Below are 121,896 nucleotides of genomic sequence, written 5' to 3'. Positions count from 1 at the left end.
TCTAACATGGCGTTAGGGGATGTTAAGCATATGCATTGGATCCGCGATAATCCGGACGTCGATAGTTCGGAAAATTCATAATCCGGACGGAAATGTCAGGGATGAAAGGCTCCGATTGCGATATTATCATTATATGAAATAAAACTAAAATAACTACTTGTAAGAACGACATCAGACAACTTTGATTTCAGTGGAACAAATTTTCTTTTTAATCCATGGCCGTCCATGGTTATTTTGAAAACACATAAGACGTGTTTTTTGTAAAGATTTATATTGAAATAAAGCCAGTTTTAAATCTATCGTTAAGTTCCGAGTTTAAAAACATTGGTTACGGATTGAATCTAGGACTGACGAGTGACATTCTCATGCATGATGGCTTTTGGAGATGCACTGTCAAAAATAGACCGTGATATCTACTTGCTAAAAAGATAACTTTCTTAGTGACGTATCTCAAGAAAAACTGCAGTATCCTCTAAAATAAATCGTGCCGCTTGTTGATACCGAGTCGAGATTTGGATCAACTCGCCTGACGACAGCCCTGAAGCGCGTGCTGAGAGTCAGTTTGACAGAGTGTATTGGTTATCTAGAGCCTGTGATGATGGATTAGGGTATGTAAATACACTGATAGTAACCTCCCCATCCCTCTCCTCTCTCAGTGGCGACTGTAACCAATATACAGTGGCGGAATTGGTATTCAGTCTGCGGTAAACAAGTATATTATATGTTTGAGCTGCTGATGCTGAGACATGGCGACTCTCTGATGAATTCTGACATGGCAAAATGGAAATATTTGTTATAGTGGTTTTCCTGGTCTTATTGAAAACTAAAGGTAAGTTGGAATATGTTTTATTACATGTAACTAGGGTCAGTAAAAGTTCATAATTATGACATGGCTATTTTTAACCGCGGTGGTTTCCTGGCCTTATTGAAAACAAAAGATAAGTTGGAATGTGTCTTATTACATGTAACTAGGGTCAGTAAAGTTCATAACTATGACATGGCTATTTTTAACCAAGGCCTTAATGAAAACAAAAGGTAAGTTGAAATATGTTAAATTTTATAACGAATATATATGTAAATAGGATCACAAGAGTTCATAATTACGATAAAGCTATTTCAACCGTGGTGGTTTTCCTGGTCTTATTGAAAACTTATATATCCATGTAACTAGGGTCACCAGAGGACATAGTTATGATATGACTATTTATAACCGTTAATCGATTGGTCCAAGCCATGCGTATAGTTGTCCGTGTACATATTTTGTGAACATTAGAACTCTTTGGATTAGTAAGTAAATGATAATATATATACGTGAATTTCATGAACTCCGTCGGAGCTTGCGAATTGCATTGAAACTAACTCCTATGGAACACTTTACACAATAACTACATACACTTCTGTGAAAGTGACAATTATATATGTTTATAATTTACACAATTTTGATTGGCTTGGCTTGTTTGGTTAAACGTCCAATTGATATAATAGCCCGGGTCATTTAAGGGCTGTCAGTTTTTAGTAGATCAAGGAAAGCCGGAGTAATCGGAAAACAACCGCTGACCTGTACATATATCAGTGCCTGGCCATTGCCTCAAGTTGAGACCCAGAGGTGGGTCGTTTTGGGCAATCTTAATTAACCACTCGACCATCGCCTTCTTTGGAGTGCTGTATATTGACTCTATACTTTAAAAGCTTTGCTCAAGTACAAATGTATTCTCATTTATTATTTATTATCATCGTAAAGGCCTACTACCTTTCCGGAGCAAAATTTACAAAACATTAATAGCATAAGAAAATATATATCGATGGCTTAAGATGAGGTTACAACATAAAACATATGCAAGATTTTCTGCGTAATATATGATAACAGTGGAAATTCATTTCGCTGTTTTTATAAGACGACCCGCGTTATGTTTTTCTTTATTTTATTTCTTTTAATTTGAATTAAATAATTCAGAAAGCGATGATAAGTTAATAACTTTTGCGTCTCTATAGAATTATCGATCACGTTGTACATTCTTATGTTAAAAATTTAAAACCGTTTCAGAAAGGTATAGTGTCTTTGAGATCATACGGCACTTGTGGATTTTTTACCTAGATGCCAATTTTATCTTTCAGAGACCGACGGGGAATGTGAGGGGTGTACATATGGGTGTTGCACCACAGCTCGTGGGGACGGGGAATGCTGCACAGCTATAGTACCAGTGTTCGGTGTCATCGCTGCTGTGACGTCATGTGGTGTCGTCATAGCTATTGTTGTCATCATCTGTTGCTGTCGACGTCAGCGGTCCGACGAGTCGAAGAAAGGACGCTCGGGCGAACTGGCGTCCGATACAGCGCCAAGTATAGGTACGGTATGTGGCGAGAATCCGTTCATTAAACCAGGATTTATCAATTTTCACCCCATTCGAGTGGAAGTTCTGGGGGTGATTATCGTATTTTAGCTTTGATAAACCAAGACAAATCACTTATCATTAATCATACAACAAAGCAATAATGTCGGTTGTTAGCCCCGGCGATAATCAACAGGGTTGATAAATTCTCATTTTAACCTCATCTGACATTTCATTCTTTTGGAACGGTATTTATATTTAAGCTGACTTTGTGCAGTACATACGTACAGTGGGCATTGAACAATCAGGAACATTGGAAAACCACTGTCTTTTTGTTTGTTAGTCACGGTCAGTTACGTGGTTGTTCATGATTGTGTGTGCTCCGTAAGAAATGCATGAAAAACAAATGTTCGCTTAATTAATTATAAATTGTTATCAATATATCAAACGAAGTTTGAAATGACTATATCGTAAGTTCTTTGTCATTTGCGCATGCATTTAAGTTACATATATAATATTTATACATGTATTACAATTTACCGGTTTGATGGTTATTTTCTCGAGTTAAAGCTTTTGTGGATTTGACGTTAATTGAGAAAATTGAAATTTCCCAAGTTTCTCATGATTAGCCTACTTTTTTGCGAATTAATTTTTTACAACTGTAGTATTGCCCTGCGAAATTATCATTGCGAAAAAAGGTATAAACGGTATTGCAAATAAAATAGTTGTTTCAAAGAAACCAACGGTTTACTGGAAACAAACACGTCTGTCTCATAAAATGAGTATTTCATTTATTTATTTATTTTTAATTCCAACAAGTTTATATTTTTTTCTTCAGAATTTGATAATTTTTGTTTACTTTTTTTGTGCGATATATATTATGCTTCACCTCGACTGAGAACGCTAAAATCTGAATACCGCTAAGATATCATTACAATCAGTTAATACATTACTACACTATCTAAATGACTACCACCCGGGCAAACTAATTATAAACACTCAAATAAAACTGCACGTGAGTCACACCCCAATTAAGATGCACGCGAGTCTCACGTTTCTCTGTCGTTAGGGTTCGGCAACAAATCTGGTTTCAGTTTGGTGTGAACCACGAGATGATCAGTAATAAATGGTGTGTGGATTTTCCTTTCTACTGCTACCACATGGCTTGCTTTATGTAAACCTATAGCCGATCGGACCGTGTGTTATTACAGAGAGCAAAGATAAAAGGGGCGTCCACATTCCTCTCCGGCTATTACCGGTGTCCGATGTCATCAATACTTAGCTATGTATATATTTCATGGACAATGAAAAACAAATTTTATCTCGGTAGTAGCCTTTCTGATTACTTTCATACGAGGAAGTTAAAACCAGCTGCTTTTCTTACCATCGGATTTAATGAACGCGCGTGTCAAATAGTCCCTTTGATTTATTGAATTTTTGGACTTCTTTGTACCCAAATCGATTCTTAATTAGCATATCATTTAAATATCCCAATAAGACACAGTTGATAATTGACATTTAATATCAAATGTTTGTAAGCAAAAATTTAGTTTTACATTTGAAAGCTATTAGAACTTGAAAACGCGATACACATATGTTTCATATTTCCTAGTGTATTTAAATTTTCCCAATATAGAAGAAAGGCAAAAAGCAAAAATGCCCCGTTTACTTAAAAAACCAAGAAAACGACCGACATTATACAAACCCGCTTTTTTGATAGAAGCAGACGACGCCTGCGCTTCCGTAATGCCTCGGTCCATCGTGTATATTTCGGAAGTCCTCGGACTACTCCCCTTTTTAGGTTACCTGACCAATAATCATCATGCTCTGTCGGTCGTCGTGCGCCGTCCGCCGTGTGTCAACTTTTCAGTCAAACAACTTCTCAATAACCGGAAGGCCCAGGGTACTCATATTTGGGCTGTTGGTTGCTGGAATGAAGGGCTTTTAAGTTCGTACAAATGAATGACCTTGACCTTCATTCAAAGTCACAGGGGTAAAATAGGCTAAAATCTTTAAATCACTTCTTGTAAATAACCTATAGGCCCAGGGTACTGATATTTGGCCTGTAGCATGCTGGGATGAAGGGCTACCAAGTTTGTTCAAATTAATGACCTTGAATGAAGGTCAAGGTCACAGGGGTCTAAAAGGCTAAAATATGTTAAAACGACTTCTTCTCAATAACCAAAAAGCCCAGGGTACTGATATTTGGCCTGTAGCCTGCTGGGATGAAGGGCTACCAAGTTTGTTCAAATGAATGGCCTTGACCTACATTCATGGTGACAGGGGTCAAATAGGCTAAATTCTTTAAATGACTATGTTGTATTGTGCTAATAATCAGATGACCGTTAAGACCCATGGGCCTCTTGTTTCTTATCAATAACTTTGTTATTTTGTAGTTTTCTTTTGTTTATAACTGTTTAAGTAACTTTCGTCATGGCTGATGAATATTAGCATATATGTCTCTCACCAGGATGTCCCAAAAATAATCCATTGGTTTCATAAATGTCTTCGGTAACTCTATATACATGAGCCTAATTCCATGCTATCTAATATGCTATATAATCTTAAGCATTATCTACTACTTGAACCTTTTGACATTGAATTCATTTGGTACACAAAGTTTGTTTGGCCTAGGCCTATTGGCTTGTAAAGAAAGCACTAATCTTTTGTAATCAAAATATTGTATAGTTAACTTTGGTGACCTCAGTAAAAGTCATATGCCATTTATGCCAAAATTCAATTATTTTCCCATATGAAAAAGACATTATTGATTTGAAACCTATGGCTTTTTGAAACATCCAAGATCAAAGTTGAAGGTGAAGGTCATTCATTTGAACAAATTCCACCCAACCATGCTTCAACAAGGTCCATTGTCTCAGGTCTTATAAAAGCAGTGAGGAAATTGTTAAACACAGTTAAAGATGCTCCATCGCCGACAGAGCAAAAATGGTATTCATCATATGAACAATATTTGGGTGTTTAATCGTGTATTTATATGCCTAAATAACACAAAAAATAACATAAGATAATTTATTTCGCCTTTGGTGCATGCGCAATTATTACTTCATTCCATATAGGATATAGTGCCACGGAATTTTTTCGGGATGCAATTAATAATTTTTCATATTTTTAACTTGAAGTAAAATTAGAAGCTCAAATTTTTCAATGGTGGTAATGATGTAAAGTAAAGTCAGCTCCTGTTTTTGATAGTGAAAAAATACCATTTGTCAGCGCTGGAGCATCTTTAACTTACAGCCAAACAGAATACAATATTGCATAAACACACTTATCCTCAAGAAAATTGAATAAACGAGATTGCTAGATGGCTTGCATCCCTTATCTGAGGTCAAGTAAAAGATAATCTAATTATCAATGTTTTCTTTTCTTTGTTGAACAGGTACAGCAGCCAACCAGAGATACCCCCTAATGCCACTTAGATGTCGGGATTGCGAGGAAAGAAACAACCGCTTTTGGACAGACACTGAGGGTCAAAGTTGGCCCCTGGGTACCATTCCGGGTAATACATTCATCCCGACACCCACGGGATCTATGTACAGTATCAGAACAAGCACAGTAGTAGATCTACCATCGTACCAACAAAATTTGTCTGTGTATTAAAATATCTCGACGAGTTGTCTCCCTTACCATGAAAGTGAAGGACTAATGACATCACCTTGCAGTAAACTTTCGACTATTTTTTCAATATATCACCAACAAGCAAAATATTGTTTATGAATATTTCAGCCAATTGATTATATGTCAACAATCAAGTTTCAACATTGATCATAGACTGAGTATCGTTCTCAATATCCCAAAAATACAACTGTGACACAGGACACTAAAAATGGACATTCTGGACAATTTTATACATCTGATAAACAAGAAAGTTTTAGAGAGAATAGTTTGCATGAAAATATTTTAATTGATAAACAAGAGGCCCATGGGCCTTAGCGGTCACCCGAGTTCGGATACAGAATGAAACAAAGACACAAAAACACTATATATTGGCCTATCAGGCCCTTGAAACCAGTCAGTGATTTTATAACTGACTTTTCAATCTATGAAGAGTATCTGATTCCATCAAATCTGTGAATTCAGAAGATTTTATTTTTTTATTTTAGTCATTTTGACCCCTTTTGGCCCCGCCCATCTACCCCTGGAGGTTGGCCAGGACCAATATGGATATGATGCTAAAATGCTATCACGGGGTAATAATTCTAACCAAGTTTGACCTATTGAAAATAAAGCAAATAATGCTAATAAATGTGTTTTTCCAATATCAATTAAAATATATTTGACCCCTAATCAGGGGAAAGTCTGAGATGCCAGGGCCATGAAATTCACAATTCTTGTAAAGGGCCTTAGAAAGACCTTCCAATCTATGAAGAGTATTTGGTTCCATCAAATTTGTAAATTCAGAAGGAGACACTTGAAATTTTAGCCATTTTGACCAATTTTGGTCCCACCCTCTGGCCCCTGGGGGTCGGCCAGGACCAATATGGATATGATGTTAAAATACTATCTCAGGCTAATAATTCTAACAAAGTTTGACTCATTTCCTATCACATGACCAAATAATGCTCAAAAATGTATTTTCCCTATATAAACTATAGTAAACTTGACCCCCCTCCCCAGGGGGGAACGTGAGACCCCAGGGTCATATAATTCACAATTTTTGTAAAGGACCTCAAGATCTTTCAATCTATGAAGAGTATTTGATTCTGCCATTTCTGGAATTTCAGAAGAAGATTTTTGAAGTTTTAGCCTATTTGACCCCTTTTGGCCCCACCCCTCCGGCCCCTGGGGGTCAGTCGTGGAAAAATTGTTAATAGGATTCAATGGCCTTCTCATACTGATAATTCTGACAACATTTGACTTATTTCCTATTACAAATGACCAAATAATGCTCAAAAATGTCTTTTCCCTGTATAAACTATAGTAAACTTGACCCCCTCCCTAGGGGGGAACGTGAGACCCCAGGGTCATATAATTCACAATTTTTTGTAAAGGACCTCAAGACCTTTTAATCTATGAAGAGTATTTGATTCTACCATTTCTGGAATTTCAGAAGAAGATTTTTGAAGTTTTAGCCTATTTGACCCCTTTTGGCCCCACCCCTCAGGCCCCTGGGGGTCAGTCGTGGAAAAATTGTTAATAGGATTCAATGGCCTTCTCATACTGATAATTCTGACAACATTTGACTTATTTCCTATTACAAATGACCAAATAATGCTCAAAAATGTCTTTTCCCTGTATAAACTATAGTAAACTTGACCCCCCTCCCTAGGGGGGAACGTGAGACCCCAGGGTCATATAATTCACAATTTTTGTAAAGGACCTCAAGACCTTTTAATCTATGAAGAGTATTTGATTCTACCATTTCTGGAATTTCAGAAGAAGATTTTTGAAGTTTTAGCCTATTTGACCCCTTTTGGCCCCACCCCTCAGGCCCCTGGGGGTCAGGTCGAGGAAAAATTGTTAATAGGATTCAATGGCAATCTCATACTGATAATTCTGACAACATTTGACTTATTTCCTATTACAAATGACCAAATAATGCTCAAAAATGTCTTTTCCCTGTATAAACCATAGCAAACTTGATCCCCTCCCCAGGGGGGAACGCGAGACCCCAGGGTCATAAAATTCACAATTTTTGTAAAGGACCTCAAGACCTTTCAATCTATGAAAAGTATTTGATTCTACCATTTCTGGAATATCAGAAGAAGATTTTTGAAGTTTTAGCCTATTTGACCCCTTTTGGCCCCACCCCTCAGGCCCCTGGGGGGCTGGGACCATATAACTCACAATTTTGGTTGACCTTTGGCTATGGAAGGTTTCTGCAAAATTTCAACAAATTTGGTTCGGTAGTTTTGGAGAAGAAGTCGAAAAAGTAAATTGTTTATCGCCATACGACGCACAACGGACGTCAACGGACAAAAGGCGATTAGAATAGGTCACTTGAGACTCCGTCTCAGGTGACCTAAAAAGTGACTCCAGATTACTCATCCTTGATAGTTCAGGGATTACAATCATTGTCAATATATTCATTTCATATGACATTTATTCATGGATGATCTAGAATGTAGAGAATTGGTTGAGAAAAGCTCCAATACATTGAAACAGTTTTACACTATAATCAGCATTTCAGTTCATAATATTTATTTTATGTATATGTATGAGACTGTTTTGTTAGAAGATGGCAATATTAGTAGAAATGCATGTCTTTATATAAATGATACTGATGTATGATATCTAATATATAATATAATAATTATTTCATGAAATGTAATAATTAACTTTTGTATAACGTGATTACATCATACCAAAGATTCCTTCTAAGTGGGTGGAACTGTGTGTATGTGCTAAAACCATTTGTATGTGTACAATATATATCTGTGTCAAATCATTTTGTATGGATGCATGTGTAATAAATTAATCTATTTGTGTCAATTTGTATAAATGTTCATATATTCCAAATGTCTGAATATATTTTCAACAGTACTTAAAACTGTGTATTTGAACTTTTTTTGTACTAAGTTGTGTGACTTGTATCATCATTATAATTTTGATTTTTTATGTTATTTCTATATATAAAACAGTAAGAATGGAGACTGATGAGCATTACAATTATCTTTTTGGTAATTACCTGTCTTGTACCATATTATCACTGTAAATTTGAAGCTGAATAATCAGACATTCTGTTATCTCCCCCTAGTTTGAAACTGGAAAATCATATCAAAGTTTATCTCCCCCTTGGTTGAACCCGGAAAATAATATCAAAGATTATCTTCCCCTAGTTTGAAACTGCCAAATAATATAAAAAATTATCTCCCCCTAGGTTGAAACTGGAAAATCATATCAAAGATTATCTCCCCCTAGTTTGGAACTGGAAAACCATTAAAAAGATTATCTCTCCAAGTTTGAAACTGGAAAATCATATAAAAGATTATCTCGCCCTAGTTTGAAACTGGAAAATAATATAAAAAATTATCTCCCCCTAGGTTGAAACTGGAAAATCATATAAAAGATTATCTCCCCTAGTGTGAAACTGGAAAATCATATAAAAGATTATCTCCTCCTATGTTGAAACTGGAAAACCATATCAAAGATTACCTCCCCCTAGTTTGAAACTGAAAAAGCATATCAAAGATTATCTCCAACTGGTTTGAATCCAGAAAATTGGACAAAATATAATCTCCATTAGTATCATATCAAAGATTATCTCCTTCTAGTAGTTCGAAACTGGAAAATCAGATGAAAGATTATCTCCCCTAGTTTGAAACTGGAAAACTAGATCATAGGATTATCGCCCCTAGTTTGAAACTGGAAAACCAGATCATAAGATTATCGCCCCTATATTGAAAATTTAATATCATATAGAATATCTTCCTTTGGTTTGATAATCAAAGATTACCGCCAGTCTGCCAGGCAATTGCGACAGCATGCTGATGTAGTGATCAACCGAAACCGTTCACACTATTATTGCGTCAACAGTAATGATATATTAGGAATGACAACCATCACAACTTTCTCGTTTGACTATATGATTTTATTTACAATGAGATTTAAAATGATTTAATGCGTTGGCAAAATGATGCTCGAATCAACACCCCTCAATCCAGAAGAGACAAAAGATATTTAGAGATTGTTAAAATTGGTCTTCATCTTTTCTCCTTAATTTCATTTCTTACCTAACAGATAACATATTTCTGCCTTTTATATTTTCATGTATCAAATTTAGTCAATCCTATCATGGCCAACGTTCTAAGAAATAGTGAAGGCATCATGAATTTGTTTCTGTTCTATGACACAATATTCCTAGTTGTCTATGAAGGAATGCCACGGTTAATTTGTCAGAAGTCTATTCCTTAGGCCCTCCCCCTTGGTTCCTCCGTAGGATCTCCCCAGGGCTGGGGTAGGGGCGTTGTTGGAATAGTGGTCCAGATGCTGTGATATCTGCTCCAGTTTTTGCCTCTCCTCGTCTGTCAAGTCCAGTCGACCAAGTTCCCCTAGAAAGGTGAAATACCATTTTTAGTACAGATGAGATTTACTTAAATAGCCCATAGCTTATATATTGTGTTACCATATTGCTACAAGCACTTGATGAGCCGCTGATTTCATCTCTCTTAAAAAAACCCACCTCAGGAGCGATACATTTTGCATCAAAGAAATATCAAAGAAATATCTTGCATTTTAGAAAATATTTTAATGAATTCTTTGACATACAATGCAGATGTAGGTTTTCATACCATGAATTTTCCTAAAACAAATATGTTAATTTTTCCCTTCTTAGACAAAACCATTTAAGGATATGGTTCTTAGACAAAACCATTTAAGGATATGGTTAAGAAAGAAAAGTAAAAGCAGCCAGCAGGGCTTTTGTTAAAGACAACCTGACGGCCGAATAAAATTTTAGTTAGAGGCACTAGTGTTAACCCCTGAATTTCTCCAGATATTTGGATTTTTATCTCGGCACCATCTTGCACTCTCATTTCCGAACGTGTCTGACAATGATAGACTACTGATTTATTACCCTATCTTCTAAACATATTATACCTGGGAACTTCAGAATATGATGCAGGGTCCATTGGATCAAGTTCTTCCTTTTGTCTTCGTCCACCTCTTCCTCGACCGTGACCTTGGTCGCGTTGACCACGACCTCTTGATGGCTTTTCAACCATCTCTTCCTCGACGTCCGAGTCAGAATCACTAGAGGAAGGACTCTGTAAGGATGAAACAGTCGTATTACATTTTGACTCACCTGATTCAGGTACTGTCCTTTTTAACAAGAGATCACAGATGAATCTTGACACAAACCATTAAAATTTCCTTATCAGTCAGTTGTAATATAGGCCATTTCTCTCATTTTCTTTATGATATCTTTAAAGCAATGATTATCAAATTTCAAAACTGAAAATACGTTAATACAAACCTATGAAACTTAAAGGAAAAATGCAAAATATCTGCGGAATAATTCTAAGAAACTTACCAGATCACTATCTGATTTCATGTCTATATCTTCCTCGCTGTCATACCCATCAAGGCGAGAGGAAATATCCACCATCGATACATCTAAAATAGATTTTTAATCAATAATACACTGATATCTTACAGTCATCATATGGTAAGGTGGAACTATATTTATACTAAAGAATGGTTATAATTATTAATTGATCAAGTCAATGTTTTCAAACTATTTAATCTTTGCATTTGACAAGAGTTGCTTTCCTTGCAAAGTTGTAGGTATAAATCCACCACTTTTTGTATGCGGAAGTATATTCCTATTTCAAGCTCACAAACACAGGATTACACAATCAAAACCTACTAGCAAATTAGCAATTAAAGATAACTCTTATGTATAAATCCAGATTAATCACTTTGTCAATTTTCCAAAAATACTTCTGAGCTTAACACATTTGTAGGATTATTGATTTGGGAATCAAACTTGGAACCTCAAGTGTTGTAGTCAAGCTAAAAAATGTGATGTTTTGAAGCTAAAAATGTGATGTTTTGGAGCTAAGAATGGTGAAAGAAAGTGCGCAACTAATATATACAAGCATTAATTATCAGAAAAGCATCACGTAAAAGTAACTGAAATAAAATTGTATTGTTTACCTACTTTTATTAACTTTCTGTGCTGAAACTGTGATATTGGCTGAAGGATGAACAGGAGAAAGCCAAGATACTTCATCCGTCAGAAAGTTCCAATAGTAGTACCTGTTACTGATCACAAGGAAATATTTCATTAGTGGATATATATAGGAGCTCTTGGAGGGCCATTAACAATACCACATTGGGGGATGGTCAGTTAAAACATCACAAAGTCAAGATATATTGTTTGGTGACAATTAAAACATTAAGAATGAATTTTATCATCACAACAATTTTGTATCATTATTTTTAAATTGTTTCAGGGATATTGAAACTAAAAACATAACATTCAACAAAATTTTATTACTGGTATACATAAATTGTTCTTATAAACCCTTGAACTTGCTTGATGTGATATTTTTGTAATGTTATTTTACCTCAAATTTTTGATACGTTTTTTAGTATAAGTTCTGACAAGGTGTGGATTTCTACTTCACGAAATTCAATAATTTATCATCAGTCTAAATAGCGGTTAAGAAGCTAAAAAAAGTTGTAAGGCCGCTAACAATATGAAATTAAGTCATTGCAAAAACAAGGTGGTTTATGCTTTATGCGCTATTGAGGAAAACCTTACGTTTCAGCATCTGCTACTTCCTCCCATCCTTCTGGAAGAGGATATCTCCGCAGCATTCGGTCTCGTTTCCGTAACATATCATCACTTGCATTGAATGTTTTCATACCCCACCTTTCCTGACAGTATGAGACACATTTATGGTAAGGGTTATTTATATTAGGACATGCTGAAACTTCCCAAACAAGGGGACCAATATTTTCAGGTTCTGGAATAATAGTTGCATTTTCTTGCTCTTCCAAATGTGGAGTCAAATCTTTGGCTGGATCATCATAATCTTCTGCGAAAACCTCTTCAACTGGCTCAGAACTCGATACAGGAGCTATCACGGGTGCAACTAGAATAACAATATTTCATTAATAATAAAAATAGCACCAAGTATTTAATTTGGTTTGCTTGTTAGTCAGGCATTTTAAAATTATTCAAATCATTAAACTGTTTGGGGCAAAACTGGAAAGGCATCTTGCATATTGACGCTCCTCATGATATTCCGTGTATACGTCGAAAGAAGGTTCGGTCTTTTCTCTGCTTATACTATCTTCAAGTATACTTTTTCTTCTAAACAGACGTAAGCTTTTTACAATTTTTAAAGACATTCATATGTTCATGACAATAACAACGCACCTGGCGGTTCATCCTTTTCCTTTACAATTCCTCGTTTCTGCAGACGCGCCAGCAATGCTGCGGGGAGTGGCATGGTTCTAGTTCCTTTTTACAAGTTAATCGAGTCCATTTATGAGATAATTTATAAAATCATGACCAATTCCTAGACACCACAGCGACACCACACGCTTACGTTTTTGCAACAACCACACAGGAAGTTACAAGCATCGAGATGACATTGACTATTAGCGGGTGCACACTAAAAACAGGATAACTCGATCACCGACCGATTTGACATGTTGACACCCGGCCACCTAATCGCCGACTTCAGCGGCATGGTGTAGACTTAGAGAAGACAAGAGGCCCAGAGGGCATGTATGACTTACCTGGTTTATTTAGTAATAATAATAAAACCTTACAATTTGAAATAGCAAAATTGAAAATTGGTCCCACCTTTGCACAATTTTGAATCCCCACTCCATAAGGATGCTACCAATGCAGTTTGAGTGCTATCCTATGTTTAGTTTCAGAGAAGAAGTCACTCATTTATAAGAAAACAGCCAAATTGAACCATTTTGCCCCGGATGCCAGACGCCTAACTATTGCTTAAGCTCACCTTTGTTTCTGGTGGATAAGACTCTCTTTATGAGGATATCAATGGTTGATTGGACTCTCTTTATGAGGATATTAATGATGGATTGGACTCATTATGAGGATATTAATGGTTGATTGGACTCTCTTTATGAGGATATTAATGGTTGATTGGACTCTCTTTATAAGGATATTAATGGTGGATTGGACTCTCTTTATGAGGATATTAATGGTTGATTGGACTCTCTTTATGAGGATATTAATGGTGGATTGGACTCTCTTTATAAGGATATTAATGGTTGATTGGACTCTCTTTATAAGGATATTAATGGTGGATTGGACTCTCTTTATGAGGATATTAATGGTTGATTGGACTCTCTTTATGAGGATATTAATGGTGGATTGGACTCTCTTTATGAGGATATTAATGGTTGATTGGACTCTCTTTATAAGGATATTAATGGTGGATTGGACTCTCTTTATGAGGATATTAATGGTTGATTGGACTCTCTTTATGAGGATATTAATGGTGGATTGGACTCTCTTTATGAGGATATTAATGGTTGATTGGACTCTCTTTATAAGGATATTAATGGTTGATTGGACTCTCTTTATAGGATATTAATGGTTGATTGGACTCTCTTATGAGATTTATTGGACTCTCTTTATGAGGATATTAATGGTGGATTGGACTCTCTTTATGAGGATATTATGGACTGTATAAACTATACATTGAGTGGATCTTACCTGAGTGGCTATGTAATGTAAAATTTATCAAACGAGTTCAATAATTTGATATGCGATGAGCCTTTAGGCGAGTGCCAGTGCCATATCAACTTATTTAACGAGTTTGTTCACATTACATAGTCATGAATGGAATATTCTATTTCACCTAACTTTTATTATTAGAAATATAAGTGAAACTTTTTAATTTTGTCACTATATAAAACCTAGCAATCCGGCTGGGAGGTGACTTTTCCGTCTACTGAGACATGCAATCATGCGACGCCATTAGGTTATGACGTCAAAACTACATGTGACATCATAAAAGTGTTAATACACATGTGTCTTACGATATTTATGACATGGCTGGACAGGCCAGTTATGTGATCAACACTGATCTACCCATGACAAACATCAAAAAATAATTAATTATATCTTTTCAGACATTTTATTCAAAGGCCCACTATTTTTATGAAAAAAAAAGTTTCTTAAAAACAATAATAACAAAAGAAAATTATATTATTGGCCTATGATAAAGGTACTTATATTATTGGCCTATGATAAAGGTACAACACCAAACAAATGCAAATTTTCCTGTGTCAATGTTTACAGTGAAGATTCATTTCGCTGTTTTGCCGTCTGGCGCAGTGATAATCAACTAACGAGCGGTATTTAGGACGACGGCAGTAAACATAATACGACCCATGTTATGAAAATTAACATTTGATTTATTTTAGTTAAATTGTTTAGGAGTTGATAATAAGTGTAGTATTAAAGGGCCACTACCTTTCCGAAACGGCTTTTAATTTTTAAAATAGGAATGTGAAACGAGATCAATAATTTTGTAGAGTCGCAGAAGTTATTAACTATACGTTTACTACCACACTAATTAGAATAAATAAAATGTTAATTTTCATAACGCGGGTCGTTTTATGTTTCCCGCCGTCGTCCTAAATGCGGCGCGGTAGTTGACTATCACTGCGCCAGACGGCAAAACAGCGAAATGAATTTCCACTGTTATCGTACATTAGACAGGAAATCTTGCATATGTTTGGTGTTGTAACCTCATCTTATGCCATCGATATATATTTTCTTTTGTTATTAATGTTTTTAAGAAACCTATAAATTTTGCTCCGGAAAGGTAGTGGCCCTTAATAACTTTTGCGACTCCATAAAATAATCAATCTCATTTTACATTCCAATTTTAAAAATCAAAAGGAAAGGTAGTGGGCCTTTAATAAAGAACACTTTCTGACTAGATTATTGTGAACAACAAAGTACCTCATGGAATCCTAAATATTAGGTTATATCAGAATTGTATACTTCAAGTAGTTTACAAGGGAAAGTACAGATACCATAGATTTTTATTGAAGGTTTATTGAATTTAAATAATGATAAATTTTGCACAGGCAAAACCTGGAGCCGTTTAAGATCATGGACATCAAATATAAGAAAGCTGATGCTAAAATTTTACCTATCTAGTTTACGGTGAGTTTACAGTGAGTTGTATAATTTATTATCTAGTCTGATATGAGTTGTTGTGATAAAAATATAAAAGATAATATTTTTTTCCTTATTGAATTCCATTCATTTCTTATCAAACCATAGAAGCCCAAATTGTCCAGACACTTTATTCAAGTAAAATGGTATTGGCACAAGAAATGGAGAGATTATCCAAGAATATCATAATTTGACACTTAGAATGTTCCGCGATAATGATGGCAATACATATACTATTTATACATTGGTACAATGTGCTGAATATACTTATTTCTACAGGTTTTCAAGAACTAATTGAGTTTTTTTCTCTTTTCTGGAAACGTACAGGGACATGTCTCAAAGCTGTCCGCCAATCTCCAGTGTCTTTTAAATCATAAAGGACATCACAAACTTGGTTCAAAGTCAAAAGGCAGGTGGTTGTATTTCTGAAAGAAAAAAGATCAAAAATAAAGATCGGACAAAATGTCAAAATATCAAATCAGAACTAAATTTCGGACCAAGATCCTATCAACCTAGCACATCCCAAAAACAGGATGCATGAACATTTGTTTGGTTAAGAGAAGGTTCCATTAAGGAAGTAAATCTTTTGTAAAATTTTTGAAATGTATGTGCAGAATATAATTAATTATATTAAATCACATTTACAATACACAAGCATAGACCTGTAAGAGAACATTGTCAAAATCACGTTGGACCAGAAATTTGTTTGTGTAGAACTTCTGACTATCATTTATTTCTTTACTCTTTCTATTAAATCATTCACCATAAGACACATATAGACTCTTCTTTTTTTTTATCTTATTCACCCCTAAAGACATATTTAGACTCTTCCAAATCAAAGACAAGATCAGTCCATTATGAAATTTTAGGGGTGAATAAATAAACAGAAAAGTGAATATAAGAGTTCAGTATAGACCCTGTAAATCTTACCCTAAATATTTCCTGATGGGGAATTTTGTGTGTCTGATTCCATGCCTTTGTGCCTTTTCTTTTGTTAAAGGTTTTGTTTCCAGATCTGTAATACATCCAACTATGTATACATCATTATGGTCAAACGTTTCAAGATCCTCTTTAGAATCTGGCGAGAGGTAAACAAGTCTGCGTCGATCAAACATGTCCAGATACCCTCGCTCGGTGATAGTGATGGGAATATCCCCCGATATCTCTTCTAACATACTACGATAACTCTCGTTCACATTACAGAAAACCAGGTGAAATGGAAATCTTCCTTTCGCGTTGGCGTGTATTGTGTCCTGAAGTTGCTTTTTGATTCTTGCCTCTTCGCGAAAAACATGAAAAGGTAACGCATTTGAGGTAAATCCGAGGTCATACACAAGTTCTGGTCCATACTCCATAGCATTGTAGGCTTTAAGAATTGTAAATGTTTTTCTAGATCTCTCGCTTGGTAAACTCACTTTGTGTATTACATCCTCTTTTCGTTCCTTGTGCTCCTTATTTTCCTTTCGACGTTGCTTTTTCACCTCTTTAACGTACATCAAAGTTAGTATTTTTCCAGTTTTACTTTTTCCTGATCCCAAGAGTTTTTTCCATCGTGTATCAGTCAGAACAGCTGGTACCTGAAAATCAAGATGCATGTTACTTTGAAACTCATCAGCAGGAGAATGTAAGGCTGCATCTACATGAGCTAATATGCTTGGTGTGAGAACACACATTACATGAACAGTCAAACCTGTCGATAAATCTCATCCTCTAAGAAAAATACTACATATATTTACAGCCAGCTGGTCATTATACAAGGTAATATTGTGTCTGAAAAGGCCATTTTGAAGCAGGTGGTCTTTATACAAAGGTGGTCATTAAGGCAGGTTTTACTGTATACAGTGCAAATTGTCTTCTTTTGATATCAAAAACTCTTCTCCTCTCATATTATAGTGCTATCTCACTAAAGTGTACTGCTGAAGACAATAAGTATGAGGACACCGTATTGAGGGGGCCATGGAGGCAGAGTGGTCAACTTACACATGGAATCTAATTAAATTTGGATCTCCTACATACCTCTCCGTAGATCGTCCCTATGTAGAAAAGTGACATAGAAGATCTAATTTTGATTAGATTGATTACATATGTGGGCCAGCTACCAGGTACTGACTGCTGGTCAGTGGTTTTCCTCCGGGTACTCCGGCTTTCCTCCACTGACAAACCTGGCATATCCTTCAATACATGTAACCCTGGATGTTAATAGGACATTAAACTAATAAAACCAACCAAGTGTGATATCCCACCGTTTCCCATTGTACTAACAGTATACAAAATGTATACATACCAGTAGTGCTATAATTTCAATAATTATATAATTTCTGGTCCTACATTATAACAATTATCACATTCTCTCTTGTATCTCTGCCTTATCCAATCCATTTGTGCTTCATTTTTTTTTTTTTTTTTTTTTTAATTTTTACTATTACAACGTTCTCACCTGCACATTTTGATAAAAAGAAGTAATTAAATTTACACAAACTCAAATAATTATTCTCACCTTAATATCTTGAAATCTCCAATGTCTTTCATACATATTCACAACGTCTTTGTAATGTTTCATTTGACTGTCATTTAAACTGTCCAGAAATTCCTTTGAAGGTGGAGGTAGTGACTCAGGAAGTGTGCTCTCTTTGTCCGCTGTTTGGTTCTGTACCTCCTGGGATTTGGCTTGTGTTGACAGCTGACAGGAGAGACATACCCTCACACATACTGGTGTTGTTATTATATTGGTATACTTGGTTGTATTGGTAGTGACTGGCCAATGTTTCCATAGCTTTGAAGCAGGCTGAATGATCCGGTGAAGGCCGGCCCTGACAGACATTGTGGGTGATGGAATTGGTTATAAACTCCTGTCAATTAATTTAATTGTGATTAAAAATTTCATTCTTTTATACAATGTACTAATTAGCAACTTGAATAAAGACATTATATTAATTAATTGATACATATGTGGGTGGATTGGACTGGGTCAATCATCGGTTACCAGGTAGCTCAGTGGTAGTGTTTGGAGGTCCCGTGTTCAAATCCTGCTACATTTTCTCCATTGTTGTTCTTCACTTGGCTCATTGTTGCAAACTCGCATAGTGCATTGTCGCTTGCAGCATTGTTGCACTGTCACGCTTCTCTTGTCGCATTGTCATTAACTGTCAAATGGCAGGGTCACTTATATGACAGTGCGACATTGCAAAATCAGCCACCAATATGACATGTTGATTCTACATATGTTCTATATATATTTTAACAGGAGAGGAGAAAATGTAGCGGCCAGACCAGGATTCATGAACCCGGGACCTCTGAGCATTAACCAAATGCTCCACCTGGTCACCAATCGTCAACCCAGTCCAATTCCCCTACATAATTAGTTATGAAAGAGACATACACTATCTCATTCTCGATACTCCAGGGGTTCCGATCACTTACAATCTCTACACTCCTTGACTATCTCATACGGTAGTGAAATTGGAGGCAGCTCAGCGGAATACATTTGACCAATCACAGACCAGCAAAGATTCCCTTTGAAGACTACAGAGAGAGCGACGCCTAACATCAAAGCCACACAGTCAACCACAGTGTACCGTTATACGGCTCTTTTGATGTGCATCAAAGGAATGAATTACCTGTACACGTTCTGTTGCCCCCAGTTTTACTATGAGATAGTCCAGGGGTGAAGATATCGTAAGTGATCGTAACCACTTGAGTATTGAGGATGATACATGTACTATTTATGTCTCTGATTATGATTGGGGGGAAATTCTGGAAAATAATAATGATCTTGGATATAAAAAATCCTGCCTTTAGTGTGCTCCCTGAGAAACAGTCGTAACCCTTATTTGATCATACAAATTCACAATTTTAAAGTAGCAGTTAGCCAAATTAATGAATATACAGTCTTATTCGTTTACCTAACAGTAAGATAATACATAACAATAAACAATAACATAGCCTGACGTAATGCACGTGGACGACCGCGACTTACCCGACTAATTACAAAACAATCATTATCAATCGGACGCTTGCAAGTGGGCGCTTTTATTTAGTCTGACAGTGCGGGCTGTTATGATCGTTATTTAGTCGGATTAGTGAAAAATAAAACGAACGATGTCCGGTCTGACGAACTTTACACACCCATTGCAAAATATCTGTTTAGATTTGAATTCATAATACATGTACTCTGTGAAGATGACATTTTTGTGTCCTCAGAAATTGTATTGAAAAAAATAATACAGTGTAAAGAAAAATCGGTATAGCCTCAGAAAAGCATGCACAGTGAAGCAGAAAGTGATTTAGTTTCGCTTTCAATTTGCAGTGCTCCGGATCCATGTGTTAATTCAATTGACAAGTATTCTAACACTTGATCGGTCATTCAAAGTTTGTGAGAGACAGGTACATAGATGCACAAAGGCACTTTTTTTTAAATCGTGTTTTCCATGTTGAACAGAATGAGTATATGATAATATGTACATATCCAATTGTATGTAACAGTGTAACACACACTTCAATACTTACAATGCTTTTAGCTTTAGAACAGTACCCAGGAGATCAAAATACATGTATCTGCCTAAGGCTATGTACATATAAAATCTCATATACATACATGTACAATTTGTATATACATTTTTTATTGTACATGTACTCGTGTATTGATATAAAATTATACCAAGGTATACCTGGTATTACTAATGAAAGACACACAGTTTTAATATATCACTTTTTTATACTATGATTGTATTATTTTTAGAGTCAGGATTCAAGCACTGAAATTACTTCTTTTTTTTTTTACACAGTAATATGACATTTTTTTTATAATATTGATTACATAGATTATCTAGACATGTAATTTTTATTTCAGATTCAACTTCAACAACCTGTGATGAAAGGTACACAAATCATACCTGCTTGTTTATGTAGGAGCTGGAAAATGTGCATGTAGTGGCAGACTGGATCGAGTGTGAACCAATCAAGACATCCAAGTACAGTTCAATGCTTACATTGTATAGCATGCGTAACAAAATAATATTTTAAATCACTGTTAATGGTAATTGGTTCCTGCCCTTGCCTCAGGTAACAGTTGATAAAGGTTAATAATATTCATAAGTAACTACATACAATGTGCATATTGTAAATGGATCATCAAAGAAAATTTGTGACATTTATCAAAGTCATTATTCCAACACATGATTAACTATGGAACTAACTAAACCTATCTACAAAAATGGAAAGTTTGAAAATCCCTGGGAAACATGGCATAAACCTTCTTTGTGGAACTTGTTAAAGTTCAAGATCCGAGATGTTGACCGCAGCAATATACCAAGTTCTCAGGTACTGTATATTTTGATTGCATTTTGGTTTATTTTTTTAATGTGAAAACTGTAGAGATCGTTCTTCAGTTATTTGAATTTCTGAAAACATTTATTTGCACTATACTGATACAGGTACTGTGCTAGTACAGGAGGACATTTAATGATTACTTTAAGTTTCGAGCCTTATTAATTATTTTTTGAGTAGAAATAGATGTAATTTATGCATGTACCATAATTTACGAATGTGCATAATACAGTTTAATGCATTATGCAGTAACATGGTGCTTTCAATGATGTTTAGAATAGATATTGTGTTTATGTTCATGGTTGCATAGCAACTGTCTACACAACAAATATGTCATATTCCACTGTATCACAGGCACAGATCTCTGAAAAATGACTAAAATCTTTAACCATAAATTAATATAATCGTTTTTAAGGAACTGGACGTGACTCTACCTCTGATAAAACTTGACCAGGACAAACTACAGAACCCTGACCACTCCTGTGTCCAGTTGGTGTGGATTGGTCATGCCACTGTGCTGGTACAACTAGACGGTCTAACAGTCTTATGTGACCCCATTTTTAGTGACCGCTGCTCATTTTCACAACATATGGGTCCAAAAAGGTACCGGGCTCCCCCTTGTACAATTCAGGAACTGCCTCATATAGATGTTGTGCTTATAAGTCATAACCATTACGACCATTTGGACTTGGGGTCGGTGAAACAGTTAATCCACAAGTATGGTCCAAGTCTTCATTGGTTTGTACCGTTAGGAATGAAGGCATGGATGATAAATGTTGGATGTAAAAATGTCACGGACTTATCGTGGTGGGAAGAAGAGAAAGTTGTCGGTAAGCAGGGGGAGATCACTCTAGCTTTTACTCCAACCCAACACTGGTCGAGAAGGTCATTGAATGATGAAAATAAAGTAAGTAATTTACCAGTAGGTCAGAAAATTGTTTATATTCTCCAAACTGTGTTCTAAAGATTAATGTTGTTTTGGCTTACCGTATTTGACCCAATAAGCGCCCATGTCCCTATAAGCGCCCCTCCCCATTTTTTTAGGCCTTCATTTAAATCGCCCAGGCATAAATAAAGACAAAAAACTGTATAGATTTGCAATAATTTAGTCTTATTAGTACTTTTTAAATCTTTTAAACGCCCTGGGCGCTTATTGGGTCGAATACGGTAATTGTCTTTCTTTTGCAAGCAAATACATGTACATGTAGTGGGAGCATATTTAGTATAGTCACATAGCTGGTACACATAACTAGAATTTATATAATGAAGTCAAATACAATAATGTAGATAGGGCATCACCATTCTACTTTATCAGTGTTACACACCAGAATCATATTATGTTTTACTGTGGGGAACAAAGGGAAGTAACTCTGGTGGATCAGCATAGAACATAAAAAAGTGTAGTAATACCTACGACATTAATAAGTGCAAGCAATCAAATAAAAATTACTGGTAAGTAACTGCAGTTTAATAGCTGAGATATCACTAAATTTAACAATATACATGATGTACATATACACTACCATTGAAGAAATATACATGATGTAGTACCTATGTCCTATCAATTATCTTTCAGTCTTTATGGGGTAGTTGGGTTGTAAAAGGACCTAATCACAGTTTTTTCTTCGCTGGAGACACTGGATACTGTGAAGGATTTAAACAGATCGGCCAGAAGTACGGACCCTTCTCCCTAGCTGCCATTCCTATAGGGTCCTACGAACCTAGGTAATTAACTATAGTCGAACCTTGATAGTCCGAACACTTGCTTCCTCAGTCCAATTAAATCATCTGGATTGTGAGTTGTCTGTACGATTTACCAAGTCGTAATCAAAACTTAAATCCCATGATATTTTTATCTGGATTGTGAGATTTCGGGACTATTGGTGTCTGGATTATTATAGGTCCACTGTATATGTCAGTTTGAATTATTTGTCTTATTTTACTTTAAAGATTTTGATCATTAATTATAATGTCTCAGTCATACTAATTTAGTGTATTACTTCCCTAGGTGGTTCATGTACCCTCAGCATGTAAACCCAGAAGAGGCTGTTCAGATCCACGTTGACGTAAAATCAAAAGCATCTGTAGGAATACATTGGGGGACATTCAAACAGTTAGGTTGTTTTGAGGTGAGCATCACACAGCCTAATTTCATTTTCCTTAACTTTAAGGAATTCCTCAGCATAAAACTTTCCATGGGAAAGCATTACAAAGTAAAAGAAGGTTTCTGAACATAAGATGTTTTGCATAACTTCTGTAAGGCCAAAAAAATGTATTTTTAGGGTTACCCGACCAACCATTAGTTTTTACCCCGACCCTAATTTTTTTTCCAATTTTCCACCAAAAAAACCAATGTAACCCTAAACAGACATATAATTTTTTTGGCCTAAAGATTTTTGCTATGGAGATTGGAGATAATAGATATTACTGATTGAAAAAAATTTTCAGACCTGATTCTTTTTTTTTTTGCATATTGTATTTCCTCGCAAATAAAAATCAATCTCCTAGAGTAGAAATAAAGGTCTTTTTGCGGGAGGAGTCTTTTTGCTGTGAAATATGTATGTGCATGAACCCCACATTTATGGCTGAAAATGTGCATATCCTCCTACATGCATTGTAATTATGTACACATGGAGATGTATATAGTTTATGTATGATGAAAAGTACCAAGTAAATCAACTTTCTCACACTAACTTTCAGCATTTTCTGGAGCCCAGAGAAAAGGTTGTCACAGAGCTTGAGAGGCAGGGACTAATGGCAGGATCTTTCTTTACCCTCAAACATGGTGAAGTGAAGTGCATCACGGACTGAATCTACAGGATATATTTTTTTTGTATCTCATCAAAGAACAATGGAGCCAGTATGTTTAAATATGCGACTCTTCCTAGGAGCCAATTGTCTTTATAGTCTCTTTCTGTTTCATTCTGTATCAAAACTCCTGTGATCATTAAAGCCCATGGGCCTTTTGTTTGTGTCTAATTTCTAATCGTGATTCAACCAAAGGTATATATGTACATGAATATACATGTATACACCATGTATAAATTTTTAGTGACTTTAAGACATATATACCATAGGTTGAACATTTGTGCCAGGTCCCTGTGGAGAAATTATTAATCCTTGCTACTATATGTATATGAAGCTTTATGTAATTGGCAATATTTATGTAATTGGCAATATTCAGAAATTTAAATAGTATAATTATATTATCTATGTCTCTGAGATACTATACTGTTGCATGTCCCACATTTTAATTCTTGATGTGTAAACATTTCTTTAAATTCTGAACGAAAGTGATAGTATTTTTGGGCAATCTTCCGTTGAACCTAAAACTGTTGGCGTTTCACAAGGGTCAGCATTGTGTCCTTAACAATTCGTTCTAAATGTACACACTGAAAGAATAGCCTTGGAAGTCATTCCAAATTATTTCCATAATATTTGCATTATGCTATGTTTCTCCTTGAACAATCACTTCTTGCAATTCTAAACTTGGTTAGTAATTATATGGCTAGAACTGAAATGTAAAATAAAATACTAAAAGGAAGATAAACTGACGACGGAAGTCTTACATACAAAATGTATTTCAATTAAGTACAATATACACTGAATTTATTTTGACGTAATCATTTTTAACAACAATGTCAAAGCGTAATGATGTATTCACACATGTAATATTCAAGACGATAGCTAAACTGTTCTTTGTACATTGCATAGACACCAAAAGCAGTAATGTAAGACCATCGCTAAGATTGGTATTATCTGCGCTTCATTTGCATTCTCTGCAAACACGTTTTCCTTTGTATTTTACCGAGTAATATAAGTTTTGAGCTTGCATTTCATGTAAAAGCCAATTTACCAAGAACAGGTATTCGAAATTTCAGTTGTTAAATATGTTTTCTTTGAATCACTGTAAACGCACTTTGTACTTATTCTAATGCAATCAAATTTTAGCGCAAATCGAGGTTTGAATAAATTAGCGGGATGATGAATTCGCAAATTTCACAATAATTGCTCTATCAAAGACTGGCAACATGCGCAATCAGTGCAATAATATCTATTTCAGCGCAAAGTTTCTAGCGTTCAGGGCAAAGTTTCTAGCGTTCGCGCTTACATATTACTGCTATATATATACTGTACATGTGTTTATAGTATTTCAAACCCATAAATAAAATATAAAAGCTGGGAGAAAGAGTGTGTATTTTATTTCTAACGGTATGCCAGTACACATTTAAAAATGTATAGTACATTGTAAATTTATGTACACGATTGAAAACAATTGCATATTGATATACAGAAAGTTTAGGACTACCAAACTGTAAGAAGCAGATATGAATTTATATTGAAATTAAGTTCATTTAATTATAAATTATGGAATAAATTAAATAGACAGATGATTACGTGACTGTAAAATGTAATTTTTGTAGCATTGCCTTCATCAGAAACACATACTTAAGGCAAAAAAAAATGTGTCTGTTAGTACCCGACCGACCCTTATTTTTTACCCCTGACCCTATTTTTTTTAATCTACGAAAAAAAAATATTAAAAGTCGGGATTTCGATCTCAGACTCCGGTTCCGGCCATTAAGTATCCAGTGAAAGACACTCCAGAAAAAGATCGACCTACCGACCCTATTTTTTGCCAATGTTACCCTAAATAGACATTTTTTGCCTAATGCTATATAATAGTCTGTATTGTATATCTTATACATGTAGACACATGCATTATGGTATAATTCGTATACTGTGTCCATCTACCTGTACATTGTATATTATTGTTGACATATCTAGGTCACACCAAGATGCATGGTCATGCTTTAATTTATTCACGGTAATTTTATCGTCACTTTCTATTGTGTGCTTTAATACCCGTAATCTGGTGACGTAACACTTCGTGTGCAGGCTATCTATCAGTCAAGTCGGCGATGACAGCACAGATAACTAGTATTAATCAGCGGACCGATATATACAGGTGTTATCGACTGGAATTACCTGTGTGTATATTTACACACGAGCGCTCAGTGCGGCAGGTGAGCTCGTGAGGAATCTCTGAATCAGTTGTGTGTTACATGTGTGAAACGAGGGATTTGTGCAAACCCTGAATTTAGGTAAGTGTCCATTAGAAATGCATATGAATGTGCCTGATACAGGATTTTCACTGTATCAACATATTTTGAACAACATATTTTGTTAGTGTATAATATCAGAAACGTATACATATGTACATGTATATGATGTTTCTGATAATATCATCTTGGAGATTCTTTAGGTTACCTTATAATAATAGAATGGCATTTCTCATTGATAATTAAATTTAGAATTTCAACTTTTATATTATGAGACTCAAACTTACAATGTAATGCACATGTAGGTCTTTTTATTTGTCAGGACCGCCACACAAAGCGTTTCGAAGTGTACATATTACATACAGTTATTACTAGTAAATGTATTTGTTTTGAATCTGGTATTCACTCGTGCATTTGTTATTAAAAAATAATAACTAAGAAAACTTTCCTTGCGGCAATCTGTCGAGTATAGTAGAATTACACGTGCGTTTATAATCAGTTCGCCTCTGGAAGAGAGGGGACCTTATGGAGTCACCTTGGCGTCGGCATCGGTGTTGGAACATTTCTAATCAGTGCAAGTTGTGGAAACAGTAATATCCACAGTAACAAACTGATATTTATCTCTACATTTATATAGGGATACATGGTTTATGATCTATAATCAGTTAGAAAGAAAACGCTGAATTTTGAGAATTGCAACTTTGCAAGAGGCCGAATGGACCGAAAGTTACGAATGCTATTCGTAATACAATGTATGTATGAGTGACGTTGATTATACAGGATTGTAAGTATTCACTATGTATGGACATTCATTTCAAGGGATAAAACACAGGATTGTGGTTATTTAAAGAGGCCTAATTGGCAAATATGTACTCGCATGGCTAAGCTTTGAGGTCATTAATTAAGACTACCGGTGGCGAGCTTTGCTGGTCTCGATGCACGATTCGATCAATGCCATCAGCAACACAATTCGAAAGAAAAGTCTTCCAGTGTATATTCTCAAACAGCTCTTGTTTTGATATGGGTTCAGTTTTTGATGTACATTTGGATACGTCTGTTATCTCAACATGAGCAATATTTAGACCTACAACTTACATACAGTCATTGGTTGCACTGGATTTGTGCATCGTCTGTCACAAATAATAGAGCGGTGGCTTGCAATTGGTCACTCTTGGGTTCCCGAATATTTCTGAACATATGTATGGGACAAAGAAGTAATTTCATCAGTGCGTAAAAAATGTTCATAAAACACAAACAAATACAAATAATTGTGTTTTGTGAACATTTGCGACCGCCCTTGATTTGGAATTTTGTTTTCGCTTTTTGTGTCTTTGTTAAATTAAAGTGAATAGTCGGGCAAAGAAAACTAGTCTAAATGCGTTCATTGGCCTTCCAAAAGTTCTCACATATTAATACGACGGTCAAGTTCTGCTTAGTTTCCCAGTTCTGACCATTAAAGTAAAGAAAAGTTGAAAGCATTGAAAGCGAGGCTGCGTGGAAATGTAACCACGGACATATAGTGAGCCGGGAGGACGTTTTAGAATTCCCATACTTTCAATTAATTTCTTCGTACGCAGACAGATTTTGACGAGAGATTTTATTTTTCCATTTCATAAGAAATTATACTGGATACATTCACACCATTTTACCGACTTTAGCCATCTTTAGCTATCCTTGCCCGACTGTTCACTTTAAAGGTGCCTGCCGATCACCGAAATTCAACATTGGACAATAATTTGTTCTTGCTGTTGAATTACTTCTGTGTCCCATACATTTTTGCTGTACTTGTTATTCGTACCCTACAGACACCCGTTTATAGAGATCCAGTATCATCTGGAATACAACCGTTGATATTATTTCCTTGACTCGTATTTCTGCTAATATTAATACAATGTAAACGGTAGTATACGAGAGATCGTCGTATACAACATATATTCAATTCAATCCCAAACGTTATTGACATCGCCATTGCATAACATTCGATCACAAAGCCAAATGAATGACTTTAAAACGTCCCCAACCGTAAACCGGGAACGTCGGTATTTTTTTCTATACTTTGCACCTTTCAAATTGTTGTGGTCAACATTGACCGTTTTGTAAAATTTAGGCCCCATGTCGCGCTTTAGAAAGTAAAACCGTAAATTTAACAAATTTTAGGATAATTAACTTGTAAAAAGTGGGTCATTCCTACTAGCAGACGTGACAGATTATACGAAACATTACGTCTTGTGTTTTGTATAGTCGTATCAGCTGTGACGCAACCTAAAGAAAATATCTCGTAATGTCCTGTAACAGCCCATGGTCACTAGTAATCGATTAGACTAGGAGCCGGAGATATCGCTATTTAGGTAAAGATCAACGGCTTTGTACATAAGTAATCCCGTTAAAAGGTCTACCGCCCAATTTCACATTCAACCGTAAATTATCAAACGAGACGTCAAGAGGTACTCCGAAGGTCGAACAAGATCTAGAGGAGACATTCCAAATGATAACAATGTCTGTAGATGCAGACATATTACATAGTGTTGTCTACACGTTAAGATCGTTTACAAGATTGGCAATAACGATAAGACGAGGTTCATTTTTAATTATTTGACCCTAGGATTTTGACAATACATTTCTTGAATGGATACACAGATATGTATACCAAACTTTTTTTTGTAGTGTCAATTTGGCAAATAACGAAATAAGAATGATATTTTTGACGATTCCATTATTATCATTAGTTCGTTGTAAGGATTTATAAGTGAGTCTTGCTTATAAATCCTTGGTTCGTTGTCTTCGCGATAATGTTCAAACAAAACGTTCTTTCTTAAATTTTGATTAACGTTTAACGTTTAGAGTTAAGAAAATATCTCAATTCCAAACCAATAAAATTAGTTCAATTCTCGAAATTCATTGCCAGTTATCATATATTGATGCAAGAACAACCCATTTCCATGTCTTGTTCAAGTATTCATCTAGTCTGTTTGCTCATGATCACAATCTCTATTTGAAACTTTTGAGTTTATTTTCGATAAATAAATTATGAGAAGTTTATTGTGTGCTTTATACATATACCTAAGAAAACGAGGGGCTTGACCTAGTAAAAACGGACCATAAAAGAATGGTCGAGTACTGACCATTATTTGAACAGAAAAATAAATATTTACATGATTTTTTCACTGAGTATCACTTGACGTGGTCAGTTTTCCGATCCCCACATGGTCAGTTTTCCGATCCCCACCTAAACACCTCCTGTCACGTCCAGGGTGCTATATGCCATTGAGGTCATTCAAATGTACACAGTGGTCATTTTCTCAAACTTTTGTTATATCACATTCCTGAATGTTTAGCATAATAGACTCCTATACACCTACATTTATTGTCATTTTGTACATGTGTAAACATTACTGGCGTGAAAATCTCTTTAAATAGACGGGAAAGGAGATATTTTATAATTGTTTGCGAAGAATGTTTAAATATTGTGATCACTTCTGGTCATAATTCCGAAGTAAATTCTGATCTTCATTGTATGCTAATTTTGCTGACCATGCACTCTCAAATCATCAAACTAACTATATATATTGATCCTTCTTAACCTAAGCTACTCATAGAGACCACTTTTCAATCTCCATTGAATGATCGCTTAAGACAGTTTCGACTGTATTCTGATTGTGCTTTCAAGAAAATTGAAGATTTTCCTCGTCTCCACCCGAACGTCTTATAATTACGGTGACATATTTGTAACCTTAAGCTATTGTTGATTTTGTCACAACAATATAAATTTGGAGTGTCTTGAGGCAAAGGTAAACACTGTAGTCATCGATTTGACAAATATCTTATGGTTATATGTAGCAGGGTCATTCTTATGACGTCAATATTATATTTATTAATATTGCATTTAATTTATCTTTGTATAGTTACAATGTATTTATACATTGTACAATAATATATTTCATTTTCAGAGTGTACGTCCTGGATAGTCACATACTTGTATTCATAGTTTTAATTAAGAATATATAATAGTATTTTAGTTATGTGTTATACGATTTACTAACACCCTTTATCTGTGCCCCTTTGACGTCACACTGGTCACTTAGACACGTGACAGCTGACCGATTCTGCGCGCGATACAACAGACATTTTGAAATTAGACAAACAGACTAGAACTAGCCATTAGCATCTTTTAGAAGCCTGCATGTAAGTATTAACCGTACATATCCCCCTTAATTCATTTTGGCACTATTTCTCTGATCACTGATTTCACTCCAAGTTAATGTAAAACGATCTACGTATATATTTATTATATTTATAAAGTATTCAGTATATTCAGAAATATGTAATCGGCCATCAGGTGTACTCACCTGGCTGCCATTATCACGTTATTTATTCGATATCGTAACCCTAGTATATCTTTTACCTTATGTAATAGAATGTTCTTGTTTTGTCCTTGTTAGATCTATTCGAACCAACATTTTATATGGTATCGGCACATACAAGTTGTATCGAGTTCGTGCCCCAGGCAAAGCGCCCCGTGTCACACACAGGTGAGATATGTTTTATTGTACAAATAGTTTAACCGTTATGTTATATACGATTAATGTTCTAATAGATAGTGTATACACTCTTACATTATATCTTTTGTATATTGAAATCCATAAACAGTGTGATATATCAACCTGTTCGTTAAGATAATTATTAACTGTTCGTATGTAATATGTACGTACCTATCATGTATAATGTAATAATGTATTGCAGTAATGTATGTCAGATGGTTATACTTTCATTAGCCATATTATGTATGTGTATGGTTTTAATATTGTGTACAGGGTGCGTCATAATATTTGAATATCCGTCGATATATGGAATAAAGAACTTGCATGGTTAATCAGTGTTTCTTGAATTAACCAACACCCCTGCAACATATACGATATGGCACATAGATTACTCGATGTGTACTTCTCGCGTATACGGATCAAAGTATTACGGATCATGGGGGAAAGCCGGAGTTTCGGAGTAAAATTCTGCCCTATATATGTATCTGGTACATTTAATACCATTTATTTAGCATTGAAGCCTCAAGAGATGAAAAACTAGTATTATCCAGTACTAAAATACATTGACTAATCTATAACGAAGGAACGCAAGATGAATTAATGAAGATACACGCAACTTTCATGCGTTTAATGAATATGTAATTGATTTTAGATCGCGTGTATATGACATAATTTCTACATTTATTGTCATTTTTAGTATTGAATTGTTCATAATCATGCAAATCAACTGTTCAAAGCTTTGAATTATCTCAATTCAATTTCAATTTGTTTATTTCCGTTATAAGACACAAAGTACAATTTTAATACATATCAAATAATTTGAATCATCTCGCTAGACCCTTTATCGGTAATATGTGTTTATTTAGAATAATGTTAGTGATTATGTAAATAAAGCGTCATTTTATACCACAAAGAGAACAGTCCCGAATGAGTTATAGCTATTGTTTTACAATCTCCATTGTCGTGTCAAATCACCTATCATAATCAGCTTGTGTTTGTATAATATTCCGTTAAAATCTACTCATCATACCGCTCAAGCTTTATATAAAAGTGGTACAACTTCACTGTCGTCACATTTCTGTACGATCTCTATTGAAATGAGCATATAGTGTATTTATTGACGGATTTTGATTTCTTCCCCATATCAAATATATTTCTGCCATGGAGCCAGGGACTGAATTTGAATTCTCTAGCTGTCCTCGACCTCTGTTTTGTGGGCAACAGATGGCCGGAGATCGACATTCACTGGGACAACTAGAGATTGTATTCTTTCTCATAATTGTGATATTTCTCAACCAGCATAGGATTATACGTGAAACACTGGATTTTATTTGTGGGTTAGACGTTTAATATATGGATATTGTGAAATTGGATTTCATATCCAATTGCGAAACGTAAAGTTGAAGCAATGACCTGATTTTTCAGCGCATTCTTTAATTATGGCTTGTCTAATTGTGAAATTGATCTTGTTTTTTTCTAATACATGTAACAGAATAAAGTGCACATTTAAAGCACAGGGACCTGGCACGTTTTTTTTAACCAACAGTTTATATGTATATACTGTACTTTGGTTAAAATTTTGTGCCAAGTCCCTGTGATTTTGAGGCATGAAATGCATTAGAGACAACATTTTTCTTTTCGTTAGAGGAATTTATAACAAGTTTATGTATCGGTTGTCTTATAAGTCGCTCGCTAACCTCTCTAAATGGACCACTTTATTTTTGTGAGCGGACAATGGGTTTTTGTAACCGAATATGTATAGTATATATATAGTTTGTGGACATGGTTCGTTGATTTTAGTAACATAAGCCAACGTTGTTCTATACAGTACCAGTCATTTAGTTTCAGTTTGATATTAGGATTGGAAAAAACTACTGTGTAATATGCCATTTATAAAATCGATAAAAAATATCAAATTCTCACCAAAAATGTAAATTTCCTGTCGGTGTGTCATTCACAAAGTACGGCTGGCTTTTTACCTCAGATGACAGAAACAAATACTGTTATAACTTGCATATAGAGCTTGACAAATGATGATCCGATACCGTTATCAAAAGGGATGAAATGGGAAGTAGATGCAGCTAAGTGAACGCTGAGGAAAGCATGATGGTTGTGTTACACGTTTCGTTTTGTGTGGTAATGCATATGTATGTAAATTGTCGGTATAGAGACAGTCTCGCGTTTAGATAACAAAGCGGGACAGACAAGGAGAAAAGATCTCATTTCAATACATGAATTTATATATTTGCATATTGCTTGGGTGTCGAGACGAAACCGGTATCTTGTTAGCTTACTTTTTCAATTTTCTCCAGTGTCGAAGCGACCATGTATGACATTTGACCTCCAGCACTGGTCTTGAATTTTGACCTCAGAGGAGACAAGGACGAAGATTGTGCGACCACGTGTGTTGAGAAAGAACAGAGAAATGGCAATCTGGTTCCTAGCAACGGTACTGGTTCTCGGGGAAACTTTTACAGAAGGTAAGAGTGCATGTACATATACAATGGGTAAAGTGGATTTCATTTATGTACATGTGGTAAAGAGCCTGTTTGGTTTTCTCCTCGCACGTGTATAGCGCGTGATTTTTATCATTGATTAAATCCTGTGATAAAACTTGACGTCACAACCTACATGTAAGTTTGTGCTGTGATACCATAGAATTATTGGTAAAAATATTCACTTTTACAGTATTTGAAGGCGCTGCGTGGTTTTAATATAAAAATCTATTAATAAATGAATTTTGAATCGATAGAATAAAAAAGTTTGCAATTTATACTGCAACATCTATAACTAGCAGAATTGGAAATTGATGCTATAATGTAGCTACACATTAATGCGGTTCAAAATTATTACATTTTCCTTTTCATTTTGTTAAAATGTAGATGTGACATTGATAAATTGAGAAGCATTAGCACTAGATCTATATCGAATATACTGTTAAATTACGCAAAATCTTTTTTTTTTTCGTTTTATGGTATTGCAAGTTCGATAGTTTTTGGCACACTGTAAAGTATTTTGTGACAGCTGTGGAGTATGTGTATATAATTAAAAGAGAAGTAATCAGAAAAAAGGTTGACAGACTAACAATTGAAATCACATAAACGTCTAACCCACATCCCCTTTAGTTGCAGCACCTACATGTACGTATAAACAGTCACGTAAACTAGATTTATTCTGTATTTCCAGCGGCGTGGCTTGAGCTTACAAACGTCACATGCGCAGAAACATCACACGTGGTCGAAGACGGAAGCTCTTCAGTAACGCCATACTATCTGACGTGGGACGGGCGCGAACTCCCAGGGAACTGTAGAGTTGGGTTCAACATCACACATCTTGATCAATTTCAACTTTGTGTCAACGTGGAAGCCTTTTCTTTGGAGACGTGTGCCTTTCATATGCAATATTTTGATGGTTCGTCAATGAAGCAGGTTAGTGTATAGCAGCGATATCGTTATATAACGAATTGTGGTAATGAATGAACCATTTTATTTTGGTTAATTGTACATGATTACAAGTTAGGACCATAAACCATAAAGGTATTGAATGTTTAAGTTGTTACATACCACCGAAATGGCAGCTCCGGACAATATCCGGTAGCCTGGGGTTGGCAGGCATGACCATGAACCATGAAAGCATTGAATGTGTACGTTGTTACATACCATCGAAATGGCAGCTCCGGACCATATCCGGTAGCCGGGGGTTGGCAGGCATGACCATGAACCATGAAAGCATTGAATGTGTACGTTGTTACATACCATCGAAATGGCAGCTCCGACAGCCTGTGTTACTTTCGAATGAATGATAAACCGCTGATATACACGTATAACATTTTCTATTCCCCTTATTTCTGATGATTTTCATTTTTTAGCTCGCCTATTCGAAGAACAGGGGGAGCTTATGTTGTCACCCACCGGCGTCGGCGTCGGCGTTGCGTCGCGTCGTCCCATTTCACGTTAAAGTTTTTGAGCAAGTTTCTGTTTCGTCACTTGTTTAAGCTGAAGTCATCATAAATGTTTATGATTTTATTTTCCTAATGTGTATGGATGCTGAACGTGATAATACAACCAATTTGGGACCCTTTAGGGGGTTTTTGAGTCTGTTAATTTGTCATATTTCCATGTTTAAATAGTAAATACTCGAACATCAACTTCTTCTGAATAGGCGAGCTTTGCTGTTCTCCAACAGCTCTTGTTTTGTTACATTTTGACTCTTTTTGCAGATAATTAATTGTGGAACACTGAAGAAGGAATACTGTGCTGATTCTAATAAATTGTTCGTCAAATTTACAACTTCACAGAAAACTTCATCCATGGTAACCATTAAAGTCACAGCTAAATCTAGAGCTGATAAATGTAAGTTTACTACGCATGCTCATTACATACATTCATACTTCTGGCTAAGACTAAGAAACGAGACTAATTTGGGAAAATGTGTAAATACATTAAAGTTTCTTGTTAATTAATAGATTTGAACCAACTGGAAAAAAAGAGAGAGGAAAAACCGGTTTTTAACTCATACCACCATTTTGTAGTTAATTACAATGTATTATATTGTGCAGGATGGCAGGACTGTTAGGATTTTAGTCAAAACCTTGGCGTATTGCTTTTGTCTTGCCATAACATTTCTACATTCAAGCTGGAATCTGACTCCAAAATTCTTTCAACTCGTCAGGATTTAGTACTTTATTATTATAAATCTGTAGGTATAGAATATAGACACAAATCAATAATGTCTTAATGTCCGAAATTGAAATGATATCTTTCAAAAATTCTTAGGTTTACGTCAAGGCGATGCCATAAGTCATTAACGCTTTTTAAAATCTTTAAAAAGTGAAACGCATAACCGTATTTTCATGAATATATGGTAGCTAATTTCGGCCATGTCGTCAAGCGAAGAACGACAGTGCGACAACGCAACAAGCGAAAATCGACAGTGCGCCACGTGAAGAGCGACGTTTCTCGCAAGGCACATTGTTGCTTTTCGCCGTACGCATGGTCGTTTTTGCTTGACACATGGTCGCTCTTTGCTTAGTGAGTGCACTGCCGCTCTTCATTTGGACATAAAAGTTGTCGCACTGTCGCTTTTTGTTTGGGACATAACAGTTGTCGTTCTTTTGTTGGCGCGTACATTGTTGCTCTTAACATGGTGTATAGTCACTCTTCGCATAATGAACAGTCTGTCTTCGCATGGCATTGGTGCCACATGATCGAAGTTAGTCACTATTTTATTCATCGATATCACCATGTCTTTAAAAGTGATTCTAAAATTACTTTTCTGAATTTAGGGAAGATGAAATGTTTATACTAGACATTGTTAGATATTAAAAGTATTATTTCAGATAAAGATTTATAGAAATGTATCGATTTGAGAGATATATTAATCAATATTGTTATTTTCTTTTCCTTAGCAGTTTTGATTGCCATCGGGTGTGTTCTTAGTGCTGCGGCCTTTGGAGCATTTTTCGTGACAATGTACGCTTTGAGGAGATCTGCTAACAACGAAGGGAAATCTTGTTTGATATGGAAATGTTTGGATGTATGTATTCCGGAGAAAACTGTGCAGCCGTCCTTAACTTTAGACTATACCCTACACACAATCAGCCTTCCACGTGCAGGATATATCAATCAAGACCAACATTTGGTGCCCGGAGGAGCTCAGCCCGTGGGTGAAGTTTCCACGGACCCACCCCCTCCGTACGAACCCCCACCGCCATCATATGAAGAGGTGCACAACCCGAAGTTTGAAGGACGAATTAATATACAAGAATGTGCTATCAGTGACGTCAAAACAGAACTGACCTTTCTGGAATGAGGTTATAGCGAGCTAAACCGGATATCCGGTTGAACTTGTGTTTGTGTGAACTATTTCATAATTCAGAAACGAGATTACTTATAGTGATAATTCTGATACGTTTCACTTCGTCAAATCAGAGTTACTTCCCTTCGTTTCACTTCATCATACCAGAGTTACTTCCCTTCGTTTCTGCCCGTATGTGGTGACGGAGTGAACCAATGGGAAGAACATTTGAAACTCTTGATATATATGAGAATGAGAGTGATCAGACAAATGTTAACAGCAGATCTGGTTGAGATGTATATTAACCGCTTCACTGCTCTCGGCGTATGTCCCGTTTTGAATTAAAAAAAAAATTGCGGAAAATATTTGGTATCTTTTGATAAGAAATAAGATAACTATAGATTGTATGTATCGTTCAGCTGGGATGGGCAAATGGAAGAAGTAGACTATTTATTCTGTCTATATAAATAATTTTGAATAATTACAATTTTCATAAAAAATGCAAGTTTACACTTAATATACAGACCTTTTACGAGGTTCACGAGATTTCTTTTTCAGAAGGTTCTATGTAAACCAATCTGTTCGCTTTCAATTAGCAATTTACATATCTAACTCTCAGCAATAACACGCATGACTGAGTTCACCATCATTCTATCAGCCTTACCAGACTTGCAATTTCACAAGAAATCTTCCATTGTAAAAATGTTTCACAAATTGATGTAACTTTATAGCAATTAGGATACAGTGGACCCGCGATAATCCGGACGCCGATAGTCCGGAAAACTCACAATCCGGACGGAAATGTCAGGGAACGGATTTCCGTAACGTTATTTATACTCACTAGTCCGGAAATTCGTATTCCGAATCCGGAACTCCATTTTGGGAACGGAACGTAATTTTCGTTAATAAATTCCCGCAATAATCCGGACAATTTGTTGTCGCCACGTGCCGAGAAAATCCAAGGCCATCTCAGTCATGTGTACAATACACACTATCATTTGACACTGAGTGTGTTGTCATAACGACGGCTGCCAGGTCATAGCCACGGGCGTTTACCTGAACACCTTTCACACGGGTACATGCAGTCATGTAACGGTTCATTGGTTTTCTATAGGAGATCAAACTTCAGTGTTGATTGAGATACGCAATATATATTTTTAGCCACACGCTTTTTAAACATGAAGTTTGAGCTTGGGTACGGGTACGTATGCTGTAGATACCTTACATGTTTCGCATGCAGAATATATCGATATGAGTATCAGATACAATAAAGTGAGATAATACTTACAAAATTAATAAGAATTTTAAATGTATGTAAATCTATTCGAATTCATCGCCTGTGGTATAAGATATAAAGGCTACGGCGCCCGGCACATGCCATAAAGTGTGTGACATTGTGCACGAAGTTAGACGTGAACGGGCGCGTGGTTGTTACATACGTCTGTAAGTCAGAAAGCAAAGACTTGTAGAGATTGTCATTAAAACACACATTATCCAAAATAACAATTATATGAGATCCTAAAGTGTTCACAACTATTGTTATCATAGTTTTTTATGCCAAGAACGTAGATGACATTGATCTTTGGTTAGGCAATTTGCCATACGACAGATCAAGAGTTGGATACGTAGCTATATGCATACATAGCATATAATTAACTATGGCTTTAGGTTTCGTATTTTGAAAAAGAAATACGTTTATTTATTATTCTTAACGTAATGATATATAAATACCTATAAAACATAACAAATGAAGTATTGATTATAATACACGTATATTACATAAAAGCCTGTCATCGATTACAAGGTCAAGGGGAGTAACTCGTACGTGACAATTTAATTGACTAAGAGCACGGAATTCGGCAGTCCGGAAAACTCGTAACCCGGACGGATTAGACTGGGAACGAAGGTGTCCGGATTATCGAGAGTCCACTGTACTTATTTCTGAAAAATAACACCAAAGCCATACATATCCTCGTGTTCAAAAACCTTTAAATTGCTATAAGCTGTGTATGTGATAATGTTTATTTCATAAAGTCTCATTGTATAACCATGGCACTTTTCCACATCATTTGCAAAAAAAAAAAAAAATATGAATAAAATATCTCGGTCTTGTTACCTCCTGTTTGCTTATAGATATCATGTGTCGGGCTGCAGTTTATTCTTCATTTCTATGATTACGAAATTTCGTATCACCCGACGAAAGTCCATTTTATGTCGGCTCTGAAGTATAAAAATGATCAACTACGTGACGCTCCATATTGTGAGGTCTTTTCTCGCTGAATTTACGATGTATTTTCTGTTGGTTATCTGTATGGATATGATTAATTATAAACATCTAGACGCCAAACTGTTCAAAAGTATATAAATGTCAGATCATTATTATTTCATAGATAAATGCTATATCGGTATGACGTCAAACACGTTTCATCGTAAATTGTATATTTTAATGTCACATGTATGTACAATGTATGAGCAAAACTAATAAGGACAAATAATTTATTAACAGTCTATCTCAATTAATTAATTTTGTTTGTTATAATGGGTTATCGATTTGTTTATGCATTCACTGTTAAAGGTAATGTGTAGACCGCAGTCTGTCTAATCTAAGAGAGTTACTTCCCTTAGTTCAACTCTGTCGTTATTTGAAGGGAAGTAACTCTAATAGATCAGATCTAGACTAGTTACTTCTCTGAGAGCTTCTTGAGCTCACCTCGATTTTCACTCTTCTCATTTCTAAGAAGATCTTCCAGCACATATATAGTGGAAAGAGCTTCTAGAAGCACAAGAGCTACTATTCTGTAAGTAGAAGAGTAAAAAAGTGTTTGTCTCGTCAGTATTGGAAGGGAAGTAGTTTTAACTCTAATATTTATATTACAGTGCATTTCTGCTTATGTCTGCATACTTCATTACTTATTATCATGTTAACAGTTATGATATTTTCCCCCAAATAATATTAACGTCCTTAACCAAACGAATGAAAAGTAATTAGTTAAATAATCGGTACTCGTCCACTATACAGTGTGTGCATGATTAAGTACATCGGAGTTATCTCCCCTTGATACTCATGTTGTACGAGTTGATATTCAAAGTTGATAATAATTTTTGTTTATATTTTTGTAATAAACATAAATGAAATTGACACAAACAATTGAAACATCTTTGTTTTGTTTTTAATTGTGGCGGATCTGTCACCATCGTTACGCTGCACTTAAATATATATACAATGACATTTCTTATAAATGTCCAGATTTGAGATGACTTTCCGCATATTTACGCTCAATTTTCATTATCTCAATGCATATTTAATTTTTGTAACGATCCTGAGTTGTATACGTTTTTGGGTTTTATGTACTTACCAGGTAACTCAAAAGAAGATAGTATAAAATATATATCCCTTTCTCATAATTATTTCAAACCTATAATAAATACAAAATAATTAAGCTGCTGTTATTTACTTTTACCATAATATACTTATACAAATTTTCTATTAAGGCGAGACTTATAACTTTTATAATTCAGGAAAATAAAAAAAAACCCGAAACTTTGAGTGCAAATACACAAATGGATATATCTTTAAATGTAATAATATCTTGCATATTCATAAAACACTTTGCATATTCATGAACCACTACTCTGGTGAGATTGCAAAGAGGTAACTAATGACGTCTCAATTTACCACACTTAGTGACATGTACATGTATATCAGGGCCTATTTTCATAAACATTCCTAACATTTAAGGAATAACTTAAAATTCTCGATATATAATCATTACAGAATTAAGGAAGGCTCTTTAACTTAAAGATGCTCCACCGCTGACAAATGGTATTTTTTTCACTATCAAAAACAGGAGCAGACGATTTAGTATTTTTCTTCAGTTATAAAAGTTACTAACTTTACATCATTACCTTTAACTTAAGATTTTTCCTTAACTTTTGTAATGATTTTCTTTTGGGAAATTTAAGTTCAGGAATTCCTTAAAGTTAAGGGATGTTCGAAGCTGAGTTAAGTGAGATAAATAAAGAGTTACTGGGAGTTTCTCTTTTCTCAGGTATTTTATCCAAACCAACGAGAATGCCTACTTCGAACTGAATTCGCGGGGTTTTTGATCTCATCTGTATTACTATGTATTACTATGTATTACTAATCTTCAATTGTTAAGCCATACAAAACATTACGATTTGATAATCAAATAATAATTAACTTACATAATATATAATAATAATAATAAAAATACTGTTAGAGGTATTTTTATAATTCCATCTTTTCTGAAATCAGAATGATATTTTTAGTGTTCCAGCAAAAATAATGTATTTAGATTTTCTTACTTTTTGAGAAAATCAACTTTTTAAGTCCCTGTTCCCCCGATGCAAATATTCAATTGGAAGGTCTTAATTGGTATCATTTTATCAATATTTGATTTGACCAATATATCATTAGCTTCTACCATTATTTTATTTTCATTTATCATGGTATTATTTTCTTTTATCATTATATCAATCGATTTCATCGTTATTTGATTTGATAACATATTTATTTGATTAAGATCTGTCATTGTTTTTATTTGGTGTTACCATCATTTTATTTGATTTTATCGCAATTTTATTCTCTTTTACCAGTGTATGATTTTACTTTACATTATTCACAAATTTTATTACATAGAAACTTTATATGGGCTTACTTTTCCATTAAATAAATGTCATTTTCCATTGTATGGATGTGCATTGCCATTGTCTGATTGTACTGTTTTATTGTATGTATGAGTGATGTAAGCGTCTCTGCCACTCCGAAATCATAAAATGGAAAAGTATCACCATATAAAGTACATTGTATCTAAGTATGCAATACAATGATGATGTTTGTGAATAATTAGAATAGATTCATATTTGTTTGTACATAAGTTTCAACTTATAAGCCAAAAAGTTAGGAAAAGCTCAAATATCCAGTATCGGCAGTGGTCGAGGACGACGTTCGATGAAATAATGGAAAATACCCTAAAATAAACGTGTGAAGCTAAGTGTTGTACCATCCTGAGACAAGTAAAAATTGACAGATAAACAAACAAAAAGTACCTTTACTTACTTGTGTACCTGTCTATCTTATCCCGATATGTGTGGAAAGTCTATCCTTCGTAGGTACGTTTATATTCGGTGTCTATCTATTCGTCTCGGATCAATCAGCCCCTCACTACTTTGTCAACTTTCGTTAATGCTACAAGACAACCAACAATTCTATGGATGGAAACGACGATTCTATTGTGTTATCGGTGACAATATATAGGACTCGTCGTTAATACCATTGTAAACCTTATAAGGCCGATACCAGAGAAACACTGTAACTGCGTGAGATCTTTCATGATTAATCTTTTTACCAACACTAGTACTGTAGGGTCCGGGTGTGCTGAAAAGGTACTTGGACCTAATTGGAACATTTCTTCTTCTCCTTTTCTCAAACTTTATCTAGGCTACCTATTGTTCTTGCCTCAATGTAGATCCACTTCGAATTTTCTGCTGCATGCTTAGGCTTGTGACAACTAGTAATACCGGATAATAACGGAGGCTGGGAACGGATGAAAAAATAAAATCATTGCATTTGAACGGAATACTGTTGCATGGGAAGGAAATACTTATTGCGTGGTAACGTAATGATTATTGCGTCTGAACGCAATATTATTGTTTGGGAACGAACTATTATTGTGTTTGAAATAATATTGAGATTTTTTTCATATGAATGATATGCCAGTAATAGGGTATGGCCTTCAATTATTCAAACACTACCTTATCTAATTATGGTTATCCTTAATTTTTTCAATGATTCAAAGCCTGTTATTGTATTATACTGTATGTATTCATATTCAGTGAAATGAAATCATTTTATGTACTTTTAGAATCATACATATACGTATTTATTATGAACCGATAATTCGATTCAAATGTGTCGCGATAAGAGATATCTGTTATATAGCTAATCAATTTGAATGGAACGCCAAAGCTGTCTCGTATCGTTCAAATATACTATATGAATTTGTGTTTTCTTTATATTGTATGGTTTTATCATTATATGATTCGATCTTAACAATATATATGGTATCATTTTATCAATATTTGATTTGACCAATGTATCATTTGCTTCTACCATTATGTTATTTTCATTTGTCATGGTATTATTTTCTTTTATCATTATATCAATCGATTTCATCGTTATTTGATTTGATGACATATTTATTTCATTAACATCTGTCATTGTTTTATTTGGTGTTACCATCATTTTATTTTATTTTTTCGCTATTTTATACTCTTTTACCAGTGTATGATTCTACTTTACATTATTCACAAACTTCATTATTTTATTACATAGAAACTTTATATGGGCTTACTTTTCCATTATATAAATGTACTTTTCTTTTGTATGGATGTGCATTGTCATTGTCTGATTGTACTGTTTTATTGTATGTATGAGTGATGTAAGCGTCTCTGCCACTCCGAAATCTTAAAATGGAAAAGTGTATGACCATATAAAGTATCTAGGTAAGCAATGCAATGAAGATGTTTGTGAATAATTAGAATATATTCATATTTGTATGTACATAAGTTTCAACTTATAAGCCAAATGGCCTAAAGTAATAATAAACTTTATATTTTTATTTCAATAACATTGCGTATAGTTATGAATTTACTCAACTGTAATTCACTTTTTCAATTGTTACATTCATTTTTTTTCTTCTTATTTTTTTCTATTTTCAGTTTACTATACATGTGTTCAGCTGCCTCTAAATGCGACTTCGGAGAAATCCTATTTGATCTAGATAACATGGCTAAGTGTTTTCTAGCCCATGACGTGTTCAATGATACGTGAAGCGTACGTAGATGTGAAAACATCACTTGACACACATACAAGTAAAAGAATTATTTTGTATCTGTGAATTGAATTAAGTCGGGTCACTGGACACATACGTACGTGTTCATTTTAGGACATTTTCCGTCATAGCAATGACCAGTGCCCAGTCCTTGACCACTGGAAATACTGGACAATTGGAACTTTCTATAGTACGTTAGTAGTAAGTATTAGCATTTGTAGTTAAAGACTATCCCACTAACGAGCTGGTTGTAGTATTCGATTTTGTGAATGTATAAATTGGCGGTATGGATGTTCCCACATTGACATACTGGAAGCGCATTCAGTGGTACACGCCACGCCTCACATCAATGTTCTGTTACGACCGAGTGAGCATTGTAATGCTCTACATTTAACGAAATAGAAATACACTGTACTAGCATTCATGTGGATGTCACTACCCAGCCAAAATATTATTGTTGGATGACTGGAATGTTTGGCGGTGTAAATGTTCTGACCCACCTAAACAGTTGCTTTTTCTGTCTCATCTAACCTATTTTAAATTGATATAATGTTATAAATAATAAAATTTCATGTACAATATTTATACGTGTAGTTAACGCCATATTTTTCTTCTTGATAATCTTTTTTATTTTTGCAATAAACAAGGCTTAATCAGTGTCCTGAATTTTAATTTTGATGAATCGATTTTAGTGTATTGTGATTTCGATATTCCTTTTTACCCTGGAAAACTTAATTCAATAACTATATTAGAATATACGTAATGTGTAACTTTCTTAAATTGGTCTTTTTAACATTTCGCCTCAGTATCGTGTCGATATATACTTTGTTCAATGTACAAAGCACTATCCAAATAATAGTATATTTATATAAGTAAAAATGTTAATTTCGTCTCTATATGAAACAGTAGAAATTCGACTCGGATGTCACGTTGATGACGTCAAAACTACATGTGAAGTCATGATAGTGTTATGACACATGTGTCTTACGATATTTATGACATGACCGTATGACATGGCTGGACGAGCGAGTTATGTAATATAGATCGTTTCTCTTTAATTTTAACAGCTTTGTTTATTTCTAAAGTTGTATACATTTGGGACAAATAATACCATGGTTGGTACTTTCGATCGGTGTCTTAATTTATCTTGACGATTTCAGTTTACTGTCTTTATCACCTTAATAAGATGTTTCCGAACTCAAATGTTATAAAGCTAATGGGAAAAGACAATTAGAAAGATACCTTTAGTACAGATTGCTTTTCTTCTTTCTATAAGTTTGAATATGACCTTACTCTACAACAAGGTTTGGGGTTTAAAATTTCTCCAATATAAAGGCTTATGACTTATTGTTTTCGATCATTTTTTTCTCCAGGTGTACGGGATGAAAACATATTGAACAGCACAGGATCCGTCAAAACAGACCGTTATTAAGGACACAGCCTATCTATACAAAGAAGATGTCACTGGTAACACGTACAGAATTTAGTGTGTCTCAAATACTAAAAGGATATCTTGGATTACAAACAGCAGGAGATGAGGGTGATCAACATAACCACATCAGGACACCTACAGGAGAGGAGGATGATCAACATAGCCACATCAGGACACAAACAGGAGAGGAGGGTGTCAACATAGCCACATCAGGACACATGCAGGAGAGGAGGGTGATCAACATAGCCACATCAGAACACATACAGGAGAGGAGGATGATCAACATAGTCACATCAGGACACATACAGGAGATGAGGGTGATCAACGTAGTCACATCAGGACACATACAGGAGAGGAGGATGATCAACATAGCCACATCACGACACATACAGGAGAGGAGGATGATCAACATAGCCACGTCAGGACACATACAGGAGAGTCGCCACACACATGCGATGTCTGTGGTAAGGTTTTTACTTGCTCAAGTAACCTAAAGAGACACGTCAGGACACATACAGGAGAGAAACCATACAAATGTGATAACTGTGATAAGAGGTTTAGTCGAATGGGAAATCTTCACAAGCATTTAATTACACTACATTTAATTACACCTCCAAGAAAGATTACACGTGCAAATAAGAAGTCATACCAATGTAAGATTTGTGGTAAAACTTTGGGGTCTTCAAGGTCCTTGGAACACATGGGGACACACACAAAAGATAAGCCATACCTATGTGATATCTGTGGTAAGGGATTTAGAAAGACGTATAATTTAAAGACACACCGTAGATCACATGCAGGAAAGCAGTATAAATGTGACATTTGTGGTAAGGAATTAAGCTCTTCAAGTTCCTTAAAGATTCATCGTAGGGTACATACAGGCGAAAAACCATTCAAATGCGATGTCTGTGGCAAAGAGTGCAGCCATTCAGGTGACCTAAAGAAACACATAAGGACACATACAGGAGAGAAGCCGCACCAATGTGATGTCTGTGGTAAGAGATTTAGTCGTTCAAGCTATTTGCGGAACCATGTCCGTATACATACAGGAGAGAAGCCATACAAATGTGACATTTGTGGTAAGGAATTTGGCTATTCAGTTTCACAAAAGAATCACCTCAGGACACATACAGGAGAAAAAACACACCAATGCGAGTTTTGTAGTAAACGATTTATTACTAAAGCCAAAATGAAAATCCACCTTAGGACACATACAGGAGAGAAGCCATACAAATGTAAAATCTGTACAAAGATGTTTAGGAAATTAGACCACTTAAAAACACACCTAAAGACACATACCCGATCAGAAAAACAATACCAATGTGATATTTGTGGTAAGCGATTATGCACTTTAAATACACTGGAGACACATGTCAGATCTCATACAGGAGAGAAGCCATACAAATGTGATGTCTGTGGTAAGGCGTTCAATGTGCCATTTGCCCTTAAGACACACCTCATGACACATTCAGAAGAGAATGCATTACAATGCGATGTCTGTAATAAGGTTTTTAGTACATTAGGTTCCTTAAAGAGACATCGTAATACACACACAGGTGAGAAGCCTTACAAATGTGATGTCTGTGGTAAGGGATTTAGTTTTCCGTGTAGTGTACATAGACATTTAAGGACACATACAGGAGATAAACCATTTAAATGTTATGTCTGTGGTAAGTCGTTTAATCAATCAAACAGCCTACAGAGACATCTCAAGACACATACATAGGGTAAGCGTTATAGTGTAAAAAATTGATTTTGACAATCCTATTAAAAACCATTAACTGGAAATATCGCACTTGATTTGGAATATTTGTATTTTGGTTATTCCCCAAGGGGGATTTTTCATGTCCGTTACCATGATGTAAATTTGATTTGGCCTTCACCCTATACATGTAACATGTTACCTTACCCAATAAAGTTTTCTCTTATTTTCAATGATATCAGCTTCATTGTATTAAATTATTGCTTATTTATATTCACAGAAATAAATTCATTCTATGTACTTTTAGACATCATACATATTCGGATTTATACATTTTGTTTTTTTTTTGTTCAAAAGTTTCATTTGATTGTGTCTAATTGTATATCAGCAAAAACAATCTGTGACCAATTATTTAGTTAGCCAATTTAAGAAAACAAAAAAAAAAACTGTTTTAATACAAATTATTGAATACTGAGATGTAGAATACAAATCCGAATAAACTGTAATATACACTGTAGGGTTAAGGATAATAATTATAAATGAAAACATAGTGTATTTTTTCACGTAAACACAAAACCGGTTTTAATGACTAATTACAAAACCAAAATAATATTAATAAACAATTGCAGAATGGTCAATCAAACATTGTTTTGTTTTCATTGGAACGCATCAATATTTCGTTCGCAGGTAATAATATTACGTTCGAACACATTTGTTTTCGTGTTCGCAAGATGTGTTGGAATATTTGCGATCTAACACGATCAAGATATCTAATATCGGTTACCAAACCAATAATATATATATGGCTTATTTATTACATATCAAGACCGCGATTAACCTCTGTTAGATGAAGGAAATTATTTCAATATTGAAATTCAAATATTGATACGTTAACCATGCTTGTATTGATACGTTAACCATGCTTGTATAGAGCAATTGCTCTAAGAATATATTCTATGGGGCGCGTTTACACTCACACGACTTTTTATTTATATATTATGCATCGTCATTTGAAAGTACTTACTTTGCAACGTAAAGGGGCTACTTTTTTTTTAAAAAGAAACACATGGCTTTGTTTACATTTTGACGTAACATTGCGTGTATATTGCTGTTTTTCATAGAATTTGGGGAAAATGTAAACAATACATATATGTTTTATATTTATATATGATACACACATTTTTAAAATTAACAATTGTATAAAGAAACGGGAAAAATATCCCGACCGGGCGACGTGCAGTGCTTTCATTTTTGTTAAAAATGATGGATGTCAAATGTAAACATTACCTCTGTGTCTGTGTCCTACGATCGAGTCTTTGGGGTTGACGGGCGTGAGACCCTCTGACAGAGCTAGATCAGTTATAAACATATTCTCTTGTCTTTGTTCTTTGATAATTTAATCATGCGTATTATAAAACATGCACCGCTAGTAATCCATGTGTTGACAGTAACGCGTCACCACAAATACATTGTATCCATCGAACACAAGTGAAGTTGTTCCATCTATAGATAGCGATGGATCTAAGCGTAGATTATATAATCACATGGCTCCGAAGGATGTTATATCGTCAAGTCAGACGACAATCTCAAACAAATTAAGCTACTTGAACACTGGTGTTTTGACAACTTCGGAAAACTCCAGTGTGTACACGTGCGTCAGCCTCGCCTCGCTGCACAATACTGGTCACCGAGTTCACACATGTGGCCGAGAACAAATTCTTTATGTTATTACGCTATATTTTAACTGTTAGCAAAATTGAATACCTATTTAAAGTTCTAATCTGATTAAATAAAATTATCTCTGAAATTTACTTTATCATGTTTATTTTACACTAAAATATTGAACTTTTTTCGTCGCGGATAAATAATTCTATCTTACGTTAAGAGTCATCATTCGCTGTTCAATTGAGTAAGCTCCTCCCACTTTTGACCGACTTTTATTGAATGATTACGTCACTTTCAAATGACGATTTTATTGCATAAAATATAAATATAAAGTCGTGTGAGTGTAAATATAGAATATATTCTTGGAGGAATTGCTCCATACAAGCATGGTTAACATAAAACGAAATCAAATCCCTATGTGAACTATATGGTACATTAAATCATGCGCCAGAAAGGTTGGGGTTTCATAAAGCGACCACATTTGAAAAATTGAATTACTGTTAAAGTGTATTTGAGGATAAAAATCTCCAAATTTCATGTTTTATCAAGAACTAGGTACATATGTTGAGTTCCTTTTTGGTTGAAATTAAAGAAATAAAATTTTACAATTGTATATTATAGGCCTGTAATTGTGATCTGGTAGAAAATGGAAGTATTCTATTCTTTTTTCTTGAGCCTTTCGGCTCATCGGTTTGTGAACAGTTGTGTTGTGTAAACGATGATTTTTAATAAGGACATTGGGCGAAGGTTGAATATGGCAATATGGGGATACTCTTGTACCTGATTATGCTATTTATGGCTTTCAAGCAAGTCTTCTTAAAGATGTTCCCCGTACAAGAATTCAATTGAGAACTTTTTTGTCTGTTTTGAAAGTAATGAAATTAGAAAACAAATTAAAAAGTGCTCTCATTAATCAAAATATCGTTAAAGTAACGGGGCAGAAACTTAATTATCACATAACTACCCTGTCCAGTCATGTCATATGTCACACATATCGTAAGACACATATTTAATAACACTTTTATGTCGTCACATGTACTTTTGATGTCATTATTTATATATTACGTCGCATGAATGTCTCAGTAGACGGAAACGTCACATCCAAGCCGAATATCTACTGTTGTATATAGAGACGAAGCTTAAAGTTTTACTCATATTTCTATTAATAAAAGCTATATGATAAATAGAATCTTACACTCGTGACTATGTGATATAAAATTTATCAAACTCATTAAATTATTTGGTATTTCAAGTTATTAAAGTCGTTTTATATAGCCACTCATGTAAGATGAATTATTCATTAATTAACGTGGAAGATAGCGATTCCCTCCACACGTTTTGACAGGTGATGATCATGAGTGGATGGTAGAAAGAGTGTATTTATTTTGTTTAACACCTGTATTATGCTTTTATGTATATTTGTGTCAACTAATAAACCAGATATAGGGGTAGGTGAGCGCGTCGGAGTACAGGTAGAGAGAAACAAACAGAAATGGTTTATCTCGACAGAGGGATGTCTCATACACAATTCTTGAAATACAATTGTATTTATTTTTAAGATCCTAATTAAATACTGTTTAATTTTTTTATCAGTTGAAAGTAAAAATAAACTTTATATTCATATTTCAATAATATTGTAAAGGCTGTAGATATGTTCCCGCGGACAGTGATGGAATGTAAGCTGATTAGTCAATTCCAATCTACGTTTTTACGTCATACATTCATCCTTTTTTCCATTTTCTGTTTACTGTGCATGTTATAAGCTACCTCTATAAACGCCTTCTAACAAAGCCTTCGCAGAGATCCTATTTCATCCTGATAACATGGCTACGTGTTCAGTCGTCCTTGACGCGTGTTTCCTTTAATTATTGTACGTGAATGTATCACTGTACATCCATACTGTACAAAGCCGGAGTTTTTAACTGTGAAATGGCTGATGCAGTCGAACGCTCGGGTCACTAGCCACATACGTGTTCATTTTAAGACATTTTCCCATCATTACAGTGACCAGTCCTTGACCACAGGAGATACTGGACAATCGGAACTTTCTTTATTTGTAAGTATTTAAACATTTGTAGTCAAGGACTATTCTACCAACGAGCTGGTCTGAGTATTCGATTTTGTGGATGTATATTTCATACCCTACCGTAATAATACATATGTAATAGGGCGGTGTGGATGTTCCCACATTGAAATACTGGAGGCACATCATGTTGTACTTACCACGTCTCAGATCACTGTAAGTTTACTCTTACGACCGAGTGAATAACACTTTTGTATTGTAATGCTCTACACCCTACGACCATTGAGGTGGATGTCACTATCCAGCAAGAATATCATTGTTGGATGTCTCGAATGTTAAGTGGTCTAAATTGTTCCGTCTTACCTATACCTACTAGATCACCGTCCGGATTTTTCAATTTTGATGAATAGATTTTAGTTTATTGTCATTTCGATATTCTTTTTAGCTTGAGTAAATTAATTAAAGATGTGCTCCACCGCTGACAAATGGTATTTTTCACTATCAAAAACAGGAGCAGACGATTTAGTATTTTTCTTCAGTTACAAAAGCTACTTACTTTACACCATTACCACCATTGAAAAGCTTGAGCTTCGTATTTTATTTAAGTTAAAAATATAAAAAAGAATTAATTGCATCCCGAAAAAAATCCATGCCACTTTATCCTATATGGAATGAAGTACCGATTGCGCATGCACCAAAGGCAAAACAAACTGTTTTATATTACTTTTTGTGTTAATTAGACATACATATAAACGATTAAACACCAATTATTGTTCAAATGATGAATATTATTTATGGTCTGTCGGCGGTGGAGCATCTTTAAATGACTATATGAAAATATCTAAAATATTACAATGTCACAAAGGAGATGCTAAACAATGTAGAACGCCCGGGACAACCAAGACTGGAAGATCTATCCGTAGTGAGAAATCGTCTGTGGAATACAGTCTATCAGACATTTATAGTATTCTTTAGACTTTGATTAGCAAGGACTCCATAGATAATATGATATCTAAACAAAAACGCGACATTCGTAAAGAAAACAGAGAATTGATTGAAAAACTGGAAGCTCCTTTTTTGATCTAGAAAATAGCAATGATGAGCTAAAAAAAATCGTCAAGAATCAGAAAGTAAAAAATCATTGTGCTACATGTATCACAGAGTGATCTTAAAAGACAATACAATGACCTTGAACAACTTGGAAGAAAGAACAGTATAAGAATACCCGATCTCCGCGACGATTCAGATAGATAATCTGTGGAAAACTGTGTTGAGCGTGTTTCGTCCGTGAATAAGGAATTGAAAGTTTCTTTGAAAATTGGAGACATTTTTTTCCATTTAAAAAAAAAAATATTAAAAAAAGTAGAGTCATTGATATCGCCCGTAGACTTGAGAAGCTCACCAGTGGTTGGCCAAGGAATATCATCGTCAAATTTGTACAGAGACACAAAAAACGTGAAGTTATCCGAGCCAGTAGATTACTGAAGGGAAGCATGATGGCCGTATTTGAAGACTTGACGAAGTTAAACGAACAGACCGCGCACGGACTATCGAGTGTTCAAAGCTCTTATAGTATAGACGAAAAACTATATGTAATTCATGTAATTCTAACAAACGGAAAAAAGAGGAGACTCTGGCTCGATACTCGATGAATACCTTCTTAACGACTCTAATTTCACCAGGAATAATTCTCACAAATAAGAACTTTTCTTCTTTTTCAAAAGTTACTTAACAATAACCACCATTGAAAAGTTTTGGATTTTATTTCCATTTCAAGATAAAAAATAATAAGACATAATTATATCAGATTGTAGAGTTTTACTCAGTATTATTTAAGAATTGAGTTACCTGTATTCAACTGCAGGTGTTGTTGCGTGTGACTTTTAAAGTGATAATTAAGTGAAACAGTTTGATGACAATTTCCATTGAAAGTTGGGCAGTAACTGTAACTGTGAATGTTGGTGTTACCAATTTATGGCACGTTTTGTTACGGTAATACATTTGGGGTATACAAAGGCCTCTTCCAGTCCGTTCTAGTCAAGTCTAAGGCTTCTATTTAGCTGTGACTACTGAATCACCTCCGCTCTCTAAAGCCATCAATTGACGGTGTTGTTACCTTAGGATTTCTATATTGGGCAATCTAATTAATCCAACGTATACGTAGAATGTCTTAGTGGTGCGAAATTACAAGCCTAATTTTAATTATATTGCTAACTTGGGCCTCTGTGCTTTAATTAGGTGAGTATTTATGACCCCTACCCTTTTTCTTCCAGTGTAGTGTATCCACCTGTGGCTAGATAGGGATTCATTGACCAGACGTATGTGATGGAAGCTGAGAGGTCATAAATCACATCAATTTATTGGTAGATGGGGACGTTACAGGTGTAATATGTATACGGAAGGGCCTATACATGTACCTGTTGAGTCATTATTAAATCTACTTAATAAATATATATCCTAAACATTTCCATGGCCTTTTAGTCTCTATCATTCAATGGCCTTCTCTATGTAAAGCTGCCAAATTTATTCCTAACATAACCTTGGACCTCAGAACCTGGGTTCACCATACACAGCGACAGTGTGTTCTACACGTTCGGAAATTCATCTATTCAGTGGGATGCTATTTTTAGATAAATATAAATATAATGAGAATTGCCCAAAGAGTATCACTATAAAACAAGGGAATATAAAGGATATACAGAAGTAATATACATTTAATCAGACAATGTTTTTGTTTTGTTTTGTTTCAATCATATCACGGCAATGATTCATTCCAGACCTTATATATAGCTATAGCCGCACTACTGTCGTAGAATGCGAGAATGTTAAAGCGCACATGTGGCAAAATCTGGGTCACACAGTGGATACTTCATATAACCGCTTACATGCACACGTATGTACTAATTATTTGGAAATATTTCATGTATTTAATGTAAAAATGGACCAACTTTATAGAATAAAGAAAATTAAACACGTGGCTTTACAGTTAACTGTAATAAAAGATAATCCAACCATAGAAATTACATGTGTGATACGTTCCGGATTCCTGAGCTCCGTTTTATCTCCACTCTAGATTCATCTGCTATTTCCGGTTTCCGGTTTGGCACCCGTGTAGTCGTCGTCGGTTTATGTGTGTTGGTTGTGAACAGGTGTGTGGTGGAAATTTTCTGACCATGGTTTGTATGTTTTACTTTCTTCTTCATCTTTTCTCTCTATCTTCTTTCTTTACGTTCTACTCTCTCGGTGTTGGGAGGTACCAATTAAGTCCTCTGGTTACACATATGATACATGTATCCCAACGTGTTGTGTTTTCGACGGTCATCAGTTTTTGACGATCAAATACATCCGGGTCAAACGCGACGTCATGGGTCATAATGGGGTCATAGAGGCCATGTTTTGATGACAGTGCTCTTTAGCATTGCTGTCGTGATTTTTGTTCGGTTAGGATGATTCGTATGATAAGTAATTCTTACTGTTATCATAAGTTGTTGATAAAACCAAAATTTACATAATTCTTTTGATAACCCCTTTTTAACACCCATAAAATTATCGTAATAGACCCCCAATCACACACAAAGATATCGTCTGCTTTGTTAACATATCATGTGACGGAAGTGGGTGGAGACTCTGTCGGGAAGAAAAAGTTAAACATATAAAAACCCAACTTCGCTAGCCAAGGGTATTAGTCCGATTCTCTTTCTATTACCCTTGGCATATCTCACTTCAGAACAGGTGTTTTTGCTTTCAAATTGTGATTGGATGCGGCTAGGTTCAGGCGACCAATGAAAACGCAGCTTTGATTTGTCAACAAAACTGAACTGAAGCGGTTAGTATATATAGTGACCTACATTTGTATAATGAGGCATCAGGCATGTCTGTCAACATCAACTCCTAGCGAAGTTATATTATTATCTATTTAATCAATTAAGATGTTTTATACCAGCTAAATGAACGTCTTGGAGACGTTGCTCTCCAAACAGATTGGAAAGTACGTGCATGGTTTATGTTTCACAAATTAAACAATTAAAAGATATACTACGATCTCGTTACAAAATTGGACACTGCAGAACTTCTGCATGAAACGCAAAAACTGGTGTTATTTTCGATGTTTTTACGACACTTATGGGCCAGCGTAGCAATAATTGACACATTTAAATGACCGTCGAATTCTGATGACGTAGTACGCATAGGCCAAAGGTAAGCATCGGCGCGTTCGCCGATACAATGCTTCGTTTAGTTGATGAAATTTAGGCAACACCAAATTAATATGTAGTTCGTCGGGAGCAGCGCATGTAATTTTTCGGGTTCGAGAAAAAAATATAAAAAAATGCGACCGCTCGTCAAAAAATATCCGGATTTATCTTTCCGTCAGCCGACTTATTTAGTGCTTTACCGGCGCTTGTAGACGCTTGAATTACATTGCGAAAAGGGAGACAGTAAAGGTTTTGTCTGATATAGATGAATTAACTGCAAAAATGGCGGGTAAGGAGAAAAAACTGAGGGAACAATCGTATTTACCAACATGTTTTTGAACTTTTAACATTTGATTTTTGGACGATGAGTGATGAACGTCCATAGTGACCCAGCATCCTTGATGTTATTTGATCGCGATCGCGGCCGAAAATGAAAGGTTTGTGGACCTTTTCGAGTTTTCGTGTTGTTGACATTCATCTGTTCACTCTCGAAATCTTCACTCTCAGCACTTTTTTCGATTATGGGTGTCTTGATTGTTACCGTTCGGCGAGGCCCAACAAGTTTGATGTCAAACACGGCTATCGAGGCCGAAAATGATGAATCTTATGTTGATCTTTTTTGTCGTCTTGTTGACATTAATTTGAGCAAATCACTAATGCTGCATAGGACATGAGAATAGATGACATTCAAGCGATCAAGATATCCACAAATCAGTCAAGATAGGACTCGATTGAAATTTCACAAAAGAGAAACAACACAGATATTCATTATTTAACTGTCGGTGATGATATTGAGACTGTTTTGTTTGGAATTTACATGTAACGGTTGCTTCTGAATGTCCATACTAGTCTGCATTAAGATTTTTTTTATCACTTAATATCGTGCCAATCATTTCTTTTGAACATTGTTTTTGATACAGAATCATGAATCGGTAAACATTTTTCATTTCATCCATACCATTTGCTTAAAGCAAGTCGATAGTGAAGCTATAGTCAAAACCTGACAACTGAATTTTTCAAAATTGCAATCAGTCAATCCTTCTATCATTTGATTCTCATGAAACATAATTTGTATGTGTTGCACAAAAGTAAATTATTTTCCTGGTAAATTGCATTAATTAGATTTTCAATTGAAAGTTTGTGTTCATTCTGATATTTTTGACAATAATGCATATATTGAACCTATGTCTTTGATATCCATGGATGAGTGCATGCATCAAATTACTGGATTGTTTGGAAAATCCTTGGTATCATTGTTCTTGATGTAGAAAAATGCCTTTATATAGTTATATTATACCTTAAAAATGATGGTAGGTGATGTTACATGTGTCTGATGATGGAAACAAAATCAACTTTGGTGTAACTTTGATGTACATGTGTGATTGTTCTAATGATATTTTTAACAAAATATGCTTTTTTGTTTTAACTGGTCAGATATATCGTTTTTCTAAAAAATGCTCTTTTGGTTTAACTCGTCGGATAGATCATTGTTTTTTTTTTAATTTTTGATTAAAATTTACATTTTTGTTTTAAATATACAGAAGTATCCACGATGATTGAAAAACACAATAAACAGGTTTATCAGTCTTTATCAGTCTTAATATCATATTAAGACTGATAATGTCTTAACAATGCTACCATGTATATGCAACGTGAATATCGCGAAAGTGATGCGATACCAGCAATGGTCGTGTTCAATTTGAATATTTGACAACTTGTCGTGTGTGTCAACCATAATTTCACTATAAAAACTCTTACTGGCTTGCATTTTGTTTATCTCTCAACTACACGTGGTTTTTTAAAAATAAAACTGGAAGCGACGTTGATTGGCTACCATTTGCTCTACTAAATGTGTATACGGCGGCCATTACAAATGTGTGAAATAGAAGGGTCTCGGAAGTATTTCATTGTGCAGAGTTGTTAAATTTCATAAATGGGATGTAACATGGGGGGCAGTGGAGTAAATAAGATCCCAATGAATAGGTATGTGTACGTTTTCCCGGCATTGTATGGACGATATCTTAGAAATATACCGCTGACGTAGCGTAGGCCAAATCTGTCCTACGATTTCACATTTTTAAGAGGCACCGCGAGTTGACTATATATTAGGTAAAAAATAAATAAATGAATAAAAAAACACCTAACCATATAGGCAGGTTTAGCGGACTAGATATAAACTTGACCAGTCGCCGATCTCGTAACATTAAAACAGGTATAAAGTCTCTATTTTTATTCCAATCTTAATGAAATTTTGTACATAGATGTATTATAGTATGACAAAAATAACATATCTTCTGTTGTCGTTAGGTTTTTAAAACCTTTTCGATGTTACAATGTGTTGTCGGTATACCGTCACGGCAAACCTGTTGTCACTCGATCTATAGTTGACCAGCGGCCGATTTCAGAATTATTCATATTGCTCTAATTCCTTCATTTTTACACCAATCTTCATAAAACTTGGTAGAAGTATTCATTTTAATGTACTGAACTGAATAACATATCTTGTGTTGTCGCTAACTTTTCCTTGTATTTAACGTGTTGTCGTTTGTTGTCGTTATTAGGTGTGACCGCGTGTGGGTCGCGGGATCGATTTACGGGTTTTATATAGGGGTTAGTGAGCGCGTCGGAATACTGGTAGAGAGAAAACAAAAATGGCTGACCACGACAGGGGGATGTCCCACAAACGATTCTTGAAATACAAGTGTACTTTAAATCTTAATGGAATACTTTTAAATTGCATTGTCAGCTTTAATATAAGTAAAATTTCAATTTTGTTTATTTAAGGATTAACTTGAATAGATTTTTTATGTTATGGAGATATAACACAAAAATCTGAGTGTGTACTCTCATCATAAACCGCTTCGCGGTTTATTTAGAGTACACTCAGATTTTTGTGTTATATCTCCATAACATAAAAAATATATTCAAATTAATCCTTATAATTCAATTTACTAAAGATAATCTCTTCAATATTCAAAAATCATTTTGGGACTCTTTTGTCTATGAAATCATTACGCCGTCACCTTAGCCAATCAGAAGCAATGTTATAAACGGCGACGCCATTTTTTCCTTTATGGGCTGATAAAGTAAATTTTTAAGCCAATGAAAATGCTCGTAACAAGCAAATTTGAATTATATATGAAATAGTAGATATTCGGCTCGGATGTCACGTTGATGACGTCAAAACTACATGTGAAGTCGTAATAGTGTTATTACACATGTGTCTTACGATATTTATGACAAAGCCGAACGACGGCTGGACGAGCGAGTTATGTGATAAAGATCGTTTCTCGTTAATTTTAAAAGTAAACAGCTTTGTTTATTTCTAAAGTTGTACACATTTGTGACTAAGGATACCATGGTTGGTACCTTCGATCGGTTTCTTATTTCATCTTGACGATTTAAGATTCCTGCCTGTGAAACCTTAAAAAGATGTTTCCGAACTCTATCAAATGCTACAAAGATAAAGGTAAAATATTAAAAAAGTAAATAAATAAAAATAAAAGGAATCCTTTTGTGCAGATTGCTATTCTTCTTTCCATACCAAGCCTACTATAGATTTAATCTTTAATTCTTATTGTTTTGCATTTTTGTTCTTCAGGGGTACGAGATGAAATAAGTTTGAACAGCACAGGATCCGTCAAAACAGACTGTTATTAAGAACACATCCTATCTATACCAAGATGTCGCTGGTAACACGTACAGAATTCAGTTTGTCTCAGATAGTAAAGACGTATCTCGGAACACACATAGCAGGAGAGAATGGTGATCAACATAGACACATCAGGTCACATACAGGAGAGGAGGGTGATAAACATAGCCCCATCAGGACACATACAGGTGAGGAAGGGTGATCAACATAGACACATCAGGACACATACAGGAGAGAAGGGTGATCAACATAGACACATCAGGTCACATACAGGAGAGGAGGGTGATAAACATAGACACATCAGGACACATTACAGGAGAGGAGGGTGATAAACATAGTCACATCAGGACACATACAGGAGAGGAGGGTGATCAACATAGACACATCAGGACACATACAGGAGAGGAGGGTGGTCAACATAGCCACATCAGGACACAAACAGGAGAGGAGGGTGATCAACATAGTCACATAAGGACACATACAGGAGAGAAAGGTGATCAACGTAGCCCCATTAGGACACATACAGGAGAGAAGGATGAACAACATAGACACATTAGGACACATACAGGAGAGAAGGATGATCAACATAGCCCCATCAGGACACATACGCAGGAGAGAAGGATGATCAACATAGCCACATCAGGTCACAAACAGGAGAGGAGGGTGATCAACATAGTCACATCAGGACACATACAGGAGAGAAAGGTGATCAACGTAGTCACATCAGGACACATACAGGAGAGAAAGGTGATCAACGTAGCCCCATTAGGACACATACAGGAGAGGAGGGTGATCAACATAGACACATCAGGACACATACAGGAGAGAATGGTGATCAACATAGACACATCAGGTCACATACAGGAGAGAAGGGTGATCAACATAGCCCCATTAGGACACATACAGGAGAGAATGGTGATCAACATAGACACATCAGGTCACATACAGGAGAGGAGGGTGATAAACATAGCCCCATCAGGACACATACAGGAGAGAAGGGTGATCAACATAGACACATCAGGTACACATACAGGAGAGAAGGGTGATCAACGTAGCCCCATTAGGACACATACAGGAGAGAATGGTGATCAACATAGACACATCAGGTCACATACAGGAGAGGAGGGTGATCAACATAGTCACATCAGGACACATACAGGAGAGGAGGGTGATCAACATAGTCACATCAGGACACATACAGGAGAGGAGGATGATCAACATAGCCACATCAGGTCACAAACAGGAGAGGAGGGTGATCAACATAGTCACATCAGGTCACAAACAGGAGAGGAGGATGATCAACATAGCCACATCAGGACACATACAGGAGAGGAGGGTGATCAACATAGCCACATCAGGACACATACAGGAGAGGAGGGTGATCAACATAGTCACATTAGGACACATACAGGAGAGAAAGGTGATCAACGTAGCCCCATTAGGACACATACAGGAGAGGAGGATGATAAACATAGTCACATAAGGACACAAACAGGAGAGGAGGGTGGTCAAAATAGCCACATCAGGACACATACAGGAGAGGAGGGTGATCAACATAGACACATCAGGTCACATACAGGAGAGGAGGGTGATCAACATAGCCACATCAGGACACATACAGGAGAGGAGGGTGATCAACATAGACACATCAGGACACATACAGGAGTGGAGGGTGATCAACATAGCCCCATCAGGACACATGCAAGAGAAAAGGGTGATAAACATAGCCCCATCAGGACACATGCAGGAGAGAAGGGTGATATACATAGCCACATCAGGACACATACAGGAGAGGAGGGGGATCAACATAGACACATCAGGACACATACAGGAGAGGAGGTTGATCAACTTAGCCACATCAGGACACATACAGGAGAGAAGGGTGATCAACATAGACACATCAGAACACATAAAAGAGAGACACCACACACATGTGATTTCTGTGGTAAGGTTTGTACTAGCTCAAGTCACCTAAAGAGACACGTCAGGACACATACAGGAGAGAAACCATACAAATGTGATAACTGTGGTAAGATGTTTAGTCGACGGTGGGATCTTCGAAGGCATTTGATTTCACTTCATTTAATTACACCTCCAAGAAAGATAACGCATGCAAATGAGATGTCATACCAATGTAATATTTGCGGTAAAACTTTGGGGTCTTCAAGGTCCCTAAAGAAACACATGATGACACATACAAAAGATAAGCCATACAAATGTGATATCTGTGGTAAGGAATATAGAGATACAGATAATTTAAAGACATACCGTAGTTCACATGCAGGAAAACAGTCTCAAAGTGGCATTTGTGGTTGTGGTAAGGAATCGAGCTCTTCAAGTTCCTTAAAGACTCATCATATGGAACATTCTGTAGAGAAACCATACAAATGGGATATTTGTGGCAAAGGGTGCAACTTTTCAGGTGATCTAAATAAACACATTAGGACGCATACAAGAGAGAAGTCACACCAGTGTGATGTCTGTGGTATAGGATGTAACAGTTCAGGTGACCTAAATAAACACATCAGGACACATACAGGAGAGAAGCCACACCAATGTGATGTTTGTGGGAAGAGATTTAGTCGGTCAAGCGATTTGAGGGACCATGTTCGCATACACACCAGGGATAAGCCATACACATGTGATATATGTGGTAAGAGATTTAGACAGGCAGGTGGCTTAAAGACACATCAAAGATCACATTCAGGAAAACAAACATATAAATGTGATATTTGTGGTAAGGAATTAAGGAGTTCAGCTACCTTAAAGTATCACCGCATGACACATACAGGAGAAAAACCGCACACATGTGACTTCTGTAGTAAAAGATTCATTACCAAAGGTAAATGAAAATCCACCTTAGAACACATACAGGAGAGAAGCCATACAAATGTAAAGTCTGTTCAAAGATGTTTAGTAAATCATGCAATTTAAAAACACACCTAAAGACACATGCACAATCAGAAAAACCATACCAGTGTGATATTTGTGGTAAGCGATTAACCACTTTAGATACCCTGGAGACACATGTCAGATCTCATACAGGAGAGAAGCCATACAAATGTGATGTCTGTGGTAAGGCGTTCATTGTGCCATTTGCCCTTAAGACACACCTCATGACACATTCAGAAGAGAATGCATTACAATGCGATGTCTGTAATAAGGTTTTTTAGTTCGTTAGGTTCCTTAAAATTACATCGTAATACACACACAGGCGAGAGGCCTTACAAATGTGATGTCTGTGGTAAGGGATTTAGAGCTCCGTGTAGTGTACATAGACATTTAAGGACACATACAGGAGATAAACCATTTAAATGTCATGTCTGTGGTAAGTCGTTTAATCAATCAAACAGCCTACAGAGACATCTCAAGACACATACATAGGGCCAACTTTCCGATGTAAATAGTCTGTCGGATATAATTTTATTTAAAAAGAATATTTACTGCAAATATCGTACTTGAGTTAGATTTCTCAAACCAGATATTTTTGTCCATTACAAATGTGACATTTGTAATAAGGAATTTGGCTATTCAGTTTCACTAAAGAATCACCTCAGGACACATACAGGAGAAAAAACACACCAATGCGAGTTTTGTAGTAAACGATTTATTACTAAAGCCAAAATGAAAATCCACCTTAGGACACATACAGGAGAGAAGCCATACAAATGTAAAATCTGTACAAAGATGTTTAGTAAATCATGCAATTTAAAAACACACCTAAAGACACATGCACAATCAGAAAAACCATACCAGTGTGATATTTGTGGTAAGCGATTAACCACTTTAGATACCCTGGAGACACATGTCAGATCTCATACAGGAGAGAAGCCATACAAATGTGATGTCTGTGGTAAGGCGTTCATTGTGCTATTTGTCCTTAAGACACACCTCATGACACATTCAGAAGAGAATGCATTACAATGCGATGTCTGTAATAAGGTTTTTAGTACATTAGGTTCCTTAAAGAGACATCGTAATACACACACAGACGAGAAGCCTTACAAATGTGATGTCTGTGGTAAGGGATTTAGTTTTCCGTGTAGTGTACATAGACATTTAAGGACACATACAGGAGATAAACCATTTAAATGTCATGTCTGTGGTAAGTCGTTTAATCAATCAAACAGCCTACAGAGACATCTCAAGACACATACATAGGTTAAACGTTATAGTGTAAAAAATTGATTTTGACAATCCTATTAAAAACCATTAACTGGAAATATCGCACTTGATTTGGAATATTTGTATTTTGGTTATTCCCCAAGGGGGATTTTTCATGTCCGTTACCATGATGTAAATTTGATTTGGCCTTCACCCTATACATGTAACATGTTACCTTACCCAATAAAGTTTTCTCTTATTTTCAATGATATCAGCTTCATTGTATTAAATTGTTGCTTATTTATATTCACAGAAATAAAATCATTCTACATGTATGTACTTTTAGACATCATACATATTCGGATTTATACATGTTTTTTTTTTTTTTTTTTTTTTTTTTTCAGCAAAAGCAATGTGACCAATAGTTAGTCAGCAAATTTAAGAAAACAAAAAAAATGTTTATTTTTTTCACAGTTTTAATACAAATTATTGAATACTGAGATGTAGAATACAAATCCGAATACACTGTAATTTACACTGCAGGGTTAAGGATAACACAAAACCGGTTTTAATGACTAATTACAAAACAAAATATAATAACATTAAACAATTGCAGAATGGTCCAAGATCAAACATTGTTTTTTTTTGTTCATTCGAACGTATCAATATTTCGTTCGCAGGTAATAATATTACGTTCGAACACAATCATTATTGTTTTCGTGTTCGCATGATGTGTTGGAATATTTGCTATCTAACATCACACGATATAGATATCTAATATTGGTTACAAAACCAATAATATATATACGGCTTTCTTATTGCTTATCACGACCGCGATTGACCTCTGTTAGATGATGGAAATTATTTCAATATTGAAATCCAAATATTGACACATATGTTTGTGGTAATATAAATTATGGACCAGAAAGGTTGGAGTTTCATAAATCGCCCACATTTGAAAAATTGCAATTGAATTACTGTAAAAGTATACTAAGGTTAAAAATCTCTAAATTTCATGTTTTATCAAGAACTTGGTACATATGTTAAGTTCATATTGGTTGAAATTAAAGAAGTAAAATCTTACAATTGTATATTATAGGCCTGTAATTGTGATCTGGTAGAAAATGAAAGTATTCTATTCTTTATATTTACATATGCCCCTATACAGTCAACGGGAGGGGAGTTGCGTTCAAATTAGCGTAAACGCAACGACGTATGAATACAAACCCAGAGTAGGATCGGACTACTTCTACTTCACGCGTCGGTAAGATTTTGCGTCATATGATAATCTTAATAAACTTTAATTACTTAATTTGCATTTTACCTTTTCACAGATGACAGATTTGCTTTGAATTAATGATAAACTAAAAAACGATTTCGGTCTTCTATTTGTCTCAAGACTGATCCTTAGGCGGCACAGACAATATCATGCTCGTCATTAGCCTACTCGGTTGGCCTACTGTATAAAGTGTAAACAAAGTTTCCTCGATGTCGGATTCAAAATAATAATAAAGAGTTGTTATTAGATCCAATTAAAATGTATTTGACATCAAAACTGAATATGTGTTCAAGCATTGTTACGGTAATAAACCACAAAAAGAATCGCTGGTCGAGCTTTCCTCAGGAATGTTCGAGGAATTCCATAGTTACGTCAGTCACACACCATGTAAACACTTATCTATCATCCGTACAATAAAATAAAAGTCAAGACTATGAAAAATCTAGTCTATATCGCGTACGTAGACCGATACATACATTACAAACATTCAGCAGCTCAACACATACCATTTGATCAACAGGCTATTTCACAGTTACTTTCCTCGGTTGAAAATCAAATATGGCGGCTCGCTCCACTTCGGACCGCATCACTACGTATACCCTGACAACAATGATATATCGGTAGTCATTCCACCTAGGTTATCTCAATTTTTATTCGAAATGGACATTATTGATACATTATCAAATTGAAAAAAAAACATAATTTAAAAATAATTTAAAATTGTCATTGTTATATTTCAAATCATACTGCAGCTATAACATTAAACAATCGGAACTATACCTTCGGTCATCCTGACTACCGTAGTTACCCAACTTAGCAACCATCACCGTTTTAAATTTGACGTAAAAGTAGACTTATTTATGTAAATATAAAGATTGAACAGTGTTTTGATTGCGTTAAAGGTGGTATGAACGCAATGGGATACATACATATTCTACATGTAGCGCTAACGCACTACATTGCATATGTCTGTATCCCATTGCGTTCATACCACCTTTAACGCAACCAAAACAGTGTTCAATCTCTATTTATTACCTTAAACCTTTCGGCTCATCGGTTTGTGAACAGTTGTGTGGTGTGAACGATGAATTTTAATAAGGACATTGGGCGAAGGTTGAATATGGCATTATAAGGATACTCTTGTACCTGATTATGCTATTTATGTTTTTTCAAGCAAGTCTTCTTAAAGATGTTCCCCGTACAAGAATTCACGTGAGAACTTATGACGTCACATGTAATTTTGATATCATTATTTATATATGACGTCGAATGATTGTCTCATTAGACGGAAACGTCACATCCGAGCCGGATTTCTACTGTTGTATATAGAGACGAAGCTTAAAGTTTTACTCATATTTCTATTAATAAAAGCTATATGATAAATAGAATCTTACACTCGTGACTATGTGATATAAAATTTATCAAACTCATAAAATTATTTGGTATTTCAAGTTATTAAAGTCGTTTTATATAGCCACTCATGTAAGATAAAATATTTATTAATTAACGTGAAAGATAGCGATTCCCTCCATACGTTTTGACTGATGATGACCATGAGTGGATTGTTCAGATTGTGTGTGTTTATTTTGTTTAACACCAGTATTATGTTTTTATGTATATTTGTGTGAACTTATACACCAAATATAGGGGTCGGTGAGCGCGTCGGAGTACAGGTAGAGAGAAACAAACAGAAATGGTTTATCTCGACAGAGGGATGTCTCATACACAATTCTTGAAATACAATTGTATTTATTTTTAAGATTCTAATTAAATACTGTTTAATTTTTTTATCAGTTGAAAGTAAAAATAAACTTTATATTCATATTTCAATAATATTGTAAAGGCTGTAGATATGTTCCCGCGGACAGTGATGGAATGTAAGCTGATTAGTCAATTCCAATCTACGTTTTTACGTCATACATTAATCCTTTTTTCATTTTCTGTTTACTGTGCATGTTAAAGTTATATCTGCCGTAACTGAACGATTATTTTGACATGCTATTTTTTCATCATTAATTTATTAAAAACCATAAGGTTTGATGAATAAAGCTGTAAAAACCATTCAAATGGCTTCAGATGACTTATAAACGTTAGTTATAACACAGAAATTTTGTACTGTAAAATTGTCTTTTTTATGCCTTAAATATGTTTAAATGAGAACATGCCTGCAGAAGTCACTTTATAATTACTAAAAACATTGTAAAACTGTGTAATGAAATTGTAGACCACAATTTGGCTTCATGGTCTCACCGTATGTACTCATTTCACTTCACTATTGATGTAAATAAATGATTTTTGGCAGTACTGCCACAAATCATTTTCAGCTCTTATTTATACATGTAAAATTATAACCTATGCATTGAAAGCACTGTAATTTTCAAAAAGTTGGTAATTTTGGTGATGAATAACATATTAAAAGCTCATCTTGATTCGTGAGTATGAAAAATACGGCACATATAACTTTAAACAACGCTTTCGCAGATATCCTATTTTATCTTGATAACATGGCTACGTGTTCAGTCGTCCTTGACGCGTGTTTCCTTTAATTATTATACGTGAATGTATCACTTTACACCCATACTGTACAATGCCGGATTTTTTAACTGTGAAATGGCTGATGCAGTCGAACGCTCGGGTCACTAGCCACATACGTGTTCATTTTAAGACATTTTTCCATCATTACAGTGACCAGTCCTTGACCACAGGCGATACTGGACAATCGGAACTTTCTTTATTTGTAAGTATTTAAACATTTGTAGTCAAGGACTATTTTATCAACGAGCTGGTCGGAGTATTCGATTTTGTGAATGTATATCTTATACACTACCGTAACGACAATAGGGCGGTGTGGATTTTACCACGTCTCAGATCACTGTAAGTTTAATCTTACGACCGAGTGAATAACACTTTGCCCTACATTATACACCCTACGACCATTCAGGTGGATGTCACTATCCAGCAAGAATATCATTGTTGGATGTCTCGAATGTTTAGTGGTCTAAATTGTTCCGTCTTACCTATAGTGGGTTTTTGTCTGGTGTTACCTATTTTGAATTGATATAATGATATAAAAATAAAACTGTATGTACAATAACTATACGTGTACCAGTTATTAGAAGTAAACGCCATTTTTTCTTCTTTTTAAGCTTTTTCATTTATGAAATATACATGACTATCTCAGCGTCCTGATTTTTCAATGTTGATGAATATATTTTAGGTTATTGTCATTTCGATATTCTATTTAGCTTGAGTAACTTAATTCAATAACTATATAAAAAATATCTACAATATTACAATGCCACAAAAGAGCTGCTAAACAACGTGGAACGCCCGGGGCAACCAAGACTGGGAGATCTATCCGTAGTGAGAAATCGTCTGTGGAATACAGTCAGACATTTATCGTATTCTTAAGACTTTGATTACCAAGGACTCCATAGATAATATGATATCTAAACTAAAACTTGACATTCGTAAGGAAAACAGAGAATTGATTGATAAACTGGAAGGTCGTATTTTTGATATGGAAAATAGCAATGATGAGCTAAAAAAATCGTCAGGCATCAGAAAGTAAAAATCATAGTGCTACAGTATCATAGAGTGATCTTGAAAGACAATACAATGTTGCTACCCGATCTCCGCGACGATTCAGATAGATAATCTGTGGAAAACTGTGTTGAGCGTGTTTTGTCCGTGAATAAGGTATTGAAAGTTTCTTTGAAAATTGGAGAATTTTTTTTTTCATTTTTGTTTTTGAATTTTTATTAAAAAAAGTGGAGACATTGATATTGCCCGTAGACTTGAGAAGTTCACCAACGGTCGGCCAAGGAATATCATCGTCAAATTTGTACAGAGACACAAAAACGTGAAGTTATCCGAGCCAGTAGATTACTGAAGGGAAGAAAGATGGCAGTATTTGAAGACTTGACGAAGTTAAACGAACAGACCGCGCACGGACTATCGAGTGATCAAAGCTCTTATAGTATAGACGGAAAACTGTATGTAATTCATGTAATTCTAACAAACGGAAAAAAAGAGTAGACTCTGGCTCGATACTCGATGAATACCTTCTTAACGACTCTAATTTCACCAGGAATAATTCTCACAAATAAGAACTTTTCTTCTTTTTCAAAAGTTACTTAACAATAACCACCATTGAAAAGTTTTGGATTTTATTTCCATTTCAAGATAAGAAATAATAAGACATAATTATATCAGATTGTAGAGTTTTACTCAATATTATATAAGAATTGAGTTACCTGTATTCAACTGCAGGTGTTGTTGCGTGTGACTTTTAAAGTGATAATTAAGTGAAACAGTGTGATGACAATTTCCATTGAAAGTTGGGCAGTAACTGTAACTGTGAATGTTGGTGTTACCAATTTTATGGCAAGATTTGTTACGGTAATACATTTGGGTTATACAAAGGCCTTTTCCAGTCCGTTCTAGTCAAGTCTAAGGCTTCTATTAGCTGTGACTACTGAATCACCTCCGCTCTCTAAAGCCATCAATTGACGGTGTTGTTACCTTAGGATTTCTATATTGGGCAATCCAATTAATCCAACGTATACGTAAAAAGTCTAATTTTAATTATATTGCTAACTTGGGCCTCTGTGCTTTAATTAGGTGAGTATGAGACCAAATTTTCGGTTGAATTTTTTCCTGTGTATATTTTCTTGGTCCAATTGTCAATTTGCCATTAACGATGGACGTTCACATTTTACATTTTCCTGTTGTTTACTGATTCATTAAATTACTGTTTAATATATATGGACATAAAAATGCAATTCCATGGCCAGAATATAATGAGGACATTTTTAAAGCTTTGTGTGCCAAATTTTTATTCCTTGTAACATAAACCTTGGACGTCCTCAGAACCTGGGTATTTACGATTCGCCATACACAGCGACTTTTTGTGTTCTACACGTTCGGAATTCATTACGTCATTTTTCAGTGGGATGCTATTTTGATTGGTCAGATGTGGAATTGTCGTTTATGTATATATAAAAGTTAATGGAGTGAGTTCCTCTTGAGAGATTAATGCCAATGTGAGATTATTGAATATTTAGTTTTTTATTGTGCAAGGTTTCCCATAATAGATTGATAACATCTATTTACGGTTTAGCTAAAACGATACTGTAGAATCCGATGTATTTATATTTTTTTATGTAATATAACCGACAATCAGCTACAATGTAAAAATTTTCATTGTATTTTAATTTCACGTCCCTGGCATCCAGATGGATTTCATTACCAGTAAATGGACTATGTGTAATCAGCTATTGTAGAAATTTTTAGTTTGTTTACAATGTGAGCACAGATGCACATAATAATCCACTTCTATTATTGTAAAAGTGTGACTATCTGTACTGTACCGGTGTTAATACGTATGTTGCTATTATTTGGGCGTTAGATCATGTACATGTATAAAACGTGTGTATGTATTTTTTAATTTACTTTGGCATTTTGTATCATTTATGTACGGGATGCTGTTTATCATGGGTGGTAACAGTTTACGTCAACTTTTTGTGAATGTCATGTTAATTTTACTGTCATTTTGTTCAGTGCTCTTGTGTAATATGTGATTTTGTATGTTCGTCAAAGTAGGGTTATGATTTTCAGTGTTTTAACAACTGTGATAAAGAATGTTATTAAATACCACGTTTGCGTTAGTCATAAACATCTACGTTTTTCTATTTTAAAATCTGTTCGTAAATCACTTAAGTGTGGTGTACATCAACGTATCGTCACACAGGTAATAGATGTGATCTTGTATGACAATTATAATGACATTGAACAACGGAAGAAAGTAACAGTATATATCATTTCTTCAAAGCGACAGATGCTATTCAGATGGTATTAGTGTTCATTTAACTGTATTGACATGTTTCGTCCGTGATGTATTGAATGAGAATTGAAAAAATTGGAAATTACTCACAGATTTTTCATTTTTGAACATTTGAAAATTCGATTATCGAAAAGTGGATCACATTGAATTGCCCGTAGACTTGAGAAAGTTCACCAACGGTCGGCCAAGGAATGGATCGTCAAATTTGTACAGAGACACATAAACGTGAAGTTTTGTCCGAGCCAGGGAATTACTGATAGTTCGAATACAAGATGGCAATTATTTGAATCTTCAATTTCTGGTTTCTTATGTAAACGAAAAAATTCGTGTTGGCTACCAGAAACTTTGAGCTGAATAACTAAGTAGGAATTTAAATTTGGAAACCTCATTGGTGCTATATTTTTCAAATGAAAAATGTCACTTGAACGAATTCTAATTTCACACAGGAATAATTCTCACAAATAATTTAAAGCTTTTCTTCTTTTTCCAAAAGAACTTCTAGCAGTGAATGGGCTTACTTAACAATAACACATGTTAAAATTTTGGATTTTATTTCCATTTCAAGATAAAAAATAATAGTAACATAATTATATCAGATTGAAGAGTAACTCAGTAATATAAGAAAGCGAACCACAATTCAACTGCAGATGTTGTACGTTGATACTTCTAATCTCCGTGATAATCAAGGACACAGTGTGAAACATTCATCCATTGAAATGTTTGGGCAGTAACTGTCGTAACATGTGAATGTTGGTGTTTATTTTGGCCACGTTTTGTTACGGTAAATTTATTGGTTTATGACAAAGACTGTGTACAGTCAGTTCTAAAAAAAGGCTTCTACCGCGCAGCTGGAGAAAAACTACTGAATCACCTCCGCTCTCTAAAATCAAATGACGTAGTATCAAAAGAAATTACCATGTAGTTAATTCATTTCTATAACCAAATAGCAGAAACAATTAATTTAACGTAGTACGTATACCAAATGTCTTAGTGGTGCGAAATTTAAACAGCCTAATTTTAATTAATTGCTAACTTGACCTCAGTGCTTTAATTAGGTGAGTATTTATGACCCCTACCCTTTTTCTTCCAGTGTGTAGTTATCCACCTGTTTCTAGAAGGGATTCATTGACCAGACGTATGTGATGGAAGCTGAGAGGTCATAAATCACAATCAATTGTATTGGATTTTGATGGGGCCGTACCGTGTAATATGTTTCACAACGGAGATTGACGTCGTTGTGATATATTTCGATTAAAAGGATCGAAATCCAAAGATGTAGAATAATTTTCCAAATATGAATTTATTAAATATAACTTCTAGAAGTAGGCGGTTAGGCGAATTGAGTATCCGAAAAATCGACCCGTGTCGTCCGAGCTCTAGACCCTAACTAACTCTTCACAAAGCAAATAACACATATAGATGGATTTAGAATTCAAGTGTCAGTGTCTACAGGTAATGTAATTGTCCAATGAGATTGGGGATACGTATCACACCATATGGTTACTGTAATATGTATACGGAAGGGCCTATACATGTACCTATTGAGTCATTATTAAATCTACTTAATAAATATATATCCTAAACATTTCCATTGCGTTTTAGTCTCTTTCATTCAATGGCCTTCTCTATGTAAAGCTGACACATTTGGTCCTAACATAACCTTGGACCTCAGAACCTGGGTTCACCATACACAGCGACAGTGTGTTCTAAACGTTCGGAAATTCATCTATTCAGTGGGATGCTATTTTTAGATAAATATAAATATAATGAGGATTGCCCAAAGAGTATCACTATAAAACAAGGGAATATAAAGGATATACAGAAGTAATATACATTTAATCAGACAATGTTTTTTTGTTTCAATCGTATCACGGCAATGATGCATTCCAGACCTTATAAGGGACCTGTACATATATGTAGCTATAGCCGCACCACTGTCGTGATGTATATAGGTGCCGTTTCCAGATAAGGGCCAGACTGCGAGAATGTTAAAGCGCACCTGTTGCAAAATCTGGGTCACACAGTGAATGCTTCATATAACCGCTTACATGCACACGTATGTACTAATTATTTGGAAATATTTCATTTATTTAATGTAAACATGAACCAACTGTATAGAATAAAGAAAATTAAACACGTGGCTTTACAGCTAACTGTAATATAAGATAATCCAACCACAGAAACTACATGTGTGATACGTTCCGGATTCCCAAGCTCCGTGTTATCTCCACACTCTAAATTGATCTGTTATTTCTGGTTTGTCACTCGTGTAGTCGTCGTCGGTTTATGTATGTTGGTTGTGAACAAGCGTGTGGTGGAAAGTTTTCTGACCGTGGTTTGTATGCTTTACTTTCTTCTTCATCTTTTCTCTCTATCTTCTTTCTTTATGTTCTACTCTCTCGGTGTTGGGAGGTACCAATTAAGTCCTCTAGTTACACATACGATAGTTGTATCTACATGTACGTAGATGCAAGGTATCGTGGCATAATTTTCTTGCTCTTGATATAGTTATTGATGGGTCCAGAACAACACTTAATTCTTTATAACCAGGACACACCAGGATTTTATGACTTAGTTATACAATGCATTATCCAAAAATGTGTATGGTTTATCGTAAATAATGCCTTTCCTTTTCAAACATGCACTGATTGAGTAAATATGACCGTAGAATTGATCACCATGTTAGCACTCACTGTATAAGGTTTAGTCAATGACGAATACCCGACACTTGTTATGTACTTGAATAGTTTTTGTTTTAATCCAAACCTGGTCAATTGAAGCATCACATTCCTCTCTATAATTTTCCACCTCTATGTTCAATTGTCGTCCTTAAACGTCCATGTAGATAGAACATTACATCACACTAATCAACTGAACACTGCTCAATAATTTACATATTGTTTGATAAACGTTCTTCAATAGTGGTGGTGAAAAATAGCAGATAACATTGTCAAACTAAAAATAAACACTGCACTCACCTGACAAGGTTTCTTTGAAGTAATATTGTCAGTTAGATCCCAAAATTTGTCAATAATAAAACACTTCAATATACACTAGGTTTTACACGTACATGTACACGTGTGTGTCTTCGGTAGTTGTCACGTGGTTGGAACAGGGGGTCACGTGCACGTGGCCAGTCGAATACATCGGGTACGATAGTGTCCGTGGAGATATGTGGACGGATTATTATTTTGATTTCTATTAAATTGTGTGGAAAGTTCACTGTGTGAAACATGTAAATGACAGCTTAGAGGATGCTTTCTTGCTAAAATCAGCCCTACACAGCATTACAGGTAAAGGCTTCGTTTACGTACATGTTTTTTAGTAGGTGATACACAGTGGACAACTGCTAGATGTATATTCACACGTTTTATGCTAGATGTATATTCACACGTTTTATATAGGGGTCAGTGAGCGCGTCGGAATATTGGTAGAGAGATAAACAAAAATGGCTGACCTCGACAGTGGGATGTCTCATAAACGATTCTTGAAACACAAGTGTACTTTAAATCTTAATTGAATACTTTTTAACTTGCATTGTCAGCTTTAATATAAGTAAATAAATAATTTCGTCTATATGTGAAATAGTAGATATTCGGCTCGGATGTCACGTTGATGACGTCAAAACTACATGTGAAGTCATGATAGTGTTATTACACATGTGTCTTACGATATTTATGACATGACCGTATGACATGGCTGGACGAGCGAGTTATGTAATATAGATCGTTTCTCTTTGATTTTAAAAGTAAACAGCTTTGTTTATTTCTAAAGCTGTACACATTTGGGACAAATGATACCATGGTTAATATCGTCAATCGGTGTCTTATTTCATCTTGATGATTTAAGATTACTGCCTTTAAAACATTAAAAATATGTTTCCAAATTCTATCGAATGCTTCAAAGATAACGGTAAAGTAACCTTTTGTGCAGATTGCTATTCTTCTTTCCATACCAAGCCCAATCTTACTCTGAAACAAGGTTTGGGGTTTTAATTTCTCAAATATAAAGATTGAATTTTTATTGTTTTGCATTTGTTATCTTCAGGTGTACGGGATGAAATAAGTTTGAACTGCACAGGATCCGTCAAAACAGACCGTTATTAAGGACACGGCCTATCTATACAAAGATGTCGCTGGTAACACGTACAGAATTTAGTTTGTCTCAGATACTAAAGACGTATCTCGGAACACACACAGCAGGAGAGAATGGTGATCGACATAGCCACATCAGGACACATACAGGAGAGGAGGTTGATAAACATAGCCCCATCAGGACACATACAGGAGAGAATGGTAATCAATATAGTCACATCAGGACACATACAGGAGAGGAGGATGGTCAATATGGCCACATCAGGACACATACAGGAGAGGAGAGTGATCAAAATAGACACATCAGGACACATACAGGAGAGGAGGGTGATCAATATAGTCACATCAGGACACATACAGGAGAGGAGGGTGATCAACATAGCCACATCAGGACACATACAGGAGAGGAGGGTGATCAACATAGCCACATCAGGACACATACAGGAGAGGAGGGTGGTCAACATAGACACATTAGGACACATACAGGAGAGGAGGGTGGTCAACATAGACACATTAGGACACATACAGGAGAGGAGGGTGGTCAACATAGCCACATCAGGACACATACAGGAGAGGAGGGTGGCAACATAGACACATTAGGACACATACAGAGAGGAGGGTGTCAACATAGACACATCAGGACACATACAGGAGAGGAGGATGATCAACATAGCCACATCAGGTCACATACAAGAGAGGAGGGTGATAAACATAGCCACATCAGGACACATACAGGAGAGGAGGATAAACAACATAGACACATTAGGACACATACAGAAGAGGAGGATGATCAACATAAGGAAGAGAATGGTGATAAACATAGCCACATCAGGACACCTACAGGAGAGAATGGTAATCAATATAGCCACACCAGGACACATACAGGAGAGGAGGGTGGTCAACATAGACACATTAGGACACATACAGGAGAGGAGGGTGGTCAACATAGACACATCAGGACACATGCAGGAGAGAAGGATGATAAACATAGCCACATCAGGACACATACAGGAGAGAAGGATGATAAACATAGACACATTAGGACACATACAGGAGAGGAGGGTGATCAACATAGACACATCAGGACACATACAGGAGAGGAGGGTGATCAACATAGCCACATCAGGTCACATACAGGAGAGGAGGGTGATCAACATAGACACATTAGGACACATACAGGAGAGGAGGGTGATCAACATAGCCACATTAGGACACATACAGGAGAGGAGGGTGATAAACATAGTCACATCAGGACACATACAGGAGAGAATGGTAATCAATATAGTCACATCAGGACACATACAGGAGAGGAGGATGATAAACATAGCCACATCAGGGCACATACAGGAGAGGAGGATGATAAACATAGCCACATCAGGACACATACAGGAGAGGAGGGTGATCAACATAGACACATTAGGACATATACAGGAGAGGAGGGTGATCAACGTAGACACATTAGGACACATACAGGAGAAGAGAGGATGATCAACATAGCCACATCAGGACACATACAGGAGAGGAGGGTGATCAACATAGACACATCAGGACACATACAGGAGAGGAGGGTGATCAACATAGCCACATCAGGACACATACAGGAGAGGAGGATGATCAACATAGCCACATCAGGACACATACAGGAGAGGAGGGTGATCAATATAGTCACATCAGGACATATACAGGAGAGGAGGGTGATCAAAATAGACACATCAGGACATATACAGGAGAGGAGGGTGATCAAAATAGCCACATCAGGACACATACAGGAGAGGAGGGTGATCAAAATAGCCACATCAGGACACATACAGGAGAGGAGGGGGATCAACGTAGTCACATCAGGACACATACAGGAGAGGAGGGTGATCAACATAGTCACATCAGGACACATACAGGAGAGGAGGGTGATCAACATAGACACATCAGGACACATACAGGAGAGGAGGGTGATCAACATAGCCACATCAGGACACATACAGGAGAGGAGGGTGATCAACGTAGACACATTAGGACACATACAGGAGAGGAGAGTGATAAACATAGCCACATCAGGACACATACAGGAGAAGAGGGCTACCAACATAGCCACATTAGGACACATACAGGAGAGGAGGATGATCAACATAGCCACATCAGGACATATACAGGAGAGGAGGGTGATCAATTTAGTCACATCAGGACACATACAGGAGATGAGGGTGATCAACGTAGTCACATCAGGACACATACAGGAGATGAGGGTGATCAACATAGCCACATCAGGACACATACAGGAGAGGAGGGTGGTCAACATAGACCACATTAGGACACATACAGGAGAGGAGGGTGGTCAACATAGACACATTAGGACACATACAGGAGAGGAGGGTGATCAACATAGCCACATCAGGACACATACAGGAGAGGAGGGTGATCAAAATAGACACATTAGGACACATACAGGAGAGGAGGGTGATCAACATAGACACATCAGGACACATACAGGAGAGGAGGGTGATCAACATAGCCACATCAGGACACATACAGGAGAGGAGGGTGATAAACATAGCCACATCAGGACACATACAGGAGAGGAGGGTGGTCAACATAGACACATTAGGACACATACAGGAGAGGAGGGTGATCAACATAGACACATCAGGACACATACAGGAGAGGAGGGTGGTCAACATAGCCACATCAGGACACATACAGGAGAGGAGGGTGATCAACATAGCCACATCAGGACACATACAGGAGAGGAGGGTGATAAACATAGCCACATCAGGACACATACAGGAGAGGAGGGTGATAAACATAGCCACATCAGGACACATACAGGAGAGAAGGGTGGTCAACATAGACACATCAGGACACATACAAGAGAGAAGTCACACCAGTGTGATGTCTGTGGTATAGAATGTAGCAATTCAGGTGACCTAAATAAACACATCAGGACACATACAGGAGAGAAGCCACACCAATGTTATGTTTGTGGGAAGAGATTTAGTCGGTCAAGCCATTTGAAGGACCATGTCCGCATACACACCAGGGAGAAGCCATACGAATGCGATCTATGTGGTAAGAAATTTACCAAGGCAGATGGCTTAAAGTCACATCACAGATCACATTCAGGAAAACAAACATACAAATGTGATATTTGTGGTAAGGCATTAAGGAGTTCAGCTACCTTAAAGTATCACCGCATGACACATACAGGAGAAAAACCGCACAAATGTGACTTCTGTAGTAAACGATTTATTACCAAAGACGGATTGAAAATCCACCTTAGAACACATACAGGAGAGAAGCCATACAAATGTAAAGTCTGTTCAAAGATGTTTAGTAAATCATGCAATTTAAAAACACACCTAAAGACACATACACAATCAGAAAAACCATACCAGTGTGATATATGTGGTAAGCGGCTAGGTGCTTTAAATACACTGGAGACACATGTCAGATCCCATACAGGAGAGAAGCCATACAAATGTGATGTCTGTGGTAAGGCGTTCAATGTGTCATTTGCCCTTACGTCACACCTCATGACACATTCAGAAGAGAATACATTACAATGCGATGTCTGTAATAAGGTTTTTAGTTCGTTAGCTTCCTTAAAATTACATCGTAATACACACACAGGCGAGAGGCCTTACAAATGTGATGTCTGTGGTAAGGGTTTTAGAGCTCCTGGTAGTGTAAAAAGACATTTAATGACGCATACAGGAGATAAACCATTTAAATGTCATGTCTGTGGTAAGTCGTTTAATCAAACGAACAGCCTGCAAAGACATCTCAAGACACATACATAGGTCCAACGTTCCGGTGTAAATAGTCTGTCGGATACAATTTTATTTACAAAGAATATTTACTGCAAATATCGTACTTGATTTAGAGTTCTCAAACAAGGTATTTCATGTCCATTACCATGATAGAGATTGGATATGACCTACAACCTAAGAAACAAAACGTTCAATAAAGTTTTCTCTTATTTTCAATTATTCAAAGCTTGTTTATTTACCGAAGTACTTATAGCATTATATGTGTAATAATATATCGTATATACTGATGCAATAGATAGTGTTATTCTTAAATTATTACTATGAATAAAAATTGAAGGATTTCTTAATCTAGAGTATTATAAATGTGCTTACTGACGAATCAAGAAGATATTTACATATGTGATTCTCCACCAAACGAGACCATGATTTTGATAGTTGCAATACTTACAATGCATAGGTTTTCATTTTACACCGACATGCAAGAGATCAAAATTAATTTTGATATTTTTGGGTTACGTCTACATCACCGTAAAATAGGTACAGATGGTCAGATCATTAAGCTTAATTGTGGTCTACAATTAAATTTCACATTTTGGTAGTGTAATTAGAAATTTAAAGTGACTTCTGCAAATATGTTTTCATCTTAACATACATAAAGCATAAAACAAGAACTTTTACAGTGTAAAGGAAAACCTGTTGTAACTAATTTTTCAATGCATTATATTTATTTGTCTGTCCGTTTGATTGATTTTCACAGCTTAATTCATCGAATCAAATGATTTTCATTAGTGAAATTTTTTTTACAGATTTCTTTTACTCGGTTATAAATGGCACACTAAATACGTGGTGATATAGGTGATATTTCTATGTACCATATTCTTAATAAGGTATACGGAATAACATTTCATTCCCACGCAATAATATTCCATTCCCACGCAATAACATTTCATTCCCAAGCAATAATATTTCTCCCATGCAATAATATTTCATTTCCACGCAATAATATTTCGTTCGCACGTAATAACATTTCGTTTCCAAGAAATTATATTTCGTTCGAAAATAATATTTTATTTTGATCATGTCCGTTTTCAGCCACTGTACATAACTATGCAATTGAGACCACATATTTGTTTACTTAGTATCGCAAACTCCACATTTGGCACTGTGAAAAATTTAATTGATTAATATTGCAAAAGCACTGGTTGTCAGAATGTCAATTATGGACCTTTATTGAGGTTCCTAATAGGTTGGGGACTCAAAATTGTACAAATGATGGGAATGACCCCCCAGGGGGCCTGAGGGGCGGGGTCAAAAGGGGTAAATTTGGCTATTATCATATAAACAACTTTCGCTCTGCAACTAAGCATGAGATAGCACCCATAATGCAATGGTAGTATCCTAATAGGTTAGTGACTCAAAATTGTACAAATGATGGGGCTGACCCCCCAGGGGGCCTGAGGGGCGGGGTCAGAAGGGGTCAATTTGGCTATTTCCATATAAACGACTTCTTTTCTGTACCTAAGCATGAGAGAGCACTCAATGGTAGCATCCTAATGGGGTGGGGATTCAAAATTGTACACATGATGCATGAGTCTTTGTGATAATTACTAAAAAACAGGTGAGCGATAATGGCCCTCTGGGCCTCTTGTTTTATAAGATTTTCAATTAATTCAAGTAATTTATATTGAAGAGTTAAAAAATACAGAAACAATAGGCCAAATCTGATGCGCATTAACACTACTTGCTGAAGTCAGTGTCCCGGTGCATGTATTCTATATTTTCTTGCGTGACACCCGACTGCGTTTACACTAGTGCGAACGATTTCCAAGTTGGTAAGATTATATAGCAAAGAAAAACACAACTTTAATCCTAAATATAACGATGACGTCAATTGCCAAAATGTCCACTTTCCGCCTTCCACGACCTAGGCCGCGTTACAATCGTAAATGATATATAAAGATTGCATCCTGGCAAAAATATTGCTCCTCCCATTTACGGAATGTAAATTAAAACAAATTCATAGAAGTGTTTCCAAGATCATCGTTGGCCTTCATTTTTGTTTGAAGTACTAGAATGTCTGTTTAGATTTAACATATTTTCTTCTGCTTGGCAATGGGAATTTTTGTCAACATAAACCGAAAACTAGATCGTTCATTATACTGGTTATAGTCTACCAGTAAAGGGGTGTTTAAAGAGTAGTGGGTGAAATTAATGAATAACAAATATTGTTCGTTTGCTTTATTCATAGTCCTATAGTGTATCTCTATATTTTACCAGGACTCTCACGCTTCATTCGCAGTCATAAAAATACAAAATTACTAAGGTCAGGATTTTTTTCTCCCAAAAATTAAATTAGGGTGTAGAATACGAGATATCTTTGGCTTGTATTTTTAGTGTTTTCTATACTAGATTTCGTTTGTAAATAACCTTAATGGCCAAATGAAGTAAATTTTACTTGAAACAATTTAACTGAGGGCAAATGAAAAAAAAATGTCCAGATCCCCGCAGAGTAGCAGCTTTGTGTCGCTTAATAGGATTTACACTTCAAACAAACATGGCGACCAACGATGAGCTGGGAACACTTCTATTACACTAATTGTCATTTACATTCTCAAAATAAAAGGAACAATAGTTAAGGCCGAGTTCAACAGGAATCGCCCAAACTGTTATACCCTTTTTTCAGGTTGGCAACAGGCCTACATTGGATAGGCCAAGGTGATATTTCCTTAGGCCTATATTAAATAGGTCAAGGTGATATTTCCTAAGGCCTACATTGGATAGGTCAAGGTGATATTTTAATGAGCATAAATTGGATAGGTCAAGGTGAAATTGCAAAACGATTTATGTTTTATTTATCAAAACGAAGAACGCATAGATTCAGTGCAACATTTTCAGATTCTATGTGAAAAATGTATTAGAAAAGTCTTTGTGACTGAATGAAAACCTTACATATGCAAGATCATTATATGATTATTAGAATGTGTACGATCTACCAAAATACATATAATGTAACAGATTGCGTTTTCGCGAAAATGGCATCACTCGAAATCGCGGAGACATTATAGCCGCGGAATTCTGAGGACTAAAATTCTTCATTGCCACAAAGTATGACTTATTGGAAAAAAAACAATAGGCAGAAAATTACCTTATGTACAATGTAGACATTGCATACTCATCTCATCTATATAAATAATTCATTTTGCAATTATGACAATGCGTATATTATAGAGTAGAAAACTTAATAAATGTATCGAAATACTTGTAACCTGACTTTGACGCGAGTTGGCTAGTACCAATAACATTAGTTACTATGTAGTTGTTAATTTTCGTGAGGAGGGATTTTCTCTTTTATGGTAATTTATGGGATGAAGTGTTCAGCGCACCGTCAATTTCTAATAAATATACAGATTATCGTTCTCGCCGTTCAAGTTTATTTGCGCATATTTAAAGCTGACCGCGAATTTATCGAAATAAAATCACCACACATTATCAAAACTACACAGTATCTCTATGTAAAAGGTCTTACCACACTGTAATTTATCTATACTCCATGTCCACGTTTGATAACTAGAGGAAATATAAGGATAATGGTAATTATATTAGTTTTTTGTGGAGTAGACATTTTGATGAGTTTATGACAACAACAAAAATCACAAAAGGCAGAATGAGTTTTACTGCTTTCTGAGCCAACAAAATCTGTTAAGCGACAAACCTTCTTAAAACCGTAAGCGATCAAAGCATAATTTCAAGAAACCAAGCAATACACGAAAAACACATTTTTTAAAAACACATTTTGTCATAATAAACTATGGATTATCTACATATTAAGTACATAAGCATGTTTTAAGTCGTATCTCACTAAAAGGACAACGAAGTGACCAACACTTCACATATCTATCCTTTTTGAACTTATTGAATTTAATTCACCCAAGCTTTATATGTCTTCTATAGTATTTCTCGTGTTCATTATATTCAACATATTCGTTAATTCACAAATTCGCGATCAAGAGCTATTACTGACAAACGTGCATTCATATAATAATATGCATTGAAAACATTATTCACAAAACAGTTGAATACACGTTCGAGCTCACTCTCGAAATTACGCAAAAAATAATCGCGAAAGTAAAATGATTGAAAGCATAATGCCCATAGGAAAACATTCATTACGCCCCTCCTTCTGTGTCAGGCAATGTTAACGTATAGTTGCTCTTTAATATCCTTGATGGAGAGTTCACACAGCCGCCAAACATCCAGGTTGGCACTCTGCATGATGATATGGACATTCAAACACTGTTGCAGATCGTCACATTCGCATTCCAAACGACAATGTGTCGGCGTAGAAGTAATATTGTGCTGTGTAAATTTGCAGAATCTTATCTCCGCCTCCATATCAGAACGGTCGTGGTTGACCTTACTTGATGTACCTACCTGAAGACAACAATTACACAGGAAATGATAAAACCCCAGAAAATAATACATACAATTCTGACTGAAATAATTGAAATAAATAGAATAACTGGATCTTACATCCGTGAGTTATATAATCCAAAATGTTGTTTTCCATTGAACTATTTAAGTATCGTTATGATTTTCTAAAGTGATATCAAAAATCGTATGTTATGATATGATACCTGGTTAAAACTAACGATATTGTTTATGACTATATATTCTTTCTTAGTGCACGTCAATAAAACATCCACAGGGCTTTCTATGTCACTAAATAACCATCCTTATATGTTAACTAAACTCTATATCGGGAAGTACGCGAGTTTTTGACCACGAAATAGTATAAATCCCAAGCAAAAAGATCTTTTATGACGAATCTAATTTTCAAAATTATAGATCGCCAAGGAAAAGTCGTTAAGCTTAAAAACACGAAGATGTGTCGTCGCCAATATTAGCTGATTTATAGTACCTAATGTCAGATTGACAATGGCGATGAAATGGCAATAATGTTAGATTGACAATGGCGATGAAATGTCAATGTCTAGGATTATATTGTTTGGTTAAATGGTGAGCGATTTTACACACTGCCAAAATCGGTACTCATCGTATGCACCTACTATGTAAAGTCCAAAAGCAACGTTTTCTTTAAAGCTGAATAAGGAGAAGCTATACTTTTCAAATGTACAAAGCCTTTTTAAACAAATGTAAAAAAAAAAAAAAAAAAAAATAGCAACTAAATTTACGCATAAAAATGTTTTATATTTTACTACAAACTTAACAAAGTTTAACACTGCAGATATCGAGGGAGAGAGATACTTACATAAATACTCTTTTGTCCAACACTTGTACATTTTATACCTTCGCCAGATAGGTGAACCTCAAATCGCTTTGTCGTTACCCTAAATAAGGCCAAGTCCTTTATCCGCAGCCAGAACAGGGGAGGAAAATGTCCAGGGACGGGCAGATCAAAACATGTATCCAAGTCCTCGTCAAGGGCATACGGTACCGTTCTCAACAGGGTGTTGTTGTTGTGGTCTTCCGCCATGGTAATGTAATCCCTGACTGTGAATAAGTTTTAAAAAAATAAGTCGAAATAAGTAATCAATTTATAAGCTTGGATTAACATTTTTTTGTCATTTTGCTACATTTTATTCATTTATTGTTCGTAGTAAATTTTTTTTGTGAGATTTGTTATATGAAGTGGCTTTTTTGTATTCCAAAGTATATCGATACACAGGGAAAGTCTATATTCTAAACAAGCTCACAATAATTGTTGCAAGCAACATACGTCCCCTGCCATCAACTACATTTTCTAATCTATGGCAAGTTATTATTATTGCTTTGTTCTGCTATTATTGTATGACGTTTGAACAAATTCTGTTGGTCTTCTCAAGTTATCGTGCGGAAACTAAAATTCGCGAAACAAACTATTTTAAGTAACAGTGCCCATTGAAGTTGACCATTTGATCCCAAATTCAATCCCAAGCTGTATTTTCTCATATACTACGTTTGTGTGACGTTTGATCAAATTCCATCGATTTGTTCTCGTCTGGAAACTAACATTTTGGGAAATAATATATTTTTAGTCGCAGTGACCTTTGTAGTTGACTTTTTGAACCCAAATTCAATCCACAGTTGTGCCATCCCCAGTCATGCTATCATTGTATGAAGTTTGAACAAATTCTGTTTGTGTGTTCTTAACTTTTCGTCCGGAAACCAAAATTCGTGAAACAATTTATTTTTTAGTAAGTTATCATCTGAAACCAAATCCGGACTGACAGACACACAGACGGACAGACACACACATACAGACGGTGACAAACGCTATAGTCCCTTCTGGTTTCCCTGGTAGGGGACTAAATATATGCCAACATACATAACGGAATAATGCTTATTTCATAAAACATGATGATACACAGAAAAAGAATTTTTTTTACATAATACTTTAAATGAGTTTGACATCTTTCTAATCACATATATAACAAAAACCGTACATCAGTAATATACAGGAAAAGAAATGCACTTACGTGGCTGCATAGTAGGTATCATATTGCATACAACTGTACATTTGTTGGCCGAGAAGTGAAAGTATGCAATGACCTTGGGCATTTCAAAAGAGAATTTATTATCTCCTTTCTTTAGCTGTTCAAAAAGTAAAGCAATGCAGGAAAATATAATAATATAAAGTAAAAATGAGTTGTTTTTGTCTTACGTTCATGAAGTATGGGATATTTGGTTTTTGATTGATACTAAAACTGAATCAAAAGTGTTTAATGAAATCGTATAGAATACATGAAATTCAATTTTATGAGTAAATTGTTTTTACAAAATAAATGCAAGATATATTGTAGAGAACTAAATGTTGATATATTTCAATTTTATAAAACGTTTTTTTTTGCTCGCAAATATCGGCAAATGTACATGTCTATGGAAAATTTAAAGCAACCGGAATACATCTTCATCTATTCACAATACCCAGGAAATTCTATTATTAACCAAAATATGAATTGCAGTGTTTATATGTACATGTATGTATCTATAATAGGGAGAAAGCATTCAAATCGGGAATGAAGTTGTTACCTGTATGATCATCTGGTGGAACCTGGTACCATTTATACTGTAATGGAACGTTATGTTGCTTTGCTCTGTAGCTTTCTTCTTGGCAATTTGTGTCAAGACTATGAAATCTGGGTAATGCTCCTGGAATATATACTTTCTAGATTTAGTAGTCAGTCCAATATCTGAAGCACTACCATCTTGCCAATACTTAGAAATTAATGTTTCATTCGTGACTTCTCTTTTCGAGATTTCTGTTTTACTTCAAACACGCCATGATGGCAATGTTTACCTTTCGTAGATTATACTACCCCTGCTCGATTCGTCAAGAGCGGGCGCCCGCCGGCGACCCGACGAGGCGGCTAAGTCACTCGATTCAAAGAAAAAGTGCGCCGGTGGCGCGACAGGCGTACGCCGGATCAGCCGTTTTTGAATCACCGGCTAATACCGTCGCAAAATGGCGAAATAAAGGTTAGATATTTGTTGACGAAACTCTCTTTAAGCAAAACTCATCCCGTTCAGACATAAATTCTCCAGACATTATGATTTTCTTGTTGTATTTATTAATGGACAGGAATTGAAACCTCTTTTCGATAAACACAGGTATGTATATATTCATTTATGAAGCGAATACATTGAAATGTGCGGTGATGTATAGACTTAGATACATATACATGTATATGTAGCCTACTGCCGATATCACGCGACTGTGCGATAAAACAATCATGTCGCCCTGTTGCATTAGCGAGAAAATAAAAATTGTCGCACCGAGGCAAACAGTGTATTTTTGTTGCAGTGTCACTCCGCGCATTAACGCATTGTTACATCGCGTATTGTCTTGTGCCGATGTGTAATTAAACTCCAAGCTGAAATGCTAGAAAATTATCTCATATTATATGTATATAATTCTATAATTCCAATTACAATGCACCATACATTACATCAAATTTGCATTACAACCGAAACGCGCTGGGCGATTTTGTGAGGAGCGCCAATGCGACATGTCCGAAATAAGCCATCATATATGTTTTTTTTATTCTATAAGAAAATTCAACACAAGAGATTAATGCAGTATGATGCACTTTCTTATATTTCTAAAGCATACACGTGTATATTATACAGTGTAGAATGAACGGGTGTGGTTCATTTTCCAAAAAACGCGAAACAACAAAATGACATTAGCCAGTCACAATATCCCATTGATACTAAACTCTAATAATTTTTTAATTTCTTTAAGGTCTTGGCCCGGTAATGAAATATACGAATATTTGAAAGCTAAATTTCTTATGGGCAATATCGCTCTTTTCGAAATACACATTATATCATCAAATCTACTATTACTATCTGAATAACAATCATTCATTCATTACCAAACAGAGACAATCACGCACATGCGTCGACTATTTGTCAACAAAAAGAAAAGTTGTAAACGTATATGTAGAAGTATTTTTCTTACTCGTGCTAATGGTAAGTATAGCGTAAATAATGTTTACCATTACACAATATTAACCTAATCAGAATATCATGCTATCTATTAGATCAACTTAAATTCAGCCTTTGATTGTGTCTGATGCAAAAATCAAAATGTTACTAAGGCTCTGAAGAAATTTCCGTCATGATGGAATACGCCGGTTATACTTTTTTTTTGCAAGATCGCCCGGTCGTCGCCCGGTCACGTGCCGGTAGCCGCTTTTCAGAACGAATCGAGCAGGGGTACTGTCATTGAAATATCATGAAATGAATTCGAGGAAGATGTTCAGTTTTGGAGATTTATTTTAAAGGTAATGAATATGTGACTTTATACTACAAAAATGTATCGCTTCTTCAGATAATCTTGACCGTGTAAAGTGTATGCACGTACGTACTGTTAAAAATACTATCTTTGTCAAATATATTGGAGCGGGCATGACTACAAGTAAAGAGATAAGGAATAAGAAAGGTAAGGCATCGCATTGCCATTTTGTCCATTATAGTTAATTATCTCCCCTTTTAGATACTGTCACTGTACTTACGATTTTTGGTTTTGTTATGTCTAGTTTTCCAGTCCAAACTTCATGTTTGTTGCTTATAAGCCTAGCCCCGACTCTTAAAGGTGGGGTTTCTGCTTGTAAGTCACTGTCTAGGAATTCCACGGTGATATGAAAGCCCACCAAATTATTATTTGATCTGGTTGAAAAATAGATGTTGGTTAATGGAAGCATCTCTATCATTACCGACTCTATCTCCCCATCTTGACGCCTAAAGGAATAACAAAAACATCAGCAAAAATTATATTCTTGTAGCTAAGAGAACTTTAAGATTTTGTTGAGAACTTAATGATTTTGTTTGTTTGTTTAAATAGTCCTATTAACAGCCCGGGTCATGTAATGACGGCCTCCCATGTATGCAAAGTGTAGCGTGTGTGAAGTGCGAGGTGCGTGTTTTGGGTTGCTCTTTTTATAGTACTATAACACTGACGCATGCCACCGAAGACACCAAGCAACACACTCCCACCGGTCACATTATACTGACAACGGGCGAACCAGTCGTTCGACTCCTGGTATGCTGAGTGCTAAGCAGGAGCAGAAACTACCAATTCGATAGACTTTGGTGTGTCTAGGCCAGGGGACAGAATCAAGAGCCTACCTCACATGGGCGAACTTAATGATAGGATCATGTAAGGACATAAAACAACTAAATAAGTGGTTAAGATGTCCTGACATATTACCACAAACCCTCCACCTCTGGGATGTGGGTTCGAATCCTATGTGGAGCAAATGCCAGGTACTGACCGCTGGTCGGTGTTTTTTCGGATACACCGACATTCCTCCACTAACAAACTTGACACGGCCTTACATAACACTGACTGTTCATAGGACGCGAATCTAATGTAAACCAAACTAAGTTCGATCAATATCCGTGTGTCGAAATAGAAATCATGTTACAATTTTACTCAGATGTAGTATTGGAAGTGATTAAGATTGCATGAAGCATAATTGCAGCCAGCCTGCTGCTCGGACATTTCATTAAAAATAAATAATAATGATAATAAAAAAAAAAATACCGAACCTCCACTCTTAGAAACAAAAACTAACAGTAATTTTAATTCTTAGAGTATCGATGCTAAAGAAGTTTGTGAGGTTTCGAAAAAAATCTAGAACTTTGTAAAGCATTAGGTGATGATGGAATCAGTAAATACACTGCTGAAACTGTTTGCGAACCTATATAAATTCTATCGTCATGCGTATCCCCAGATATATGGAAACTTGCCAAAGTACATTTAATGCCACTTTTTAAAACGGAAAATAAACACCTCATTTTCTTACTATCGACCTATATCTTTCTTTCAAATGTTTCAAAATTATTGGAATATGCACTTAATAGCGATTAAGAAAAGATAAATAGATGGGCAATATATCTTTCTTTCAAATGTTTCAAAATTATTGGAATATGCACTTAATAGCGATTAAGAAAAGATAAATAGATGGGCAAAAAGATGGCTTTATTTATTCCCAGCAAGACTGACGTGCTCTTCATTTCAAACTTGAATGACATTTATGAAGATTTTGATCTGATTCTTGATGGTAACTTTCTAAATTTTAGTCAATTTCATAGACACCATTGAGTAATTGTTAATTCAAATGCCAAGTGGTCTGATCATGTCAATGAAATCTACAAATATGTTATGAAGAAAAGAAATGCATTTCGTAAATTTAAATATATGTTACAGCATGATACCCTTTTACAGATTTATAAGTAATTCATACTACCGACTTTAGAATATGCTTGTGAAGTTTGGGATGGTTGTTTTGGAATTGATTCAGACAAGTTAGAAAGTGCACAAAGAGAAGTAACTAGAATAATTACGGGTTTACCATCATTTGCAAAATAATTAATAGAAAAATCTGTAAAAACACCTTAATTTGCTGCTTTTTGGAGATGAAAATTTGGCATTGGAGGCGAACTGTAAAATTACTGAATATGTGCAATCGTAAAAACATTACCATATAAGTTGTAAACATACAAAAGCTTTTACTACAGAATTATTATTACATTTAATTATTTTAATTTAAGTGATCTTATTTGAACTGTTTAATCTGTATTAGATATAAAAATCATCATGGATATGTTATTGTATTATTATGTTAGGAGACGGCTGTTTAAGTTGGATCAACGTTTGCCTGGTCCTTTTGTGTTAACAATAAGATATGTTTAAAGTCAACCATTTTTGTATTATGATAATTATTTGTGGCTGGTGTTTTGTTCTGATCCTTTCATTTTGTTTGTAATCTTTTTTTTCACAGAGATGGTTAGAAATGTCAATGTTGCTATACTTACAGTGTGTAATAGATCGTGGGTTTCGATAAGTACTTAACTTATATTCAAAGTCATACCTTACCTTGTTGTGACGTTAGTAAATTCACCAAAAATGTTGTAGCCTTGGAAGGTATCTCCAATGTGACAAATTCTATACTGTTTTCCCTCCAATCCCGAGGGTATGAAGAGTTCAGCAAACAGATGACCATAAGCCGTGTCCAGCTTAGTTATAATGTCTAGATTCACATGCGTGCTGGTTGTTAAAGAAGTACAATATTCTCTCAAAGTTACGTCCATTTGGATCCTACCGTTTTCACCTATTTCCTGAAATTTAAAACAAAATACAAAATTAAAACTAGGAAAGACAATGCTTTATAATGCTTACATTTAGCGCTTTGCTTGATTTAGCGTTTCAAAGACAGAACTTCATAGCAATATGCATATTTAAAGGGATGTTCAAAAGAACTTAGAAAAACGTAGTTTGGAAAAAAATCTAATGCACCTTCTTAACCCACTTTGAAAAATTATTTCAAAGTGAATTAAATCTGGTGCAAGTCAACGAAGTTTGAGAAGAATTTTTCAAGTGGGTGATTTTTCAATATGGGTTGTAACAGAGCATACTGTTAACATACCATGAATATTTCCTGGTCGGATATGTTGAAGTAGAACGGAAATTGATTCACTACTCCCTCGGCCATGAGTTCAACTGTAACTTTATGAGTAGAGTTTGCCATCAATTGATGTGGATTAGCCAATACTATCACTTTGAACGTAACCCTGTTTGCTATGTCAGATGATCCAAACGGTAGACTTGATATCGATAACGTAGTACTGTTGTCTCCATTACGTTTCCAGGATGTCTTATTATAACACCAGTAGCGACCAGCGTTTCCGACACGGGCTCCTGCTATTTTCACTCCATCACCTCCCGGACCAGCAAAGAGTCTGGATTTCGCTTTAAATATTATATCGCCGTGCCATATTATCGGGATATCAGCATACAGTGTTGCGTTTGCCGTGCCCCCGCGCGGTAATAGTGAACCAGCCACGAGTGTCCCCGCCTTTACCTTTACACTGGGTAACTATGTTAAAGGAAAAAAGGATGTGTTATGCTTAGAGACAGACTCAGAACCATATGTACATCATGCTTAGAGACAGACTCAGAACCATATATTTACATGATATCATGCGTTTTCGGGCGTTACGTCATACTTTTCGGAGAAAACGACATGAATTGCGCTCACAAAATAATGACGTCACAATGGATACCTGCCCGCAAGGGAGCTAAGTCTATAATATTTCAATTAAGGCTAAACACGCTAAATCATTAATGGTGTCCACACATGATTGATTACGTGATCTATATATTCAAAGAGTTACCTCCCTTGCGGCTAGGTATCTATTGTGGCGTAATCATTTTGGGAGCGAAACTTACGTCTTTTTTTCTGAAAACGAATTACGCTACGATCACAAACAAATGACATCATAATTAACACAAGTGCCTACAACTCTCTGATATGCAAATACAGAATATTGAGTACATAACAGCACAAACTGGTGATAATCAAACACATAGTATAACCATACAATTTTGCCCGTCGTACATCTTTTGCACAAATTTAAGAGCTAACGAACATGTAAGATTTCAATTGCAATACTTTGCATTTAATTTTTCTGCTTTATAACGAAATCCTGAAATTATTGACTCGCGAAGATAAACATATACATTGCAAAGGTCGACAGGACCAACGATCTTTGCATTACAATTTTTAATAATGATATGGAAAAAGAAAAAGAAAATAAATGTAGAATTGATAAAATTATTGTTATAAACGCTGTGATACAGGTTGTATACTCACCCGAGAAGCAAGTACTACCCTGCAGGATGTGTTTGTTTTCATCACGATCTTGGAATTCACATCCATATATATTTCCAGGGGATATTCAAAACCAACCTTACCAAACGCTATTACTATCAATTCGATATTGATGGTATCATCAATGACTGCAGTATCAACATCTAGGGCTCCTATTATGAATGAATGAAAAATAACGTACTTATTTTAGCCTAATCACATTTTACCACAACCACATTAAAGCCCAATAACATTTGAGCATAATCACATTTTAAACCAATCACATTTTTGACCAATCACAGTTTAGACCAATATCATTTTAGTGTAACCACGTTTTAGACCAACCACATTTTAGCCCAATCACATTTTAGCCCAATCACATTTTAGCGCAATCACACTTTAACAAAATCATATTTTAGTGTAATAAAGTTTGAGATCAATCACTTTTAAGTACATCACATTTTAAACCAATCATATTTAGCCCAAACACATTGTAGCATTATCAAATTTTAGCCTAATCAAATTTAACCCAACCACATTTTAGCGTAATCACAATTATGCGTAATTACATTTTAGCCCAATCACATTTGAGCATAATCACATTTTAAACCAATCACATTTTTGACCAATCACATTTAAACAATAATCATATTTAAGCCCATTTATATTTTAGCCCAATCATGTTTAAGCACATCTCATTTTAGACCAATCACATTTTAGCACAATCACATTTTATCAATGTTCACATTTTGGCACGATCACATTTTAGCGTAATCATATTTTAGCGCTATCATATTTTCACACAATCACATTTTAGCGCAAAAGGTAAGACGCGAAAATCATTACAACATAATAATCGCTAAATTATGTAGGTTTTCAGTATATACGCTTGTATCTGTTTAATTGTGCTAATGGTATGGAAACTTAAAACTGAAAACTATCTAAGTACTAGTTTGTAAACACTGGTGAAAGGCTGTGTGCTTTCTTTCTTTTTTCCCAATAAATAAGTAGATACGTGTATAGAGTAGATATATGTAGATTTGTATGGTTTAGTGAAATATTATGAAACAGACAAGTCTTTGTTCGGTATGTTCGGAATTTACCTATCTTTTTTGGTACGTTCGTAATAGGTCTGCCTTTATTTGAAATGTTTTGAATGTTATCTAGCTTGGTACGTTCGGTTGTTCGTTCGGAATAGACATACCTTTGTTTGGTAGTTTTGAATATTCCTGCCTTGGTATGTTCGGAACATACCTACTATTGTTTGATAGTTTTGAATATACCTGCCTTGTTACGTTCGGAACATACCTACCATTGTTAGGTAGTTTTGAATATACCTGCCTTGGTACGTTCGGAACATACCTACCTTTGCTTGGAACGTTCGTAACATACCTACTTTTTTTTGGTACTTTCGGAATACACCTACCTTTGTTTGGTACGTTCGGAAACTGTCTTATACGGGTGTCGGGACCATCATCACAAAACTGCACATCATCATCACACTGACCAGGTGGAGTATTCAAGATGATCCCGTCCAAATGTTTACCGACAGACAGGATTCGGATGGAGGCGACACGGAGATCGGGATTAGAACTATCGAATACTAGTTTGTATGAAGCGAGGGGCTCTCGAAACACAGCCTGTACGTGAATTGTTTTGAACTCCTTGTTTGGAACATCCACTATATTGACGTTGGTAATATCAATATTGTAGAATGAATCCTTCGTTGAGTTCTACAATGAATAATAATATGATAAATGATACCACTGTTGTCCCATTCTGTCACAAATTTGTTGTTAGTACACAAACAATATATCTTCAGATCAATTTGACCTGAAAAACTTCACCTGAAATTCACCTGAAGATGACGTCAATTTCACATGAAAAAAAATCAGGTCGATTTTATGACCTGAATAAACAAAGAGTAGTTATTTATTCTATATCACTAAATTTATCGATTAATTCTTTCAAAAAAAACATTCAGTGAAACTTCCCATACTGACTACCTCTGTACAAAGAAAACCTGATAATTAAGACCACTTACATTGTACTTAGGATCCTAAATGGCGATTTATAACACAATTTGACATGGGTATGAAGACAACCTGTTTACAGAGACCACATTTTACAAATTTACACATTTACATATACAATATAATATTAAATACAATTAATTATAACAAACTAATTAAATAATTAATTAATTAATACTGCAAGCTACTTTACCTGATACACCCCAGAATAAAAATATTAAAAAAATAAAACAGTGAAATGGGTTGAAGGAGAACGGAAATTTAGCTGAAGTACGAGGAAATCCATCGTTAATGCTCAACAACTTCTAGATTGGTAACATGTATATTGACATTAAGCTGGGCCACTTCGAAAACTACAGTTTGGTCCTTTATCTTTTTTCAAATTTTAATTAGACATGAAAATATTTTTCATCCAACATGTTACTATTCTAGCCTTCCATATTGTTCTCGATTTATACCCTTGCTGAGATGAAATATAACTCCCAAACTGTAATATGGTTCGATGTCATATAGTGCATTGGGTTTTTACCTTTCAACAGTACAACTGATTTTGGTGTTTTCCTATATTGGACTATGGACTAATCAGAGATAAACTTATTATTTGTCGTGAAGATTTATTTGAAGTTTATATATTGGTAATATATCGTGATTTGAGCGAAACATTCCAATTAGACCTTTTGATCAATTTTTCAAAGTTATGTGCTCCCCGGTCGTTAAAGAAATCAATTGAACCAATAAATTATGAATATATGTTCAGATATACACATACGGATGAATAGGTAAGCAACCCATCATAATATGTAATTATAAAATATATACACGAGTGGAAGAATATACCTAACTGTAGTGTTGTGAATATCACGGAATCCAAGAAAGCTTATGTCTGTGAAATATTTTATTTTACTTTATTTATTTTTTGTTTTTTTTTGTTTTTGTTTTTTTTTTGTTTTTTTTTTTTGGGGGGGGGGGATGTTTTTTCATATATAATATATTTTTCTATTTATTTATTTATTTGGTGTCAACAGGCCACAGTAATCTGTTCCTATAAAGTTACCCTCTTAGATAAATGGATAATACTTACCGACAATTGTTGCAATTCAAGCGTTGTATCCATTTTGAAATTAAAGTTCTCAAACGTAAAATCCGCATGCACTGTTCGGTTCGGGTTACTTTGGATATCTGGAATGCTTGCTATCACGTATTCCACAGCAATCTTCATATTACAATGGGTACAAGGCTTCCTAGTTTCACTTTCTGGGGTAGTAGCTGGTGGCTCGTATGTGGTAACTGGTGTGTCGGTAGTTGTAACCGGGTTGTCGGTGGTAGATATAGACACGTCAGAACTAGTGGGAAATGATGTCTCGGTAGTTTGGGTAGAATCTGTGGTAACTTGGGGTTCAGAAATGTCATCAGAAGTTCTGTTAACTAAAGCCTCAGTCGTGGTTATTTGGGAGCCAGAGCCCCCGGAACTGGCACAGCATCCCACTACACCGAAATGGTAGGTTCCTTCAAAAATTCTTCTGACAAGCTAAATGAAAGAGCATCGATGTTTATTCAAAACCAAGAAACACAACCAAAACATACCGTAATGACACGAAAAAGACACTTGTTTCTACCAAAAGGCCACCGTTTTCAAAATAGGAGGGTTTTGAATATACGTGCTTTACATCAAACATATGAATGGTCTTATTTGCGAAAAAGTAGTCCGTTAATTAAAGTACATTTTCATCAATTGAGCGTAAAGGTGCATCATTGTCTTATTTGGTGTTTAACGAGGTTTTTTAACATCAATATAATCATTTATAATTACATGATATCTTAATAAATCAAAAGTAAAATTGAATTGTGACTATTTCTGACAATCATTAGAACATATACATAAGATGATCACCTTAATTACCCAAACATGAAGCAGTAATTAATTTTTGTCTTTGATAGAGACTGTATACATGGGTAAAATGGAATTTGTTATGAAAGACAAACTACGTATGTATCAAAAATAATTCTAATTAAGTCACATTCCTTAAATTAGAGTAGTGTTAACAACCACAAGTATATCAGCGAAAATTAGAAATATATCTTACACCCCGAACGCGGCCCCACTAAAGCGCGTGCTTTTTCATATTTTTTGATACAAATCTACTGTAAGCAACATACACTAGGTCATCGTCTGAAGACACATACCGCCTGGCTAAGTTCATAACACATGCACGCTAATACAGAAAAAATACATCAAGATAATCTAATTTGTTTTTGAGACATGTCGGTGTTAATTAATATATAAGGGATTGTGACGGAAATTGTCAGATGTATTTTTTTATTCTTTTTTTTTTTCAATTCGTCATATTATTGTTACAAAATACTCCTCCTTCTTTGTAATATTGTTAGATATTAAACTTTGATGTGAAATTAATTCTTTATGACAATACATGTTTTTTATGTTGAAAAAAAGCTTTGATATGGAGTTCATCCTGTATGACAAAGTATGTCATAATATTACTCAGACTATCTATTTCTATATTAAGATATTTTGTAGTTTACTTGTTAACTACACGCATTGAACTAATTCAATTCTCGCAATATTGCCAAATTGTAAAGCTCTTCAACTTACAAAGTAAAAAAAAAATAAAAATCTTAGGACTGCAGTACTTTCAGTACTTTGATTTATGAAATAATCGTTATTTGCTAATATGCTGTATATGTGTTAACTTTCACGATGGTAATATTAAAGGCCCACTACCTTTCCAAAATGGATATTTTGATTTTTTTTAAAATGGGATTGTAAAAGTATATCAATAATTTCATAGAGTCACAAAAGTTATTAACTTCCCGTTAATACTACACTTATTGTTACCTTCTTAAAAAATTAATTTCAATAAATGAAATGATAATTTTCATAACGCGGGTAGCTTTATGCTTCACGTCGTTGTCCTAATCACCAGGCGTCAGTTGATTATCATTGCGCCAGACGGCAAAACAGCGAAATGAATCTTCACTGTTAATATAGTTTACGCAGGGAATTTTGCTTTTGGTTGGTGTTAAAACATTGATATATTTTTATAAACATGTGTTCCTTCAACAGAAGGCCTCTCATACAGATTTCCATATTTCTATATATTTTCCCTCTCTTCCAACAACTTTCAATATAATTATTTATATATAAATATAATCCTTGATAATACTTTACTTAATTTGAGTTTTTAAATTTTTCATTTTTGTTTCGCAAAAGTAGTGGGCCTTTAAGCGAAAATAAATACACACGCGAATATTAGCAAGAATACAGTACGGATATTTAATACTGTGTGTATAATTCTCTAAGTAAACTTACCCCTCCCTGTGATGTCGTGAACATCGTTGGTATGAAGTCTCCAATCGTCATACTAAGAGTGCCATCTTTCGACACAATAGATACACCCGATATAATCAAGGACTGGTCAGAAGGGGTCAAAAGGTCAATGTAGGAGTTGGAGGTCAGTCCACGTGGAATTTGCAAATCATGTATTATTGTTTTCATCTTTCCGGGGTAAATTAAGTTGTCGGTATCTTCGGTACAAACTTTGTACATAGATTCATTATGTATACCCTTTGTCAAACACGTTCCCGATATGACTCCTGAAATTTAAAAGAAAATACTGTAAGCCAACTAACCTTCGATTAGCATGCGATTTATTTTCGCAAATTTCACAATCACAGTAATTGATATCTTTATTATTGATATTTATATTAATTTACATCTAATTTTTATTTTAAATCCGTGAATGTTGATCTTCCTGGTGCAGAACTCGCCAGACGTGTGCGAGGGGTGCTAGCGGTCCATGGGCCCAGACTTGGCGTTAACATCAGGGTGGTTGAAACTGGTGGGCAGGCGATCAAGAAGCAACTTGTTCGTACTGACACTAAATATGGTGAAAGTGTCAACGAGGGGAGTGTGTGCTATGTCAAAGCAACCCCGGTTCTGGTGGTGGGTCATTGCATTTCGGTCCGGTGCTCTGTAAAATGCCACATGCAAAATCAGTGTCAAGCACAACACAGTGGCTGAGTACATTGGTGAAACCAGCCGGAATGCTTATACCCGGTTCCAGAAACACAGGCGCCAAGTAGAGAGCGGATATCTCTCTACTACTCTCGCTAAGCATCTGCTCGAAGAACACCCAGGAGACGAAGGTGACATTAGAAACCTCAAATGTGAAGTCATTAAGACCTTCTCCAAGCCAATCGAACGACAAGTATCAAAGGCGGTCGCTATACATGTACCGTAGAGAAATTGTGGGTCACTAGGGAACCACGGTTGTGAACAGAAACATGTGATAGGCAATCTGATTAAAATACAGATCCTTATGACCACTCCGCTAAATAGAGAATCTGACAACGTCCCATGGGGGTCATATTTAGTTGATTATTATTTCATGTGTACTCAAGATCACATACATATGTTCTGCACCTTGCTGCATCAAGTGAAAACGACATTACGTCCCATTGTGTAAGGTATGGTGTGCTCTTGCATTGGGTGAGATAACTTCGTCACTGGCAAGATTTTGCAGGCAGCAATTTGATTGGCCGTTATCAAGAGTCACATGGACGTGGCCCCTATTGGGATTTTCTCGGATCCTTTTATCAAACGTAATAATAATGGGAATCTGTATTTTATTAGATTGATGGGATAGACACTATGATTACATCATAGTCATCCTCGATATTCCAGGGGTTCCGATCACTTACGATCTCTACACCCCTGGACTATCTCATGGTAAAACTGGAGGCAACAGAATTCTCTCTGTAGTCTTCAAAGGAAATCTTTGCTGGCCTGGGATTGGTCAAATGTTTTCAGCTGAGCTGCCTTCAATTTCACTATGAGATAGTCCAGGGGTGTAGAGATCGTAAGTGATCGGAACCCCTGGAGTATCGAGGATGCATCATAGTAAGAGGTACGAGTTGTCTCAAAATAATAACATACCTTTTGTCGATTGCCACACATTTCGACCGCAAATTTGATTGCCATCTCGAAAAAAACTGATACATCAGACGTTTCAACGGTGCATAAGATTGCATATAATATCCCCTTTTGATATGTCTGTGTTATGTATATGGCTACAAGAGTCTATCTTATAAAGTATATTTTGGCTATAACCGTTGTTTAAACAAACTGTGGTTGATGTAGTGCACATAGCATGTTGGATCGAAATAACCCGCGTATACATCAAATGGGCCGAGACATTTCATATTTGTGCACAATACACTGTAAACAAACATGTAGAAGAACACGCTGTGTTAGTGTTATTTTGGACTGAAGAGGGTCTTAAACGTATTTTGGCCTTTTATTTCGGATTATTAATATACAAGCTTTATACCGTTTTTTGCCTCTGATTTCGAGTGGCAAAAGGGACATTCCCTAGAGTCCACCATTGGCCACCTCTATGGCGGATATTCTCCTTTTGCCGCAAGACTGATTTCGGCTTCCATTCATCATCAAACGCAACACACCTTTTTTGGTGACATGTAACTTTTGCACATGAAACAGAAATTAATTCAGTGAAATCAAAATATTTACGTTAAGATGATTTACCTTTCATGGTCGATGTAAATTCCAGAAGGAGAATCCAAATCCATTGTGAGTCCATGTCCCCGGTTCCTGAAACCCTGCTTTTGATTTTCTTACACTACAAATCACGGTCTTCTATTCATCGCAATATACCTGATATTCACCTGAGAAGAATCAACCAGGTGAGCACTAAATATGGAGTCACAGGTATCACAGGTACTTATCCACAATTAAATATTCATATCTCTTTCTTGAGAACACTGATAAAACAATGTTATTTTATCGATTTATCTTAAATGTTCCGACACCTCCACGAGGTTAAATTTAATACTATAACAATTCCTTATCGATACCTTCATAACATTGATGACAATTGCAAAAGGTTATCAGCAGTGTCAGTGTGTATGTTTCATCTTGTGGATTAATATATCGATATGATACATGCTTTAGAAACGTAGTATGCTTGATAAAACATTGCTTGAGACGAAAAAAAAAGTGTTTGGAATTGTTTATCAATAAAGAAAACTCTCATTGTTAAGGTTTATGTTACGAGGTTTATTCCTCATGGAACGACACTTGTTTGAAAAGTTAACATTTACCCATGAGTGCTCTACCTGAAAGTATATTTGTTTCCTATTTCATAAGCAATTTTATAAAAACAAGATTTTACCGAAATGAGTATCCAGTGAAGTTAAAGTTGACGAAGGTGAAATTCCTAATACCGTAATACAAGCTTCTAACCATAGCTGGTCCTATGTTTTACGTTGGTCATACGTCATTTGATACACGCAGTGCTTAACTTTACCTGCCATTCAGTACTTACTCACATTTCAGCACAAGAAAGGATAGTAAGCACACAGAATCAAATGATACAATATAAATGTTGTTTTGTTATTCTTTTAATATACAATTATGGCCCTCTGTAGATGCATAAATCTAGAATTTCCTCCCTCGAATGGAGTATGTTTTCGAGGGTGAAGCCCGGGCGAAAATAACTGTTTCCGGGTAGACAATTCTAGATGTATCCCGACACATAGGGTCATAATTATTTTAGAAGATATTTCCCAACAAGGATTGTTCCTTAGGTTGCAATAAAATAAGCAACAGTGTTGCCATTGTTGGTTGACGTTGCAGATGAAGTCAACTTTCCCGGATGGCTTATTTTCCTTGGATTATTTCCACCTTTTTTTTCACCTTCCAATTCCGGTGAAATATCTATTTTTTTCAATGTCATGTGATCAAGTTTAATCCAATCAGAACATTATAAATGAAAATGAGGTAAACAGATGTATACAAGTGCAGAAAACATTTTCTATTTTTCTATATTTCTTATTCTGCTTTTATTAATTTAGTTATATTTTCATATGTACAAGGACAAACGGTATTTATACAGTGTATATAAACATCACAAAAATAAATGATGTCGCCAAAAAATGTTTGTGACGGTACGTATTCAGCAAAGCAGCGGTGGGAATCGGCCTATTCTGTGACCCTCCATTTAAATGTGTAAACCTAAGTTTTGGTAGCGGTCTATTCTTTCATTTCAGGAAAGTTTTAAAAATGTATAACTCTATTTACATTCCGTTTTAAGATGAAAGTGTTACGCTATTACCATGAATTATTTGATACCTGGCAAACCATGAGTCTGTTTCATCTAAGAATCTATGTTATTGATTAAAATACATATTAGTACACATATGTATACACAGATAGATCAAAGCGTAACGTACCTTGTTCGTACCTTGATTAGAATGATTTAGAATCGCAAACCCAAATATTATAAACCAATTTCCGTTCTCGGCTAAAAAATCATTTCTCATTACAATGTCGTGTGTCTGGAGAGAAATAAATTGATTTGATCTGATGCGCGAAAATGACCTATTGCGAATTCGCTTTAACCGTAAAATTTACTATATTAAATCGCACGTGAACAAGAAAATAAGTAAAAAATAATTTCGAAATGATAATATGATCATTACACCAAACCTCGTCCGTATATTGTCATAGGAATTGGTATCTCTTTGGTAGCTATCTGTATCTGAACATGTCTGTTTATCCTTCTTGATTTAACTGCACGATTTCTATAAACCGGCCTCATTTTTCACGTATAAAAGAATATGCGTTATAGTTATTTTTAACTTATTACCGAAAAAACAAACTCGGGATCAAGAGCTCTAACTGACAATTGATTATTTCTATATCCGTTTTCCAATTATATGCATATAATTAATTTTTATTTGTTTTCACACTAAATAAATCCAACTCTCTGTTTGCCAGATTCGTTTTATTATATACTATGGCGTGAATAACCGACGTTATCATGACGTCACAAATCAATGGAATCGTATGTTTAAACGTATTTTATGTTATCAAGTAGTCAGAAAAATTGATAATAAGCATTGATGTAACTATTTTTCAACTTCGTTAGGTTATGACAAAAATTTTGTTTGCAAACTTTTGTAAGAATCCACTACGCGGATTCACACAGTTTGCAAAGAAAATTTCTTTCATACCCCTATGAAGTTAAAAACTAGTTACATCAATGCTTAATTGAATTCGCGTTCGAGTTCATTTGAAAAATTACGCGAAAATTTGTATCTTGCTAAAATAATGTGTTGTACAGTAACGTATCTTCGATAACTTAAGACCTGGTGTCTCTGAAAGATATGTCCTCTTGACCATTGGTATATATTTTGTATAGGTTTTCTTTGAACATCTATTGCCGCCTCACTCCTAGACATCCATCCCTTTTATATTTTGACGATAAACATCTCCTTCACATATTGTTGTTCAGTATAGGGAAGAATTTTTTTAGCTTTTACTCTGAAATATTCGGCGGCTTGAATTCTGCCATTCTTAAAGAGTACACGGAATGGTTTGGTATATAAGGCTTGATAAGTGCGGCATTGGATATTATTTGGGATGGAGAAAGTACGAGTTTCATAGCGATTACAGTATTAGAGATAATGCAGCTTTTCTCTAGAACACACCTGAAACCCTAAGCCCTAATTCGGGACCCCTGACTTGTGACGTCACGAGAAAAACGGGATCGACTCTACTCGCATAAATTAGAGTGATGATTTTCGGTGCTTGTCATCTTTTATAAACTATTTGTTTCTAAATATCAATTTTGAAGACACAAATGTCTGTTAAGCTAACCTATTCAAAATCAAATTTGCGCAAACAATTGACAGCGCAAAAAATAATGAAGTTACAGGTAAATTAAATTTCTTTTCTATACCCATGTTTGGTTTCTATTTACTTTCACATTAATCATAGACGAAGATACCATAGCCTCAGGAAGGAATAAAGACATAATGAAGAAATATCTTTCCTTTATTTCACCACTTACTTTGCGAAAACAACTTTCTGTTTTTTACCTTCAACTAGTTTATATAGTGTTTAACAACATTAAAAAATACATCAAAGGCATTTGTTCATGTCTCCGAAAGCTTAAAGAACATAGTATAGTAGAATCTATGCAGTATTTACAGATTATTTTGGTCGATAGTAATAGTTTGCAAAAATAATATTGAGCGTATTGAAATAGAAACATAATGTTTGATAAATGAATGGTGTTTAGTCGATAGAAATAAAAGATGAAGTTAATACTGAAAAAAAGATGCCTAAATCACATTTTCCCCACATCGCCGCAATACAGTGATATTATTTTTTAGTCTGGACAAAGTAATACACAGTTGTATCGACGTGAAATTTCCATATCATTTCTGAGGATCAATAACGACATTGCAAATACATTGTACAACGATAACAGTATCATTCATTTATTATTTGTTTTGTTTGTAGTACCAAAAAGTGAAAGAAAAAGAAGAAAAAACTCCTCTATTACAAGTACTTTAGTTTCAAATACATGCTTAAAAGGGTCTATTTGCCTCCATTCGGATTTTACAGGATAGCTCTACTTCAGTAAATTAGAAACATATATACATAGAGATTGGAAACTCCTTCTTTGTCTTTGTTGACAGGCAGAGGGGTTTATAGGCATTTTGCCTTGGCTAACTACTTTTAAGTGTATTCTTTTAAACATGATATTTTTGCATCAACACAAAGTTTAAACATTATATCATGGTTTGATGTGATCAGTTTTCCCGATTGATGATATTTAATATGATTTTTGAAAGCATGAAAATATGCAAAATTATTCTTCTATATTCAACTATTTAAGAATTTATCTAAAAAAACCTAAGCACATACAGAGGTACATCTGCCGATCGTAAAATTGGAGGAGTTGCCAATCTCTATGTATATATGTTTCTGAGTAAATAGAGCCCTAAGCTGTTAGACTACTTCGTTTCAACAACTCAATATACATACCCCTCATGTTGATACTTCACGATATCAAGGATATTGAAAATGATACTATATTCTATTCTATTCTTATATTTTATCCTATTTATTTAATATCTCTAATCGATCCGGCATAAGTAGATGGCCTATATCCTAGTTATACAATATCAACCATCTACTACAAAATACTACAGAACCTTCAGGTTACTGTCGCATAAAATTGTCCATGCATGACGTAAGATATCAGTAGCTTATGTGTTGTGTCTTGTATTAACCCTACATATATACTAAACCTACAGAATATGCATATCGGGACGCTCTTTAAACTCACTTTTCAAAGATCTGTTAAAAAAGTGAAAAAGAAATGTTCTGTGCTGCCACTTTATGATTATCTACACCTAACATAATCTATAACATCATATTTTATGATAAAATGAATAACAATATCATAAAATATACCAATGATAAGATGACATCAACGTGAGTCTGTTTTCCATTTCAACGAGTTTATCATAGAGTTAGCTCGCAGACTTTCACACTGTTGAGAAAACTTAGTAAAGACACCGGTGACGCACTTAATAACAACAAAAAAAAAAAAAAAAAAAAAAAAAAAAAAAAAAACAAAACGTTTACACGTTTTCACACAGTTTTGTAATTTGGTACTGTACAGTCCAATTCGAAATTCTATTATTCATCTTCTATTAACATCCTAGTACAAGGTTTGATGATACGGAAAATCCAGAAGATGAGTCATTGATCATGACCTACGGTCAGTACTTGGACACTACCAAACGTTGGTCGCGAACTCGCGATCATTTTGCATAAAAGCAGATAATAAAAAGATATATGGTAAAAAAGTGATTCTCCCATCGTATTTACGGGGTAAGAGAATCGGTAGGAACCACATCTGTGTCAATGTCCTTAATATTCAGGTCACACAACCTCCAGACATTCTTGTTGGCACTTTGCATAATGATATGTACATTAGGGCACTCTTCTAGGTTTTCACATTCGCATTCCAACTCACAGGAAACTTTTGTAGAAGTAAGATTTTGTGATACAAACTTGCAGAATGATATATCGGTCTCGATGCTGCATTGGTCACCATTGTAGTGTGTGGAAGTGCCGACCTGGAATTGAATTAAGATGCAGATAACGTGGACGGAGATGAAGGACGCATTTAGCTACTAGTGTAGGACTCATTAGTTTACTGATAACATCTTGTAAACATGTTTGTCCGAGACAGTCATGGGTAACAAATCATAGTTTTTTATATGGTGTAAATACTAAAACAATGAAAAAGCTCGGTTGTTTTACAAATACAAGAAGAGCGTATAAAATAAATCAATACGTTTATGAAAGAATGATTTAGTTACGTAAATACGGTATCAATATATACAGGGAAATCATAAACAGTTATGACTCCCTGGAATTGTCGAAATCTACCTATGAAACCGACATTTTTACTACTTTAAATTGGTAGATTTAATGACATCTTCATCTGAAGCTTACCATGATGTTTTTTTCTCCAGTTCTTTTACATCCAATACCTTCACCAGTTATTTGTACTGCGTACTTCTTTGACGATACCCGAAACAGTCCCAAGTCCTTTATCGTGAGCCACATTAAAGACGGTGAATCCTCTGGTACAGGTAAATCAAAGCAAGTGTCTGAGTTCTGATCCAAGGCATAAGGCACGCGCCTCAATATAGTATTGCTTTGATCTTTAACAACGCTGATGTAATCTTTTACTGAAATAACAAATGTATTTCATTATTTTTTTTTATTAATTTTCATGTAAGTTGCTTGTTAGGTTTTAAGGCAATTCGCTTTTAAAACATATTTACTAACAACAAAAATTCCATAATTATCATCAAAATTACGTTTTCTGTATTTTTAGATTGTGGTTAATCATCATTAATAATTTTAAACTAATACATGTATGTTGGCTTCAGAGTTCAATGACTTCTACATACGGCTGTTAAAATAGATACATTGGGACTGAAAATAGAAGGGTTTCAAACATTTCATAGTTCATAAACTTACGCGGCAGCCAAACTGCTTCAATAGATTTATTGCAAATAACGAAAAACGCATCAGCTTGGATGTTAAAGGAAGATATCACCCTGGGAGCTGCAAATGTGTACACGTCACCATCCTTGTTTTCCCACTGTATATTTAATAAATGTTATGTTAATATTCACATTGAATATCATTGACGTCAATGGTGACTCATTATAGCTGCTGTTAAAATAGGCGTCAGGTACCGTAAATTGGGATATTTTGGCGTCGGAAAAATTTAGCAATTTCATATCGAAATAAGGTGGTTAAATTTTGGTGCGTTAAACTGGTGTGTCCTTATGCCATGTTCATTTAAGCGTATAATTTTGTTTTATTCAAATAAAAAATGACAAAAACGAATCACAAGAAATATCAACGAATTGCAAAGAAACATGTTCAAATTCTAAAGATAAGCTTCTTTCCTTGTCAAAATAAGGTGGTTAAAATTAGGCGTTTCCCTATACCGTGTAAATGTTGGCGCAATATTGATTTGATTGAAATTTTCAAAAAAATACCTAATAAATGACATGTTAATGTATGGATCTTTATTCACAACAAATAAATACGCAGCCAATTGTTGATGTGTTGAATTTTGGCTCTTTCATGCCAAATACCAAATAAGCCAAAATATCCCAATTTACGAAAGCATACTTTATAGTTGTTAAAATTCGCACGGCTTTTAATTTCTCTGGAGTTACGGACTGAACTAAATTCTCGAAATTTAATTTCTCGCAAAACTTTTCACAAAGCACAAATCATGGTTTTACCTTTCAAACCCTTTCCGTTAAAACTGTATCAAAAACCTTTAAAAATATTCGCGAAAATGATTATCCCCCGTGATTAATTTCCAATTAGTTAACCGTGAAATTTTACAAAAGCAAAAATTAGCAACAATACAGTACAGAGTCAGAAAGTTATGTCGTTGACATCCTATGAGAATAGATATCAAATAATTAGCAAATAAAAAGCTTATTGCTATGGTTACCCTGTAAACGTTAACCAACACATTAAACAGAACAGTTAAAGTCATGATGAAGAGATGATTAACCTTCTGCCATCGGCTGGAACGTGCCGCTATAATTTCCATATAACAATAGAAATCATGCAGCAAAAATATAATGGAAACTTTCATTTTAGGTTTCCATTTAACAAGATGAATCCTTTCACCATGAAATCCTTGCGACAATGGGTATCATGTCATTTACCATATAGCCGTGTTATTTATATGGTATATATAGAGGTAATACAGCGATTAACTATTGGATAAGGATTTTTTTTCGCTCGAGTTAATTAGGTTTTTTTAAGTTACAAAAGACATGTTAAATAATTAACGATATACGATTATAATTAGCGATATACATGTACGTTTATGTCATTGTATCATAATGATTTCTCCCTTTATTTGTTGTTCATAGTGTTTCCTTCATAATTATTATCTCCCTTTTCGTGGAGCTCTCCGGTGAGAGAGAGAAAATAAAAGTTCGGGAATGAAAAGTTGGTTGGAATTCCTCTCCCTGCGGAGCGAGTACAAATATAGTTGTAACAATCTAATTTCCCCAAGTCTTCATAACAGCTGGTTAATTTCGCGGAGATGGTATTTTTACGACATTAGGAATCAAACATCATAGAAATAATACCATAATGAGACCCCTAATGATTAAGATATCAAACAATATAGGGGATGGAAGCTTACCGCTATGAGCTCCACGTACCAGTACGCAGCTAATAATATACAAAAGATAGAATTTTACCGCTAAGGGTTCCATATAACAATAATTATCAGTTACGTACTACTATTGACTCCCTGTCGTAATTGGCACCATTCAAGCTGTAGTAGAACCATGTGGTTTCCGTGATTACCTCGGTTGCTTTTAAAAGCTCAGTCAGAACTATGAAATCGGGATAGAACTCCTAAAATAATGGACAAGTAGTGTACAAAAATAGTGATTTTATGTTCAACAAAAATCAAAATTAAAAAATGGACATCGTTTAAAGATGTTATCTTGTGATCTTGACGTCAATGAAATTTGCATCATTTTCTATCTATATGAATTATTTAATTTATAATGGGTATGCATCAAATCATTGTAAATATTTGATGTTCGTTTTACTTTTTTTTTCTTCTAAATTTTCATAATTATGTTCAATAACGTAATAGAATTAGAAGAAATAATATTATCAGCAAGCAATGAATGTTAAAGTCAATCAACATATTCTTTTCATCCTATACATACGACTTCCGGTGGTTTTATTTCTCCGGTCCAGATGACTTTATTATTACTTGTGACCCGTATTTGAAATGGCGTTGTGAGGTTGTTCTTTCCAGTACCGTGAAATCCTACAACCATTTTCATTGTGACGAAATTCACAGTTAAATTGTCGTACGTGGCTAAATATATATTAATCAAGGGTGAAACATCTACGAGTACCTTTTCAATCAACCCGTCACTGCGTCTGACAAAGAAAAAAAATAATTAATTTCAAAAGAAATGTGCTTTGATAGAAAAATCCATATATTAAGCTGTTTCAATTTTTTTATTTCGAAGTCGTCATATTTGAGGTTTAGTGTTTAAATGTACACTTATTCGAGTTAATTAAGAACGAATATCACGTACAAAATTGACTAGGGTCACAAAAACGTTTGGAATAAGATGGAAATAATGTTCGATTATATCTTTATTACTAAACCTGGTGTGGAATTAATACTCACTTAAATTCATTAAATGAAAGAAGATATATATTAAGGCTATGCAAGTAAATGAGTTCAAATAGTAAATGCGATAAAACTTTTGTGGAGCTTTTCATATAACCACGACGATAGAAATACTCTAAATATATCGTAAACCATGGTATTGCCATCCTCGATACTCCTGGGGTTCCGATCACTTACGATCTCTACACCCCGGGACTTTCTCATAGTAAAACCTGTTGCAAGAGAACAGGTAATTCAGTTATTTGGTGTACATCAAAAGAGTCGTATAACGGTACACTGTGGTCGACTGTGTGGCTTTGATGTTAGGCGTCGCGTCGCTTTCTCTGTAGTCTTCCAAGGAAATCTTTGCTAGCGTGTGATTGGTCAAATGTTTTCCGCTGAGCTGCCTTCAATTTCATTATGACATAATCCAGGGGCGTTGAGATCGTAAGTGATCGGAACCCATGGAGTATCAAGGATGCGGTACTGCATAATGATATATTACTTTTATAGAGTACAAGATTAAACATCTTCTTAAGTCTAGCTTTTATTTCGAATACCAGAAATATCAAAACAGATAATAAATCACAAACATGTCGGATATATCAGGCTTACCTTGTAATGTTTGTACGAAAATCACCGAAGATGTTAACTCCTTTCCAATTTATTCTAAAATCACACAAAGCGATGGAGTTTCCTGCATTCTCTAGAGCATTCACTTCAACGAGGAGGCGGCCGTAATTCCTTCCGGAGTTGGTGTGTAAAGTGAAGTCTACTTCTGTATTGGAGTTTACCGATTGGAAATTCTTTTCTAGATAGAAGTTCAAAGGAAGATTGCCGTATTTATTGGGTACCTAAAACAAATAGAGGTCATTACAAAGGCTAACAATTACGGAATATAATTCAATTTTTTATTGCTTTTACAAATACATAGTAATTAAACGGCAATATAAACACATATTATTTGTAAGATTGCAGTTTTTGACAATCGTTTAGATCTAGCTATCACAGTAAACTGGCCATGGGATGGCATGAAATTTAAGCATATCAAAAACTTCTATATGTCTGTTTGATTATTTTTCTCATTTATTTGATACAACAACACACTAACTGATATTCAAATGACTACGGTAGAACCTCCTAAATCCGGCCTCTGTTAATGCACTGCCCTTACCATCCAGTGAGCTAAATCTAAAATACGATATTTGAATTCACTGTTCCAATCTCCTTATTTGACATAAAACGAAGATTGTTCATAGTTTGAAGATTTACCATTCGCACCACAGTTATTTGCATAATCAAATTATTATCTTTTGTTTTAGCCGGTTGACATTTCTTCCTGTTTTTTCGGTAGAGCTATTTCCCTCTTTTCAACCACAGGGTGGCTCTATCATGGCTACTGACCAAATTAGCTGAAAGGAAGTTGTTGTGCAGTCTATGAAAATTTTAACAAGTAAAATTAAACATAACACTGTTTGACGACAATTATAAAGTTGAGATAAAATTTTCAGATTAAAAAATGAAGATCATAAAACATTTTATCATCACTTACCGTAAATACTTCTGGACCGATAACGTTGAAATACAATCTAATTGTTCGTGGTGAATTTATACCCGAGTAAAATAACGTAAACGTGACCTCGTGAGTGGAATTGATTTCAATCACGTGCGGAGCTGCTATAACCGTTATACGAATTGCAAATCGGCTTGACCCTTCCGATTGTTTGTATGGTATGCTCAATACATAAAAATGTCCTAAATTAGTCATTTTCCAAAATTTGGATTTAAACATACACTGTAATGCTTCTCCAATGTGCTCGATTTCAACAGCTGCAACGATTAGTCCATCTTCTCCAGGTCCAGAATGACGCTTAGAGGAAACATTGAACTTCATATTTGCTTTGGATTTATAGGAACATCCAAAGTGATTAGGGTCTGAGCGTAACCACCTTTTTTCACCGAAATAGATTCGGACGGCGCTATGACATTTATCGGTTGTGTCTGCAAAAGATTAAAGTTTAAGTAAGTGTTTTTTATGGTGTGTGTATACTTGCAATGGTTGGGTTATCTCGAGTATTGTACTGGTTTAGACACACATAGAAAAGTATTTTTCATTATTTATAAAATATGTCTAGAAGTGGAAAAAACATACACACAGCAATAAATTCGAGAAAACATTTTTAGACAGAGCCCTTATAGAAATTAAAATAGAAGTTGTAACGAATAACGACATTCTATAGCAGACATGTCAAAAAATAGTATTAAGATTTTAATAGATTGAGTGTATGACAATAAACTACTCAATTCGCTCTTACATTAGAGTATTTAATCTTTTTAAATGAATGATCATATGTCAAAAATATTTCTATTCACAAAAGAGCTAATTAGCAACCCAAAGGTAGCTAGTTGTATCTGTTGTATTAGCGAACATTACGTGAGTCCGACTCGGTTATGGGAATAGCGTACAGATTCGACCTACCTTATATACGATTAAGAATGTCATTGGTAGCAATTAATATTCTTAATGATAACGTTGAATTTATCAATATTTTTGTTGTATTTTCATAAGGAATGTATAACAGTACTTGCAGGTAATAATTTGCTTCGTATTTATATGCTGATTCGCCAAATTTTCCCTTTCGAAAAACCTGTCAGTCATGAAAATGTGAAATTAACCCAATGTAAAAAAATGTCTGTCATGAAAAAGTGAAATTAGTCTCTTGTGAAAACCCCGTTAGTCATGAAAATGTGAAATTAATCTGTGAAAAACCGTCAGTCATGAAAATGTGAAATTAATCTCCAATGAAAAACCGTCAGTCATGAAAATGTGAATTTAACCTGTGAAAAACCTGTCAGTCATAAATAAGTGAAATTAAACTCCTGTAAAATACCCGTCAGTCATGAAAATGTGAAGTTCCGTTGTCGCGAAAATAATTTGGGTTACAGAAAGTATCCGAGGTATCATTTTACATTTCACCACTTGCCAATTCAAACTTTGTAGATTTAAAATAATTGACAGTTCTTGTGACTGTAGTAACATCAACCTCCAATGACGTATGTAAGGGGACCGGGATTCCAGGAGCATCCGTAAACGTCATGAAAACCAAAGCTTCAAAATTGATGATGTCATCAATTCCTGTGTTCGTCTGATCAAACGCTGAAGGAAAGAGAACAAAAAAGGCAAATGAATATAAATGTATTTGATTGAAAAGGCTTTTATTTCGAATAAATTATGAATTAAACTTAAGCAAAAATACATTTGAATATTCTGAATTCATATTGCTATCAATTTTTAAATGCGTCTTGGAGTTAGGAGGGCAATTCCCCCCCCCCTTCATTTTCATTTCAATACCTGTGTTTCATGTTTAAGACAACTGATAAATGTGAGTTCTAATAAGTGAATCTGTCTTTCCATCATTACCTGTATTGGGCACGTATCCGAACACAAGGATTCGGGTGTCTGGACCATTTTCACAAAAGTTATCTTCTGGGACTTTTTCTAGCGGAGAAGTCATAATGATATCTTTGTAATTCTTTCCGACATGGACAATGTGTACCCAAACGATCCTTAAGTAAACTGTGGGACTCGAAATCACCAGTTTGTAAGAGGATAGAGGATTTCGAAAAGTCACGTTAAGATAAATCTTCATGAAACTTTCCTTTGGAATGGAGACAATGTCCGGAAGGTCAAGGTTTACTTTCGATACAAAGGTGGAATCCTACAATAAACACGAAAAATATATAATATGTTATATCTCTTTCGGTTTTTTGTTGTTTTTTGTTTTTGGTTTTGTTTTTTTGTTGTTTTTTTAAATTTTATGTCTTCGATGTCTAATTCTTTTTAAACGCTATAACAAAAATACCAAAAGAAAGAAAGAAAAAGAAAGAAAAGAAAGAAAGACTAGAAAGAAAGAAAGTGACAGTTAAATGTTGTTATAACGATTAATGGCTATAGGGTTTTTTTTTCATTCCGTGTAAAGGTTCCAGCGATTTATATGTAATGGAATATGCTAATAGTACACTAAGAAAGACAGACAGACAGACAGACAGACAGACGGAAAGAAAGAATTAAACATGAAAGAAAGATTGCTACAGTGTACAATAAAATATAATATAATAATGGATATAAATAAACATTTTTTTTCTTTCCGTTTCAAGGTTCAGTGATCTCTATGTAATGGAATATGGTAATTGTAAACTATTTTACTTGATCCTAAAAATTGATAACAGTACTCTGTGTTTGTTAAAGTTATATTTCATGCGAATTTCACCGTAACAATTTGTCTCTTTAACATTTCATATATTAACATGGACATGGATATGTAACCTGATATTTAACTCCCCAAAAGTATATGTCGGCCTATACGTTGCTGGTTTTTAATAAAGCGCCTTCAGTCAACGCTATGTTTAGTACCTTCGAGTTTTTCCGGAATTCCGAATCATATCACGTGACTGACGATGAAACGACCTGCACGTGGTGAGCGAGGGAACTACTAGCGTAACCGCTCTTCCTTTTGGCTGATTTGAGCAAATCTTGTAAGTATATGTCCACGTAAAGTATTTGATTATTTGAAACATCTAATTCACACATCGCCGTAAAATATTGTGTGTATCAAATATTGTATAATGTGAGCACTTTTTTTCATTGTAGATCCAGGCAACTGAGGCCGAGTGGTTAAGATGTCCCGACATATTACCACAAGCCCTCCACCTCTGGGATGCGAGTTCGAATCCAACGTGGGGAAGATGCCAGGTAATGATCTGTGGTCGGTTGTTTTTCTCCGGGTATTCCGATTTTCGGGCACCAACAAACGTGGCACGTCCTTACACTAATAAAACCAATAAAACCTACTTCGAAATTGTCGCGACGAAGAGTTCTGGATGAATTGGCATCTTTCGAGCCTATTTTGCTCGTGTTCACGATAAAAAGATTTTTTTTACTTTCGTTATCAAAAATACTCCAAGTGCTGTTTAAACCTCAGACAGACGAAGAAAAAATGAAAAAACAATGTGTATGACGCATAACAGTTTTCATGCACCATGACAAAAAGATTGAAAGTTATAGACCATACAACTTTAAAGGATTACTTTTCTGAAGACAGATGACCAAATGCTAGCAATATTCAGCGAATGCAAAAGTGAATTCATCTTACATAATAAGCTTGATATCACCTTTAAATGGTGGCTACATAATGAAAAAATATGGACATATTTTTCAAAAGATAAACAAAATTGATATTTTTGTCTTACTTGTAGGTGTCGTTCAAGCGTTGTTGTAGCGTTAACGGTGGCGTTATTTGACAATAATGTAACTTGGACCATTGGAGGACTGTCGGAGATATTTGCCAGGAGATAATTTACAGTCACTTTTAGGAGACAGCTGACACATGGATCATCAGGTATTTCATTGCAGTGAACGTCTCCAAAATTGTAGTTTGCCCGAGTGCTGAAAGCGACAAACTACGAAAAGAAGAAATGTTCAGACAAACATTAAAATGGCAGACATGCAGACTTCTGTTTTTTGCACATTAATGCTAAAATATTTTTTAAATCTGTAAAACTATATATTTACATTGACTATTTCTCATTTCTGTATATGGAAATTTATATTACAGAGTTATCTTCCCTTGTGGGTAGGTATTGGTTGTTAACGAGCGTAAATTGTGCTCACAAAGTAATGTCCACACAATTGATATCTGCCAGTAAGGGAGACAACTCTGTAGAATGCAAAGACGGAATAACCATAGTTTTGAAATAACATTATCGCTGCGTGATGACACCGAAACACGCCGACTATTACATCGTTATGGAATAAGTGATAGTAGACTTGATTGCCTGCCGTAGTTTTGTCTACTTTCCGGTAGGCTTCGCACCAAAAATACAGTATTTATGAGCGCAGCCTAGCGGAGATAATTGATACTAAGGCAAGTAATCCAGTCTACTGTCTTATTATTTATGAGCGCAATCTAGTGCAGAGATTGGTACTAAGATAGGTAATCTAGTATATATACGCGATGGCGGCATTGAGTCAAGGCATCGAAACACCTCATAAGAGATAGACACACAGACAGGCACTCTTTATTTCCTCATTAAATGCGACGATGTCAATCAATCAATACGTTTTAATATTATATAACATACATATATATCAATTATGGACCTTTGTTGGGGTTCAAGTGGTGTTATATTACCCGAGGGTATTATTTCAAATTCTACATGGGCGATATAATACATGCAGATATTGACTTTTTGTAGGTTAATACTAATAATTCTTCATGCTGAGAAAGGTGACATTCCCCGAGGCCGAAGGCCGAGGGAAATATTACATTTGAAAGGTTTAACAATTCATCGTATTAACCTTAAATGTCAATAATTATTTTTATATACAAGGATGCAAGTTTTGCTACTTGATACAATTTTGAAGCAAGAACAGCGCAATGATTAATCAAGAATATCTTCATGTATATATACCGGCTCAGTATGTACTTTTAGTATTTCTGCTGTACTTTTGTACGGTATAAATTTTGATCATATATATATCGGTCTCAGTTTGAAATTGCATTTGTCAAGATCTGTCTGAGCGGTCTAGACAAATCACAAAACGGCAAAACTCAAAGGTTTAAAACTTCCTCGTATTAACCTACAAAAAAGTCAACAATTTTTTTTGTTATATGAAATGATGCCTACTACAAGTTTTGCTACTTGAAACAAATGAAGGAAGGACATCACAAAGACTTAACAAAAATTCAATATAATCTACATCAACGTGTCTCTCTACTTTCAGTACTTCTTAACAATATGATCTTCGAATATACAGCTATATTTAACATGTGTAAAATATTTTTACTAATCCTAACACACTGTTGTCCACCATGTTTGCTTATGGTGGACAACATTTTATAGCTACTGCCCGATGATCGGCAGTGCTCTATTTTGATTGGTCGGAAATGTAGAAGAGAGAGAAATGCAGGGAATTCCCTGTGCCTATTTATAGCCAGGTTACCGGATTTACTATGTCAACCTCTGAACAGGTGTTCATCGGTCGCAGGTTGACATTTCATTTTGTCAAAACCTGTCCGAACGATCTACACCAATCAGAAAACGGCAAAACTCTCAGTCATATAACAAAACACCATATGAACCGACACAAAGGTACTTAATTGTATACTAGATGTGCCATTTCTTACAAAATGTCAAAAACAATATTTTATATGCATATAAATTCTAAGAAAAGGATATGTCAAAGAACGGCACCCTGTAGAATGCAGCGTTTGTGCAATGAAGTTTTACAAAGGCATATTGACTCTAAAAATGGAAACACCGAGTCAATATGCTATACACTAGTATAATATTGAACGTCATGTGACCATGTTTTTGCCGATTCAAATAACATATTTAAAATATTCACATAATTAATATAACAACAAAACACAGAAAAGTTAAAGAACTGTGTAAATAATATAACTCAGGATTCCCTGTGTATTTATAGATATAATCACCGACAACTTCTGAAAAAAATGTATCAAAGCTCACAAACTACGGTAAAATATACCAAACTTTAAAGGTACTAACCCTGTGGTCGTCAATCTTTCTCGAATATGTGCCTGCTGCCATTACTAAACCCTCATTTAGGCTTTCCATTGTTGCATCTAAAATAACCATGGCCTTATCTTCAGAAGTTGCAATGTCCAAAACTGCAGCTGATGTGAATCCTTGTGGAACATAAATATCCTTCACTATTGTTTTCATCCGTCCGGACACAATGGTTCTGTTTTCATCTTCAATACATAACCTGTACTGGGAGCAGTTCTGTATGGTCTCTGTTTCACATGTTTCTGAGACAACATGTAAAACTCCTACACAATAGAGAAAAATACAAATATATTATATTGATTGTATTTTGCTGACGCGTTTTCAGATAATGAACACACAATAATGCGTAGCAGCGATGACGGACGACAGGTCGGTATTGACGGCGATGATGATGATGATGGTGTTGATGATGACGATGATGATGATGATAATGATGATGATGTTTGTGATGATGATGGTGTTGATGATGATTATGATGATGATGATGATGATGATGATGATGATGATGATGATGATGATGATGATGATGATGATGATGATGATGATGATGATGATGATGATTTGATGATGATGATGGTGTTGATGATGATGATTATAATGAAGATGTTGATGTTATTGATGATGATGACGATGATGATGATGATGATGATGATGATGGTGGTGGTGGTGGTGATGATGATGATGATAGTGATGGTAGTGATGGTGGTGGTGGTGGTGATTGTGGTGATGATGATGATGAATGATGATGATGATGCTGATGATGATGTTGGTGTTGATGATGATGATTATAATGATGATGATAATAATGATGCTGATGATGATGCTGGTGATGATGTTGGTGGTGTGGTGCTGGTGATGATGATAATGATGATGGCGATGTGTTGGTGGTGATGGCCGAGGGTATATTCCTTGAGTAGCCGTGCAATAAAACAGATAGCATGGGTGTATAAAAACAATTCGCTACTTCCAATGGGTAAAAGCTTGATCGATGTATGTTTTGTAAGGTTTTCTAAAAATCAATTTGTATTCTAAATAGAAAGCCACGTTAACAACATTTATTTGAATCAAAGATTGTTTTCACTAGTAACAGCTAAATTGAAAAAGACATGTTTGTAAAAGAAGGATAATTTGTGTGTAGTAAAAAAGACACTTTTTTCTTAACTTAACTTTAAAACCTGCTTCAAACATGGGAAAAAAACTGCAGATGCATACTAAGTAGTTGACAAACCATATCATTCAATGAATAGAACATAATTTATCCCCGTTACCCAACTTGAACATAGGATGCAATCATCTTAACCAGGTCATGTCATGATCCACAACAATCTCAAGCTATCCATTCAGTGTACAATTAAGGTTGTTTTTTTAACAAAATCATTCAATATTTCAATGCTAGAATAGAACAAACAATGTCAATGTGAACTACATGTATAACTAATTTTTCTCCGCCTGTTTCCTAAACTGTAATTTACAAACTGATAATTTGCAGGCAAAAACTTCAAAACTTATATTTCTACACTAATAACGAATAAATCAGGATTTAATAATGAAAATATCAATTTTCATCCTTTCTTTGTTGAAAATGTCTTGCTGATCACTGTGTTGCCGTAAAACGGCACAAAATGATACCTCTCTTTTCAGAATTAAGACCGGATAAACCAATCAGTTTTTTGTGGTTTTTTTTAATAATCTAGCTTGTAATTGATTGACATCCACGTAATTCAAGGTTTGGATTATATCATATTAGTACTGCATCTAAATATCGTTGAAATTAGTCATTGTAGAACTTAACATCTGCAAATATTTCCAAATACATTAAATAAATTGTGTAAGTATAGATACCACTTGCATTGCATTTTTGTGCATCGCTCCCTTTCCTAGATTGTTCACTTAATCTGTCTCCATCAACTGCGGCCTTCCTGCACTACCTTGATTGATATAAAGCATAAAAGTTATGTTTTAAACATTTATTACCTCTGATGATGAAGGCCAATCCTGTCAGAATAAACAGAAACAACTTCATTTTTACCATGATGATAATAATGACCCACACCTTGTCCCGTTGGACTTCCACTACAGTATCGACAGCCAGCTCCCCTCAATACCAAACTCGTTATATGCTCCACTGATGCGGATAACGGCACGAACGTTGAAGCTGACAATGCAAGTTAAAAAGTATACATTTGAGATTAAGAAAAAATAATGAAGGTTTTTTTTTTCTCCATATTCTTTTCCAATTCGTTTCTGAGACAATCCCTTGCGTTTCTGAGGACAGGCAGTCGCCATTTTGTTTTAATTCTGCTTGGATAAAACACCGGGTACCGACCCCTATATAAAGCGCGTGAACCACATACACACGTGTAATCATTTTGATTATAATGTAAACGAACTCGGAAATTCTAACGACAAATAACATTGTCAAACTAAAAAATAAACACTGCACTCACCTGACAAGGTTTCATTGAAGTACTATTGTCAGCTAGATCCCAAAATATGTCAAATTCGAGCTAAAACACTTCAATATACATTAGATATTAGACATTTTAGAAAATTTCAATTCAATCTGTATTTGCAATGAACGTAATTTTAAACAGGGCTCTGTATCCATTAATTATAATAGAATACATTTTCTGTCATTACGTTGTATTTTGTCAGTATAAAATTGAGACCGACTTACAATACATGAAATGCGTTATGCTTTATATACAAATGCAGATTACATACATTACAGTTATCACAGGACAGGGAAAATATCGTATTTTCTCTAGGGCGCATGTCACCATGGTGACCGCACATCTTTCACACGAGGTCACCCCCCCTCCCTTTTCCGATTGTACAAAAATGGACGAAGCGTAAAACGTTAAGATATCATGTACACAAACTTTTGTCTGCACAGTACAGGTATGCCTACGTAAACGTATACTATGCATATATGTACATGTATATACGATGTTTGTCTCCACTTCTAAACATTTATCATCGTACATGTGTATATGTGCAACAATTACATATGTATTAACAAAAATTAATAACCAGCAATTTACTGGATTCTCTATTTACGTTAACTAAGACATCCCGCCAGCTAATGATTTTGTATAATTAATCAACCCAACATAGTGAATCAGATTGAGACTAAATTTAGGCCATTTTGCCAGTACTCTTTAAAAATGTTATACTATCTTTTTTAATTCTACAATTGGTGATAATCACCTTTAAGGATATCCACGCGATTGGTACAAACTTTTGAGCTGTTAAATACAAAATATTCATATAATTTTTGTTAAAAGAATGCACTAATTTCTAAATACCAGTCTGGTTTACAACCAGTTTATTTTTAATATTCATAAACTAAAAAGATATTCCAATACACATATATATGTTTGTGTAATGATTTTGAAAATTATGATATTTCGGAAGTGTTCGACAGAGTATGGCATAGGGGAATGGAAGTCAAATTAACTAATTCATGTAGTTTGAAAACTGCAATTGTAAATTAACTGTAACTGTATGATACACATATATTTTGTTTCTTGTTTTCTTATGGCAAACTTAATATTCACACATGCTTTTTGTAATGTATATCATATTTTGTGTTGTATTACATTGGCTGTGTTCTCCGCCATCTTGCACATATTTAATATGTTGTCATATGTATGTTTATTGTAATCCTATATGCTGTTTGCATTCGGAATAAAATGAATTGAAATTGAATTGAACTAGCTATGGTAAATCGGGGACGCTCTTCATTTAAGGATTGATTGTCAATTTTGTTGTTTGCATTGACTGATGAAGAAAGTTAATCTCGTGCAAATGAAGTGTACTGCGAAACAGTTCACGTACCATGTATGTACTCCCACTCCCTCGGAACAGCCGCCAGTCAGTTCTTCTCGTCAACAAGACAAAACAAAATATAGTTCCAAACATAGCTTTATTCTTTGGATAATTTTTACGATTTAAAACGGCGATATTGGAATATTGTTATGTCGCTTCAAATAGAAAACTTGCTGCGCAGTAGAATTGAGTGGGAGTGCAGTGAATGTGTGATCCGGTTGCTCGATTTAGCAGGAGTCCGGTTACTAAAAAAAATGACGATTGGAGAAAATGCCGAACAGTTGGTATTTATACATAATCAAACCTTTTAAAACTCTAATTCAGTGATTGTAGAATGTAACTGGATGTTGTTTCTCCGTCTAATAATTATTTATAGCTGACATTTCGATATTTATTAACTAAACCTCGTGTGAAATCCAACCCCTGTGTCTATGGTATGCGATGCAGTCCAATAACATGTGCTTTCGGGGCTCAATAAAAACGTGTTAAATGTTAATTTAATCGCAGATCACTGGAAGAATTCTGTGTTATTCTTGAAGTGTGATGAAGTGTGATAACTTCATTGTCAACTGGAGTTTTAGGATTAACATTCTGAATGAAGTTGGTAGTAAAACGTCGATTTTTTTTAATGTTGGCGGTTTCCAACGACCCTCCAATCCATTGTCGTGGGTTGACACTCACGAGTCACGACATCATTTCGTTGATAATGGACGGTAAACCTAATGTCAATGAAATCAAGTTGTTTATAATTTAAAATGTATTTTAATTGAATCTGTCGTTTCTAAATATATGTCACTGTACAATTATCGTAACGATTGGCGTTCGATTATAATACCAGGCCTAGGTGCTATACGTGGCGAACCTCAATGCGTTCGGTACAGTTCGGCATTTTTTTTCTGGGGCTTAAAGCCTAAGTCACCGTTTCATCAACTTTGCTGTGTATATTACAGACAATTAATTCTAATATCAAATTATCAAGTGTTTCTGTCTGTGTTTCTAAATGTACAACGATATTACTAATAGGCCTCATCGCTGAAAGTACATTCTAAATTGAAGCGGCGTAAAACTATGTCACAATGTAAACAATGTCAAAATGTATTCTCACGCCGGTCAGAGGTCAACGCGTAATCAAGCATTTTCATTGGAAATGATCGGAGTTTCATTGAGGCGGGTCGAAGTGAAAATGTAAATATATGGAAACAGATTAAATGTGAAATATTTCAATTTCCACTTAAAGACGCTCCACCGCCGACAAATGGTGTTTTTTCACAATCAAAATTAGAAGAAGACGATTGAGTATTTTTCTTCAGTCACACAAGTTAATTACTTTACACCATTACCACTATTTAGAGGTTTGAGGATCTAATTTTACTTCAAGTTAAAAATATGAAAAATAATTAATTGCATCCCGAAAAAATTCCGTGGCACTATATCCTATATGGAATGAAGTACTAATTGCGCATGCACCAAAGGCAAAATAAATAATTTTATATTATTTTTTGTATTAATTAGACATATATATACTCGATAATACACCAATATTTGTTCAAATAATGAATAGCATTTATGTTCTGTCGGCGGTGGAGCATCTTTAAGTTGGCCTCAATGAAACTACTTAAAAAATCCGGTTTCATTTGCTCATAAACTTGGGTATGAACTTGGGTATCTTAACATCGGTTTTCGCGGAAGAAAATATTTTATCTAGACCTACTTTTGCCTAAGAAGCTTCCTACTAGATTAGGCCTAGATCTAAACAGCGGTGGTTAAAAAAAATGCAAATATTACGGACAGATTTTTATGAACTCTCATTTCACTCACTCCGTAACTCTTGTGTGCAACATTGCCTACCGAAGCAAAATAAAATGTCCCTGTGTGACGTGTGTCGAAACTACGTTAGAACGTCTCAGTTTCAAACAAATCATGAAGCCTAAACGGCGATAAGAAATACTATATAAAAGTCAAAGAGTGTTGATTTACCTTTAATCAGTTTTTTTTACTGTATCAAGGCTAAATGCTACATAAACCACTAAAACCTTTCCTTTCCCAACACGTTACGGTGACTCTTTATTTTGAATCGAAGCTGAAGACAACCGTACGTATCACACAGTCTAGACATAATACTTTTGCATCTTCGGCGGACGATTTTTGCAATAATTTCTAAATCTATTGTAAATGTTTTATGCTTCATCTGAATTACACTGATAATAAAATTATTTCTAAATAAATATATGACAAATTGTAATATTTGCGCTATGTATTCTTAATTGGTCGTATTCTAATGACGCACTATTTTCTTGTAACGTCTCTCATTGTAGACTTGCACAAGCCCAGAAAAATAAGTAAAAATTAATTTCGAAATAATAATATGACCATTACACCAAACCTCGTCCGTTTATTGTCATAGGAATTGATATCTCTTTCGCAGCTATCTGTATTTGATCTAATTGCACGATTTCTATAAACCGGCCTTATTTTCACGTATAAAAGAATATGCGTTATGGTTATTAACTTATTACCGAAAACATAAACTCGGGATCAAGAGCTATAACTGACAAATAATTATTCCTATATCCGTTTTCCAATTATATGCATATTATTAATTTTTACTTGTTTTCACTTTAAATAAATCCAACTCTCTGATTGGCAGATTAATTTTCTTATATACTATGGCGCGAATAACCGACGTTATCATGACGTCACAAATCAATGGAATCGTATGTTTAAACGTATTTTATGTTATCAAGTAGTCTGAAAAATTGATAATAAGCATTGATGTAACTATTTTTTAACTTCGTTTGGTTATGACAAAAAATTTGTTTGCAAACTTTTGTAAGAATCCGCTACGCGGATTCACACAGTTTGCAAAGAAGAGGTTAAAAACTAGGTACATCAATGCTTAATTGAATTCGCGTTCGAGTTCATTTAAAAAATTACGCGAAAATTTGTATCTCGCAAAAATAATGTGTTTTACAGTAACGTATCTTCGATAACTTAGGACCTGGTGTCTCTTAAAGATATGTCCCCTTGACCATTGGTATAAATTGTGTATATGTTTTCTTTGTACATATATTGCTGCCTCACTCCTTGACATCCATCCCTTTTATATTTTGACTATAAGTATCTCCTTCGCTAATTGTTGTTCAGTGTAGGGAAGGGATTGAAAACAAAAATAATTGTTTCCTTAGCTTTTACTCTGAAATATTCGGCGGCTTGAATTCATAAAGAATACATGGAATGATTTGGTATATAAGGCTTGATACGTACGTCATGGGATAACATTTGGGATGGAGAAAGTACGAGTTTCATAGCGATTACAGCATTAGAGATAATGCAGCTTTTCTCTAGAACACACCTGAAACCCCAAACCCTAATTCGGGACCCCTGACT

At 35.1% G+C, this 121,896-nt stretch overlaps 8 protein-coding genes across 12 annotated transcripts; 6 read left to right on the top strand and 2 right to left on the bottom strand.

Moving 5' to 3' along the window:
- Positions 1 to 605: 605 nt before the first annotated feature.
- LOC138336794 (uncharacterized) lies at positions 606 to 7,302 on the top strand. Its single transcript, XM_069286358.1, has 3 exons — positions 606 to 829; positions 2,116 to 2,346; positions 5,728 to 7,302. The coding sequence occupies exons 1-3, from the start codon at positions 781 to 783 to the stop codon at positions 5,946 to 5,948; spliced, it is 501 nt and encodes a 166-aa protein (XP_069142459.1). The 5' UTR covers positions 606 to 780; the 3' UTR covers positions 5,949 to 7,302.
- Positions 7,303 to 10,028: 2,726 nt separating this feature from the next.
- LOC138336267 (polyglutamine-binding protein 1-like) lies at positions 10,029 to 13,381 on the bottom strand. The gene is made up of 6 exons (XM_069285682.1): positions 13,177 to 13,381; positions 12,556 to 12,889; positions 11,950 to 12,053; positions 11,320 to 11,402; positions 10,887 to 11,053; positions 10,029 to 10,339 (listed from the first exon to the last, which is right to left on the bottom strand). The coding sequence occupies exons 1-6, from the start codon at positions 13,247 to 13,249 to the stop codon at positions 10,192 to 10,194; spliced, it is 909 nt and encodes a 302-aa protein (XP_069141783.1). The 5' UTR covers positions 13,250 to 13,381; the 3' UTR covers positions 10,029 to 10,191.
- A 2,555-nt stretch (positions 13,382 to 15,936) lies between these two features.
- On the bottom strand, positions 15,937 to 19,987 carry LOC138336428 (tRNA methyltransferase 10 homolog C-like). Of its 4 annotated transcripts, none has more exons than XM_069285923.1 (4): positions 19,946 to 19,987; positions 18,467 to 18,818; positions 16,900 to 17,546; positions 15,937 to 16,394 (listed from the first exon to the last, which is right to left on the bottom strand). In XM_069285923.1, the coding sequence occupies exons 2-4, from the start codon at positions 18,788 to 18,790 to the stop codon at positions 16,253 to 16,255; spliced, it is 1,113 nt and encodes a 370-aa protein (XP_069142024.1). In that variant the 5' UTR covers positions 18,791 to 18,818; positions 19,946 to 19,987; the 3' UTR covers positions 15,937 to 16,252. The 4 variants fall into 4 exon arrangements, with proteins under 4 accessions (XP_069142024.1, XP_069142027.1, XP_069142026.1 ...); XM_069285926.1 differs by having other exon boundaries at positions 19,872 to 19,952; XM_069285925.1 differs by lacking the exon at positions 19,946 to 19,987 and adding an exon at positions 19,349 to 19,500.
- Positions 19,988 to 20,221: 234 nt separating this feature from the next.
- On the top strand, positions 20,222 to 24,451 carry LOC138336276 (N-acyl-phosphatidylethanolamine-hydrolyzing phospholipase D-like). The gene is made up of 6 exons (XM_069285691.1): positions 20,222 to 20,352; positions 20,819 to 21,288; positions 21,710 to 22,201; positions 22,871 to 23,019; positions 23,303 to 23,423; positions 23,995 to 24,451. The coding sequence occupies exons 2-6, from the start codon at positions 21,154 to 21,156 to the stop codon at positions 24,103 to 24,105; spliced, it is 1,008 nt and encodes a 335-aa protein (XP_069141792.1). The 5' UTR covers positions 20,222 to 20,352; positions 20,819 to 21,153; the 3' UTR covers positions 24,106 to 24,451.
- A 1,544-nt stretch (positions 24,452 to 25,995) lies between these two features.
- LOC138336298 (uncharacterized) lies at positions 25,996 to 38,804 on the top strand. 2 transcript variants are annotated; one of them, XM_069285733.1, is made up of 5 exons: positions 25,996 to 26,399; positions 33,208 to 33,375; positions 34,082 to 34,323; positions 35,115 to 35,247; positions 36,306 to 38,804. In XM_069285733.1, the coding sequence occupies exons 2-5, from the start codon at positions 33,321 to 33,323 to the stop codon at positions 36,704 to 36,706; spliced, it is 831 nt and encodes a 276-aa protein (XP_069141834.1). In that variant the 5' UTR covers positions 25,996 to 26,399; positions 33,208 to 33,320; the 3' UTR covers positions 36,707 to 38,804. The 2 variants fall into 2 exon arrangements, with proteins under 2 accessions (XP_069141834.1, XP_069141833.1); XM_069285732.1 differs by having other exon boundaries at positions 26,000 to 26,399; positions 36,303 to 38,804.
- A 4,874-nt stretch (positions 38,805 to 43,678) lies between these two features.
- Positions 43,679 to 46,915, top strand: LOC138336556 (zinc finger protein 26-like). Its single transcript, XM_069286068.1, has 2 exons — positions 43,679 to 43,735; positions 45,141 to 46,915. The coding sequence occupies exons 1-2, from the start codon at positions 43,679 to 43,681 to the stop codon at positions 46,701 to 46,703; spliced, it is 1,620 nt and encodes a 539-aa protein (XP_069142169.1). The 3' UTR covers positions 46,704 to 46,915.
- Positions 46,916 to 58,243: 11,328 nt separating this feature from the next.
- Positions 58,244 to 77,575, top strand: LOC138336553 (zinc finger protein 91-like). Its single transcript, XM_069286066.1, has 3 exons — positions 58,244 to 58,400; positions 58,529 to 61,054; positions 74,105 to 77,575. The coding sequence occupies exons 1-3, from the start codon at positions 58,244 to 58,246 to the stop codon at positions 77,323 to 77,325; spliced, it is 5,904 nt and encodes a 1,967-aa protein (XP_069142167.1). The 3' UTR covers positions 77,326 to 77,575.
- LOC138336555 (zinc finger protein 391-like) lies at positions 61,594 to 62,668 on the top strand. The gene has a single exon (XM_069286067.1). It carries the CDS (start codon positions 61,837 to 61,839, stop codon positions 62,371 to 62,373), a length of 537 nt encoding a protein of 178 aa, XP_069142168.1. The 5' UTR covers positions 61,594 to 61,836; the 3' UTR covers positions 62,374 to 62,668.
- Positions 77,576 to 121,896: the final 44,321 nt, after the last annotated feature.

This window comes from Argopecten irradians, chromosome 12, assembly GCF_041381155.1.
Source record: "Argopecten irradians isolate NY chromosome 12, Ai_NY, whole genome shotgun sequence".
Taxonomy (NCBI): Eukaryota; Metazoa; Mollusca; class Bivalvia; order Pectinida; family Pectinidae; genus Argopecten; species Argopecten irradians.
Note: the sequence above shows the minus strand (reverse complement) of the source record. Positions and strands in the feature narration are given on the sequence as shown.

Excerpts from the sequence above, each read along its gene's own strand:
- LOC138336276 (XM_069285691.1), top strand. The coding sequence starts at position 21,154 with ATGGAACTAACTAAACCTATCTACAAAAATGGAAAGTTTGAAAATCCC. Across the intron at positions 22,202-22,870 it reads CATTGAATGATGAAAATAAA|TCTTTATGGGGTAGTTGGGT; the intron begins GTAAGTAATTTA and ends ATTATCTTTCAG. Across the intron at positions 23,020-23,302 it reads ATAGGGTCCTACGAACCTAG|GTGGTTCATGTACCCTCAGC; the intron begins GTAATTAACTAT and ends TTACTTCCCTAG.
- LOC138336556 (XM_069286068.1), top strand. The coding sequence starts at position 43,679 with ATGACCAGTGCCCAGTCCTTGACCACTGGAAATACTGGACAATTGGAA. Across the intron at positions 43,736-45,140 it reads GACAATTGGAACTTTCTATA|CCACATCAGGACACAAACAG; the intron begins GTACGTTAGTAG and ends TGATCAACATAG.
- LOC138336428 (XM_069285923.1), bottom strand. The coding sequence starts at position 18,790 with ATGTCTGTCAGGGCCGGCCTTCACCGGATCATTCAGCCTGCTTCAAAG. Across the intron at positions 17,547-18,466 it reads GGAGATTTCAAGATATTAAG|GTACCAGCTGTTCTGACTGA; the intron begins GTGAGAATAATT and ends CTTGATTTTCAG. Across the intron at positions 16,395-16,899 it reads CCCATCAGGAAATATTTAGG|AAATACAACCACCTGCCTTT; the intron begins GTAAGATTTACA and ends TTTTTCTTTCAG.
- LOC138336298 (XM_069285732.1), top strand. The coding sequence starts at position 33,321 with ATGGCAATCTGGTTCCTAGCAACGGTACTGGTTCTCGGGGAAACTTTT. Across the intron at positions 33,376-34,081 it reads CGGGGAAACTTTTACAGAAG|CGGCGTGGCTTGAGCTTACA; the intron begins GTAAGAGTGCAT and ends CTGTATTTCCAG. Across the intron at positions 35,248-36,302 it reads TAAATCTAGAGCTGATAAAT|CAGTTTTGATTGCCATCGGG; the intron begins GTAAGTTTACTA and ends TCTTTTCCTTAG.
- LOC138336553 (XM_069286066.1), top strand. The coding sequence starts at position 58,244 with ATGTCGCTGGTAACACGTACAGAATTCAGTTTGTCTCAGATAGTAAAG. Across the intron at positions 58,401-58,528 it reads CCCCATCAGGACACATACAG|GAGAGGAGGGTGATAAACAT; the intron begins GTGAGGAAGGGT and ends GACACATTACAG. Across the intron at positions 61,055-74,104 it reads TAAAAGATTCATTACCAAAG|GAGAGGAGGGTGGCAACATA; the intron begins GTAAATGAAAAT and ends GGACACATACAG.
- LOC138336555 (XM_069286067.1), top strand. The coding sequence starts at position 61,837 with ATGAAAATCCACCTTAGGACACATACAGGAGAGAAGCCATACAAATGT.
- LOC138336267 (XM_069285682.1), bottom strand. The coding sequence starts at position 13,249 with ATGCCACTCCCCGCAGCATTGCTGGCGCGTCTGCAGAAACGAGGAATT. Across the intron at positions 12,054-12,555 it reads GAAGTAGCAGATGCTGAAAC|TAACAGGTACTACTATTGGA; the intron begins GTAAGGTTTTCC and ends CCTTGTGATCAG. Across the intron at positions 11,403-11,949 it reads AGCACAGAAAGTTAATAAAA|ATGTATCGATGGTGGATATT; the intron begins GTAGGTAAACAA and ends AATCTATTTTAG.
- LOC138336794 (XM_069286358.1), top strand. The coding sequence starts at position 781 with ATGGAAATATTTGTTATAGTGGTTTTCCTGGTCTTATTGAAAACTAAA. Across the intron at positions 830-2,115 it reads GGTCTTATTGAAAACTAAAG|AGACCGACGGGGAATGTGAG; the intron begins GTAAGTTGGAAT and ends TTTATCTTTCAG. Across the intron at positions 2,347-5,727 it reads CGATACAGCGCCAAGTATAG|GTACAGCAGCCAACCAGAGA; the intron begins GTACGGTATGTG and ends TTTGTTGAACAG.